At 42.3% G+C, this 119465-nt stretch overlaps 1 protein-coding gene, 3 long non-coding RNA genes and 1 pseudogene across 4 annotated transcripts; 2 read left to right on the top strand and 3 right to left on the bottom strand.

The window, feature by feature from the left end:
• Positions 1–4813: 4813 nt before the first annotated feature.
• LOC131906798 (uncharacterized) lies at positions 4814–15311 on the bottom strand. The gene is made up of 3 exons (XR_009378202.1): positions 15078–15311; positions 5642–5695; positions 4814–4903 (listed from the first exon to the last, which is right to left on the bottom strand). It is a non-coding gene; the product is annotated as an uncharacterized LOC131906798 (long non-coding RNA).
• Positions 15312–24587: 9276 nt separating this feature from the next.
• Nup205 (nucleoporin 205) lies at positions 24588–92712 on the bottom strand. Its single transcript, XM_059257568.1, has 43 exons — positions 92587–92712; positions 84196–84338; positions 83052–83223; positions 81244–81388; positions 80760–80919; positions 79343–79571; positions 78004–78168; positions 76373–76548; positions 73266–73382; positions 72945–73082; positions 71493–71643; positions 70066–70271; positions 68628–68810; positions 66963–67013; positions 65250–65459; positions 62536–62635; positions 61834–61971; positions 60144–60333; positions 58477–58597; positions 56310–56391; positions 55874–56038; positions 55427–55551; positions 51423–51537; positions 47637–47786; positions 46849–46920; positions 46408–46565; positions 45777–45857; positions 44978–45169; positions 43886–44153; positions 43694–43792; positions 40803–40951; positions 39443–39634; positions 38578–38699; positions 36969–37107; positions 35103–35229; positions 33006–33082; positions 30976–31104; positions 30560–30686; positions 28214–28380; positions 27380–27503; positions 26600–26728; positions 25921–25994; positions 24588–24913 (listed from the first exon to the last, which is right to left on the bottom strand). Exons 1-43 carry the CDS (start codon positions 92612–92614, stop codon positions 24761–24763), a joined length of 6039 nt encoding a protein of 2012 aa, XP_059113551.1. The 5' UTR covers positions 92615–92712; the 3' UTR covers positions 24588–24760.
• Positions 45201–45644, bottom strand: LOC131905557 (large ribosomal subunit protein eL34-like; annotated as a pseudogene).
• LOC131906796 (uncharacterized) lies at positions 92552–95784 on the top strand. Its single transcript, XR_009378201.1, has 2 exons — positions 92552–92812; positions 94991–95784. It is a non-coding gene; the product is annotated as an uncharacterized LOC131906796 (long non-coding RNA).
• A 3021-nt stretch (positions 95785–98805) lies between these two features.
• LOC131905737 (uncharacterized) lies at positions 98806–100184 on the top strand. The gene is made up of 3 exons (XR_009378033.1): positions 98806–98915; positions 99786–99876; positions 99989–100184. It is a non-coding gene; the product is annotated as an uncharacterized LOC131905737 (long non-coding RNA).
• The last annotated feature ends 19281 nt before the right edge of the window (positions 100185–119465 follow it).

Below are 119465 nucleotides of genomic sequence, written 5' to 3'. Positions count from 1 at the left end.
TCAGGCAGTGGTGGCACACACCTTTAATCCCAGCACTCAGGAGGCAGAGGCAGACGAATCTCTGAGTTCAAGGCCAACCTGGTCTAGGACAGCCAGGACTCCAGAGAGAAACCCTGTGTCCAGAAACTAAATAAATATGTGCATACATACGTAAATGCATAAAATAATCCCAACAATCCTGAAGTCTTCTATTTCATGTGTCAGAGGAAGCTGCTGTAGTATTTTGAGTAACTCTTACGGTCACCTAAGGCAAAGTTTTCTTAAAATATATCCCCAGAATTTTCAAGTATCTTTTAAATGGAGACAAGGAGGGCCATGTCTCGGTGATGGGTCTTCACAATCACAATCCCACTCACATTACCAATTTCCAATCCCTGCCCCCCACAACTCACAATGGTTCCAGACTCTTCCAACATTTATGTCAATGGCTAATGTCTCGCCCAAGAACTGAGCTCCCTTTCACTGCTACAGAACAGAAAGCCAGGGCTGGGGATATGCCTCTGTAGCAGAACACTTGCCCAGCATGTGCAAGGTCATGAGTCTGATCCCCAGGATCAGAAAATAAACACAGCAAAACATCAGGAGACTGTACCTGAACAGCAAACTTGCAACTAGCCTCTATTTACTGTGTGCCAATTTCTATGCTGGAGCTGAAATGAAGGCAGCTTCCCTTATAGAAACAACTCTGTCAGTACAGGTAAGTGTCACTCCTGAGGGAAGCCCTCTGTCCCCAAGAGTTTGACTACATAATATAATGTAAGAAGACCTTGGGACTGAAGAGATGGTTCAGTGGTTAAGAGCACTTGCTGCTCGTCCAGCGGACCAGAGTTCGGTTCCCAGCAAGTGGTTTACAACCATCTGTGAAGGTGAATGGGATCTGAGCCTCTTGTCTCTTCAAGGTACCTGCACTCACATGAATATACTCACATGTAACAAAGACTGTAGAGGTCCAGCCCCTTATATCCTTTTCCCAGAGTTCCAGAAGAGACGCTACCAGCGGCAAAGAATTAATCTGAGGGATGTCAAATGAATCTAAGTACATTGAGCTCTTTAGTCCATTCCCTTTATTCTTCTAAATCAATTCTATCTACACAGCTTCATTTCTGTTCTCATACTTAGCTCCTCTCTGTCCCTTCTATTTTCTCTCAAAGTTCTTTCCATTTCATCCGTCCACCTTCTCTCAAGTTCCCTGTTTTATATACACATACAATCAGTTATTGTCTGGCTGTGCCGCTTTCTGGTAGGGCAGGCAAGTGTACTCAGTAGCTAGGTAGCCTGTGTCACAGCTTGATGCACGTGGTATGTAAAAGCCCTTTTGTTCTGAGTTAACTGTTAAAGGAGGAGTCTTTAGAACTAGAGATACCACTAGGGCTATGGGAGAAAGGAGGGTTTAAGCTTAATAAAGCTTTGTACCTAACATCTACCTGGCCTTGGTGGTTGTATCAGTAAGACATTTACCCTATCTCAGGAAACTAGCAGGCAGTCTGAATGCTTATCTATCTGCAGTCTGTCCTTGGATAGTTATCTCAGATAAAATTCTTTTATCTGGAGATGGCCCTGGCTGGATGCTTGCTAATGAAGATAATTACATATAGGCAGACTTCTCAGTCTAATGCTAAAAAGGGGGAACAAAAGCCTGGAGATGTTATACAAATACCCCAATTGTATAGGGGAAATTGTGCCAATGAACGATCAACCATACTGTTAGAAGTTCTTGGGGAAAGAATCAAATGGGAAAGCTACAATAGCACACAAGAAATTCACTGCAGGAAACAGCTAACATATTCAAAAGCCAATATCACCAATACTCCTGGAGGTATGACTTTATCCTCTGGAAGAGCCCTGTTCTTCCAGGTATTAGCTTTTGCCATTGTCAGCTAAAATCCTACTTCATATTTCTGCAGCTTGCAGCACACATGCAGACACACACATAATTAAAAATAATATGAATAGGAGATGGAGAAATGGCTCAGCAGTTAAGAGCACTGGCTGCTCTTCCAGAGGTCCTGAGTTCAATTCCCAGCAAGCCCATGGTGGTTCATAATCATCTGTAATGGGATCTGATGCACTCTTTTGACATCAAGCCATACATGTAGAAAGAGCATTCATACACATAAAATAAACCTTTTAAAAAATAGTATGGATAAGTCTTTCTTTATATAAAAACATAATCTCCTAATATCTAAAGGCCCATTACCTCCAAAGCAGCTACGCATACAACAATGCTGTCATGGCGGTTCTTTGCCAAAAGCTTGCTAAGTAAGCCTCTATCTAGCATTCTGAATATCCTCGAGTGTGACAAACCTTTCTTCTTTTGGGGCTGTAGTTTATTCTGCTAAGGACCTAGTCATTCACAATCAAATCTTGATAGCTGGGCAGTACAAGGACAGTGGATACTGGATACTGCATATTTTCATTAATATCCAAGAGACTAACCACAGAATACCACCACATTCTACGCGATTCATGAACTGGTTCCAAAGTGACTATAGAAACATGAAAGCAGTATGGCTCAAAGCAGCATGTTTGAACTAATATCTGCTATTTATTGAATAGTTTGCAAAGCACAGTATAACAGAGCACATACATCATCTCAACTGTTTCTCATGAAACCCTCATGAGGTAGGTGTTACAAAGTTTCAGAAAAACACACCACTTGCCCACTCCCCATTGCTAGGGAGAAGCCAAAACATAATTTGCTCTTCCTCTGTCTCCCATCAAAAAATGACTTTTACAGGGATAAAATGCATTCCCAAGTATTAGCGCCATGTTCTTACTTCCATATGGGATCGGTGCCATCCCCTTCTAAAAAATGGGTGTCTCTAAGTAATCCTTACAGCTGTTGTCCACTGAAATATCTTCAGAAAGGCACTGTCAGAGAAGCTGCCCAACAAGCCCTCTGAAACAAGACTCTGTCTTCATGCAAACTAGACTTCTAGGGCTTTGTCTTATAGCTATACTCTGGGTAGATATGGACAGCAGGATCGTGGCTATCACCACAGCAGCAAAAGAACAACCTAAACATTCATCAGTTGCACATTCAATCATGAAATATCCATTCAATAGAATCTTACACAGAGAACAGAGGGTTAAGTTTCCTTGTTCTTAACATAGACATGGAATATGTTCCATTAAGAAGAAAAAAGCAAGTCAGGTACGATGGAACACAGCTTTAATCCCAGCACTCGGGAGGCAGAGGCAGGTGGATCTCTGTGAGTTTGAGACCAGCCTGGTCTACATAGAGAGTTCCAGGCCAGCCAGGGCTACATAGTGAGATCCTGTGTCAAAAAAGCAAACAAATGAAATAAAGGAAAAGGAAAGACAGGGGTTGGGGATTTAGCTCAGTGGTAGAGCGCTTGTCTAGCAAGCACAAGGCCCTGGGTTCGGTCCTCAGCTCCAACAAAAAAAAAAAAAAAAAGAAAAGGAAAGAGAAAAGGACTTTAAAAAGAGCAGCTGGGCATGGTGGTACACACCTATAATCCTTGCACCTGGGAAGCAGAGGCAGGAGGATCAGAAGTTCAAAGTCATCCTTGACTATAAAGCATGGGCTTAACACTCTGTGTCAAACAAAAATAAAAGGAGAGGAAGAGACAAAAGGCAGAGTACTGTGTAAACAAAACCAAAAACACAAGTGTGTTTAGACACTTTCTCAAAGGTACACAAGAAACTGGGGTTTGCCTGAAGAACTATACCTGGAAACAAGACAGAAACTACAAAGAACCTTTGTGTGAAATCACTTCATATCACCTCCTAGAATATTTTTACTTAAAAATATGATGGACTAGGCCGGACACTGTGGTGCATACCTGTAGTCCCAGCACCTGAGGCTGAGGCAGGAGGATTGCTTGAGCCCAGGAGTTCAGGGCTACCCTGGGCAACACAGGGAGGACTGTCCCAGCACCCAGAGGCTGAGGCAGGAGGATTGCTTGAGCCCAAGGAGGTCAAGGCCACCCTGGGTAACACAGGGAGACTGTCTTTAAAAAAAAAAAAAAAAAAAAAGATGATGATGATGATGATGATCTATTCTCATTAAGGTGGGGGTTGCTTCAACTGTGGAAAAAAGCAGAATTTTCCCCCATGGTCTCATTTTATCATACATTCGGACCACATTTCTCTTAGGGAGAATAGCTATAAAGCTATACAGTTAGTACATACTTTAATGTTTATCATTCTTTTATCAACAGCTTCTCACTTATCCACCTATCACATAATGTCGTGTGCACGCATAAAGAATGGTTCTTTTGATGGCAGAGTCAGAGCAAATATAACATTAAAGAAGAATACTCGGGGCTAAACAGACTGAACTCTACTCAGACAACAATTATTTTGCATGTTTAAAATTTCCCAGTTCTTATAGAATTCAGTTTCTTGGTTAATGACAAGCAAATGATTTACTGGTTAAATTATCAATCATGGAGCTCCTTGATAACAAAATAAATGGATAATTCAGAAACTGGCTTGAAGGTACTGATTTTAATTACTTTGACAATAAATTTTAGTAACAAACGTCTAACAAGCTCCTATTTGACTGCTAGACAGTGAAATCAGCTATCCAAACTCATTCTTTTTTTCTCTTGACAACGGGTGGTAGAACTCCCAGAGGACAGGTGAACGAGCACTAAGAAAGAATGTGTTTGCTAACCTAGCACCATAATTCCAGTCTTAGGACTCGGACGCAGCTGGACGGAAGTTACAGGAGGAAGAGAAGCTGCTGGAAACGCAAGGAAACCCGACTTCTGGCCCCATGTTGGCAGGGTCTGAGGCTGAAGAGGAACACAGCTTTGGGATGCGGCTATGAAGGAGGCAGGCCCCTCAGTGCCTGGCAGTGTCAGGAACTAGGCGGTTTCTTCTTGGCTTCCAGGTCCTTTTTAATCTCTTCAAGTTTTTTCGACATGTTTGGCATCTTTAAAAGAAAAAGGCAGCATTATAATTTAGCATCTACCTAACCAATATTCTTTCATGTTTCTTCTTTTAATACTGCCTTTGCAAGGTTTTGACTTCCTCTGGAGGAGACCTGCTCAACAGTGGTATTTCTTTGCTTCAGCCCTGCATACAAAAGTTATCAGTGTTAAGTTTATGTGCCCTCTCTGAAAGCCAGAAGGACCCAACTCAGTCCTTCAACCCAGTGCCAACTAAAAGATACATATCTATTTGCAATAAATGACAAGGCAATAAAGTCCCTGGCTAGAAAACTAGATTCTAGTGACGGGACTCCTTTTGCCACACTAAAACCTTTACTACACAAGAAAGTATAATCCCTTGTCTTTCTAAAGCACCTTTCGGGGTCCTCATCCGGTTGTGACATCCAGTTTTCCACCCCTCATCCCTACAGTAAGGTTGATGTAACTCCCCACTCCACCAAACTGTCTTCCTTACATGAACCACACTCTATAAATCCACATCCCAATTCTCTTGTGATGATATGGGGACATCCATCCATCTGTGAGTTCAATTATTTTTTCAAACAACAGAAAAACTTTCTTTCTTTTTTTCTTTATTTATTTAGAAAAACTTTCTATAAAGTTAAGGACTCACACTTATGGACCTGGTTTATGCTAGTAGGCAAACTTTACCTTGAGAGAGAAAAATAACTATGAAATAGTTACAGAGATCCAAGAAAGATGTGAATATGACTACTTACGTCATAGTTCTGGGCCAGATACATTCCAACCACGTTGCCCAAAGTAAATCCAAGCTGAAACAACAGAACAGGAGAGTTATAGTGCAGACAAAATCCATGATGAGCCTGTGACCAAGCCAAACACACGGGCTACATCTTCCCAAGATACATGGCAGGTGAATGCTCAGGTGCTCAGTGTAGGATTGCATACAACGTAGGAGTCACATCTCTCTCCTATGAAACAATCACATCCACACACACACATATGCACCGACATTAGAAAGCCCAGGACAGCATAAACGGTGGCTATGAGTAAGTTTCCCTTATCTCCTACAAGCCCCCATACAGTCCTGAATGGAGATCCCGAAACCCAGGCAAGGTTCCGATTTTGTCACTGGATGCTATTTGATTTCCCCTTTTGTTAATTTGTTGCAGGTGCTGTTACTCCTGTCTACAGCTGATAAAAAGTACTCAGTTACAAACACCCACTGGAGGGGACATGGTGGCTCACACTTGCAATCCCAGCATTCAGGAGACAGAGGCAGGAGGATCCTCGACAGTGAGAGAGCATTCTGGTCTACACAGACAGTCCCAGCTACAGAGCAAGAGTTCTATCCCACACCTACACAGCAAGACTTGGTCTCAAAACAACAAACAAACAAACAACAGCAACAAAAATCATTTGAACCAAAGAAGTTTAGAAAATAAAGGAAGTCTCAGAGTTCAGTCTCCGTGTTTCAAAAGAACGATCGTGGTCTGCCCAGGGTTATTCACAAAAGCAGCACAGGACAACTTGAGTTACTTAGAAACTCAGCTCCACAAGGACAGAAAGAACAGGAAACTCTGACACATCCATGAGCCCAGCACAATGCCAAGGGTGGGAACTAAAGGGTAGGACATTGAAGTCTGTGGGGAACATGGCTCCCCCCCAACGACAGAAGGGACAAGAACAGCTTTTAGAGAACTGTAACTGTTTATCCCACTGGGTGAGATTTTCCTGAAAATCTAGAGTACTCCCTATACACACAGGGATTAAGTCTCTCAGCTTTGCGTTTTAATGAAGATAGTTCTGTTTTCCTCCAGGCATCTTTTTACTTCAGAGCTCACAACTTCAGGCTAATTTCTGACTTAATAAATTCAAATTGGCATCTACCTTTTCCCCCCATTATTTTGTCGAGACAGTGTTGCTTCTGCTCAGTCTCTGTAGAGAAGTTAAAACAGAAATCAAAGAACAGCACTTACTGTATCATCAATCACACATGAGGTGTCCAGACTCGGAGAGGGCAAGGATACAGATGGGGTGATGGAAAGACGGCTCAGTAGTTTAAGAGCTCGTACTACCACTCTTGTGGAGAACCAGAGTTCAGTTCTCATCACCCATGTTAGTCAGCTCACAACTGAGTCCAGCACCAGGGAACCAACACCGTATTCACCTTCCGCAGGCACCCGCACTCCAGGGTACTACTGTCACCTCCAACTAGAACAGTGAAAATAAACCCTAACGGGGAAAGCACAACTGGGTCTTTCCTATCCTTAGCCTTTAAATTCCAAGAGCAATTTTAAATTGGTTTGTTGCTAGCAAGAAACACAAACAAGGCTATCTAGTTTCTCATCGCTGACCATTTTCTGATGCTTTTAAAAAATCCTTACCAGCCGGGCGGTGGTGGCGCACGCCTTTAATCCCAGCACTCGGGAGGCAGAGCCAGGCGGATCTCTGTGAGTTCGAGGCCAGCCTGGGCTACCAAGTGAGTTCCAGGAAAGGCGCAAAGCTACACAGAGAAACCCTGTCTCGAAAAAAAAAAAAAAAAAAAAAAAAAAAAATCCTTACCAAGCTGGCACCAAGAAGCAGATTTCCTTTTTTCCCCACTACACTAGATTCAAACCACAAGTTCTTGAAATCCAGAAAGATAATTACATTTGAGACAAAGTTTAAAAGGAAGAGGGAAAAAAAAGTCCCTTGAGGATACTAATCCTAATATCTCCCAGAAGGAAAATGGGACTGAGAAAACACCAAGGAACAACAGCACCAGAACTCTGGTTGTCTGCCAGCATCTGTGTGCCTTCAGGTGAGCCTTGCTGAGCCGGGCTTCCCATCTCTTAAAATAGCCTACCACCGAAATGTCCCAGCTCAGACTTAAAATTCCTGCTTCTTACTATGTATGTCTCAAAATAAACACAGGCTCTCTAGTGCGGCTCTATCTTAGCAACGTCACCAAGCACTGGAGCACAAGAGAAGGGACAGTTATTTTAAAATACAAAACAAACAAACAAACAAAAAACCCATAGGCCTCTATAAACGGCACCCTCTTCCAGTTCCAAAATGCCATCAGATCTAACAATAAGACATTTTGAATATGATACACAACCCAATCTGAGAAGTGTCACTTCTCAGAGAAATGATGGAGGACACCCGAGAGGTCAGGAAAATATGCATGCTGTTCAGGAGATGTCAATAGGCAGGAAAAGTAAAATCTACACTTGACCTCTTGCCTCTACATCCACATGCACAGGCAAGCAGACCTGCATATATTCATGTGCACATACACACATACACCACACACACAAAATAAATAAAAATTTTAAAATGTCTGCTTTTCAAATAATACCAAAGAGAAAGGACAAACCACAGAAGAGAATTATTTGCAAATCATATATCTGTTAGTATTTGTATCCAGAATAAAGATCTTTCACATTTAAATGACAAAGAAACAATTCAATTTAAAAAATGGGCAAAAGCCTTGAGTGGATTTCTCCAAAGACACAGTCAACAAGCCCATGAGATGTCTGACATCAGTTAGTTGTTGAAGAACTGCAAATCAAAACCACAAAGAACCATGGCACACCCACTAAGATGACTTTATTGAAAAAAACAAAACAAAAACAAAAACCAGAAGACACCCAGCCCCCCCCCCCTCCGGCACGGAATGGCAGGCGCACTACAATGAACGAACACGTGATGGAGAGATGGGAAAGCTGGAGGACTCGGTGGGGAGACGGGAGAGAGAGAAGTGGAGCAGGGCATGTGCCGTGGAGAGGTGGAACTAGAGCAGGCAGATGTGAGGCCATGATGTGCCGGGCTGCCACTGAGGGCCATGGCTGGGTCTGTAGTCCTACTGCAGCCTGTGTTGATGTCCATGTCCATGGACAGTGCTGTCACCAAGGGTCATTAGGATGTCCCTGGTCTGGGCTGCCACCTGAGGCCATGTTGATGTCTGGGGTGGGGGGTGGGGGGGAGACATGCTCTCACCCAGGGCCAAACTGACCTGCGTGGCCTGTGCTGCCACCAGAGGCCATGGTGCTCTCTGGGCCTGGGCTGCCACCATCACCTCCCACAAACAAACCAGGGCCATGTCTGGGTCCACGGTCCTACTGCAGCCATGGTCCGTGTTGATGTCTGTGGCCAGTGTTAACACCAAAGGTCATGCAGATGTCTGTGGTCTGGGCTGCTACCTGAGGCCATGCTGATCTGAGTGGCCTGCACTGCCACCCGAGTCCATGGTGATGTCCAGGCCCTGCTTCGACCAGGGGCCATGTCTGGGTCCTTGGTCCTACTGCAGCTGGTCTGAGGCCTATGTTACCACCAAAGGCCATTGGGGTATCTGTGGTCTGGGCTGCTGCCTGAAGCCATGTTGATGTCCTAGCAGAGTAGTGAGCTGGCCTGGGCCTTCAGCAGCCATGGAGAGCTAATCCTACCCCTCACAGGCCACCACATGGGAGAGCTAACCTCAGCAACATGTAGGCAGTGGCATGAGTGTGGGGGAGCTAGCTCATCCCTCACAGGGGAGTGGGGGACATTGGGAGAGGGAAGATTCAGTGGAGACCCAGGCTGACCAACTCAGCTGACCAAACCCAGATCCAGGGTTGAGTTGGCTCACCCCAACACCTACCCTATCTATGAGCTGCTACAGCACATGAAGGGGCAGGTCCTACAGAACCACACCACAGGATCTCCATGACTGGGGCACCAGCAGGATATCTGAGAGGACACAGTGACAGAAAATAAACCAGTGACTGTCTGGGCTGGAGGGGGGATGAGAAATGAACCCTAACATTACACAGTTTCTTTTTTATATTAAACAGAGTGATGGCCACACAATCTCGGAGCACACTAAAACCCCTGGATTACAGACATTAGCTGGGGGAATTTTTGTCTCAATGCCAGAGAGAGAGAGCGAACACTAAAATTTGGTAAAATAATGTCAGCTACCTGGGATGAAATGGAAGAAACCAAAGACAAATTCATGGCTTCCAAACAGGACTTTGTTAGAAAGAATGAAATGCCAGAGGAACAAAAGAAAACCAGGCAAATAAATGGCACAGTCCGCACATAAGAAATCTAAAAGTATTCTGAATTTTAAACACACGAACGGATCAGTCAGCAATACTCTATCCATTAGCATTAAGAAAGTACTGGTAAAAGCAACCAAGATCACTTAGAATGATGCATCTGGCCATTTGCTCAAAGCCTGTCCCCTCCAGAAAGTTGTAGTGTCTGGAGATCAACAAATAAAACTACAATTTTTACCTGGGGATGGATCCTGGCAAGAACCCAAAGCGGCTGACAAGTTCAAAGTATGACTCATCCAATTACATAGTTTCAAAAATAGCATGCCCGAGCCCAAGTTACTGACAAAGGTTTAAGAATCTAAAAAGAAGGGTGGAGAGATGGGTCAGCGGCTCAGAGCACCGACTCTTCCTGCAGGGGATGAGAGTTCAGTTCTTAACACATACATCAGGCAGCTCATAACTGCCTGTAACTCACCAGAAAACCTAACGCCTCTGCCCTCAAGGGGTAGGTGTGTCTGTGTGTGTGTGTGTGTGTGTGTGTGTGTGTGTGTGTGTGTGCGCATGCACACAAAACACACACTTAAAATAATAAAAATAAATCTTAAAAAAATATTAAGCAAATATAGCTACATGCTAGCACTGAAAAGGAAGCCTAAAAATATTTGGTCTATGGTGAGAACATCTACAACTCAAAACTATGCATTAACTAACTAGAATTAATAAAAAGCTAAGTTGATAACAGTATTTTAAGTGTTATTTATTTTTATCTGCATGGGTGTTTTGCCTACATTTATAATGTATATCATTTTTGTGCAGTCCCACAGAGGCCAAAAGAGGACATCAGATCCCCTAGAATTGGAGTTACAGATGTTGTGAACAACTATGTGTGTGCGCCAAATCAAACCCACGTCCCTTGGTAGAGCAGCCAAAGCTCTTAACAGCTGAAGTATCACTCCAGCCCTGGTAACAGTACTCTTCAATTTCAGACTCAAAAGAAGAAATTAGAAGGCCTTCCAAGGAGGCATATACATACAGTACCATTTCTGTGTCTCAGTTTTTAAACTTGATGTGAAGACTATCATGAGATGTTTAACAGCTGCTTCAAGTAGTAAAAATATCCATATTCTATGCATTAAAACAAAACCCTGCTAGGGATTAGAAACTAAAACCCTTCTATACTTCCTAGAAAAGCATTATTTAAGAGGTAAGCTACGGCTGGATGCGGTGGCACATGCCTTTAGTTCCAGCACTCAGGAGGCAGAGGCAGGCAGATCTCTGTGAGTTCAAGGCCGATCTGGTCTACAAAGTGAGTTCTAGAACAGCCAGGGCTACACAGAGAGAACCTGCTTTGGAAAACTAAAAAGAGGTAAGCTATGTTTTATATTCAGTAATACTGCTTAGAGGATAAATGGAGAAAGAAAAACATAATAAGAAAAATCATTAACTCCTTAACTGCCAATAATCAACAGGGGCACATGAAAATCCTTCTGGGAAGGATGTACTGGTTTCCCTGCTCTCAAAGACGCTGGTACAAATATTTAACTATCATATAACCAAAAGTAGTAACGAAGTGAAAAAGGAAGACCTAACATTAATGAGGGATCCATTCCAGGGCACCCCACACACTAACATCTGTAGCTGTTTGAGCTGGTTATACAACTGCACAGAAACCCACCCACATTCCCCAGTTCACCCTAACCCTCTACATCACTCACAATGCCTACTGCAATGTAAGGCCACAGGGACAGTCCATCCCACTATCCTGGTTAGGAATGTCAAGGAAAAACTGTACACATGCAATACATACACAATTATTTCCTACTATTTCCCATCCATGGTTAGTTAAATATGGAGAACTGACTGTAAATGAAGTCAGTCATCACCAAGTATTGACTAAGTCCCTTGTATGTCCCCAAACTAAATCCCTTAGTAGTGAAGAGAAGCAGCAGCATGTCAGCCAGCCTGGAGAAGCCTTCTAGTTCACACCTGAATTCCACAGCAGCCAGCTAGTACAGCTGCTCTGAGAGCAGAGTGGAAACGACTCACCAGCAACACTGTGAAGAGAGCAAGCTTCAGTGGGTCAGCCACGGAGACCTCATGGCCGCCACTGAAGGTGGCATCCTGCCTCTTTCATTAACTCTTGGTCCTCACAACCTTAGAGAACCACTATTATTGCCCACATTTATGCTGGGAAAACTGAAGCACAGAGCCATGAAAGATCCTAGTCAAGACTATACAGCAGGTCTGGCCTGGAAAATGGCTCAGCAGGTAAACACCCTTGCCACAAAGCCTGGCAACCTGAGTTCAAGCCCCAGAACCCATACCGGGGAAGAATCAACTCCTGAAAACTGTCCTCTGACCTCTGCATGTGCAGGCCCCACAGTAGAGACAAGTGCAGAGAAAGATAGATAGACAGACAGACAGACAGACAGATGTGATTTAAGAAAGAAATTTGCTGTATGGAAGATGCACCTGCTACATCACATAAAAAGAGTGTGTAAACAAGTGAATACACACACATGTCAGGCATATAATATCAAGAATGAAACAGTTTTAATGAATAAAATTAAGAATAAAAGAAAGAAACCAAAGATTGTGTCAACATTTCAAATGTGGGAGTCAAATGTGGGGAAGGACTGGTGAAGCGGGAAGGAGCAGTCAATCCAGATGAGAAGAGTGAGAGAATGGCAATAAGACATGTTGACGGGTGATAGATGGAACACACAGAAAAGGACTCAAGGTAGTTTTGGAAGCCATCAGTGAAGATGTGAAAAGAGACAGCTTGATAAAGAACACATTCCCTTAGGGGAAATTCACAGACCCAGGCCTGAGCCACCCACAGTAACTAAGAGCAGAGGGAAGCAGCCAGTGAAAACAGGAAAGATTAGAGAGGCAGGGAGCGTCCCATCTGCTACACCCAGATAGGGCCCAGTCTGTGGGAGCAGTGGCCAGTCACCCTCACTCTGCGATTCCGAGTTTTAACACAACAGAACCTAGGCAGTCCGGTGCACAGGCCCCAAAGCTAAAGGAGACAGTTAAGGAAGATGTGATTGAGTTAACAGCCACTGTGGGCTCAAAAGGAAAGAGGAAGTGACCCTGTAACAGCACCACAGGTGCTGTGAACCGCCACCACAGTGCTCACAGCCGACTTCCCGTCTACGCGTTCCTGGAAATAAAACTAGTCGAGCTAGGGGCAAGGGGTGGAGCGAAGTGTGGAAATGGGGATGATGGATGCCATTGTAACTGGAAGAGAAAGGAACACGGGAGCACAAGTTCTTCAATGGCCCCCTAGGCAACAACTGAGGAAACATTTCAGAGGGCTACAAAGTGCGCAGTGGCGGTTTCGCACTGGGATTGGGATCATTCCATCACACCCAGCCCTCTCCTATCACCTGTCTGTGGGAGGCCAACTCCCATTCTGACACCTTACAAAAGAGAAGGGGCAGTATCTCCGTCTTCAGTGAGTGCCAGTGTTTAAGTGCTTAATGTACTGGCTCCTTTAAAACCTCACAAAGGGCAAACGGAAGCACAGAAAATTTAAATAATTTGCCCAACTCCCACCGCTTGAGAGTAATAAGGACAGGGTACAAATTCAAGCGTGAATTTTAAGCCTAAATTTCTTTTTTTCTTTTTTGGTTTCCAAGACAGGGTTTCTCTATGTAGCCTTGGCTGTCCTGGAACTCGGCTCTGTAGACCAGGCTGGCTTCGAACTCACAGAGATGGACCTGCCTCTGCCTTCTGAGTGCTGGGACTAAAGTTGTGCGGTGGAGTCTAAACTCCTAAACATTAGGCCAGGATGGCCAGTGTTTTCTAGATGAAACGGCTAACTTAGGAGGAAGACTTGCAGAAGTTACCAGTGTTTGACCAAGTCCACAACACGAAAGCCGACTCCACCTCTGCCCATCTGTATTCATTCATCCCCAACAAAAGCAATGAAGGGGAGACACAGGGCAGGAGGACCCTAGTGGGTGACCAGTTACATCCGTGCTAAGAATCTGACAGGTGGCTTCAGCATCTCTCCTTAAATGTTGAAAATTTTAAATTCCCAAATCAAAACCCATCTTAGCACGGAGCACTTTAGTCCCACACCAAATACACCCACTCAGCAAAAGCATGTAAAATGTTGTGCAAATTGAATTCATGTTCTCCCTAGTTATCAATGAGCATCAGGTGCAGTGGGAAAGCCAGTCATATCTTCCACTAGCTGGCTGATACTGCTTTTAAAAGTGATTCCTAACAAGTAAACGACTGTTAATTACTCCTGCCTCCTAAGCTAATGCTCGGTTAGGACACTGGAGAAACCCCCAGAGGCAATGCGGGCAGCAGGCTTGTCTTTGTGGGGCAGTTTATGTCAACAATCCTGTTTGGGCTAACTAAGCAACTCCTTCCCGGAGCACCAGGGGGCCACTGACCATCTGAAAGAAAAAGGACATCTGCTTTATTAGAATTAGAGGATGAAACATCAAGTTTGAAAACGTTCATCTGAAAATTGGACTGTCGGCAAGTTCTCCTGAAATCCTCAACAGGCAATTTTAGAAATAATTGATTTTTTTTTTTTTTTTTTTGTCAGAAAACGTGGTAATTCAAAAACGGAGAACTTGGACAATTTGCTTTTGATTCTCATTTTACACCCCCCTCCCAAAAGGGTTCTATTAGGAGTTACTTATAGGCTAATCTGACTCACTCCTCAAAGCGTGCAAACTGAAAAGGTCTTTAGAGCTCCGTGAGCCGCTCGCTCCCACGTCGTGAGGTGGCTGACTAACGCACGGCTTGTGAAAGGCACTCTTAAAGCCTCAAAAATGCCATCTATAAGGCCGAGGATGGGATGGAGGGTCTGTGGGAAGTGGGGGGCGGGCGGGCAGGAGACAAGTCATTAAGGACCTCTCTGATCAAACTTTTACTAACTAGGACTGCGCAATGAGCTCACAGTAAGTGGCTTTGAAAACGCATCCGTCTCCCTGACACCTCAAAGTTTTCAGAACTCGAATGACTGCCTATAAACCCAGGCAAAGGAGCAAAGGACTCGGGAGAAGGCCGGAGGAGAGCCGCGCGAGCTACCCCATGGGGCAACGACTGGCTCGAGCCCCAGGTTCAGAGCCGTGCACCGCCGACCCGGGACCCCGAGAGGACGACGCGACCGCGGCGCCCGATCCTCGGAGGCTCCACTCACCAGGAACTGGAGCATGATGTCGGTGGGGAGGGCGAGGAGGGTGTGAGAGTGGCTTCTGCTCCAGCGCTGCTCCGGGACTCCTCCCCAGCGCGAGGGCGGAACCCGCCATCAGGTTCCGGTTTACTCCCGGGCCCGCCCTCTCCATGCCCGGAAGCGACTTGCGGTGCCGCAGCGCCCCCTCACGGCCATCGCGGGAAGCGGGGAGGGGTGAGGTGCAAGCCCAGGCTTCTTTGAACCAAGGCCTCTGGAAAACTGAGGCCCAGAAAGGTACCCTGTTCCAATTACGCTGGCAATTGTGATAACACAGTTGGACTTAGAGCTTCCTGGCCTACTCAGCCCGAATGAGGGTAAGGTGGCGGGTCCCATGCCAGGTGAGCAGTTGACTCTTTGCAAAGAGTCATGCTAATCGCCCCCACAGTGGACTCTCAGACTTTTTGAAAAGGGGCGAGAGTCCCATTTTTCAAAAGCTCGCAGATGTGCTATGCAGCCTAGCTAAGCAGAGTCCTCAGATCCATGATAGAGGATGGAGAGAGATCTTCAGAGCCTGGCACAGCTAGATCCAAGTCGTGATTGCTGGCAGCCACCAGCAACTGCCTGATCTATCTGAAGTTCACTAAAGGCCTGTGTAAGTTGGAGCTTGCATTAGCTACCACATAGGAGCCAAAGATGAATGTGGGCGCGAGCACTGGGAGGCCCCGTCCCAGTCCATCCACTCTTGCCCTGTTCGTACACAAGCACAAGGAAATCACCCTTTTCACTTTGCTCTCGGACTGCGAATTCAACTTTATCTGCTTAAGTGAAACTCTGGTCCAAATCATAGCTGGATCTAGTGGTGCATGCCTGTCATCTTAGCACCGAGGCGTCAAAGGCCGAAGGCTTGAGGCAAGTTCAAAGTCAGCATGCTGGACATGGCATCTTCTTAGGCCAGTCAGAGCTAGATGACAAGACTGTGTCTCAGAAAAATAACCAGAAAAACAAATCATATTAGCTTAAACCAAATGGGAGTGCATTGTACAGCTACAGAAAAAGGATCATAGATATTTCTAAGACTTTATTAATTTTATGATTGCTTTGCCTACGTATATGCATGTGCACAAATGTGTGCCCGGAGCCCTTGCAGGTCAGAAGAGAGCATTGGATGCCCTGGAACTGGAGTTATGGATGGTGGTTAGCCACCATATGGTTGCTGAAAACTGAACCTGGGTATTCTGGAAGCAAAGTGCTCTTAACCGCTCCCTGAACCATCTCTCCAGCCCTTTATCAGAATTTCCTCCATTTCTGCTTTTCTCCATCCATCTGTTTCAATGCTTCTCACTTCTCTCCCCTCCCCCACTCCTCTGCCAAACTGATGAAAGATCTGATTAGAGAAAAAAAAATAGATAAAAATAGAGATCAGCACACCGCCAAGGAAAAGACTGATAGATTTGACATACCAAAATGTGTAAAAATTGAGAAAAATAACCTAGTGGACTTTAAGTAAATATATGCAGAGAAAGTGGGGGGGGGCTTCTGAATTTATTTATTTATTTGTTTGTTTATTTATTTATTTCCCTGCATGTATGTCTGTGTGAAGGTGTCAGATCTTGGAGTTAAAGACAGTTGTTAGCTGCCATGTGGGTGCTGGGAATTGAACCTGGGTCCTCTGGAAGAGCAGTCAGTGCTCTTAACCACTGAGCCAGCTCTCCAGCCCCTGTGTAGCCCAGGCTGCCCTCGAACTCGTGAACCTCCTGCCTCCACCTCCTTCAGCAAATCCTACCGGCGTGGCCCACCCACCACAACTGGACTGAATTTATTACAATTACTTCCTACCCACAAAAAAAAAAAAAAGATAACCCAGTGTACTAGCTAATTTTTTGTCCACTTAACACAAGCTAGAGTCATCAGGAGCCTCAATTGAAAAAATGCCTCCATGAGATCCAGCGGTAATGCTAGGCAGTGGTGGCACACACCTTTAATCCCAGGTGCAGATTGGGAGGCAGATGCAGGCGGATCTCTGTGAGTTCAAGGCCAGCCTGGTCTACAGAGTGAGTTCCAGTACAGCCATTGAAACCCTGTCTCGCAAAAAAAAAAAAAAAAAAAAAAAAAACCTCCAGCTGTAAGGCATTTTCTTAATTAGTGTGGAAGGGCCCAGCCCATTGTGGGTGGTGCCATTCCAGGGCTAGTGGTTCTGGGTTCTATAAGAAAGCAGGCTGAGCAAGCCATGAGGAGCATGTAGCAAGCAGCGTTCTTCTATGGTCTCTGCATCAGTTCGAGTCTCCACTGACTGCCTTTGATGATGAACAGTAATATGGAAGTGTAAGCCATATAAACCTTTTCCTCACCATCTTCCCTTTTTGTCATGGTGTTTCATCACAGCGATAGAAACTCTAAGACAAGTTGGTACCAAGATAATGGGGTATTGCTGTGACAGACCTGACCATGAGTTTTGAGGATCGTGGAAGGACTTGGGAACTCTGTGCAAGAAAAGCCATTGAGTCTGCAGTGCTTGGTGAGTGGTTCTGTAGGGTCTTGAAAGATAAGAACATTGAAGGCAATGCAGACAATGAGGGCCTGGCTTAGGAAGTTTCAGAGGGAAATTTAATGATTCTGTCAGGGCTGTTTGTTATTTTGAATTAAGATGCTGTGGTTCTGCTCAGCTGAGACTGAAAATTAGCCAAGATTAACAAGGCAGCACCACTGAAGTGAAACCTTTGTTTTACTGGGACAGTTGATGCTGTTTAGCTGGAGCTGAGAAATTAGCGGTGATTCAGAAGAGACCAGCATCACTGAGGTGAAATCTTCTGGGAAGGGTTTCCTGAGAGTCAGCACCAGAAGCTGTGTCCAGAGGTGGCCATGGCTGGGAGCCAGACTTGGTAGTTAAGAGTCACCCAGGTGGTACTGGTTTGAAGACCTGAAGGGGTCATGGAGAGCAGCTGAGGCTTGGCACTGTGAGAGGTCAGGAGAGGTCATTGGTGAAGGAGCAGCCTCAGTAGCAGCTGAAGCCTGGGGATTGAAGGGGTCACACAGAGAAGTTGAGGCTGGGCACCATGAAGAGAGCCCAGGAGAGGCTATTGGTGAAAGTGCAGCCCAGTTGCAGCACTGCATTTTGGAGATGCCAGTACCATGGGATGACCACTAAGAACAGCAACAGCCTTGCAGTGGAGCTTACCAGAGCTTAGAAGACAAATTGTGTGTACTACAGAGGATAGAGCCAGAGACATGATCCAAGCACCTTGGGGGAGCCCAGAAGTTCATAAGTGAATCCCAGATAATTGGACATTGAGATATTTACAGTTACCAGTTTGGTTTTACTTTGTTCATATTGTGACTGTGCCCTGGTTCTTCCCTCTTGAAGGAAGTATTTAACTTAATTTTGATTTTTACAGGAGCCCAGAGTTGAGAGACTTTGAACTTTTAAGAGATTTCAGATTCTTTTTTTGGTTTTTCGAGACAGGGTTTCTCTGTGTAGCTTTGTGCCTTTCCTGGATCTTACTCTGTAGACCAGGCTGGCCTCGAACTCACAAAGATCCGCCTGGCTCTGCCTCCCGAGTGCTGGTATTAAAGGCGTGTGCCACCACCGCCTGGCAAGATTTCAGATTCCTAAAGAGATTGGATATTTTAAGCTAAGTGTGGTGGCTCACACCTTCAATCCCACCACTCAGGAGGCAGAGGCAGGTGGATCTCTGAGTTTGAGACCAGCCTGGTCTACAGAGCAAGATCCAGAACAGCCAGAGCTACACAGAGAGACATTGTCTTAAAAAACAAACAAAAAGGGAAAGAGAGGGGTGTTGTGGAATAATCCTTTTGTATACTGTAAAAATTTGTCACTCAAATTTGTTCAATGAAAAACTGACTGGCTGGTAGCCAGGCAGAAAGTAGAGGTGGAAAACTTAACTAAGGATGCTGGGATGAAGAACACACTGTTTCCTGTCCCAACCATCCAGTCCCAAATAACTACTCAGAGGTTTAGTATTGCTTATAAATGCTCAGCCAATAGCTCAGGCTTGTTACTAGATAACTCTTACATTTAAATTAACCCATATGTCTATATCTATGCTTGCTACATGGCTTGTGGCTGGTTACCTCATTTTCTGCATGTCCTGCTTGCTAGGCAGTGGCAGCTAGCTGGCTAGCCATCTCCTGACTCTGCCCTCCTTCTTCCCATCATTCTCAGTTTGGCTTTCCCACCTAACTTCCTACCTGGCTACCAGACTATCACCTCTTTATTAACCAGTGAAAGTAATACATATTCATAGTGTACAGAAGGATTATTCCACAGCAGGAGTCAGAGGAGACACCAGCAGACAGAGAGGAAGCAGGACATGTAGAAAATGAGGTAACAAGCCATGAGCCTTGTGGCAGAGGGTAGATAAGAAATATGGGTTAATTTAAAATGTAAGAGTTAGCTAGTAACAAACATGAGCTATTGGCCAAACATTATAATTAATATTAAGTCTCCCAGTTGGGCCAGGCAGTATTGGCGCACAGCTTTAATCCCAGCACTTGGGAGGCAGAGGCAGGTGGATCTCTGTGAGTTCGAGGCCAGCCTAGTCTACAGAGTGAGATCCAGGACAGGCACCAAAACTACATAGAGAAACCTTGTCTCAAAAAACCAAAAAAAAAAAAAAAAAAAGAAAGAAAGGAAAGTCTTCTAGTTGGTCATTTGGGAACTGGCAGGCTGTTAGGACAGGAAAATTCCATCAACAGATGGAGAGGGAGAGAGTGACTATTTTAAAGAGACTAAACTTTTTAATGTATTTAAATTTGTAAGGACTATTGGACCTTAAAATTTATATATGTCATATTATTATATTAACATTTCATCCTGGGGATAAACAAAAAGCAAAGGTTCTAATTGAAAAGTGATGTGTTTGTGTGTCAAGTTGACAAGGGGTCAGTTGTACTGGCTAGTTTTATGTCAACTTGACACAAGCTAGAGTTATCAGAGAGGAGGGACACTTAATTGAGAAAATGCCTTCATAAGATTCAGCTATAAGGCATTTTCTCATTTAGTGATCAATGGGGAAGGGCCCAGCCCATTGTGAGTGGTGCCAATCCCTGGGCTGGCAGTCCTGGGTTCTATAAGAAAGCAGGCTGAGCAAGCCATGAGAAGCAAGCCAGTAAGCAGCACTCCTCCATGGCCTCTGAATCAGTTCCTGCCTCTAGGTTCCTGCCCTGCTGAGTTCCTATCCTGACTTCCTTCAGTTATGAGCAGTGATATGGAAGTGTAAGCCAAATAAACCCTTTCCTCCCCAATGTGCCATTTTGTCATGGTATTTCATTGCAGCAACAGAAACCCAATGAACACACCCAACTAAGGAAAAAATAAAACATACAAGCAGGCGGGGTGGTGGCAGCACACATCTTTAATCCCAGCACTTGGGAGGCAGAGTCAGGCAGGTCTCTGAGTTCGAGGCCAGCCTGGTCTACAGAGCAAGATCCAGGACAGGCACCAAAACCACACAGAGAAACTCTGTCTCGAAAAAACAAAAACAAACAAAAACCATACAAACAAAGAATGGCCAATAATGTACACAATGCAAACCAAGTAAGATCCACTTTACATCCATCAGATTGATTTTTTTAAAATGCAGCAATTAGGGCTTGGGGAGATGGCTCAGTCAGTAAAATGCTTGCCACACAAGCCTAAGTTTCCGATGCTGGGGTTCCGGTGCTGGGGAGACAGACCTGAAAAATCCCTAGGGTTTGCCAGCCAGCCTTACCTAATCTGTGGGTTCCAGGCCAGTGAGACATCCTCTTCCAAAATGTAGAGTGCATGGCACCTGAAGTATGACATCTAAGACTAACCTTTGGTCTCTACTCATACATACACACAAACATAACAATTAGAGTGTTATCAATGTTGTGGAAAATGCACAACTTCTCACCCTGCAGGTAAGAGTACTTTGGGGCAAATGCTAAGAAAAAGAGCAATGTCTAGCAAAAACAGGGTTCTTATCCTCCCAAGCAGGATTTCCACTTCTAGTTACGTAATGTGCAGAAGCCCTCTTACATAGCCTATGTCTCACCAAGGAGATATGTATATATAATCAGCACTCCAGTTCACAAAATATTGGGACCTAAATGTCTGCTGATCCCATTATAGAATAAGGCATAAATCAGGGTGTTTGCACAACAGGATACTGTAACTATTCAATAATTATAAGAATGCAAAACGACCAAAAATCATGCTGAACAGAAAGCAATTTATAAGTTGTTTCATACAATATCAAAATGGATGACTGTATTTTGTTCTGCAAAGTAGTACTAACTTAATGCCTGTAAACACACACTTAGAAGTACCAAACATGGGTCAGAAGAAGCAATAATGAATTAAGAAGTGACCTCAGGGAAGGAAGCAAGGAAGTAGGCTCAGTGGGTCATGGGGGCCTAATCCTGCCTACCATACTTTTCTCACACAGGACCTGGAACAAATGAGTCACTACCATTCACTGTGAGCATGTGTATGGGTATGTGCCTGTGCACATGCAGAAGTCCAAGGACACTGGGTGTCTGTCCTGTTACTTGCCAGCTTCTTCCCAGCTGGAGCTAGGGTGAAAGCTGCCTTCCTGCCTCTGCCCCCACAGCACAGGGTTATTGACACCTACATGCAGCCACGCCCAGCTTTCTATGGTGGCTCCTGGGTCTAAACCCCAGCAGCCATGCTATATAGCAAGGGTTCTTACTCACTGAGCCATTTCTCCAGCCTGAAACTGAGTTATTCTAAGGTATAAAACTAGGTGTCTGATGTCAGAGAAGACTGGATAGCCAGGTTTGTTGTACTTTTTTAATGGAAACAGCATGTAATTTTTAAATATTTAAATAGAAAGGATTAATTCAATGATTAAAGGTTTTCCTGGGACCAAGAGATTCAGTCTGAAAGTATCACCCCCACAAATTACTTACTCCAATGGGAAATGACCTTTTCATCTCATCTCACCAAATGATCACTTAGTGTCATGGGACACACTGATGTGAACTTCCTGGTGAGACAGATACACTGTGGGCACAGTATCACCTGTCAAGTTGACTCTGGTGGAAAATATTCAACATGAATCTAATCAAAAGACAAGAATGGTTGCTCTTTCTAAATAGCTAAAACCTGTTAACTTCTCACTGTCTTAGGAAAAGGGGAGAGGCAAGGTTTGCAAATACAGATGATTAGAGAGGTAAATATATATGTACCATGTGATTTTTTAAAAAAGCTTTTTCGAGACAGTTTTCTGTGTAGACCTGGCTGTCCCGGAACTTGCACCTAGCTTCCTGTGATTCTTAATTGGATCATATGTTTTTAAAAAGTTTTAAATTAAGCTTTAAAGACAACTGAGGAAACCTGGATATGGAAGGTATATTACAACATTACAACATTTGCATTTTATAGTAAAATGTCTAAAACATGGAAATGTCACTGGTTCGGGATCCTTTGGCACAGGTAACAACGAAGGCAGTGACTAGGTTTATGGGAGGCGCTCGCTGCACTCTGCTCCCAACTCTCGAGAAGGTGCAAAGTTTTCCAAGTAACTTGGGGGAAGTGGTATTTGGAAAAGACTAAATTCGTGCCTTGTACAGCACAGATAAAACAGTTTGTCAGAGCTACAGTAGTAGTGATAGAGAACATACCTTTTTGAATTACGAGCTCCAGAATACTGATTAACTCAGTAAAAATGAATTAGAGCCCTAAATTAACTTGGTGCTTTTGGGGAACAGAAAGCCTTTCCTCTAAATGCTAAAACTGTAACTCAAAGTTTCTAAAACCTGCTTCTCTCCCCTTTGCTTGGCAGAGGAGCCCATAAATAACCTCTCTCCATGTCTCAAGCATAGGAGCCTTGGCCAGGCCTTCCTACTTCTACCCAGCCCCCTCTGCTGCATGAAGCAGCAATTCTGGTCAGCTGCACTGCTGCTCACGGCATCATTCCTTCCCACACTTTCCCACTGCCCTGCTGACCTCTGAGCTGGTCCCCTGCACGTCTGGGAGAAATGAGCACAACAATGATAATGCTGGGCCAGTAAGGTGGCTCAGTGGGTAAAGGCATTTGCCACAAGCTCCATAACCTGAAACCCTCATGGTAAAAAGAGAACCGACTCCCCCAAGCTGCCCTCTGAACCCTGTGAAAGCTATCATTTCCTTCGGAAGCTTCTTAGGCTTTGAATGTAACACAAATTGCTAAATGGTAAAACTCAGAGCCAGATATTGGGGTGACAGCTGAAAGATCAAAGAAGCAGAGCAGCCACAGCCACCAACCACTTCACCAACTCCTCAGCCTGAAAGGGCTCCAGCCGAAAGAGCCTCCTCAGCCTAAAAGGCTTTCTTTCCTCAGCCAGAAGACTTTAGTTCCTGTCTCTTCCCGCCTTACATACTTTTCTTTGCCCATAAATGCCATTTCCTGTCTCAACTTCCCTAGTGCTGGGATTAAAGGTGTGTGCCACCACTGCCTGGCTTCTATGTTTAGTGGCTTGTTCTGTCCTCTGATCTTCAGGCAAACTTATTGGAGTACACACTACCTCACCCCATCTGAAGGTCGGCAGGTTCACCTTTAGTTATCTGAATGTGGGTACACTGTACCACCATGCACATGTGGGAGTCAGGACAATGCTAGAGTTGGTTCTCCACCTCTACTTAGGCCAGCAGACTTGGCAGAAAACCCCTTTATGCACCGAGCCATCTTGTGGCTGGCCCAGTGCTGTGTTCTTGGTGACAACGGGCTGGAGGTGGAGGTCAGTTTGCTACTGGGAGGCCCTAGGTTCATCCTAGGATCACAGAAGACAAATGAGGGCCAGTGCAGCGGCAGGCAGGAGCGGACATCTTGACATTGTGGATCCAGCTATATGCTCACTCATCTCCCTAGGACTTGTGACTAACAGGACATTTTTTAGCTAAAGGCTGTTGTGGAGCTGGTGGGCAGCCAATTACTTTCAAAATGTAACAATGGCCAAGTCTTTTAATGACAATGCTTAAGAGCTGGAGAAATTTCATTGTAAGATTTAAAAAACAAAAGCCATCAACGATAACACCATGGACTGACGTTGACGCTCTGTGTCCATGTGAGTCAGGCCTCAGCCCTCTCAGCAGCCTCAGTTATCAGTCTGAAGTTGCTGCTGGAAGGGAAAATGTACCTCTAATGGCGGACATGGGAGAGCAGTGATGACGTAATCTTTTCCTCAGTGGTAACCACATTAATGAGAATACAGGTGGATGATTTGAGAATTGTCACAGTCCTTTCAAAGAAACCACGATGGATTGTGCTGCCATTTGAAATGCAGGAAAGAAAGGCAAAAGCTAACTTTTTAGGAGACAGCTTGTCGTTTTCGAGGCATTTCTGTTTCCACAGCATAAGCATGGCTGTAGTTCATTGTCCACTCTGCTACAGAGTAGCTGAGCATCACAGAGGCTTACGCCACAACTGAAACAAACTGCTCTAATTGTGCATTCAGAATTTCTCCAGGAAAACCATAAGCATCAAGACATTTTTATGTTAAGAGTCTTAATAATTTCAAAGGACTGATCATGCATTTGTTATTTTTTAAAAAGTATTTTATTGTTCACAAATGAGGGTGAAATAAGGCAGAGGTTTACAGAAAAGATGTCCATATATCAAGAAAGAAATAGCAAAATATCTTTTGGTCATAATTTAGAAATAAAGTCATCTATAAAAAGGAGATGTTCCTCAGTTCATCTCTTCCACAGAAGAGCATTAGCACGGCTCTCAACTCCTTGATATCCTCAACAGGCCACGTATCCGTCTGACAAGCGCCTGTATGAAACTGTAGCGGGATCGAACTTTTGAATATAACCCTTCAATGTCTAGAAGTTTCTTCTGTAGTGATTCTCCAAAGGCATTGGTGGCATCAGACTGAAGCTGGAGGTGACACAGAAAACCTTTTATTATTACATTGCTTTCTCAGGATTTCAATCTGTGTCTTTCCACTTAAAACGCTGCTACGCTATTCTAATCTGCTCTTTCTTATATAGACTAAGATGGAGTATACTTCAGAGGCAGACTATCTGCCTAGCATGTGCAAGGAAGGCCTTGGGTTTGAAACCCAGCTCCACCATTACCCCATGCCCACTTCACCCACACAAACATTCACAAAAGGCACTTTTCTAACATAAAACACTATCACGTATTTGTAATGGGGTACCAAATTAATTAAAAATTACATTTCTATCTTAGAATGCTTTTGTGGTTTTAATTCCTGTACAAATGTGTATAAATTAAAGGTGTATCTTAAATAGAAACAATTGTTGATGCTGATAAACTGATAGGCATAAAAAAAAAAAAAAGAAGCTCCTAAAGGCCATATCAAAAGCTATTAAGGGCCTGGGAGATGGCTCAGTGGTTAATCGCACTCACTGGCAGCTTTTCCAGAGGACCTGAGTTCAATTTCCAGCACCCACATGGCAGCACACAACCATCTCTAACTTCAGCTCCAGGGGACCTGATGCCCTTTTCTGACTTCTGTGGGTACCAGGTACATGCAAGCAAAGCACCCGTAAGTAAAATAAAAATAAATATTTTTTTAAAAGTTGTTGAGTAAGTGTCAGGCTAGCGATAGAGAAGCTGTTATGAGCACTTGCTACTCGTACAGAGAACCAGGGTTCAGTTTCCAGCACCCATATCAGGCAGCTCAGTCACTTCTAACTCTAGTCCAGGAGATCTGAAGCCCTCTTCTGGCCTACTAGGGCACCAGGCACACACACGGTGCACATACATATACAGAGATACTTTTATATACACATTAATAATTCTTTAAAAAAAAGAGAGACAGTGTCTTTAGTGAATAAACAGAAACTATTACTTTCTACTTTTATCAACAAACCAGGTTTCCCCTTTAAAGAGTAAAGAATATGAGGACAGAACCTTACCTGGTCTATATCATGTTGGCTCACTAGAGCCAGCCCACTTCTGAAGTCCAGATTGGGTTCTGAGGAAAAGGAATCTGGAAATAAGAGACACAGTGAAGCAGCCCTGCCAAGGGTGTGTCTACTGCACAGCACAGGCACCTGCCAGCAGCAGCACATGAACTCGGCTTTGAGCACTGGAAGTGCATCCCAGTCCACGATGCGTCTCATCCTTCCCTCAGGAGTCTAATGCTTGTTCCTCCATCCCAGAGCCCACCCCAAACAAGAACAATGGCCTGCATCTATTCTTCTGGAAAATTAGCTGTGATGGGACTCTGCAGCTGGGGCACACCTAACTCTAGGAAAACGAAGGACAACCAGTGAACAGGCTCCAGGATCATTTCCCACGGGCAGAGAGTGAAATACAGAAAACAGCTGTGTTTACTAGTTAGCTCTCCAGCACTCAATTCACTGAGTAATCTGAAACAGATAAAATGTAAGGTTGCTTCGAGCAGCTCGTGGTGGGCATCCACAGTCCAGCTACTCAGGAGGCTGGATCAATTGAGCCCAGGATTTTAGGGCCTGTCTGGGAAATAAAACAAGACCTTGCTGCAAAAACACACTAAACTAGAAAGAGGCAGCTGGGTTTTCAGGGTAGTAAAATGTCTGCATTCCTGGCTCACCTGTTTTGAGAACAGCTTACCTTGTAGTCTTCTGCTTTTAAATAAAGTCCTAGAGGCAAACATGGAGTCTTGGGAGTCCGTGGGAGTGCAATGTAACAAGTAGTACTCCAGATGGCGCCAAAGAATAAACAGGCAGGTCTCTATGATAACTGGAGTCCAGATTAAAGAAGAATCTCATCGCGTTCTTTACAGACCAGTTTCCGAGGGGCAGAAAAGAAGAGCCTGTGCTTGATTACGCACCATGAACTTTCTCTAACGGACAGGGATGAAGTTCACTGAACATGCTTCAGAAAAAGCTGCAACGTGACCTATGGCAGGTGAGGCCCACAGGGTACTGTGCCACCAGCCTCTTGCCCACACAGAAATCGTCTGCAGATTTTTTTTTTTTTTTTTTTTTTTTTAAAGATTTATTTATTTATTATGTATACAGTGTTCTGTCTGCACATATCCCTGCAGGCCAGAAGAGGGTGCCAGATCTCATTACAGATGGTTGTGAGCCACCATGTGGTTGCTGGGAATTGAACTCAGGACCTTTGGAAGAACAAACAGTGCTCTTAACCTCTGAGCCATCTCTCCAGCCCCGTCTGCAGATTTTATAGTACTCCTAGCTACTCTAGAAGGTGAGAATAAAAATATCAATATGGAAATACATGAGGTTTTTACTGAGCAAAACAAGACAGGCCACAAAACAATAATTATGTCACTTTCATTATGGTTTTGGTAGCTGAATGATGCAAGAATTAAGTAAGGACTGCCACAGTTTAGGGTCTGCACTCTGGGCTGTGGCTGCACAAGGATACAGGAACAGAGGGACAGCAGCTTAGCGCGATTATTGATCAGCTTGACCAGACGCCGTCTCGCTAAAACACACTTCTGCGCAGTAGAGATTTTATCAACACCAGCAGGCATCACAGACTGGCACAACTAAGAAAAAGAGAGTATAAACTGTAACAACTTAAACAAAATAATATACTATGAACAGGTCATTATAATAGGAAGTGTGAAAACACTCAAATGTATTTATCCAGCTTTGTGGACAAGAGTTTATTACCCAAAAAATGAGTTAAAGAAGCAGTCAAGTCCCACAGGAATGTTTACCTGCTGCCTTTGAAAGTCTGTTCAACAGACAGACACTGCCAACCCACAAGTGGCCCGCCAGCCCTCAGTATCCTATCAGATTAAAATAAACAGCCTCTTTAAGCAGTAGGTGAAAAGCTGGCATGAATTTGTCAGGTAGCTTCCGGAGAAAGTGGCATAGCGGATATGTGCCAAACATAAAGCGATCAGGACTGATGTGCCATCCCGTCTGTTTGGAAATTTCAATACCACAAGAAGATGCTGAAGACAGACAACTGCCCAAGTTCTACTGCAAAAACATTTGCAACAGGAAGCCCAGTTTCTCTGCAGCTCTTTACTGGGGCAGCCACCCTCTCATTTTCTTCAGGAGGAGATACCTGGCTGCTCCTCAAGTCAAGAGGTCCATGCTAATGAGGTGCATGCAAAGGAAAATCAGTGCAGAGCCTTTAGTAGCACTGAGTACGTCATCTTTACTCCCGAGTCCAAGCCTCGTACCTGGGCCCATGTTGGTGCAGCAATGACTTTTCAAGCCCCATACCTCATTACAAGGTTCATACCTCTTTTATCTCATCTGGGGGAAGTTGCTCTACATTCTGTAGCTTGTTGACACTGCGGCGGTGACTGTCATAATAGCTAAAGAAATCACTGGCGCTCTGTTTCAGCAGGTAGACAATAATGCCCAAGCCAGGCAGGCGCCAATACGGAACCATGGGAACCTGGGTATCTAATAGGTGATAGAAAACAGCGTTCTGCTTAGACACATTTCCTCGGATTTCGTTTGTTTGTTGTAAAAAGAGAGAACATGAATGCAGTCCTCTACTACTACAAATTACACAGTGGAGTTTCCTGTTTGGGGAACTCACAGGGTCAGCTCATCTAGAGTTCAATGGATGAGCCTCACCCTGGGAAAACAACCTTCTATGAATTTTAAGACAGCTGTAAACATAAGAGATAAAACTACAAGTCATGTAGGCTATGATTAATGGCACCCCAAGACTACTTACACCACTGCTGGGGCTGGAGAGATGGCTCAGGGGTCAAGAGCACTGACTGCTCTTCCAGGGAAAACCAGTTCGATTCCCGGCACCCACACGGTGGCTGACAACTGCCTTCTGTGACTCCAGTGCCAGAAGATCTGACGCCCTCTCCTAGTCTCCAATGGCACTGCACACAAATGGTGCAGAGATGCATGCAGGCAAAAGATCCATGCACGAGAAATAAAAAGCAATCTCAAAATAAATAAACACCCACTAGTTCAAAACACAGTGGTTAAATGCTATTGTAGTCAGGTACACAAATACCACTGGAGTCCTTGAGAGAGTCAAGAAATAAGGCTAGCAGGCACCCTTTATTAGGTAAGATCTAGGCTTTTTGAAAATTGCACACCTACCCATATATACAAACTATATCTACTTTTTCAAAGACTTATGTGTATGAGTGTTTTGCCTTCATGTATATATGTGCACCGTGTCATGCACATATATGGTGTGAGCTACCATGTTGGTGCTATGACTTGAACCTGGGTCCTCTTCAGGAAGAGTAAGTGTTCTTATCTGATGAGCCACCGCTCTAATCCCACAAACCATAGATATAGAGATAGATATAGAGATAGATATAGAGATAGAGATATAGAGATAGAGAGGTAGGTAGGTAGGTAGGTAGTACACATACACACACACACACACACACACACACACACACACACACACACACACACACTTTCAGGAGTTCTTGACCCAAAGTGAGCAATGCTCACCTCATCCAATGGTTGTGGTTACATGTATTTACCTCTAATCTGCACTGTTCTGGTTGCTGAACTGACAGCTTTAAGTCATTCTTCCTAAGAAATACTTGAAAAATGAACTGGATTTATTTTTAACCTGTCTCACTACAACAACTCCCTCTGGGAGCAAAACCCAGCAACTTACCTTTTACTTTGCTGCTTTTTAGTGAGGTTGCAAAGGAACAGTGAGTTTAGGAACACCCTGAGCTACAAGTTTAGTTTAAGAATAGACTGGGATACACAGGAAAACACTGTCTCAAAGAACAGAAAGAAGAAAGTCACTGGTGGGTGACTTTAAATCAAAAGGGGTCTCTGGACAGGATTCCTAATCATTCTAGACCCAAACTAGTTAAGCTACCTGGACTTCCTTGCAGCAGACTTGAAAGGCTCCCTGGAAATCACCAAGTTCCACTATCACTAAACCAGGGCCCAACAGCTCTGTCTTTTATGTGTCCCACAGGATTGCTACCTGGCCTTTGCTACTAACTTCTGAAGACACCAGAGGCTAAGTCAGCCTGCCCAGCACCTAAAAGTTTACTGTCATGTGACAGAAATGTGGAGCTGTAACACATGACCCACTTAGGCACTGAATTCAGCACGAACTGATTCAGCATACACAGTTAACTTGCTGAGTGTTCATACATTTCACCCAGCTGGCTCTCTCCAATCTGAGGTGCTTTCTTTGGGATCTCTGGTATTATTTAAGACTACACTCCCCTACATGGCTCTTCTAGTTTTAGCCTCAAAAATCCAAAGACTTTCCCTAACCTCTGTGCTTCCAGCTTCACACATCGATCTGACAACAGTACCCCCACACTTTCTTTAAAAAGTCATTTTAAACCAGGCGGTGTGGGTGGTGGCACTCGCCTTTAATCCCAGCACTCAGGAGGCAGAAGCAGGCAGATCTCTGAGTTCGAGGCCAGCCTGGTCTACAGAGTTAGTTCCAGGACAGTCAGGGATACACAGAGAAATCTTGTCTCAAAAAAACCAGAAAAAAGAAAAAAAAGTCATTTTAAAATTTTCCCATTAGTAATTCATCGAGAATAAATGCGTCTCACTGGAGCCAAGCTGCAGAGCTGTTCCCTTCTTCAGATAGTCAACGAACCCACCCCCGGCTCACCTTGCCGTGGTCCATCTCTGTTAATGGTCTCTGAAAGGCTAGGGGTGAAGAGACACACAGCATTCTGGAAGGTAGGGGAGCTCTGCAGCATCAGTGACTGGCAATATTCCATTACATTAGCACAAATCTACAATGGAAGAAAAGAAGTAACTAAAATGTTAGTCTAAAAATTCCCCAAAGTCACAGAAATTTAGACTGCAGAAAACGAGGTCATAATCAATTTGTAAAATTACATACAACTGTTATTTGTTTGTTTGTTTGTTTATTTTCTGGAGGTGAGGACCGAACCCAGGGCCTTGTGCTTGCTAGGCAAGCGCTCTACCACTGAGCTAAATCCCCAACCCGACAGCTGTTATTTTTATCAAAATTTTTAAAACCATAAAAACTCCAGGTCCACAATTTTCACCCCTTCTTACCTGCTGCATGGCCAGCTCAATTTCATCTTTCTTGCTCACCCGATCTCCCTCCACATTATTATCTTGAAATTTAAATTGTCGCAGTCTGTCAGAGCCACCGAAGCGACTTAGTAGTCCTAAGCACTGGCGCTAAGGAAAAAAGACCCGGTGTTCACGTCAGGCTGAAGGAGTTTAACATTAGTTACCCCATTTTTCTTTAGGTAGAAGGGGGAAATTCAGTGGGGAGTGGACTTATTCTTGAAATCATCTGATATCTTTTCCTACTAAGGTAAGCTTGCTAAAATTCAGCTTTTCACAAAGGGAATTTGTTTCCCTTTCAGAGGATCCCCAATATAACCTAAATGTTTCTGATATAGAAACATTCAATACTTTCTTATGAGACAGTCATAAAAAGCAGCACAAGTTAATAAACAAATGAAAACTACATTTTTACAGGCAATTACAAGATGGTCAGTGACAAATCCCATAGTCTTACCAGGACTCGAACTTAAAGGCTGTAACTCCAGTGTCTGGGGACTTCCTGGAGGGGTTAGGAATTTATAGGCAGACAACACACAAATGTTAGGGCCTGTGGGGTGACTCCTCAGCAGGTAAAGGCCAAGCCTGACAATCTGGGTTTGGCCCCTGGGGCCTATATATAGGAGGACAAACTCCCATAAGTTATCCTCTGGCCTCCATGTGTACATAATGGCACATGTGTATGCACATACATACATAAAAAACAGAGCAATAATTTAAAAACTTTAATGTAAATATTGCCAGCTGGAAATCTTCAGTACTTTTCCCTGTGTTTGCTGCTTTTACAGATAAAATAAACATGTTCCAACATTCCCAGAGGCCACCTAAAAGGTGTTTTTCTCTCTTCTGAGAAAAAAAAAAAAAGGTGAAAATTTGGGGGAGAGAGTTGGTGGTGAATGCAGGTCCTTCTGGAAAGTTATTTAATAATATGATATCAAAACATACCATGTGCATGTACTTGAACCTAATCATATATGTAATTAAATCCAACTTTGAAAACAGATACATGAGTCAGCTACTCATCGTCATCTATGCAGGACTAGGGTTCCAAATTCAGTGCCTCAGGGCACATGCTAGGAGAGCACTCATCTATTGAGCCGGGACACTTATCTTTTGAAAACTTGGAAAAATGGACTATGAAAAGGTAACTGGTTAAGAAAATTATTATATAAAAACAACAGACTGTAAATTCTTCTATGTAATTATTTTATAGCTAGTAAGAGGGGACAATGTTTAAGTCAAAGATGAGCAGGCTCTTAGGAAGCCTTTAATAAAATATCTAATTGATAAACTAATAGGTTTAAATATGCTAAAAAGATATATGCATGCAGAAGAATAGGGATAAACTAGTAACACCACACAAACCCAACTTCTAAAAAGGTAAAGCATTTAGTAGGTGAAGGCAGGAAGATCACCAGTTCAAGGCCAGACTGGCTCCCTGAGACCTACCTCAGAAAGTCAGGAGAGTGCTAGGGGTAGGGACAGTTGTCAACTGTAGGAAAATAAACTGCTGCAAAAAAGTGGCAGCCGCAGGTGCTGGGACACGTTTTGTAGTTCCAGCACACGGAAGCAGAGGAAAGAGGAGGACTGCTGCTAGTTCAAGGCCAGCCTAGTCTACACAGAGAGTTCTGGGCCGGCCAGGGCTACACGGCAACACCCCTCTCAGAAAACAAAGGAACAAGTAAACAGAATAGTAAAATTAACAGTTGCTCATGGCTTACTCATCAACAAGATTTACATAGTCATAATAACGAAACATTAAACATGAATATAAAAACCCTTGCCACAGTTGTGCTAAAGCTTTAGGGGTTGTGCTAGGAAACGCTGGAAGAAGAGCGGAAATAAGGATCTTCACCAACAGCACAAAGTCAGAAGGTGACTGGGAAAATCAAGTAGTCAAAACAATGCACATCATTCAGAATCTTCAAAGAACCCATGAAACAGCTGAAAGGGGCCGCTCTAGTCCAGGGGCAGCACCTTAAAACTGCTATTTCAAGAAAGAAGTCAGTTACCTGAAATCTTCCAATGTGTCCCTGGAGCTCCATTAAGGATCCTTCATTTACGTCAACATCAAGTTCACTTAACATACCTACAAAATGTGGAATATGTGTAAATGTAGTTTAGTGCTAAAGTGAAAACACTATAAAGTAGAGTGCTTCTGGCATTTCTATCCTTTACATGCACGAGCAGACTCCTGCCATGAACAGTTTTGGGGGACAGAATTTTCCAGACTGTAAGCATCTTTCACACAGTAGCAACACCAGCACGAGGGCAGTCACACAACCTAAAGCCTGGGCAGGTACTTTCAAAATGACTTCTCAAAGGGTAAGAAAACCTCACTTAAAACTTTTAGGAGGAGAGGAGGCAGGGCCAACAGTGGTTGGTGTACAAAATAAATGAAAACAAACTTAAAACTTTCTAAAATCAGAAATCAAGTCCTTCCTAATAAGTAATAAGAGCTTAGACTTACAAGATAAACGAACTTTAACCCCCCCTGGTGAGGAGGAGGAGCAGGAGGAGGAGGAGGAGGAGGAGGAGGAGGAGGAGGAGGAGGAGGAGGAGTTGTTAACTTAGCCATAAATACACAGGAACAGAAGGCAGAGAGAAAGGAGGACCAGCTACGGGACGAGCACTGTGACTCAGCTCAGGACCCATCTACTCCCTCGGAAGCAGCACGGAGGAAAGAGGAGACACCCACAGAATCCTTGCAGACCCTAATCCACGAGAAACATACTGAGGAATTAAGGTTGGGAGAATCAGGGGAAGCCCTTACGATACCTGCACTGCACTGCGGGACGTGGTAGAGGCAAGAAGGGGAGACTGCCCCGACCGGCTGAGAAGACCCCGAGTCTCCTCAGAAGCCGTGAGGCTCCACGTACTCTGACAGGATCTGCACCCAGCCCTAATCAACTCTCCCACTCAGAGGGCTCAGATAGAGACTTCCACAAAGAGGCCAAGTGCTGGGGACGGTAGACCAGGGGCTACTCCATAGAAATAGAAGAAGTGTAGTTAAGTCCATAGGCTCAGAAGCTACACTGCCTGGGACTCTGTAACCGATCTGTGCTTCAGATCCCTCCCTGTAACAGGAACACTAACAGTTGGACCTCTTGAGATTCTTGCATACTCAGATCAATTAGCATGCCAGGGGAAAGCAGAGCCTGAACATAACTACTAAGCATGCTGTTACCACTGGGATTGCATGTGCTGAGGGGAAGAAAGGCTTATCAGGCCGGGCGTTGGTGGCACACGCCTTTAATCCCAGCACACAAGAGGCAGAGGCAGGCGAATCTCTGCGAGTTCAAGGCCAGCCTGGGCTACAGAGTGAGATCCAGGACAGACGCCAAAGCTACACAGAAAGGCTTATCAGCTGTGCTATCATTTAAGATCAGTGGCAGCATCAAGACAATCTTAAAACATGAGGGAACCCAGTGAACATACTTTCTCCTTCAGAGAAGAGGCCTGCAGTGCAAATTTAAAATGCCAAGAGGTAAACCCAAACAGAACTGGTATGGGTCACAGAGGAGGACCTGAGACTGAGTGGGACCATTACAAAACAACCTGCAGGTAGATTGGGAAGGGTAAAAGACTCACTGCTTCAGGTTTCACATCTGGGTGCTGCTGACTTTAGAATTTACACAGTACAGAATTATACTCAAGACCAAAGTGACAACAAATTCATTAGTTCTTAACTTTTTCTTACTCATGGTAACTTTTCCGTAACAATATTTCTCTGTACACTTGGAGTATTTCTAGAGTTCAGTAATTCCTCTTATTTTTCTTCATTAAGTTTGTAACCTATTAAATGCACGGAACTTCGTCTAAAGCAGCAAGTCTAAAGGTGATGTGGTTCTCATTTATCACCTCTGCCTGCTGCTACCCCAACACACGTGCAATGTTTGAAAAGCTATTTACCAAATACAAGTAATGAGATCCTGATGCTTTTAATTATCTCCTTGAACTTTTGGATTTTTTATGAGTATATGGTTTATATAATACAAATGTATTACTTAATAAAGGCAGTTGAATGTCACCGGCACTAATTTCAAGTCAGTAATAAAAACCCCTCTCCATTAAGCCTGTGTTAATCGGGCTCGACACCATCAACTCACCAGGAAGTGCTGCTTTACTGATGACTCCTGTCAACAGCGCTAACTCCTGCAAAGAGCCAGCGCTAACATCCTGACAGCGCAGAATTGCTTGGATGGTATCAGAATGAGCGATGAGGAACTGCAGCACCTGAGCAGCCGAGATGGAGGAAGAGAAAACTGCATCACACGGTAATTCATCTTTTCAGCAAATAACCGTATGCAGTGAAGACCAAGAGAAGCAGCTGCTTTCTCAACTGCAACAGTCTATCTCCTCACAAAGCAAAATATAACCACAAAGCTAAACTACTTCAAAGTCTGCATGTCGACACAGCAGAGCTCGCTGTAGGAGGCCATGACTCAGAAACACTGCCTGGAAACACCTATTTTACTTCTTTTTACTATTTATTTAAAAGGAATCAAGAGAACTTCATATGAGTGGGTATAAAAATGGTCACTAAATTACACTCTATTGAGCTGCCAAGTAAGCCTGACTTGGGCAGCATGCTTCAATCACATAAAAGCTTTTGTTACTTTTTGATACAATAAGAACAAAAGAGACAGAAACTCTCCGGTCCAAACCTCTTTCTGCCTTTGGTATTCTCGGGAGCACTCCTGGGGCACTAAATTCAATTCCCAGCCCTAGGGAGGGAGTGTGTGTGGGTAGGAGTGGGGCAGGGAGGACCACTCAATCTAGTAAAGAAGCAAACAAGGAAACCCGAGTCACAGAATTAGCTCAAAGCCATTCTGAGGATGGAAGGATGTCCTCTGGGCTGCTGCAGTGCAAATAAGGCGTCGCTTTAGAAGCCACAGCTTCTCCTGGTGAAGCAACTCTGACTGCATTGTATGAAAACAGACAAAACATTCAGAAACCAAAGCATCTCATTACCCCATGATGCTAAAAAAAAATCCTATGCATATGATACTTCCTTCCATACTTTTTATTTCTGTTAGAAACAGGGTGTCATAGAGTCCAAGGCCTTGGACTAGTCACACAGCCACAGAAGACCTTGAACTCTTGATCCTCCTGCCTCTCCTTGGATGACAGGAATGTACAGCCATGCCCAACTTTAGGGTTTTTTTTTTTTTTTTTTTTTGAGACAGTTTCACTCCATAGGCCAGGCTAACTAATGACCCTGTGGCCTCAGTCACCCTAGTACTGGAATTACAAGTATGCACTACTATACGAGGCTATAGGTTTCTCTTTTGCATTTTCTAAAGGTCTTACGGTTTGAATGAGAATGGCCCCCATAAGTGTGTATGTTTGATTATTTGGTCCCCCATTGGTGGAACTGTTTAGGAAGGATTAAGAGGTGTGGCCTTGTTGGAAGAGGTGTGCCACTGGGGGTGGGCTTTGAGGCGTGAAAAGACTCACCCCATTCCCAGTGTGCTCTCTCTCTGCCTCCTACAAGACATGAGTTCTGAGAAGTTCCTGTGGCCATGGCTTTGCTCTGCCATCAAAGACTCTAACCCCCTGAAACTGTAAGCTCAATTAAATGCTCTCTTTTAAGTTCCCTTGGCCTTGGTCATGGTGTTTGTCATATTAATAAAAAATAACGAAGACAGGCCTATTATCCCTCTCTAAATGTTTGGCTGAAATACATCTTTGCCAGTTTATTCCTATCAGAGTAACTGCTTGCTTTTCTACAGGACCACACTTAATCTCGCTTTCCATCTCAGGATTCTATTAAGTAGCTGCAATGTTCCATTTGCACAGGAGGACAGAAATTGGCCAGGAGTTCATAGTGAAGTACAAGGGGCTATGCTCTACACTCTGCTTTACCACTAACAACAGGGTGGACATGACCTCACTTGAGCTTTCTATCTAGACTCTGCATTTCTAAAGGTGGGTTCTGCATTAGTGACCTCTGCACCAAGTGTCCACCTTACCTGCCCTGCTGCCTGCAGGTGCTGGGCCATACTCGACGTGAGGATGACCTGGCACAGCTGGAGGGCTGGAAGGAGAATCTGCCGGTATCGGTCCACGGGCGTTGGGATGAACACTGGGGGGTCTCTCATGCCAAACATGCTTGATTCATTTCAAACAACCAAGGAGAAAGCAACACTGCATGTAAGACAGGGTCTTAACAATTCATTATCATTTACATGCTACACTATAAACATGGATATTTTAAAACTTTTAGACAAAATAAAATGGGTACTTATTGAGAAGACTAGAAGGAGAATGTTAAAGAGGCTTTATAGAGACAAGTTAATTCTATGGCAGGATCTCAGAAGTATTTAATTCAACTCTCCTTACATTCAGAGAAAATAGTTAACTTTCGTGTTTATGATTTGTAACATGGTATCATAATAACCCCTTCCCTTCTGAGACAACACAATTCTGTGTTAAGCCTAAAAAGCTGAGATATCAATTTGGCAATGGACTTTCTTTGAGTTTGAACAGTAACTAACCTTAAGTTAATTTTTTATTGCTGGGAAGATATCTATGCTGACTGCCTAGCACTGCTGCCATCCTGTAGACTGAAGGAAAAAGCCAGGCCCATGGGAAGGCTCAGCTAGTTTGCCTTGCAAACCTGACAACCCAATCTCAACCCCTGGATCCCACAACGAAAGGAGAGAAGCAACTCTCCCAAAGAACAACTCCCAAAAGTTGTTCTCAGACCTCCACACACTGTAGTGCCTGCAAGCCACACACCCCAAATAAATAAAATTCAATTTAAAAAAATCAAACTGAATGCTCCATATCCAAATTCAAATTGAACAGATATCTGCTGAAAAACCTGGAACTTGAGGCCAGGCACTGGTAGCACATGCCTTTGATCCCAGCATTCATGAGGCAAAGGCAGGTGGATCTCTGAGAGTTCAAGACTAGATTGGTCTCCAAAGGGAATTCCAAGAAGCTAGAGCTGTTACACAGAGAAACCATGTCTTGAAAAACCAAAACCAAACCAAACCAAACCAAACAAAAAAACCCTGAAACTTGAAAATAATTTCATTTGAACCTATCAAAGTCATAAGCAGTAGATAAAACACTAAAACCAGAAAAATGAAAAAATAACTCTGAAATTCTGTTCAAATTATTAGGATCAGAAATATGTAACAAATTAGTCATTTTCTCCCTTGATTTTGTTTGCTGTACAATCCAGGCTAGCCTTAAAATCACAATCCTCCTGCCTCAGTCTCCCAAGTGCTGGATTTACAAGCCGATGTGTACTACCATACCTACCAACAAGGTTTAACTGTACTATTATATTTTAAAAGACCCCTGACTAAAAACAAGCACCTATGAAATTCATATAAAATAAAGCTGGCAAGGTAACACTGACTAACAGAATTCTCATACTTTCTCTCTTCTCCTCTGAAATATAAAAAATTAGGTCCCACCCACTTTTACTATCTTGGCAACTTCCACTTACTAGTAAATGACAAGGGCATACAACACTCACTACCCCTCAGGAAAATTATCTTTCGGATTTCCATTTCTTCACAGTCCTTTGCTAGAAGCATAAACAAGCTGGTTCATGTGGACACTTACCCATGCGGGTCCATCTCTGGGCGCATGTCATAGACCTGGCACTGTGCGAGCCTCACAACCACCCCAGACCTTAGGAGCTCCAATGAACCTTGCTGTAACTTAGCTACTCTTGTGAGAAATGCCTGCAAAGTTACAAGAGGAAGACAGTGCTGAAATCATGTTCAAGGGCCTCACAGGAACACAAGACACTCATACACACTCCTTATCAACCACAAATAAGGAGATCCTGAGCTGTCTACAAAGACACATTACACCTCCTTTCTCCTAAGATTTTTTATGGGAACTCAGGGGTAAATATTATACATTTATATTACTGTACATGTATTACTGCATATTGGACATTATTATTATTGTGAATTATTCAAATATAGTTTCTGTCAACAGGTCAGGTGAGTTTGCTGTGCTCCCTTTTAGTGTGTCTCTGGCACCTAATAGCATGCTTGGTATACATTAGGCATTTAGTAAATACCTATGAAAAACTGAGGACGACTCTAAGACTTCCACTATTGGGACATATGTGACAAATTTAACAGATCTGGAGGGAAGGAACTGACAGAGTAGACACTGAGTTTTCAGTCGCTGCCCCCTTCCCATGAGCCCTGGCCTTCACGCCGCTCTCAGCAGCACACTGGGTGAGTCAGCAGGCAGCAGGGTACGACCCTGGAACCTTCTCAGGACAACTCCAGCCCATCTTCCCACTCAGAAGATGCAATTCCAGCACAAATCCCCAGATGTAACAAAGCTCTTACAGTAACAACAGCTTATATAATAGAAATATTCAGGTGCACCGGTGGCCTAGTGGTAAGCACATCTCCAGGCCCTAAAGAAGACTGCTGACTTAATGCCAATGTCCACCAAACCTTACCATCTTGGATTCATAGGTATAAAGGGCTTTTAAGAGAGGCGGCTGTGGAGTCAGCAAGCTCTGCAGAGTCCGGTCATCTTCCACCAAGCTATCCACGAGGACCTTCAAATAGCCACTGTTGGAGAGGTACAGGAGCCACTGCTGCTGCCTGTCCACAGAGACGATCCGGTCAAGGAGAGCCAGGGCCAGCATCTAAGGAAGGGAGAATCAGAATCAAAGTCCTACCGTGTGGACGGCTATCAAACCTCCGACAACCGCTGCCTTCTCTACTGAGAACCTTTCTTATACGAATGCCCATAATAAAATTTCATTGTTTTTTGAGAAGTTGGAAACTGTATGTATCTAGAATCTAAATTTCTTGATATAAGGAAAATTTCCAGTGTCAAATTTTAATTCTGAAGCAAAACCTACCTTAAAAATAATGGCATTTATATTTTATATTTTAGCCAAACCCAGGCACTACATGTTAGAGAGAAAGGAAAAATCAATTTTTTGAAAACGTATGTGTGTGTGCCTGTGTGAGACTACCTGCACCACGAAAGCCAGAAAAGGTACTAGATTCCCTGGAAATGGAGTTACGGACATTGTGAGCTGCTCACTGAGGTGCTGGGAGCCGAACTCAAATCCTCTCCCAAGAACAGTAAGCACTCTTAACTGCTGAGCCACCGCTCCAGCGCCCATGTTTTCTTCTGTTACTTCCAATTCTAAATTTTTCTGTGTGATTTAGAGGAATCTTAGAAAAGTATTAAAAATACATGTAATCTAATAAACACAGTTAAACCCATTTTGATCTACTTCCCCCCAGGGTTTTGTTCTATGTATAAAAGTACTTTAAAATTTTTAAGCCTAATTGAGGGATTTCTCTCTAGTTTGTATTTCATCCTATTTGTTTAATTTTTTCTCCGATGGCCTTGAAATAAAGGATGTAAGTGCTACAGGATCTTCCACTGGGAGGAAATCCTCTCTAAGATGTCGTCAGGATGCCACGATGGTTTTCTGAAGGGAAAATGCAACTCTGCCCTCCATAAGGTGTCATACAAAAGAGAACAGGAGTAACTGCCCAGCGGCAGACAGACAGAACTCAGATCTATCAGGTAGGACTTCTGTTGTTTCTATCCACGTTTTTCTACCTGCAAACCTCAAACTTAGCAGGTAATTTTAAGGAGAATTCCTGAGTTAAGATTCCACACAATTAAACAAAACAGAGGCTACAATCATAGCAGATGAGCAAACTCACTGTAAAATAATACAGAAAATAGTTCTCCACATGCCACATACATCTTCAAAGTTGATTCAGTATACACCTTCATAAATGTACAATACTCATTCACTAGTAGTTCTAAACAACTGTTATTTTTACCCTTCCAATCTCGTGACCATCACAAGCGTCTCGACAGACCACTTCCATGAGGGCAGCACCGTAACTCTCAATGATAGCCATGTTTTCTCGTTGTAATTTACTAAACACATCTTCAGGGGCTGTCAGCCTTTCCCACATGGTTTTCTTAGCTACAAGGATTAAAATGAAAAAAAAAATCCAATAAAAAGCAGTTTAGCAACTAATAATATCTCAATCTAACAAAAGAAGGAATCCATTACTGCATGCATACAAAGACCAGATCAATGAGTCCGGACAAATGAACTTTAAGAGCATGTGTCATGCATGTACACTAATAACACTCACACTGTATGATTCTTTCAGAAGGTAAAGATAATTATGGACCCTAAGGGAACTGATAACTTGTATTTACCCTGCTAAGCAATTTGCTTTTTTAGTTTGCGGTCATCTTTGAGAATTTGGCTAAGAAGGGATAGATACAATATAGACAAAAACCTTCCTCAAAAAGGAAAAATAGGAAGTTTTAAATCTTGGGGTTTTAAAATCTGCAATATTTATTAAAATTAAAAATCTTATCATTTGTAAGGGTAATTTAAATATATTACCATTAGTAATGTGAACATACATTTCATTAAGAGTCATGCAAACCTTATAAAACTTTCACAACCAAATAAAAGAACAGTTTTTACTTCAAACTAATATTCATGACTTCCTCCCTAGTTTCTGAACTACCATCTTTTTTGTTGTTGTTTTTCAGGGCAGGGTTTCTCTGTCTCAGAATTCTCTCTGTAGACCAGGCTGGCCTCTATCTCATAGAGATCCGCCTGCTTTTGCCCCGAGTGCTGGGATTAATGGCATGTGCCACCACCGCCCGGCTCTGAACTACCATCTTGAGCTAGGCACACAACACACACTTGTGATCACAGCACAAGATCCTCAGCTTGCAACTAGTCTGGGCTATACAGAGATCCAATCTGCACAGAAACAAAATCGTGATGACTGTTCTAAATGTGTTGTAGGCCTCCACCTAGTGGTTGACTAGTGTTTGCCACTTTCACTAAAGGAATACGAAAAATACTTTTAAAAGAAAAATATGGGAGTTATTGGGAGTGAGTAGTCACAATTATTTTCTCTTAAAAAAAAAAAAGAGTTTGATTGTTCAAAGAACTTCTTTAAACTATTTCTTTTTTTTGACCTTAAAAATACCTGTACACAGGAGCTGTACAGATGGCTCAGTGGAAGGACCTTTGTTGATTCCCAGCAACCACACAGTAGCTCACAACCACATGTAACTCCACTTCCAAGGACATCTTCTATCTGATATATTCTTCTGGCCTGAGCCATACCTCGCATGGATGCGTGCATGCGTGCACGCACACACACAAAGTAGGTGTTTATCTTCTAAGGTACCATGCATGAATGACAGCCACCACAAGGAGTATGAGAGAAACCATGCTCAAAACGCAAACACTCACAAGGAAGAATACAAAGTCCATTATCAGATAGTGCCACTGACAAACTCTTATTTTAGTTGAAATACTTATTACTAAAAATAAAAAGCAAATAGTGTTTTAACTGAAACAAAATCAGCAATGAAAAACATCTGTTATAAAGGCAATTTAAACATACAACTTGGCTAAGAAGGATTAGATACAACATAGATAAAAAATCTTCCTCAAAGAAAGTTAGTTGATGGGCAGTGGTGGTGCATGCCTTTAATCCCAGCACTCAGGAGGCAGAGGCAGCCGAATCTCGAGGCTAGCCTGGTCTACAGAGCAAGTGGCCAGCCAGGGCTACACAGAGAAATCCTGTCTCCAAAAAAAAAAAAAAAAAAAGAGGGGGGGAGTCTTCTAAATGCTTCATAAATACACCCAACAAAACAGTCATTTTTGTTTTAAAGTAATTTCATGTTTACTCCCTCAGAGCAGGATTTCAGACGTGCCACTACGCCTAGCTCAGTATTTTAAATATGTCTCTCTTTTAGATTTATTTTTATCTATGTACATATGTGTGCAGGTGCCCATAAAGGCCATGAAAAACTTGGATTCCCCCAGAGCTGGAGTTCTGGGTTTCAAGTCACCCAAGGGCACTAGGATCTGAACTCCCATACAATTAAGAGCAGCAAGTGTTCTAAATTGCTGAGCCATCTCTCTGGCCCTGCCTTCCTTCAGCCTGTGAGACACAACCCCTTTGGCAAACCTAACTCCAAAAAAAATTTATATTACAATTCATAAGAGTAGCAAAATTACAGTTTCATAACAAAAATAATTTTATGGTTGGGGGTCACCACAACATAACAACCAAGCTGTATTAAAGGGTGGCAGCATTAGGAAGTTGGGAACCACCGCTTTAAATGAAGAAATCCTACCCTGAATTTATCTAAAACAACCTTCATGCTAGTATAAAAGACATATACTACAGATGAGCATTTGCACTAGATAAGAGCATTTTTAGATGGCCATTTAAAAAAAAATCTATTAAAATAAAACTGCGTACTGCTTCATATGGGAATTCTACCACAAATCTTCCTCTTGAAAAGTAGAGACATATAATTTTGAGACAGTATTTTTGTGATAGTAAAGTATTAGAATTTTTAAGCCTATGAATAAGGAAACTGTTTAAAAGTCACATCCTTACTGTAGAATAACAGCCATTTTATAAGACTCCAGTAAGTATGTACTGTGGAACTAAGGGGAAAAGAGACATTGTCCAACTCTGCAAACAGTACGTTGCAGTTCAAGCATAAAAAGTACACATTACCTGAGGCTCTTAAAAACTAAACATGCACCCCCAGCTTTACAGTAATCTAATGGTCATGTCAAGACTTACTAACTGTATTGTGTGGAGTCAAAAGACAGAGAAGTGACTTAGGTAAACTAGGAAAGGCTAGATTAGAAACCATCTAACTTTACCAGTTTCTAATGTGTCCGGCTCATCTGGTCTCTGGGCAATCTGTAAGTAATAAAGCAGAGAGCCGTACAGGTGAGTTCTTACACGCTGGAAACCACCACCTAGGAAGACAAAAACACGCAGTCAAATGAGAATTTCTTTCTCAATCAAAGTTAGAACAAAGTCATAACGTATAGAAAATGTAGATGGAAAACCTGTCTTCAAAATAAAGTCTAGCAGTTTCTTCAAGATGATGTGAAGTGAAGAATCTCCAATAGAAGCAAAACCCACTGGCCGGCTCTCTGTTGCAGGAGGTGAGGTGAAAGAACTATCAAGCATGAAAGCATAATGGGCCTCGCCATGTCCTGAGACCAGCGGCTGCTTCTGTTCTGTGCGCACAGCCTGGCTTAGGTGAGCGGTCAGGGTGAACACAGCGCCGGCAACCACTGGCATTAACTCCTGTGCTGCTTCGTCATCCAGTACCTGAAAGTACAAAGGGGACCAGAGTGAGGTCCAGCTCTCATCCAACTGCTAACACATCTCAGACACACTAGGCTTTTCAAGTACCTTAAGAATGTATTAAGCGGCTGGGCGGTGGTGGCGCACGCCTTTAATCCCAGCACTCGGGAGGCAGAGCCAGGCAGATCTCTGTGAGTTCGAGGCCAGCCTGGGCTACCAAGTGAGTTCCAGGAAAGGCTCAAAGCTACACAGAGAAACCCTGTCTCGAAAAACCAAAAAAAAAGAATGTATTAAGCCGGGCGGTGATAGCGCATGCCTTTAATCCTAGCACTCGGGAGGCAGAGGTAGGCAGATCTCTGGGAGTTTGAAGCCAGCCTGGTCTACAAAGCAAGTTCCAGGACAGCCAGAGCTACACCATGAAACCCTGTCTCAAAAACAAACAAAAAACAAAACAAAACAAAAATGTAAGAACTATTCAAAAGAAAACTATTAAATAAGTGTATGTAACTAATTCTTATCAGAATTCCATGCAGATGTTTTTTGCTTTGAAATACACATACATGGCCTTCACCACTAGGATCATACTCAGTAGTTCTGGGGTGGGATCTGCCAATGGCTCTTTTTATAAAGCTTGCTAGACGATTCTGATATACTCTAGCTCAAAGCTCCTACTGTACACAATTTACCTTTCTCAAGGAAAGTTTTCACATCAATATTATAAACTCTATTTTGCTTCTAATCTAAAAACAGAAAAAATGTATTTGCTTAAAGGCAAATGCATATACCTATACTATACACTCATACAAGTAAGTCTCTAGTTATAGAAAGTAACTCAGGAAGTAAATCACCTTATCATGGATATCTTGTAAGATGTCACGAATAATCAGCTGCCGATCTTCTGCCTGAATGAGCTCCTGAGGACAGGCTGTCAGGATTATCTCTACCAGCTGCCTCCAGGACTCCAGCGCATGCCGCTTTGCGTAAAGACACTGCAGCAACTTGTTTCTTGCTACAACGTACTGAAGAATAGTGCTGATTTCCTAGAGCAATACATATGAGACCGGTTAACACTCAGGGAAACAGTACCTGTTTTAAACAATTTCCTATTTTTTTGTTTTCACAGACCAAGCCTTGACCTTTATTATTTAAAAAGCTGCATATTTCTTTCACTTTCTGACTCTGTGCTTGTGCCCTCAACACTTTCACAACAATTTTCTGCTCCTCAGTAAGGAAAGCCCGCTTGATCCTGTCACGGACACACTTGGCACACACGGACCCACTGTAGGCCCTGCTGACATGCTTCTTTGTCTTAGACAATCTCATAAGGACTTTTAGTCTCACAGCATGAACTCCTCAAAGTGTGCCTGGGCACACACCGCATGTGGATTTAGGTGCTTTCCCAACCTTCTTGGTATAAAGGTAAACAATCGCGTTGCCAGGGGTTCGAGACAGCCTAGTTCTGTTATAGGCTGTATTGTAGGAAAGCCTATGATGGTATGTCAAACGCTGGACCATTCTGAGTGCCTCTAAGCACCATCCCCATAAAAGACAATTTTCTATTTTTAATACTATCTTTATTCATAAAACTTACTTAAGCAAAACCTTAAGTAGTACAAATAGCTAAAGTGTCAAAATAACAGAGCTTACCTCCATCAGCAGAGGCCTCTGTCCTATGGCTGCCATACCCTGAAGAGCGTTGACTTCAGCTACAAGAACCCTATGAAGAAGCTAAGTAATTAGTGAAAAAGAGAAAAACAGTATCATCAGAGGTCAGTAGGATAGTATGTAGCAATTACCATAAACCACCCTAACTGGAAAAGATCCAGGTATCTCCGCACACAGTGTAACAATCGCACGGTCCAATGCGCACACACAAATATTAGTTAGTCATCCCCCTCCTTCCAGGGAGTAGTACCAAAGGGACTCGGGCAATAATTTAATGCTGGGTGCCTCAATATCTTTTTCATTTTGCTGAGGATGTTACCATTCACCTGGTAGAGAACTAAACAGTGAAAACCACTCTGTAGTCTTAGCTGGGTGGAAAAATACCTAAAGGAAAGTTGATGGAGAAGCTCTTACAGAAAGTAGAGGTATTTGTTGAGTTTTATTTCATCACTGTTGACAAAATAGGCCAATAAGCTAATAGCAGAACTCAGTAACATAGAAGTACATACGCACGCACGCACGCACGCACGCACGCACGCACACACGGTTACACTTTCCCAACAGCTCACTGTTTGAACCACAGCTGCTACAGGCTCTTTAAAGGAACCCTCACCTTGACATTGCAGATTGTCTGCCCCCGTAAATTCTTGTGCTCACAGTTGGCAATGACTTGCTCAATCTGAGCACGGTCAAAAAAATCCAGCTGCAAAGGCTCGGGAATCTCCTGACTGAAGTCAATCGAATCAAGAATACTTAGAATTTTTCGACGTACTAGAAACAAGAAGTAAATAAAGTATACCTGAGGCACTAGAGAGGAGGACAAAGCACCATACATAGCTCATTTTGAACATGCTCTTATTCTCTGAAACCAAAGACCTTGCTGAGATCGAAATCTGACTTGTTTCTGGCATGGCCACTCACTTAGACATTTTCCCTGTTCTGTAAACCCTTTACACAGCTTCTCGACGTAGGTCCAGAGTCTACAGATACATGTAAGCAATCCTGCGTTTTAAGCAGTACAGTACATCTGTAACATACAATCCCAGGGCTTCACCTTTTGTGGCAGTGTCAAAATGAAGGAATCCAGAGACAGACCTAGTTTCATCTTCTATTCCTCCTTCACCATCTGTTGGAGCACCAGTAACAACAGGTCAGCAAAGGAAAAACACCCTTCGACATTACATTTACTTGGAAATGGCAAACATAATGTATTTTATTTATGGGTCAAAGAGCCTTTTATAAATGGATAATTAAGATGCAAAGATTATGAGGACTTACTAGCAATGTTCATCTAACTCTTTTCATCCCTATGGGACTCATTCATAACTCTGAAGAAGATAATTAGAATTTCAAAACTAGCAAGAGCTCATCATACTAAGGAAGTGATTAAAAAGAAGCTCATGCTTCATTTGCATGTATAATACATATTAAAATAGCTCAGGTCACACTGGCTCAGTGAGACAAACCACTATTTTGTATAAAATATGACTATTGCAGCTCTATTAAGAGGAAAATAAAATGACATCAGAGGACAATTTTTGTTTGTTGTTGTTTGTTTGTTTTCTTTTTGAAACAGGGTCTCTCTATATAGCCTGCCTGCCCTGGAACTCACTGTATAGAGCAGTCTGGCCTCAAACTCAGAGAGATCCACCTGCCTCTGCCTCCCAAGTGTTGGAATTAAAGGTATTTGCCACCACCACCCGGCCAAAGGACAATTTTTAATTTTGTGTTTTAAGAATAAAAACTAGGAAGAACCAGTTTTGTCTAAAGTCACATCCTAAGTGTAAGATGTGTACTCATCAAAAGTGGTCAACACACAGCACACCAAGGGTCAACGCTCACCTGAGTAAGGCTTCACTGGCATGTCATCTAATAGGAGGTGAAGAAGCCTCTGCGTATGTGACCGCTGGCGATTAAGAGAAGTTACTCTTAGTTCTATTGAGGCAGTCTTCATAAGCCATGACATTTGATTCAGCATAGAGATTTCATACTCTAAAATTTAAACAAATACATTTCATTTCCCATAGTTGTAACACAAGATCAGAAAATTCCACAAATCTAACTAGATACTTCCCTATGAAACAAAAATTTCTGAATCTTAGTAACATCATGATCAGAACATAAAATTATGAAAGAAAAATAGATACAAAGGAAAAAGAAGTTATTCTATGTCCATGAAAGATGAAGAAAACTAATAATTTTTTATTAGTGCTGGATATAGTATATGCCTTTAATCCCAGCACTCAGGAGACAGAGGATCTCTGTGAATTTCAGGCCAGCCAGATCTACATACCAAGTTCCAGGCCAGCCAGGGATACATCGTGAGACACTGTCTCAAAAAAAAGCTTCATTACCAGAGTAATCTCACAAAGATCCTGTAAGTCTGCTATAATTTAACAGTAATGCCTCTTTATATTTTGTTTTTGAAAGTAATTTTCAAGTATATAACAATCCATTTTTTAAAATCATAATTTTCACTCCATAAAACACACATTTAAACCCATACTACATCATTTTATGATACATGATAAGACAGGTGGTAGAGCTCTTGACTTCACATATAATTCCATATATATTAATTCCATATATAAAAGAAATTTACCAGGAAAGGCGCAAAGCTACACAAAGAAACCCTGTCTCGAAAAACCAAAAAAAAAAAAAAAAAAAAAAAAGAAATTTAAAGGGGCTGGAGAGCTGGCTCCACAGTTAAGGGCGCTTCCTACTCTAGCAGAGGACCCTGGTTTAATCCCCAGCACCCACATAGCAGCTCACAACTGCTGGAACTCAAGTTCCAGGGGAGCTAATACTTTTCTCTGCTGCCTCCCTGGGTCCCTGCAGGCACACGGTGCATGTAAACACAAAGGTAAACACACTTAGATAGAATTTTAAAAAGAAGATTTCAAAGTCAGTATTATTTTGAGATAGTCTTGCAAAATAACCAAGACAAGTCTCAAGCACAGTCCACCTGCCTCAGAGTCCCAATGCTGGGAACACTGGCTAATGTTATTTTTAGGCTTGGTGGGTCCTATGCTTTGAAGTCCTAAATGATGACAAGGTAAACAAGTAATATTAACAAATGTCAGTCTGTCCTGGTTGGCCTTTGTGCCACCCTGACACAGGTTAGAGTTATCCCAGAAGGAACCACAACTGAGAAAGTGTCTCCATAAGATCCGGCTGTAGGCAAGCCTGTGAGGCACCTTCTTATTAGAGACTGATGTGGGAGGGCCTGGCCCATTGTAGGTGAGGCCACCCTGGGCTCCTGGTCTGGATAGTGGAAGAAAGTAGGCTGAGCAAACCAGTAAGCAACACTCCTCAAGGTTTCTGCTTCAGTCCCTGCCTCCAAACTCCTAGCTTGAGTTTCTGCCCTGACTTCTCTCAGTGATACAGTGTGACCTGACCCTGTAAGATAAAATAAACCCTTTCCTCCCCAAGTTGCTTTTGGTCCTGGTGTATCACAGCAGAAGCTGTAACTAAGACACAGACCAAGCTAAGTCAATCTTTACAACACATGTATCATAAGGCCAGACAGTGACGATTCTTTTGTATAAAAGAATGTATGATTACTCATGTATAAAATTTTAGTTTCTATATAAACAAAATCTCATAACTAAAAATGAGAAAATTATGAAAATATAGAAGACTGTTTTATCAATTAGATAATTCCCAAGGATCTTACAGTTTTCTAAAAAGTAAATTAGAATGCTGAATTACCAGTAATAGAAATGTATTAACAGAATATGTGGACCTGGATTTCAAAACTATGATGACATAAGGTAAGCTTCAGGCCTGTGTGGCAGTGCAGGCCTCTGGGTCCAGTTACTCAGGAGGTTGAAGCAGTGGAGAATAGTCTGTTCTCACAAATTCAAGACACCCTTGGTTTGGCTGTAACATGGCTCAGCAGATAAGGGTACCTGCACCAGGCCTGACTCCGAGACTGATCCCTGGGCCCCACACGGTAAAAGAGAACTAACTCCTGAAAGTTGTCTTTCAACCTCTACAAGCATGCTGTTGTGCAAAATGTAATAAAAAATAGTAAGTTCATGGGGGGTGGGCTGGGGAAAAGGGGAGGGGGGCGGGAGAGGGGAGAACAAGGGAATCCGTGGCTGATATGTAGAACTGAATTGTATTGTAAAATAAAATTTAAAAAAAGTAAGTTCTACTATATGTGTAAGAGATTAACAAAAACAAATGTAGAAAAAAGTCTGTAACTTAGTTAATCAAAAGAAAAAGAGCCAGGTAGTGGTAGCACACACCTTTAATCCTAGCACTCAGGAGGCGGAGGCAGGTGAATCTCTCAGTTCGAGGTCAGCCTGATTTACAGAGCAAGTTCTAGGACAGCCAAGGCTACACAAAGAAACCCTGTCTACACACACACACACACACACACACACACACACACACACACACACACACACACACACGGAAGAAAGGGAGGGAGGGAGGGAGGGAGGGAGAAAGCACACATATGGTACACAGATACACAGATACACATTCAGGGATAACACAAACTTTTTTTTAATATATGGGGTTTTTTTTATTTTAAAAAGGAAAACAATCTTGATAAAGCTTAAATTAGGCTAGAACAGTTCTTAGTCATGTCAATAAGCTAGATTTATAATTTCACCTAAAATTACTTTTCAAAGTTTTATTTCAAGATAATTTGACCAGTTTCAAATATATATAAGACATAAATGTAAATCAGAAATTCTTCTAAGAAATTTTCATTCACAAGCAGGCGAGATGTCTCAGCAGGTAAAAGCACTTGCCACACAAGCCTGATGACCTGAGTTCAATTCCTAGAACTCACGTCAAAGTGGAAGGAGAGAACCAAAGCTGTTCTCTGACCTCCACATGGGCACACCCACTCACATATAACACCCACCCACACCCACACCCACAGAATGAAATATCTCATTTCAGTGATCTTCTTATCCCTCCAACACAACCTTTAAGTTTTGTTAGTAAGAGCCAAATTCCCCACTCAGATTATACTTGTGTAATTTTGCACTATAAGTGAAAACAGGAAGCTTCTCAAGCAGAAATTATAAAAGTACCCAAGTAATAGCAACAAAGAAACATATGAGAGGCCACAATACCTGCTGCTCTAAAGTGTGTGTATACAAAACCAAGCAACAACTATATATATTAGTTACACATTCTGACCAATTCTAAGCTGAAAACACAAAACCCAACAAATGTTCTAAACCCCAAGATTCCTAAGTGCCCACATACCTACCACAAGTGTAAAATCCCACATCTGACCTCACATCACAGGTTGCAGACAAAAATGAAGGCACACTAAAAATATGGGGTAAAATTAACTTCAGGCTATTCCTGTAAGGTTTACATACACACATGAACTTCGTGTTTAGAAGTGGGAACAGTCCCCAAGACACCTCATATGTAAGAAATACTCCAAAATCAAAAGGGGTTGGAGTGGGGTGTGGTGGTATACACCTATAATCCCAGCTGAGGAAGAGTACTTCAAATTCCAAGCCCAGGTCCAGAAAAAAACCTTATCAACCAATCAATCAAACATTCAAATTCTGAACCACCTCTGACAGCAAGCCTTCCTTTCAGGGCAGAGTCCTCATCTGACGGTAATAAAGCAGCGATACAGTGTCCTACCTTTGTTGGAGAAAGGAAGATGCTGCAGCTGGGAGAACAGGAAGTCCTGGCTCGTCCGCAAGTACCTCATAGTAGGACCAGACGTGTCCGAGCACGCACATAACTGATATATCACCTAATGAAATAAAAGAAAACCTCTAAATCAGTACTGGTTTAAAGATAACAAAATATGAGTGTAAAATATTAAGATGCACCAATAACCCAAGCAAATGGAAAATCACATGTATAAAATAAATATGCACTTATATTTAAAAAAAACTTATTTATGTATTTTATGTTTGAGTGCTCTATCCGTATGTACACCTGCATGCCAGAAGAGGGCACAGGATCCCATTATAGATGGTTATGAGCTACCATGTGGTTGCTGGGAATTAAACTCAGAACCTCTGGAGGAACAGCCAATACTCATGACTGCTGAGCCATCTCTCCAGTCCCACAAGCTTAGATTTCTAAATCCAGGTCCTTGGTGTGCTAGCTCAAGAAAACATATTGATACACAGCTCTGAGTACTGACATTGCCAGACATGGCCTGTAATCTCAGAACCAAAGAGACTAAAGCAGGGTAATAATTAGTTCAAGGCCAGCCTAGGCTACATAGCAAGGTCCTGCATTCAAAATAAAAATAAACAAGTTTTATAATGACAGCACTAAATCTTGCAATCACCCTGAACATATTTATTAATACATACACAAAATTAATTAAGCTTTACTATTTTAATTAGTAGTAGTATTACCTAGTAGTCACCCCTTTAAAAATCATTAATCATTTTATCTCAACTTCAAAAAAATAGTAAAACTTAGAAGAATCGAAACAACACTACTAAGAAAACTACAAAGATTTGCAAACTTCACTATGTTACAAATACAAGCTCTAAATACAACTTTAACGAAACAGTAAATGTGAGGAAGGAGCATTTATATCAATCTAAGAAAAACTAAGATCTGGTAAACATACAAAGATCTCCATTATGGACATGATTATCATAAGTATATAAATAGACAAAATGGCATAAAAATGAAAACCACTCATAATAAATCAAGAGTCCATCTGTTTTCAATAATAGACAATAATTAAGCCTAGTACCCAAGTACCCAGTGGCCAAGTACCCAGTCACAGCTCCTTGGAAAGCTGGAGATGACAGATAGCTTGAGCCTACCAGTCTAAGACTAGGCTGGCTGACAAAGCAAGAGACAAAATACGTCTCTTAAAAATACATAAAGCCAGGTGGTGGTGGCACATGTCTTTAACCCCGGCACTGGGAAGGCAGAGGCGGGCAAATCTCTGAGTTTGAGGCCAGCCTGGTCTACAAAATAAGTTCCCAGTACAGCCAAGGGCAAATCCTGTTTCGATTAAAAGAAAAAAAAAGAATAAAAAATGAGGCAGCAAAGCAGGTGTCATACATCTTGTAAGTCAAAGGAGTTCCTTTTTTTTCTTGTTAAATTTTTAAAAATGATTTATTTATTCTTGTTTTATGTGCATTGGGTGTTTTGCTTGCATGTATGTCTGTGTGAGGGTGTCAGATCCCATGGAACTGAACTTACAGACAGTTGTGAGCTGCCATGTGGGTGCTGGGAATCAAACCTAGGTCCTCTGCAAGAGCAATCAGTGCTCTTAACCACTGAGCCATCTCTCTGGAATCAGAGGAATTTCTAACTGCAAAATGTAAATTTCAGTATTTGCAAAGCAGCAGCAGTAACTGTCATTCATGAGTCATCCATTTTTAAAGTACTTGCTAATCACTTTCTATGTACCAGGCTCTTTAAGCTTCACTCAGTGCATTAATACTTATGATACTTGTTATGATTATTTGAATTAAAAATCTAACTATACAATTATTCATCCATTTGGGGTTACATAAGCAATACTCTACAAATTCCATAGGTGCCATCTTGCCTATATGCTAAAACTGACCATAACCCTTAAATCAATGCTCAGATTCTTCTGCAGTAGTGGAGAGCTGCAGCTGCCTGACTTGTCCACTCGCTGTCTTTGTCTTCCAACTCTCACACTGCACATAAAGGTCCTTTTCATGGTCCAGCTGGTGTCATACTTATATCAGTTTGGTTCTTTTACTTTTGCTGAAGTCAGGATCAATGGCTGAGGGACAGTTCAACGGGTAAAGGCATCTGTTACAAGCCTGCCAGCCTGAGCTCATCACCAGGACTCAACATGGTGAAAGAAGAACCGACTTCCACATGACCTCTGACCTCCACCCTAGTGTGGTAGCATGTGTGCACTCACACTCATGCACACACACAAATAGACAACACAAAACAGAGCAAATAAACAAAACCAAGCATAGTTCTGATGTATTATTTAGTTCTAAAACCTAAGAAAGCTGTGAGGTAAATTGCCCTTCCGAGAAATTATTTGTTCGTAAACTCCATACAACCCTGATTAAGTGCCACTGTCCCTGAACTAAAAACACATTAGTGGAGCATCAATACATACTATTCTGTTAAAGATCCTTTTAACAGAAATGCACAGAAAATAAGGTTATAGGTTCACCAGTTATCAAGAATGTCGGCATCAGGGAATTGAAGGAATCTAACTGTAGTAGCCAACAGTCCAGGACTTATCAGTTCAGTATTCAGTAACCTTATAAAATACGTCACTATGAGTGAGAAATAACTGTAAATCCTTGCCTAGAAATAAAGTCTTATTTATTTTTGTGGTCTACTTGTTAATTTTGTGTGGGGGGCACGTGTGCCAAGTAGAGGTCAGAGGACATCTTTGAACAGTTCATCCCCTTCTTCCACCATGGGCTCCAGAGACTAAACTCGGTCAGCAGGTCTCTTGGAAGCACTTTTACCAGCTGAGCTATCTTGCTGGCCCTAGAAATATATTCTTAAGAAAAATACAAAGCAACAAAAAGTAACTATACATGATCACAGAACAGAGGAGGAAAATGTAAACATAAATTACTCTGACAGCACAGAAAATGTATCCAGAGAGGGAGGAAAGGGACCACAGACATTTGTATAGAAGGGTTTAAAGGAACACAGAAACATCTGTGTGCTGAATTCAACTAAACAATAAGCGCACATAAAGAGAGACCACAAAATCCAAAGCAAGTATTTCTGCTGCAGACTGACACCCATCTTCAGACAGCTTTGGCATCCAATCAGCTCAAAATACTAATCAGCTAAATGATCAGAGAGACCCTCACCTTCTCTTCTGTCTCCAACCTGGCTTCATTCACCCTCACCTAACCTGGCCTAGACGATAAAGCTTCTCAGCTGCTTCTGTATATCTATCAGATCCTGTAACAATGAGCTCCAATTACCTCGGATCTCTCAGTAAGGAAGATTTCATTCAGATTCAAAGAAGCATGAATGTTTGGAAAAACCAGAGAACAAAAGTGAATACTGAAAAATCACAAAGATAACATGAGAATAACAGAAATGTCTCCATTACACTGAGAGAATAATCCTGCTTTTTAAGCCATGAAATGTGAATCATAGTGTCCTAAGTTGAGGAATTAGTCATGAATTATAAAATCTAGTTCTCAGAACGCTTAAGTTCTCAAGCCAATCTAAACTCTAATCAGATCCTGCCATCTCCACAGTTGCAGGACTTCCTTCTTTACATGCCTCTTCAAAGATGCTGCTTGTACTTGACTCTGAACCTCAGCAATCCATTTCACGGATGGAAAATGCAACACCAGAGGGCATACAGCATGCCCCAGCTAGCTCAGCCTGCCAGGGGACACAGATGGCAACCGGGGATCTTCTGACCCAAGCCCACTCCAGACCCCCAAAGAGCCACTTGAAATACTGCACCACTGATAACAATCCATCCACACACCTAATAGTCTTCATTTCTCACACTGTCAGGATCCTCAGATCTACAGGATTGTTTACGCCTCATGGATTTTATCCTTAAAGAAAGACTGGAAAAACTGCTAAGTGAACTCATTTCTATCCTAATCACCACTCTTCCATCTAGGAACTCAGCTGCTCAAGTCTCTGCTCAGTTCCTCAAGGTGCAATCTACTACGTACCTGGTAGCACAGCTCAGCCAGCTGAGGATACTCCTGCACAGCCACAGGGCCAGTTCTCCCTTCTGTCCCTTTCTCCAGGATGTTGAGGATGGCATGCAGGCAGGTCCGAGGGCAGCCTAACACTCCTACACAGAACCAAAAGGAAATCCAAATTTTCTCAGGGTTTCTGCATCACAAACCCAAGACTCCCTTTATCAAAGTCTAATTTTAGATATAACACATGCTCAACTGTGAGCATGCTACAGAAAATACTGACACAGGAAATTACAAATCTCAATCCTCTAAATCTATTTAGACAGCTTTGATCCTAAAGTCTGACCCACAATACCCTTCACATGTCACTTACTTCCTAAGTGAATTGCTCTGTGAGCCCAGTATTTAATAAATGACCACTTACATCAACAAACACGTAAGCAATAGATGCCCGTGTGTATAGTACAGCTATACCTGGGTCTTGTAGATTCGTGGTACTGATGGGTTTCTTCAATTCAAAGCCCAATAGGTAGAGAGCAAGATTGGGTGGATTGCGTTCTAGAGATGTGATGAGAAGATTCAAGATGTGGATTCTCGTTTCGTGGCGGATTGCAGCTAACTTCTTTTCAACTTCTGAGCCTGAATACAGAGAGTACAGGACAAAATCACAAATCAGTGTAAGACAAGCACACCAAACTTTCAAGCAGCATGTACTGGAACCCCACATCTACTTAATTCTTGACTGACTACTAAACTGCTTTGATTCAAACCATCTCAAAACTCTTTATTTGTTCTAGCAAATTCCCAATTTCTCTTACATTAGCACCAGACAATTAAGTGCTTCAAGGTTTTTCTCTTTATACTACGGACATACATAAAATAAAAGCACACGTGTTAATCAGAGCCATACCCTCTTCTACACGTACAAATTCTTCTGTGTCTTCACTATCCAAGCACTCTACAAATCCAGCCATCAGCTTCTGGCTCACACTCTGAAGTCATAGACAGAAAAATGACAAATTAACAGAAACTCTACATATCAGACAACCAATGATAAACATAGAGCATTTACAGACATTCACCTGTGAAAACAAGGGCAAATCTGCCCCAGTGTGTAGATTTTAGGCTTGTTTTGTTTTGAATTTTATGTGTGTGGGTATTTTGCCTATATGTATATCTGTGCATCAAGTGCATGCCTGGTGTCCAAGGAACCCAGAAGAGTCGCCAGATCCCCTGGAACTGGAGATAGAAACAGCTGTGAGCCACCATGTGGGTCCTGAGACTTAAACCCAGGTCTTCTGGAAGAGCAATCAATGCTCTTAACCTCTAATCACAATCAATCTCTCTCTCTCTCTCTCTCTCTCTCTCTCTCTCTCTCTCTCTCTCTCTCTCCCTCAATCTCTCTCTCATTCACTCACTCCTAGATTTTAGTTGTTTTTAATTAAAAGAAAATTTAGCTATTTAAACTGCTACATATAAGTTCATTACAGAAATAATTAAAGCGGGCACTGTGGCATACAACTGTAATCCAAGCACTTAGGAGGCTGAGGCAGGATGATTCTAAGTTTGAAGTCAGCCTGCTCTGAAGAAAGAAAGCAGACCAAGTGTGGTGCACACACCTTCAATCCCAGTTTTGGGAGGCAGAGGTAGACAGGACTCTTTAAGTTCAAGACTCACCTGGTCTACACAGTTGAGTTCTAGGCCAACCAAGGTTACATAACGAGACCTTGCCTCAAAAAAGAAAAAGAAAAGGGAAGGGGGGAGAAACAGAAAAGAAACCTGGCAGGAAACAGCATGCTTCAATCAGTAATAATAATCTGTATTTAATTTAAAGCTCAGCATGGTGGCTTGTACCTGTAACCCAGCATGTAAGAGGGAGAGGACACAAAAAGATCATAGGTTCTAACCCAGTCTGGACCACATAGCCAAATGTGGTCCAAAAAAAAGAAAAGCCAGATTCCAGAGGCCACATCGAATCTTACAGTGGCTCTCAGCCCTGGTGGTGCCATCATTGCAAGGGTACTCATAAAGATGTGAGGTCACGTTGATTTGTTACAACTAGAGTTCACAACTGACACAGTGGCAGGGAACCCAGTCACGTGAAAGGTCTTATAAGAATTACAATCCAGTGAAGATCTGGGAGTCAGTGAGCTGGCTAAGTGAGTGAGGGTGCTTGCTGCTGAGCACAGTGAACCGAATTCAAACCCCAGAACTACACGGTAATGGAGAAAACTGACTCCTACAAGTTGTCCTCTGACCTCCGCATCTACTTGTGCAGATTCGCTCCCTCTCTCTCCCACAGACAACACAAAGAAAAACTTAAACAGAATAAAGACCTACTTCATCCAAAGTGACAAAACGTCTCTGTTTTAAGACACTGCTGAGGAGGATCCGGTAAAGGCCTAGATTTTAGTTAAGTAGAGCGTCCTACAGACACTAGATGTTTACAGAAGACACAGAGCCAGTTGTGCAGCTGTGGCTATCCAAGGACAGCAGAGGAGCTAGAGAGTAGACCCACCCTGGGGTCAGGCAGGGGACCTCTTCAGTGGAGCCGGAACCAGCCAAGGCAACACACCACCGTTTCAAATGAGAAGAGGAGAAACAAAAATACTAGGAAGAGAAGAAAAAGGCCCATTTGAGCTGGTACAGAACACAGGCCCACAGTGTCAACTTCTCCACAGGTGGAGGCAGAAGGATCACTGGAGCAACACAGTAACAGTCTCAGGAAGAAGAAAAAAAATCCTTAAATACATTCTATAATAGCCAACATACCACACGTGTGGATCACCAGAAAACCACAAAGGTAATCAGCTTAGCAAACAGATGTGGCTGCAAGATCAATCACTTCAGATGCCCAGTCACAGCCATTTTGTAGACTACATAGTCACATACTGGAGTGTAAACACTCACAGAGCACACTGCAGAGGGTACTCTGCTGCGGAAGTACTCACTTCCCGGCTAGTTCTTCATCCACCCCTTATCAATGCACTTACTCTTTGAGGATCATTCCACAAACAAAAACACAACCCATCCAGACACCATGAGCCCTAGAATGCATCAACAACACAATCAGTTACCTGGTCATGTGTGAAATCGCCAACCAGTTTGATCTGAATGTTGGAATTGCAAGAGATACAGCAAAGGATCTTGGCACTTTCAAAGGCCAATTCAGGATTACTGTTTCCATGATAGAGATACCTTCAGAAGAAAACATTGAAGAACAATGTGATCAAACTTGGCTTTTCACTGTTCCAAATAAAGAAAATTTAGGGGCTCAAAGATGGCTCATGGTTAAGAGCATTTGCAGAGGACCTGGTTTGGCTCTCAGCACCTACATCTGCTTACGACTATCTCAAACTCCAGCTCCAGAGGATCCAACATCTCTGACCTCCACAGGCACACATATGCATGTGACGCCCAGAGACAACTAGGAACACACAAATACATAAAAAATTAAAAATAAGTAACTCTTAGCTAGGCATAGTTGGCACACAATTTTAATCCCAGCACTTGGGAGGCAGAGGCAGGCAGATCTCTGTGAATTCGAGGCCAGCCTGGTCTACAGAGTAAGTTCCAGGACAGGCTCCAAAGCTACACAAAGAAACCGTGACTCAAAAAACAAAACAAAACAAACAAATAAATAAATAACTCCTAAAAGAAAAAAAAAACAAATAAATAAATAAATAGCTCTTAAAAGAAAAAAGAAAGAAAACATAAAGCCAAAGGTTCACCTACCTATATAACACTCTCAGACAAATGAGAGAAAGGTGTTCCCCTTCTAGCTACAAAGAACCTCTTACAAGCTATATATATCATGCCTTCCAAAACACATGTGTAAAAGTTTTAATCCACAATGACTGTTTGGAAAAAGGTCTTTGCATATGTAGGAAATCAAGTACTGACAAGGTGATTAAGGATTTGCTAGAATCATTTTGGAAGAGGAAACCTCAATTGAGAAGATTTCTCCACCAGACTAGGTCATGGGCAAGCCAGTGATTTTTTTTGATTGATGGCTTATGTGGGAGGGCCCAGCTCACTATGGGCAGTGCCACCTCAGGGCTCATGGTCCTAGGTGCTGTAAGAAGCTGAGCAAGCCATGATGAGCAGGCCAGTAAGCAGCACTCTTCCATGGCCTCTGATTAAGGTTCTGCCTCCAAATTTCTGCCTTCAGTTCCTTCCTGACTTCCATCAGTGATGGGAGAGTAAGCTAAGAGCTGTAAGATGAAAAACTCTTTTCTCCTTAAGTTGCTTTTGGTCACACTGTTTTATCACAGCCATGAGAAACATAACTAAGGTAAGGGTGCAAGAAGACTGTCCTCACAAAAGGCTATGTGGACAGAAGCACACTTCCACAGATCACCTTATGAAGCTGAGGCAAGTGATTAGTTCTACAAGCTATACAACACCAACCACCAGAACGTGAGCAAATGCACGGGTATATATCCATCTACGTATACAGGCTGTGGGTGGCTCGCTATCCCCTCCCCACCCCCAAAAACACTCTGTCTCCCTACAGAAAACAAATACTATTCATTTTGGACCTAAAACTTTTAGGACATAGAGTAAGTTAGGAAGGGAAAAAAGAAAAGACATGGTAAGGCTCAGAGTGATTAAAATCAAAGGAGTGAAACTAGGTGAGATTAAAACAGGCCCAAACAGATAATCTGCGATGTATTAAATATACAACAAAAAGAGAGAGAATAAGAGCTGTCCTGCTCGTGCTCTACTGACAGATGTAACTTACCTGGCGATGTTAACCACATTGTCTGCCTTCTTAGTTCTGGGGTTAATTCCCTGCAAGAGCTGTTCCAAAGGAGACACGATGAGAGCCAGCTGACTCTCTCTCAGAAGGTCCATGAAAAGGTTCTCCTTCTGCAGAGTGAGATTGAGGAGTGCTAGACAATGCTGAACTGCTTTCTCGAGGTGTTTCTTTCCTGTAACCCAAAGGAAGTTACACTAAATGAATCTTAGAAACACACAGCACTCAGGACAAAACAAACTAAAAGGCAGGTTTTAGTCTCAAAAAATTCTTGTTGTTACAAATGTTCAACAGCACCTTCACAACAGCTTTCACCCATATAAAACCAATGATTTCTGCGACCCAGGCTACTCAGATATTAGCGTCTCTTTTATCTTTTCCTTGATCCGCTAGAGCAGTGTTCTCAACCTTCCTAATGCTGCGACCCTTTAATACAGTTCCTCATGTTGTGGTGACCCCCAAACGTAAAATTATTTTTATTACTACTTCATAACTAATTTTGCTGCTGTTATGAACTGTCGTGCAAGCATGTGACATGCAGGATATCTGATATGGGATACAAGGGGGGCTGTGACCCACAGGTTGAGAACCACTGTTTTAGAGCACTGGCTCTCTGAATGGGGTGATGTGTGCCCAGTGAACATTTGACAACACCTATAAACACTCGTTTGTCCTAACTGGAATCCAGTCGACAGAAGCACACAGCACCCAGAACAGCACCCACAGCAGAGAACTATAGCTAAACTGTCAATAGTGCTGAGAGTGAGAAACCGACTTCCAGACATAGCCACTGTAAAAATAAAGCTGAAGAGATGGCTCAGGGGTTAAGAGCACTTGGCTTTTGCAGAGAACCTGGGTTCTATTCCAGCACCTAAATGGTAACTCACATCCAACTGAAACTCCAATTCCAGGGAATATGATACCTTCTTCTGTCCTCCACAGGCACAAGACAAAATATTCATATACAGAAAATAAAAATAACCCTTCAAAAAAATTTTTAAAGAAAATAAAGCAGAAAATATAGTAAGGATCACTTGTAATCTCAACCTTTCAAATTTAAAATGTTAGGCCTAAGTTCTTCTACAGTTCTTACCTGTGAGTTCTACAGTTACAAACCTATGTTCAGAATCTGACTTTTCTATTTCAGACCACTGCCACATTAGACAATACAGCACAGCAGTATAAAGCCTGGGCTCTGGGGCCTAACTGCCTAGGATCAAATCCCAGCTCTCAGTGTAACCTCTTTGTGCATCATTTCCTTAAACGTAAATAAGATCTGCACATAAGGCTTCTGTGCAGATGAAATGTATTAAAACACATGCTACGCTTCTGAGAGCCAGCTGCAGAGAAAGCACTTAACAAATAGTAAGTAATGCCAATGATAATAAATAACATTTACTAAACACTATGAACCAGACTATAGTACGTGTTTCTGTAAGTATCACAGGATTCAGATTCAGAGTTAAGCATGTTAAAGATGTGAAAGAGAAAGAAACATTTTAATTATCTGCAGAAGACCCTGCAATGAGACAGTCACAGTGAATGAGTCTCTGTAATTCAGTCTATTTTCACTCATAATAACTCACTGAAAATACCACTGTTAGATAAGACTCTTACAGTATAAAAGACAAAGATGTCAACAGTTCTGAAGTCACAAAGACTTACAGGCACATACCAGGGAAAGGTGCGTAGGTATCCAGCTGCTTAACTCCTTCTTCCAGTAAACTGAGAGCAAGTTCCAACATCGGTGACTCATTCAGAAGATGGTACATCAGACTGAAGCCAGGCGGCTTATAGGCTATGATTTCTTCTCCTAAATAGACACAGTCCAAAAGATGGTGAATCGGCACTGGCTTACAACTATTTTGTGTGTGTGTGTGTGTGTGTGTGTGTGTGTGTGTGTGTGTGTGTTCAGAGCACAGCTTGCAGGAGTCAGTTCTCTTCCACTGTAAAGTCCAGCGATTGAACGGAGACCATGCAGGTGCCATTACCTATAAAGAATCAGTTAGTGGCTATCTCACTGGCCCCTCAATCACCATTTTTGTTAGACCCTCTGTTTTTGTGAAATGTATGACATTGTAACTTAAACAGGATTGACACGGGTGAAGGCAAGCCTCAAGTCACGACAATGACACAAACTGTTGAAGGAGCAGTTCCAGAGGAATGACTAATGTGCACGTGGGAACCAGTGCCCACTATCAATCACCACGGAACTACAACCTGAGTACTTAATCTTCTACTCAGGAAAATCCTATTTTCTCTCTTAAACAGAACATAATTAAAACAGTAAAGCACAGTTAAATTCTAACTTAAATCATAATTTTTAACTCTCATTTATATGCATAATCACTAAATCATAAATATTCTAGACAATTACCTTGTAGCTCCACAAACTGATCTACAAAATCTTCGAGCTGAGGCTCATAATCTCTCAGTAGCTTATAAAACACTTCCAAGACAACCTCAGCAACTTCCCACTACAGGAAAAAAACAAGTATTTCAGTAATAATGAATAGTCCAAGGTGGGAATTGTCAAGTTTTTCGCTCCCTCCACTTTGCTCTCCAGAAAAGCGATGAAGTCCCTTGTGTACTTCATTAATTTATACAAACATTCTTAATTCATGTTGTCATTTGTCAAAGGATAACAGGCTGGCTTTTTTCTAGACAGAACGTTTGTTAAAGATTACTTAAGAAGTGTCTCTTCAGTCGAAGGCTGAGCTCTCTTACAAGCTGAAGGTATTTAGCACCTGGCCATGTTCACTTTACAATTACACAATACCTGATTTCTCTATAGGTCAAAGAGTTCACATTTTCTCTAGGACGCTCATGTGAAAGCTAATACAGTGCCTGAATCCCTCAGATCACATGGCTCAGCAGTAAACATGCTCAGACCAGGACAGTCTGCCCAACAACCAGTCAAACTTAAAATACTTTACATGGAAGGACACATATGTACAGCTATATCCAGTGGAACTTAAACTGTGTTTTAAAATCCATTGCACAGAGTATTTTTTTTACATAATTTACTTTTGCGGTGCTGGAGACTAAACCCAGACTGCACATACAAAGCCACTGCTCTACCATAGTACAACTGTGGGGCCCTACCTCCAATGCCCTCACCCCAACACAGAGGTCTAGTAATACTGTTTTTTTTTAATGATTATTTTGAAGTCATTAAACTACATAATTTTATCAGGGCTGAGTTTTAGAACGGGACTACGCTGTGGCCTTTTTGAATTTTCAAGATTTGAAGACTGTTAAATCGACTACCTCTAACTGTAGTATTAATCTCAACCCAAAGCACTGTTGTCACGAGATCCCACTGTCTTAAGATATAGTTACCCAAGTTAAACTAAAGAAAGCTTCAAGGAAAAAACATTCTAAAACCTGACAACAATTTTTCAGGGAAAATAAACTAGGTGGCAGCAAAGAAAGCAGCAATGTTTGAGGTGTAGCTTCATATGGGCAAAAATTATCTGCAAAGAACGTGGCTGACTAGTACTGCAAACACTGAGGTCGTAATGACCTCATCAAGACAAGACAAATAAGACATTTAAAACAGGTGCAAAAAGATTTTGTTGAAAAGACTGCAATGATCACACATGCATTGCTCATTGAAATATGTTTAGTGAAGCATGGCTACTATTAATAGTTCATCGGATCAGAAGACTTATGTTAACAAGGCAGACCTAGAGATGAAATAAAATGTATCCCCTTGTATTTATCATCACTAAAAAATAAATTATAAAGCAAAGAGAACTCTGTTTCTGTGACTAAATATTAGATCACCATATGACCCCTAATGATGAAAATGCAAAGAATCAGACTATGCCAGGTATAGATACAAGGAATGGATACTATGAAGCCATCTAAGGCCATTTTTTAAGTGAATCTTCATAATTACTTGTAATCTCCATGCAAACAATACAAAGTAATGTAAGGTATTCTTTCTAGTGCTATTTAAATGAAAAAAAGACTAGAAATTACTATTTTTCTTTTGGTAACAGGGCTGGGGTGATAAAATTTCTTATGTTCTGAATTGTTCAATATTAGCATGAACTAAGTTCATTCTATAATTATTAACATAACAAAACATCCAGCAGGCTAAGAAAACAACAAACTAGTACAGCAGAAACATTCCTATAAATTATATCCAAGGATATTCTGTGAGATAATAAACAGCATCATACACTAAAGGTGAACTACATAAGAACCTGGAAGGGTCTCTTACATAGCTTAGTGGTTATGAGCTTGGATCTGAAGACAGAGTCCTATGTTCAAATCCTGGTCCTGGACCTTAGGCAAGTTCCTTAACTTTGCTAAGCCTCCATCTGTAAAATTGGAACATTAATAGTACCTGCCTCGAAGTAATACTAGAATTACATAAAACGATATATACGATGAGCTCGGTGGTGTCACGGAGCAGAGCCAAGATGTGCATAAACACCATTGCTCTCAGCGTCCACCCACGGTAGCTAAGTCCACTGGTTCATAACATAGCTTCCCTCGGGGTGAATAATTCACAACCTAGAATTGCTAACAGAACTAACAAGCAGGCTTGAATTGATACAATTTTTTTTTTTTGGGGGGGGGGAGGTTTCAAGACAGGGTTTCTCTGTGTAGTTTTGGAGCCTGTCCTGGAACTCGCTCTGTAGCCCAGGCTGGCCTCGAACTCACAGAGATCCGCCTGCCTCTGCCTCCCAAGTGCTGGGATTAAAGGCGTGCGCCACCACGGCCCGGCAATACAACTCCTAATCTAAAGCATCCCATGTGTTTCCAACAAGGGTGGAAAGGTTTTAGTGCAATGTTAGTTAAAATCTGCTCAGTGAGACATAGTGAGATTTTATCTCAAAAAAGTGTTCAGTTAAGGACTGACTGTGAACTATCAGAAAACTGTCACTGTTCATTAAACTGTGTCTATTTTAACGCCCAAATTTATTTGTAAGACACATGAATAATCCAAGTAGGGACTACAGAATTAGGACTATAAATATTATGAACTTCCAAAAGCTGAACTGAATTTATAGCCTTACACCTTGGTTGAAAAAACTGACAAGTTAAAAGGAGAGAAACGTTTCCTCTGAATATCACCTTTTCAGCTGCTCTCCGGTAAGCTCTCGTACGGAATCGGAGAAACACAGAATCCCTGAGGAACTGCAAGTAAGGGTCAAAGCCAGGGGGGCGCAGGCCAGCGCCCAGATTGGAAGGGAACGAGCTCTCCACCAGGGCACTGATCAACTGGCAAAAGGCCCGAGTCAAGGGGTATTCTTCACAACGGGACTCTATTTCATTGAGTTCAACCTTCAAGGAAAAGAACAAAGAGAATTAGCAATACAAGGCTAATGACTATCAAATAAGAGCATTTTGCTGATACTAACTCATTAACAGTGATATATCACAACACAAATAATTAACAAATAGTACTTCCCACTTAGCAGAAAAGACACCAAAGTACATCAATCTAATGAGTCAGAAGAATTTCAAATTTTCACATAGTATCTCAACTTTGAAATATAAAAGATTTTTACACACTTCTAAAAGTAAGAGGACAGCACACCAACTGGTTATACACACAAGTGACATACACACAGAGCACACTGTATTAGGAATATGTATGTATATACATATACATATATGCATGTAACAGCACTTAATAAACAAAAGAGGCCATGAATTTGAAAAAGAACAAAGAGGAGTATATGGGAGGCTTAGAGGGAGGAAAGGAAAAGAGAAACAATATAATTTTAATCTCAAAAGTAACAGAAAAAGAGAGGGGATGGTGAGATGGCTCAGTGGGAAAGGGTGCCTCCTGCCAAGTCTGAGGATGTACATTTGACCCCAGAATTTACACTGTAAGAGAGAGAACTGACAACTAAAAATGTCCCCTAGGGGTTGGAGAGATGGATCAGAGGTAAGAGCACCAGCTGCTCTTCCAGAGGCCCTGAGTTCAATTCCCAGCAACCACATAGTGACTCATAACCCCCTATAATGAGATCTGGTGCCCTCTTCTGGCCTGCTGGTATACATGTAGGCTGAACACTCTATGCATAATAAATAAATCTAAAAAAAAAATTTTTTTTCCTATGACCTCCATTGACATGCCTCAGCATGTGCCACCTTCCTGCAAAATAAATAGATGTAACAAATAAAAAGACAGAAAAGGAATAGAGATAATTTCTCCCACTGGAGGTAGCAGCACATGACTGTTATCCAGCACTTAGGAACTATTAGCAGCTCAAGGTCAGCCAGAGATACAAAGCAAGATATCATCTCAAACAAACAAACAAATATTAATTCTCACTCCAAGTTGACTTAACTAACCTAATTAAAACAATTCCAATCAAGACTTTCCATTCAGATGGCTGCCATGTGACATCCTTTTTCCAACTCTCAACATACTAGTTTCTTTCACTGACTGCTTCGTTTCATAATTAACAAGATGGCAAAGCAGATAAAGATGCTTGCCTCCAAGCCCGACAACCTGAGTGTGATCCCCAGACTCCCACAATATGGAAGAAGAGAACTGACTCCCCAAGGCTGTCCTCTGACCTCCACGCACATACCAAAGCACATGTGTGCCTAGGCATACACATGACCATACAGTATATAAATTAATTAATTAAATAATAATAAAAAGACTTTGTCTCCATTTCAGCATTAATGAACCTTCCAAAAGCAAGTATATTAAACTGAAAAATTACAGAAACTGAATAATCTACCAATAACTTCTCACGATTTTATTTTGGCATTACTGTATGAATGAATGAATGAATGTAGTGTTGAAACTAAAAAAGAAAACCTTACCTCAATACCAATAGCTTGCCTCTGGCTTGGAACCCTGACGGTCTGCAGTATCTGGAAGGAAGAAATGCATATCAGGAGCATCCTTGTCCATCAATGAGCAGTACTGGCATGACACAGTTACACATCTCCCCCACCACTCTTATAGGCTCACTCTATCTATCATAAGTGGTCACCAAGGAGTCCCTGATCAACTCTCATTAGCAGTTCTGGCAGACAGAACTGTAACATACAGAAAACTGCTAAGTTCTGAGAGCATACCATTTATTTTTCTTAGCAAATTCCTCTCGGATATCCTGGAATTTGCTCTTGAAAAGGACTTACAGGGTAGAACCTGACCCATGTTCAAGACACTCTCTGCTCACAACCAGTCATACGTAACCAAGAAGCAGCTTGAGAATAGGCAAGTCTGAGCTAAGTTAGTTCTTCCTGAGTGTGCCACGGCCCTTCAGTGCCTGTGGTAGGATAAACCACACATCTTCATACTTCCTTCTCCTGAAGAAAGTTAAGGGGCCTCTACTGTGTAGACTAAATAGAGACAACACACCCAGTCACATACGGCAGTGACGAGGCAGGACACTGCAAGTACTGGATTACTATGAACCGAGAGGGAACGACAGTCTCAGTCTGCCAGCACACAGAAAAACCATAAACTCCATTAACTGTTTTAATGGCTATTCTCATCTTCAGGATGCACATTTGGAAAAAATCTAGAAGCCTCTGTTTATGTGAACAATTAACAAGAATCACAGGCCCCCTTATATGTACTACCTCTGAGACAAATGCATATTCCACCTAAGTATCTCCTTAAAGTTAGTTCTATAAGCATGGTTCTCAACCTGTGGGTCATGACCCCTCTGTGGGTCAAACAGCCCTTTCACAGGGGTCATATATTAGATATTTTGTATTATCAGACATTTACATTATGACTCATAACAGTAGCAAAACTGCAGTTATGAAGTAGCCACGAAAATACTGTTATGGTGGGGGTCCCCACACATGGGGAACTGTATAAAAGGATGGCACCCTTGGGAAGGGTGAGAACCACTGCTCTAAAACATATTCTTTCTACTTAGGGAATCACACAGAGAAAACAATACTTAATGGAATAATTCCAACAGAGCTGACTTTTAGAAAAAGGAAAATCATTCCCTGAGATATCATGTAGCTGCTCTGAAAATTTCTGTAGAACTTATCAAACAGTTGGACGGCACTTTAACGGCTAAAACCATGATAACAGAAAGCTACTCAAATACTTCAGTCTCCTAGTTTTGGGAAGGAAGGGCACAGGGGAAAAGGAACAGTATGGAAAACATGAATACCTATTTCCTGCATTTAATGAGTAGAGAGATGTCTGAAGGCTTACATTCATTAACCTGGTCTCAAAAACAACCGTGGCACATTAGTCTGCCACACTAGTAGTATCTCACTGATCTTGGGAAGTAAGTAAGATCTTTAGTTACTTGAAGATCTAGCTTTCATAACCTAGTAAGGTTGGGAACCACCAAGAAAACAACCCAGACTATCAGTTTCTAACGCTATTCTTGGCTCCCAAATCCTAACTTCCTATATGAGAATGCCCTGGAATACTCTGCTTCAACAAATGCTCTTGCTTCTACAGCATAATCATTCTCTAAATTATACAAATAAGAAAGTTCATGGCATTACCTGAGTGTATTCCAATGACTGCCAAAGTGAAGCAGCAATTTCAGGAGACTTTCCAAAAGCGGCCAGTGTCTTCAGTAGCTCAGCTTTGAGAACTGGGGGAATACTGCACTGCAGGAGCCCCAGAATCACCACGACAGGTGTCCACTGAGGATGCTCACAAAGCGCCAGGCGAGCATTTTCACTCTGAGGTTTGAACACAAAACAAGAACGCTATTTTATTTATTTTTCTAGGCTTTTTTGTTTTGTTTTATAAGAAAGGCTCTCGCTAAGCTGCCAATACTGGTCTCCAACTCCATTAACTCAAGCCATCCTCCTGACGTGGCCTCCTGAACAGATGTGAATATACTACCAAGTCTGGCTTCCATCAGCAATACATACCGGCTATATACATTTAATACATACTAAAACAAAGAGAGTCCATCATTTAGCTTGAAGTCTATTGGTAGATTAAATCAGATTCAATAGAAGATAAATTTCAAAGAATTTCTCTGGCAGATCCAAGAACAAAAAATACTACTACAAAAGATAAATAGTCTTTCTACTAGGGTGACATAAATATCAGGCACTTTTAAGTCCTTTCTAGAACAACACAGTATTATTACACTAAAATGTATCTAATTCATGAACAGGTCAGCAATATCTTTTCTTTTTGAGGAAAAAAAAAAAGAAAAATATTTTATCAGGGATTACTTCATTTTATTTCAATAAGACATAATAAATTTGATATTTTAATGCCTAATACCATAATAATATGATTAGAAAAATCAAAAACAAAAAACATTTCTATATTCCAGACAAAATGTCAACCTGAGCAGTTCATTCTGCTGTAGCAATCAACTAGGATTTCTAAGTTGTGCAAAGTTTATAATGAAAATAAGACCGACCTGGTAGAAGCAGCTAAAATGATTTGATAAGAATGTTGCACGCATATACACCAACACGTGTGTCTACTTCGGAACCTCTACCAGAATTACCTTCTAGAGCAGCGGTTCTCAACCTTCCTATCTCTGGGACCCTTTAATACAGCTCTTCATGTTGTGGTGACCCCCCAATCATAAAATTATTTTTATTGCTACTTCACAACTGCAATTTTGCTACTGTTAAATGTAAATATGTCTGTGTTTTCTGACAGTCTTAAGTGATCCCCGTGAACCCACAGTTTGAGAACCACTGTTCCAGAAGAAGGCACACCCAACTGACTCTTTCCTCTCGACTACTTTCTTATGTGTTTAGGATATAATTTTCAAATTAAGATTGTGCAGTGAACAGAACTAGCAAAAATTATATCCTCTGAAGTCTAGACAACAAGAGCATAAGGATGTATGTATGTGCTAAATATATCACTCACAAACATTAACACTAAAAAAAAACGCTTGGCCACTTGAGACATCACCATGCTACCACACAGATCAAATCGTTCTGTGGATGGGTCACCTACCCAAGTGATAATAGTAGACGTCAGCTGGAGAAAAGCAATCAGTCCATCTTGCTCCTTCTGAGTGATGCCACGTGAAGGAAGGTGGCGGTACTGGACACTATCTGCACTTGGCAGGTCCTTTCGGAGATGTTCATGGTAAAGCAATAAGGAGTGAAAGAAATGCTCCCAGGACACAGGACTGCCACCCGCTCCCTGGATGTTTTCAACTGAAAGGAAAAGCAACATAAGAGTTTCCTTTCAAACACTTCCGATTGGAACTCAAAGGTGGAACACCGCCTACCTCACACATGAGAGGCACTAGGACCATGGACCAGTCTCACAGCAACAACAGGTCTGGCTGCTTGCTGGAGTCTAAGCATAATTTAATGTCTAATGACATTAGTTTGCCTTTGTCATAGCAGACAGTCAGTCTGTCCTGAAGGAGCAGTGCTGTTTTGCCCAGGTCAGAAGTATGCTGAAAGGGGTCAGATTCCCTCTGGATTCATTCTTGCTTAGACCTGAGGACGGGGTGGTGCCCATAGAAAGTGACTTTGCATGCCATTTACCTGCTTCCTACCCAGAAGTTGTCATGTAACAAAATGGCTACTTTTTCCCACCAAATAATTCACAAGGGCTGAGCTTGAATTCTCACAAAACGATAGCTCTAGCGTAGATCTATAAATTATAATATTCCTTTACATATCAAGCATTGTGGGGTAGAGCACCACAAATAAGACAAGCGGGCCCTGACAGAGTAGCCAATATGCTGGTTTGGGAGCCAGGCAGATCTATTTTAATCGTGGCCCTAACCTGTCACCATGAGTATATTAAAACTTAACTTCTCCAAACCTCATATTCTTCACATACAAAAGTGAAAATAAAAATATGCAGCCAACACAGCAGACATTTAGTTTCTTTTCCCTTTCACCAATATATCTGGCTTAACCAGATCTGAGTTGGAAAATTAGTAACAAGAAAACAAGTATTTATGAAGACAAATTACAGAATAAAATTTAGCTATGCATGACGGCTTACACCTAGCACTCTAGTACTCTGGAGGCTGAGGCAGGAGGGTGGCGACAGGTTTAGGTCCATCCTGGGCTTTAGAGTGAGTTCTAAGACAGCTTAGGTTATGGAGTGAGACCTCATCTCAAAACAAAGTAAAGCAAAAAAGAAACCAAACCTCCACTGCAAGGATATATACTTGTTCTTATGTATCAGATGTGTTCTTGAAAAACTACATATATTGCTGCAGACTATATTTAACAAGATAAATGGCAAAAATCCCCCAATCTCTGAGACTATAATCAAAGCATTACCACACATAAAAATCACCAGTGTAACTCTTTCCCTCAGTTCTTATAAATGCAATTTATACCTACAGTAGAATCTACAGTGGTACATGAACAATAGTGTAAAAACAAATTTGACATGCAGACTGCCCTTACCGTGACTACTACCATTGACTTTGAGCAGGCTAAAACAGTAGTGAGCACACTGAGGCCCGTTGGCCAAGCCCTGGAGCATTTTTAAATAAGGAATATAAATAGTTGGAGGCAACAGGTCACCCATTTGTCTAACAAACTTTGACAAGACAACCTGAAATTAAGAAAAAAAAGTTTATAGGAAATGTATCTTAACTTTAAGGCAATATGAACTAGCTAATAAAAATTAAAACAAATTCAGTACTATGATTTAATTCATTGCCATAAAAAATAAAAAGTAAGTGCTATTTTATTTATGAAAACTGTTAAGCTTGTTATTAGTGATGTAAGACAATTATAGAACATCATTCTAAACATTCAGCACATTTTCTTCCAATGTCCAATTTCCACCTCAATGTCACAACATATAAGACTACTAATCATTTTTAAAGTTTACTTTTGGTTTTGTACACACGTGTGTCTGTGTCTGTATGTACGTACAGATGCCCAGTGGCCAGAAGAGGCATCAGATCTCTGCACCTGCAGTTGTGATCCATCTGACATAGGTGCTAGGAACTGAACTCTGGTGCTCTGTTCTGACCTGCTGAGCCACCGCTCCAGCCCCAACTACTCATGTTTTCACTGTGTAAAACTAAAAACTAACTACAGTTTCAGATATCTGGAAATTATTGTGAACTGCTAGGTATAAAATAGTTTTATAATACTGCAGGAAAAATATCCTTATTTCTGAGAAAAATACTTAACCATGTCTTACTAAAAACTGTTTGCTTTAAAACATCCATCGAGATAAAAGCATAGTTGTAGATGAAGCAAATATGGCAATATGTCAAACTGAAATGTGAAATTAGGGCACTGGAAACCTTTGAAAAGCTTTCATATTTCCTTCTATAGAATACCTTTTTCAACATGGAGAAAAAGCCAAAACAATAAATGTAAGAAATATAAAGAAAAAGGAAGCACTCATTCTAGACTCCAGGGAGGGGATAATGAATATATAGCATGCAAGCTTCTGAGAGCGAAATCCCCAACTGATGAATTCTGGCATGACAATCCTTTTATTTGTGTATATTATATTATAGAGAATGTAGGACAGAAACCGGTGCTTGTCTACATATATGAAGACTCCCAGGTGCGATGTCATCAATTATGACCTCTAAGTCTTCTTCTATACTGCTTACACCTCATCAGAATGATGTATACTGGTTATTGTCACACCTATAGAGGACAGCGATATATAATGAGACTAGGAGCTTTCCTGCCGCTAACCATTTGTCACATGTCTAGTACAAAATGAAGGGCTGATGATAGAAAATTCAAGATGAGCCCAACTTAAATGGATTCAAATTTTCTCAAATAAAAGAAGGAAAGTGCTGGTTTCTAAATAACTTAGTGCTTGTGTTCAAAACTGTTCAATGACCCAATCAGAGAATAAAAATAAAAAGCTGTGAAACTCACCTGGCGCTGAGGGGGTCGCTGGTGAGCCACTCCCAGGTAAGAGCCCATGATTGTGGGAGTCTGCAGGGGCTCTGAGGGACACCAGTATTCTAGAGCAAGCTCCAAATGAAAAGGGTTCTTTTTATAGAGTTCACCAATCTGCAGAGAATAAGCAAAAACTATGGAGAAACGTTTATAACAAATAAATTACAGAAATAAAAAAGTATATTACTGTTGAATTCTTTCACTAAAATTTTCCAAGTTTCAAGAAAAAAAAACAATGGAACAGAAAAGAGATTAAAAAAAAAGAAAATCTCAAGTCTCTCCAACAGAATGGCTTACCAGGAGCATTAAGTGTTCCAGGTCCCTTCTAAGTGAAATGGGGGGCTCGTTACCCATCTGGATACTCATATGAATCATCCGAGCATCTTCATCTGCCCGATTCTTCAGCTGCTTCACCTTTGTATGTATTAGACAAGGCTTAATGCAAGTATCTCATGCATTGGTTAATAACAAAATCAAGAAATTAGGTAACTAAGAGTAACAAGACATAAGAAAATATCACTTAAACACAGGTATATTTTAGCAACATGAAAAATACACTAAGAATTTCATTAAAATACTAAGATTATAATATCTTAAGAATCACAGGGAGCTTGGCCGGGCGGTGGTGGCGCACGCCTTTAATCCCAGCACTCGGGAGGCAGAGCCAGGCGGATCTCTGTGAGTTTGAGGCCAGCCTGGGCTACCAAGTGAGTTCCAGGAAAGGCGCAAAGCTACACAGAGAAACCCTGTCTCGAAAAACCAAAAAAAAAAAAAAAAAAAAAAAAAAGAATCACAGGGAGCCAGGGAGATGGTTCAATGGGTAAAGACACCTGCGCCAAGCCTGCCAACCACAAGAGGTGGAAAGAACCAACTTCTACAGGCTGTCCTGATTTCCATCCTGCCCACTGTGACATGCTCATGCCCATATACATATACACACACAATAAATAAAGTATAAAATTAAAAAAAAAAAAAGTAATGATAGAATTTTCCACTTCACAGAAGTGGAGATTAGTGTTTCTCAATCGAGACATTACTAACATTTGGGACAGGCTATCTCTACTTAGGGATTTTCCTAAATACTGCATGAAACTTCACATCCCTGGAACTACTAAGAACATGTTACGCCTTTAATCTCCGCACTCAGGAGGCAGAAGCAGGTGGATCTCTGTGAGTTCGAGGCCAGCCTGGTCTACAAAATAAGTTCCACGACACCCAAGGCTGCACAAAGAAACCCTATCTCAAAAAACAAAAACAAAAACACAAAAACTCAGTTAACAGTTAAACAAAATCTAAGGCAAAAAAAAAAAAAAATCAATAAAGCCAAAACTGGATCCGAAGGAAAGATGAGACTGATAAACCTTCAACTACATTATGAATGAGAGGAGAGACGTTGAAGAGATAACTCAGCAGTTAAGACCCTCTTCCAGAGATCAGTTATGTTCCCAGTACCCACAACAGGGGCTCACAACTGTCATAACTCTAATCCCAGGGGATCAAACACCCTCTTCTGGCCTCCCTAGGTACTGCATGTACATGGTACACAGACATACATGCAAGCAAACACTCATATACATAAAAATAAATTAATTTGTGAAGGGGAGAAGATAAATACAGAGGCATCATGACTACAGAGTCTAAAACAGGAACTTTAGGAATAACATAATGTACACCAGCTAATATAGCAATTTGAACAAAATGGATATATTCAGTGGCAGATACAAATTATTAAAGCTCATTAAAAAAAAACCTGAAATCATCCTATATCTATTAAGTACATTCTAGTATCCAAGAATTGTGTGATTAAACTCATTGTTTCCCTTGCCCAAGACATTTCTGACTCTTCTATCATAATTCCCTAACTTTCATCTTTTCAGACAGTCATTATCTCCCCATAATCAAATACTCATGTAGGTTATTAATTAGAATTACTTTAAACCTTAACCTTTCTAAGGGTTCCTTTCCCCAGATACAAAATGAAAGCACTGGCAGGCTTCTTCCCACTCCAAAACTCTGTCTTCTCACCTTTACGTCTTTAGAGTTCCTGAGTCTCAGCTTACCTGTTCACTCTGACTAGTCTAGTCCTTCACTGAGTTACCTTCACCTAAAGAAACCTACTGTCACTTACTGCCTGTATCTGCAAGGAGGGGCTAGTGCAATCTACATTTTTCTTTATATACGATGAATCTTTCCAGCAGGATTATAAAGTCTTTGCTATGAGGAAGACAGCATCTTAGTCATTTGGCTTCTTAGTATTTCTTTCTTTGTTGTTTTCTCTTTTGAGAAGAGGGGTTTAGGGGCGATCAGAGCCTTGTATACATGATCCAGCACTGTGCTGGACCAGCTCTATCTATTTGCTCCTCACCCAACACAGTACCTGGACCACAGGAGAAACACAATGAACAGGTGCTGAGATTACAAACCCAGCCACCCCACCTGGCTATGTTCATCTCCTAATCCATATGTCACCATACAAGCATGCTGAGGTTCATCTGCATACCATGAATAAAAAAAAGTCTAAACAATTATCTATAAAAGGAGACTTTCCACCACGCCTCTTCCAAATCAGGTATAAAAATACAGTAGTCCCTTGAAATCCATGAAGGATTGGTTTCACTACCATCTGAGGATACCAAGAAATCTATGGATACTCATGTCCCTTATACAAAATAACAAGGTAGTTGAATACATCCTACAAACATCTTCCCATCTATTCTTTAAGCCATCTCTAGATGACTTACAATACCTAATGTAAACAATACAAATAGTTGTTATTCTATATTGTTTAGGAAATAATGGGGGGGGGGTCCTATATAGTTTCAGTACAGACACTTTTTTCTTTGGCTTTCCAAGGCAAGGGACAGGGTTTCTCTGTGTAACTGCCCTGGTTGTCCTGGAACTCATTCTGTAGACCAGGCTGGCCTCGAACTCAAAAGAAATCCACATCTCTGCCTCCTGAGTGCTGGGATTAAATGCACCACCACGCCTGGCTCAGACACAATTTCTTTTAAGCCTCAATATTTCATGTCAAAGCTGGCTGATTCTGAAGACATGGAACACATGGCATAGAGAGCCAAGAGTATTAACAAGATACCCTCAGCACTAGGGTACCTGCTGCCCAGGGTACCAGGAAATTAACAGTAATCACCTACCCACAGAGGGATTTTCGTTAACCCACTACTTTCTGAAAAAGCGTTCTCGGTGTCTAGTGTTTCTTCAGGAAGACATCTTTCCAGTTATATTACTATTATTATTTATATTATTTCACTTTACCTTCCAAACTGTACTTGTAATACATCACTGTCAGATCTTAGTCTGTACTGACTTTATTAGCTCCCGAACATGAAGCTAGTTAAAACAGTTTTCAACCATCTTAGAATCTCATTCTACACTGTTATACTTACTTTCATTGGCATAAATGCAAGGAAGTCTGTAATGAGATTATGGGTTCTGCGAATGTAAAATTCTTCCTGACAGAAGTTTTCGGACAGCACGACAGACTCGGTGAGAAACAGGAAGACGCCATCAGCAATGGCGAGTTCGGCAATTGCTTCATCTGCTTCCGTGAACTCCGCTAGGGCTAGAAAGATTTAGAACATTAAAAAGTAAACTGAGAAAGTCTTTAACTCAAGTTCTATCTCATGACAGAATGCTCGTGGCTCATATTCCAGACATTTTTCCAGTCTCCTAACAGGTGCTATGCACAAAATGGGGTTATATATAATTATAATGGACTCACAAACTCCAAAAAAAAAAAAAAAAAACTACTGAAAGAGTACATCCTTTCCAATACATTGAATTCAAAAAATTAAATTTTCAGGTTGATACAATGTGGAAAAAGCTTGTGAACAAAATCAAGAATGAAAATGAAAAAAGATTTTTAGAATAATAATAAGTGGTTTGTTGTGGTGGTGCACATTTAATAATCCAGCACTTCGGAGGTGGAGCCAGGAGGATCATAACTCAAGTGCACCCTCAGCTACATACAGGTTGGGGCCAGCCTGGGATACATGAGACCCTGTCTAAAAAAAACTAGGAATGTAGCTTGATGGCAGAACCCTCACCTAGCACACATGCAGAAGGTACTAAGTTCAATCATTCACACCCCAAAAAAGAAAGAAAATCGGTGTGACTCATCGGTGGTGGTGGAGCACGCCTTTAATCCCAGCACTCAGGAGGCAGAGGCAGGCGGATCTCTGTGAGTTCAAGGCCAGCCTGGTCTACAGATCCAGTTCCAGGACAGGCTCCAAAACCACACAGAGAAACCCTGTCTAGAGAAACAAACAAACAAACAAACAAAAAAAAGGTATGACTCAGCCTGTTGGAATTTTAAACTTTTAACTCTTACTCTGAAGGTTAAAGAACTCTGTCACTAGATCCAAGAAAGGGAAATAACTTATAAAGTTCTTCTCTGAGACAGCAAAAGTGGTGTGTCTCAGGATTATTTACAAGGTTTTGAGGGGTTTTTGTTGCTTTTGGGACAGTCTGTGTAGTCCTGGTTGTCCTGGAACTCACTCTGTAGACCAGGCTGGCCTTGAACTCACAGAGATCTGCCTGCCTCTGCCTTCTGAGTTCTGGGACTAAAGGGTGCAGCACACACCACTCACTGTTCCTGGCTTACAAATTTTTATCAAACAGAACTTGTATTTTCTCATGCTCATATTTACACATATTCTCTCCCTGATTTAAAATCTGATACTTGAAAATAAATGCACTTGAGACTGGAGAGATGGCTCAGTGGTTAAGAGCACTGGCTGCTCTTCCAGAAAACTGAGACTCCATTCCCAGCATCCACAAGATAGCTAGAAACCATTCCTAAGTCCATGAGATTCTTGGGTCTCAGGGAACATAAGGCACACACGTGGTATACAGACATATATGCAGGTAAAACATTCATACACATAAAATGAATCTAAAAACATTTTAAAGGAAGAAAATAAAAATGTTGCTGGGTGTGGTAGCACAAGTCAGTTATCTCAAACTTTCATTAGCTGCTGATACATCCTTTCTCATAACAAGATCACCCACAATTTACCTGTTACATCAGGTAGCTGGGATATTCCCCTCAATGCCAGTGCCCAGGCAAGTCTAACAGTGGCCTGTAGCCCAGGAAGCTTCCAAGGCTGCGAGTCCTGGAGACGAGAGTGAATTGTTGCAATGTACTGTCTCTCTGTCAACAGTGGAAGCTGATGAATCATATCTGAAAACACAAAAATAGACCACTTCACCAGAAAGGAACAGAAATAAGTTCTCGCTTCTGATACATAGGAATAGCTAAAAGTCAAAAACACTCAGCATTTCAAAAGGAATTATGACTAATTAACATTATAATTTGATATAACAAAATCCATATTACTGTTAAGTATGATACACACAAAAACTAAAAAGGAAAGATAACCCTAAATTTTAAGTTAACAACTTTCATTTTCATAAACATAGCAGAACTTAGAAAAAAGAGGCACTCACTTTTTTCTGTATATAAGAATTCTAAAATATAAATAAATGCTCTCTAAAGATAAAATGAATTATCTACTTTAAAAAAAACTATGTCAAAGACAAAATAAAGATTCTGTGTTTTCACAAGAGTTTTTAAAATGTAAATACGGAACAAAACAGTGAAGTTAGGCATGTGTACTCATGAACACATTATTAACTATCATGTAAGACAGCCATTTCAAATCTCAAAAGAAACAAATTTCATAAGAACAAAGCCAAGCGTGATGGCACACACCTAAACCTTTAATCCCAGCACTCAGGAGGCAGAAGCAGGTGGATCTCTGTGAGCTCAAGGCCAGGCTGGTCTACATAAGAGTTCCAGGACAGTCAAGACTACAGAAAGACTGTGCCACAAAAAAAAAAAGGCACAGGAACAACTACTACCAGGGCTTTTTTGCTGTTGTTGCTATTAGGGTTGGCAACCTCAGCGCCTCATGCCAAGCACTCCCTCTAAAACTGAGTTCTGACCTTAGCCTTACATGTGCATCATACATTTAAAATATTCCAAACATGCCTGAATTGCACAGACAGAAACAAAGAGGCTAATTTATATTCTGGAAGTTAAAATAGTGCTTTTTGAATGTTCTCTTACCCACTTAAAATCTAATTTCTGGGTGTGGCAGCACATGCCTATAATTCCAGCACTCAGAAGGCTAGAGCAGGAAGATCAAGAGTTCAAAGCCAGACTGGCAAGATAGCTAAGAGGGTGACCCTGCTCCTGCCAAACCTGGCAGCCTAAGTTTACCTCCTGAACTCATGTGGTGGAAGAAGACAACTAACTCCTGAAAGTTGTCTTCTGACACACACACATGCACCCTGAACCACAGGGAGTCTAGGAAAAAAACAATATTAAAAGGTATAAATATAAAGAGCAATACCATCTCGTTCCTCTGTGCTTTGTTCTATAAAGCTGGTATCAAAACAGTAGAGAAGAGCCATAAGGAGAGCCAGATTCACTGCATCCAGGGAGCCGTTAGCCTCAACTGTCACTCTTTCCAAATGTCCAATGAGGAGGAGGGTGTCATCTTTGCCTAATGGTGACTGGCAAGCCCAGGCAAAAAGGCTTTCTGCCAGAGACTGCCTGCACTCCTTGATGAGATCAGAAACCTACAAGTAAAAACATGACTGTGATATGAACTTTAGCAAAGTCTGCTATTACAAAATGTAGACTATCTTCCATAAAGGTTAACAAAATAAGCTAATTTGAGTCTGAGTGATCTTAAAATTGCTGGCATTCTGAACGAAATCTAGGGTTTAGTCCTCTCCTTTCAATTCCTTAAAAATCATGGTGACCAATTCTTTGAACAATTCATTTCAGAAAGAACTGGACGAGGCATAAACAGTGGCATAGCAACAGGTACAACTGCAAACCAATTCCATGAGCAGTGTGGTCTCTACATTTAAAACGCAGAGTTTCCATGGGGGTGGTTGTTCACGCCTTCAATCCCATAGGCAGGTGGATCTCTGAGTTGGAAGCTATCCTGGTCTACATAGCAAGTTCCAGACCAGTCAAATACTACATTGTGAGACCCTGTCTCAAATGAAAAAAAAAAAAAAAAAGCTCGTGGGGGCGGGCAGGCAATGGTGACGCATGCCTTTAATCCCAGCACTTGGGAGGCAGAGGCAGGTAGATCTCTGAGTTCAAGGCCAGCCTGGTCTATAGAGTGAGTTCCAGGACAGCCAGAACTACACAGAGAAACGCTATTTCGAAAAAACAAAGACAAAACAAAAATCTCTGTTTTATGGGGCTGGAGAGATGGCTCAGTGGTTAAGAACACTGGTTGCTTTTCCAAAGGGTTTGATTCTCAGCACCCACATAGAGGCTTACAACTTTCTGTAACTACAGTTCCAGGGCATCCTCTGCTCTTTGTGATCTCTGCAGGTACTACATACACATGGTGCACAGATATACATGCAGGCTAAACACACAGAGAGAGACATACACGCAAGTATGCACATACGCATGCACAAATAAATAAATATGGGGGGGGGGGGCCTGGAGAGATGGTTCAGTGGTTGAGAGCACTGGCAACTGTTCCAGAGGACCCAGGTTCAATTCCCAGTACCCACATGGAGGCTCATAATTATCTGTAACTTCAGTTCTAGGGGATCTGGCACCCTCACAGACACATATGCAAATGATCAATACACACAAAATAAAAGAGATGAATCATAAAAAAGCTAACAGTGATGATGATGATGAAATGCCTAAGTGAAATGAATATTCCAACTGTCAGGACTTCTGTTCCAGATGTAACAAAGACTCCCATGAATTCATTCTATAGAAACACTTGCCTCTTTACGGTGTTTCTCACTGCCTAAACCTCTCTCTCTCTGTAGTTTCTCAAACTCATTATTCACATCAATCTGTGACACCAAAGTAAGGACTTTGTAAGTCAATCCTTGCTCCATCAGTTCATCTGTAAAGCGTGTTGTCATGGAAACCAGCTCTGGACTGTAATGAAAAGAAATAAACAATATATGAACAAAAACACTGTTTTGACAGCAGCCTATTACTACAAACAACCAGGATGAATTATAGTTTTGTTCTTTTTACCTGTTCTCAGTCATGGAGTTAAATAAGCCTCTAAGTGACTTTTTCCTTGCAAACAAAGCAGGTTTAAACTAACTTGTCACTCTGGGAAGAGTGGTGCAGTATATTACTGACCTGAGATCACAGTTTACTGAAACTGTATACACTAAGGGGAAATTGTTTTTTCCAAAATTCAAATTCAAGTAATTTTACATTAACCCCTTGAGTCCCAAAAGGTAAACAGACCTGAGTTCTAATGTCCACGTCTTCCCTCGTCTAGACTGTATCAAGGTTTTGAGAGAATTTGCAATGCACCGCTTTCCATCCCAGTACAAAAGGACAGCTACCAATCCCCTGGTGAGGCCAGGGAAATGTGGCTGCTGATGCTCTCCTAGAAAGAAATTGATGGTTTAGTAATAAGCTCAAAGGTGTTTGAAATGAGACACAAATCCTTAAGCCAAAATGTACTCAAATAAGCAGAGTCTCAGAGTGAAGGGACCCTGAGGTCTCGGCTCCCCGAATCACTCCTGGCGTGGTAGACTCACAGGGCCACCCACCATATGCGAGGACGAACCCCAGCAATAGGAATAAGAACTCATCACTTTCCAAACTCAATGTCCTCTGACTTCCTGGCTGTGCTCACTTGTCTTCACTCATAAGAACTCTTGAAAATGTTACTCATCTGATCTGCACTGGCTCCTGACAAAACCTTCCTACATCTTTCCTAAACCATGATACTGTGCTCCTTCACACTTCTCTGTCTTCATTTTACAGAAGTCTTCCCACAGTGTCTGGACTATGGTGGACAAAGGGCATGTGTGTTAAATCAGCCTTCTGGGAGGGCTGGGAACGTGGCTAAGTGGGTAGTGCCTGCCTGCCAGGCCAAGGCCCCGGTTCTATCTCCAGCACTGCCAGGAAAAAGCTCAAAGTTCTGAAATAAATTTAAAACTCAAGTGTGTCAAGTCAACATCCCCTCACACAAAGAAAACTACCTTCCTCATCTTCAGTCAGAAAGGATTTTAGTAGTCACGTGATATAGTTAAACAAACTAAACTACTGTTCAACTAAGATGTCTGTATTTTCTTTACATGGCTCCTTGTGATCATTAATGAACTGCAAGTTTTATGGAAATACTGATCTTTACACTGTAGCCACAAATTAAGTTTTATTTGGAGTTACATATGCTAATCCTCCAGTAGTACCTTACTACTTCAATGAGAAGAAAATCTAAACATCTGCACTTTCCTCCACTCTCCCCTATTCACCAGGCATTTACTCAGACTTGAAGCGCACACTATCTGTGCCTCTACCAGCCTTCCTCAAGAAGTCTGGGTGCCTGGCATCTACACAAGATGCAAGTCTCGGGTCCTCACCTTGGAGAGAACTTGACTAAACCCAATAATCAGAACTATCTTAATCAGCCCTGATGTCTCTATGCCCCAATGCCCAGTTTACTTCCTTCATAATATTGTTATTAAAATTATCTAATTTTTCACCTAGTCATTCATCATCTAAATAGCCCCCTCCAGAAGACACTCCAAAGTAAACCTTGCCCTCCTACTCATGGCACGATAGGGCTTGCCTTGGGCCATGCAATTCTAGGGATGCAACTTAACCTGTGCTACTAAATTACTGCGCTGAGACCTACCTTAAGGCAGCTCAGCAACGACTGGGATCACTAAGCTTGCCCTTTAATCCAACACAACCTGAGTATCTTGAATCATTCTGTCAAACAAATGATATCTCTAAAAACAATCTGTTAGGGGGCTAGACAGATGGCTCAGCAGTTAAGAGCACTTCTCAGCACCCACAAAGTGGTTCACAACCACATGTAACTGTACTTCCAGGAATCTAAATCCCTCTTCTGACCTCCCATAGCTCCTGAAGGAGTACGGTACACATACATACACTGAGGCACACACACATGCATAAAATAAACAAACAAACATTTTAAACCCATTTGTTACCCAAGCAGTAAAAATACTAAGTTGAGGTGCATACCGCCTTCATGATTCAGTACTACGGACCAGAATTTCAGCCAACTGTCAACTTACCAGCAAGGAGAAGCTCCACAGCTGACAACTCCCCAATATCAAAAAGGTCACTGATGATAAAAGCTTCTTTAATGAGCTGCTCGGGGAGCAGTCTGGTTCCTTGTTGCCCCTGGATGGCAACGCCCTCTGTACTGGCTTTCTGAACCTTCTCATGCTGTTGAACATTTTTTGGCTAGAATGACAAAATTATAATCAAGTAATGAAATTAGTATACTGGCGGCAAGGTCCTCCAAGTGCTTCTAGCAGAAGTCTATTCATATAGCTGGCTTGCCACAGCAGCACATGCCTCTGATCCTAACACCTAGAGGCCAGGCAAGCAGAGTCAAGGCCAGCTGGCTGAAAACAAAACCAACAAAGCTAGCATGACAAACTAAGGTGTTTCTTATCCGGTAATCTAGAACCGGAGGATATGAGGCAACACTTAGCACCACCTTCTACTTTTTTTTTTTTTTTTTTTTTTTTTTTGGTTTTTTTGAGACAGGGTTTCTCTGTGTAGCTTTGCGCCTTTCCTGGGACTCACTTGGTAGTCCAGGCTGGCCTCGAACTCACAGAGATCCGCCTGGCTCTGCCTCCCGAGTGCTGGGATTAAAGGCGTGCGCCACCACCGCCCAGCACCACCTTCTACTTTTTAATCCAGTACTACCTTCTCGAAACTTTCTACTAAGCTATAAAACCCAGAGAAAACACAAACAATACTATTCTGTTTTCCACATGTCTAAGTGACTTTTCCAGTTACATACCAGTAATTCAAATGGACATAGAACTGTATTAAGTAATGAGTAATAGTATTATCTTGTAGAGCAAATCATAGATTACTAACCTATGATTTTATTTCCTTAAAGTCTTTGTGTGTGTGTGTGTGTGTGTGTGTGTGTGTGTGTGTGTGTGTGTGGTGTGTGTGGTGGCAGGGATGTAATCCACAAACGGACACAGGCTAGGCAAAGGCTCCAGCACTAAGCTTCCTCATTAGCTCCCCCAAAGACTCCGTGATTGAAGCCGGGTGATGGTGGCAGTGGCAGAGGTGCCTTTAATTCCAGCACTTGGGAGGCAGAGGCAGGTAGATAAATGTGACTAAAAAGATCACTACTCTCAGATCTAAAAAAAAAAAAAGTACATCTAAGAAGCAAAGAAGAAAATATCCTACTGGGTTTTTGAAGAGTGAGATGAAGTCAGGTTTGTGTTTCTTCAAAATCATGTCAAGAAGGTGGACAGCTTCAGGTTGTCTTCTCCAAAGAGCATTTCCGACTGTGTGCCAAATGTCTTTATAAGGTCCCCAAAGACTGGCAGCTTAAAGAAAAAATAAAACCAGCATGAACAATACACGTCATCTACATGTCAGACACACTCACATCTACTTTTTAGTGCACAATTACCAAAGGAAGTATTAATGTCCATTCTTAATATAAAAAGTTATATATGTTACATACACCAGCCAAAAACATAACAGTACAGTTTATTAGAATTCTTTGGCAACAATATAAACTTGCTTTCTAACAAGATTTAAAAAAAAAAATTAAACAAACCTAAACTAAAGTGGAATGTCAGCTGAACTTGGTTTTACCACTCTGCAACTTCTGTGAGCTACAGTGAGGAACATCCCCTGTTGGGGAATATTATTTTAAGGTGTGTTACTTTTGTTTATGTTGTATTTGTTTAACTCTGTGAAGCTGTGTTACTTTGCCTGTCTAAAATGCCTGATGATCTAATAAAGAGCTGAATGGCGGCCAATGGTGAGGCAGGAGAAAGGATAGGCGGGGCTGGCAGGCAGAGAGAATTAATAGGATAAATCTGGGAAGAGAGAAGGAAAAGGAACGAGAGAGGAAGGAGGAGGACTTCAGGGGCCAGCCACACAGCCATCCAACTACACAGCCAAACACGGAATAAGAAGGAAAGAAAAGGTGTACAGGAACAGAGAAAGATAAAATTCCCAAGACCAAAGATAGATGGGATAATTTAAGAAAAGCTGGCTAGAAAAAAGCCAAGCTAAGGCCGGGCATTTATAACTAAGAATACACCTCTGTGTGTAATTTTTTGGGAGCTAGTCAGCAGGCCCCCCCAAAAAGAGTAAACATAACATTTTGGTGCCCAACATGGGGCTCGAACCCACAACTCTGAGATTAAGAGTCTCATGCTCTACTGGCTGAGCTAGCTGGGCATTTATAACTAAGAATAAGCCTCCGTGTGTGATTTATTTGGGAACTGGTGGCACCCCCCACCAAAAGAGCAAAAATAAACAACAATTCCCCTTTCTACTTTAGTTTCCTTTTATATAAACAGGAGAGCTAGGCATAGTGGTGCACATACTAATCCCAGCACTTGGGACCAAGGGCAGGCAGAGCTCTATAAATTCAAGGCCAGCTTGATCTACATAGCTAGTTCCAGGCCAGCCAAGACTACATAGTGAGGCCTTGTCTCAAAAAACAAAAAAGACAACCTAATGAACTACAGAGCTGGCTCAGTGGTATATATATATATCTATATCTATAGATATAGATATATATATATATATATATCACATGATGCTCTTGCAGAAAGGACTGGAGTTCTGTTCCCAGCACCCACAGGGTGGCTCACAACCATCCATAACGCCTATCCTGACCTCTGAGGGATCCTGCATGCATGTGATACACAGCCATACACTCAGATATACATACACACACACACACACACACACACACACACACACACACGCAATTAAATTAAAAATTGAAAAAAAAAAAAAAACAAAAAACAGGATTACCCATTCCTAAAGCTGACAGTTCTTGGTGTGTGTTTGTTTGCATGCTTCTTTGGGGTTTTTTTGTTTTGTTTCTTCAGAGAGTTTCTAAAGCCCAGGCTAGTCTGAAAACCCCCTCATGCTCCTAAATGCTAGAATTACAGGCCTGTGCACCACACTCAGCAGTTTACAAGTTTTTAAATGAAACAACTAAGTAAAACACAGCATCATACCTCCATATCACAGGCACTCAATAAAAGTGTTTTTCCTTCTCCCCTAACACCCAGGTGAAAAGCAGATTTTGTGAAAACATTCTGTTTGTTTAGGAAATAGAAAAATGTACTTTGTTTTAGCTGGGACACTGGCTATTTTTCTCCAAGAGAGTCTCAACTCTTTTTTTTTTTTTTTTTTTTTTGGTTTTTCGAGACAGGGTTTCTCTGTGTAGCTTTGCGCCTTTCCTGGAACTCACTCTGTAGACTAGGCTGGCCTCGAACTCACAGAGATCCGCCTGGCTCTGCCTCCCGAGTGCTGGGATTAAAGGCGTGCGCCACCACCGCCCGGCGACACTGGCTATTTTTAAAAGCAAAGAAACATTAAAGACTTTTATGAAATCATCATAGTAGACAATCCTTAAATCCTTACTGAGCTTTCGCTGTGCACCTAAGCACAACCCAGAGTGCTTTACATGCATGACTGTGGGATTTTTTTTTTATTTTGGTTTTTTTGTTTTTTGTTTTTTGGGGTTTTTTTTGGTTTATTTGAGACAGGGTTTCTCTGTGTAACAGCCCTAGCTGTCCTCAAATTCGCTCTGTAGACCAGGCTGGCCTCGAAATCATAGAGATCCACCTGACTTTGCCTCCTGAGTGCTGGGATTAAAGGCATGCACTTGCCATCACCCAGCTGCATGACTGTATGTTATAAAACCTGAGTTCAGCACTTTGTATTTGCAAATACAAAGACCAAGACAGTAAAAACACTCAGCCAGTCACACCAGTGTAGTGGATCTGTACCTGGCCAGTCCATTCCCTAACCACTGGGTTATACCACCTCTTTACATACTTAGCAAGTTGATGTGTTTTAGAAGATGAATTAGGGATGCCAGAAATATCTGGCAAATAGTGTACTAAGTGAGGAAGTAAGGACTGATCTAAGTAAGCCTGCCTGAACCCAGCCAGACTGTTTATTCAAAACTCACAGCGAGGGGAACCACAGGCAATAAGACAAACAAGCCAGGACTTTTAAGTGGGACTAGGCTGAGGCTCAGTGGCAGAGCACATGCTTAGCATGTGAGGGACCCTAAATTCAACCCAATGCATACACACAAACACAATTAAGTTTAGGAGACTAATAGAACCTAAGAACAGGAGAGCCTGGGGCCACAAGTATATCTTGGCAGTAGAAGACATACTCATTGTGCAAAAGGCCTGGCTCAATCTCCAGGACCAAGACGCACTGTGTCAGGTCTTTCGTATGAGGATGTGGGAGAAGGAGAGTCAACGCATCTCAGTCTTCCTTAGAAAAGATCATCCAACTCCCTGCTTCGCTTCTCCTACTTCAATCCCCTACTTGCCAATCTTCTGATTAAAAGTATAGCTTTTTGCCAGCCAGATGAGGCAGCACAAACCTTTAACAAGTATCAACTACGCGGTCAGCTGAGGCAGATCTCTGGAGTCCTTGAGTGAGATATGCCTGGACAACATATCAAGATCCCATTTAAAAAAAAAAAAAAAAAAAACTGTGCCGGGCGGTGGTGGTGCCCACATTTAATCCCAGCACGTGGGAGGCAGAGTGAGGTGGATCTCTGTGAGTTCAGGGCCAGCCTGGTCTACAGAGCGAGATCCAGGACAGGCACCAAAACCACACAGAGAAACCCTGTCTCGAAAAACCAAAAACAAAACAAAACACCCCCGTAACCTGTCCTGTGGCTCTCTACTGTGAAGATCCTGCTCACAAAGTAACACAAGTGCCCGTGCACACACACTGCTCCTACCATCAATAACACACTAGCATGCAGGTGTGCCTGTGTGGCTTTCCAGATTTTAATTAAAGAAGTCAACTAACAAGACCTAGTTACAGCTAGACAAACTGGCAAAGTCACTTCTGAGCCTGCCAAAATGATGACCTGTCCCTTGACCCTGGTAACTTCCCTCAGGACCATTTCCTTGGCCTTCTCTTTGTAAAGGTAAAGGACAGCGTAGGATTGAGCTTTGGGTTGCAGCACATACTAAGAAGCCTGAGCAGCAATATGAGGCTCAAAAAGTTCCATACTCTAAGTCAGGGTTGCTCAACTAGTACACTCCATGCAATTACACACCCCCACTACCAAAAAAAAAAAAAAAAAAAAAAACCAACCCACAAACACTTCAGCTATTTAAACTGTTTAACCTGTAGTTTGTGACCCAAAAACAAAACAAACAAAGACAAACCACAAACATAAAACTAGCAGGGTGGACAATGGTGTTCTAGGGTATGGATACCGGAATAGGAAGTGTTGGGAAGCCAAGTTAATAGGTAGGTAAGGCGGTAATGAACTAAGGTAAGGACAGTAAAATAGTTAGGAAAGGCCCGTAGGAGTAGGCACAGGATACAAAGAGAAAGCCTCAAAACTGATTCAGGGTAGAACTCAAAGCCCTGGGTTCTATCCCTGTTCTGGGGAAAAAGAGTTCTAGGCAAACCAGAAACAGCCTTATCAGAGATTTCAGAAACAGCCATGAAGGCATAAACACATCAGCAATCCCAATCCTCACTGTAAGACAGACAGACAGACAGACAGGCGCGCGCGCGCACTCTCATTCTCTGTCTGTCTCTCTGTCTCTCACAGAAGTTAATTCTCTACCCTTAAAATACTAGCTATAGACTAGGGGGCTGGAGAAACAGCTCAGTGTTAAGTGCTTAAAGCTCTTCTAAGGAGTGGGTTCCTCCCAGCACCTGTCCAAACAGCTCACACAACTGTCTGTTAATTCCAGCTCCAGGGGATGCAATGCTCTCTTCTGGTCTCCATGGGCACCTGCATTCCTGTGCAGACATACACACGCATACACATAATTGATAAAAGTAAATATTTTAAAAGGATTTCTGAAGAACTAATAACTGTCTATGTATTATACACGATTAGTGTACAAGCTCAGTAAATTACATAGAAAAGTTCTGTTTTTTCCTATTAATGAGTTAGCCAATAATAGATCAAAAATATATGCACAAAAACCACACACACTGGTCTACTCAGTTCATGATGAACAACACATCAACAATAATAAGTACACAAGATTTATCTATAGTTTCCCAATTTCAGTAATTATCCTTTTACCAGTAACAAATGAAATGTAATGCATTTTTCCAAATCTCTAAATGTGAATTTTTAATACAATTTACTCACCTTGAGAAATACATTTATTTCTTTTAATGTTTTGGAATATTTCCAGCATATCACATTTACTCATTCACCATGCATGAGACTTGTCTGAGACACTGGTAAATTCAGTTTAATAAGAAAACAAACTCAGCCGGGCGGTGGTGGCACACGCCTTTAATCCCAGCACTCGGGAGGCAGAGCCAGGAGGATCTTTGTGAGTTCGAGGCCAGCCTGGTCTACAGAGCAAGATCCAGGAAAGGCGCAAAGCTACACAGAGAAACCCTGTCTCGAAAAACCAAAAAAAAAAGAAAACAAACTCAATAACTCAATTGCATATGTGGTCTGAAAGGAGGTAATCAGGGCAAGAGGGTTCATACTAAGGGTATTTGACCTAGCCAGAGAGGTCAGGGGAGGGAAGGATTTGAGAAGTATGGCTGAGCTAGTATCTTGGGGAAAAAAAATAAATATCTATAAGTAAGATATGCATTCAAGGAAGTGAGGGCAGAGAGTGGGTTCCACAGCAAAGAAAAAAAAAGGAGGCTACCCCATCAAAGACCTAAAAAGATCAAGACAGGGAGAGTACAGCAAATGGATCTGACAAGGTAGGCAACTGCCACCCTGTACAGGGTGTTCAGGATTCTGGTCTTTACCCTGAAAGCTCAACTGACGAGGACTTAAAACGTCTGCTAAACTTGGGGCTGGAGAAATGGGCCAGTGGCTAAGAGTGCTGCTCTTACAAAGGGCCCAAGTTAGGTTTCCAGCATCCACATCAGGCTCACAACCACCTGTAGCTCCAGCTTCAAGGACTCTAATGACCTCTCCTGGACTCCACAGGCTCCTGCTCTTGTGCACGCATGCGAGTGTGTATATAATATAAAACAGCTGCTAAACTTGGTGAACCATATAACATAGAACACTAACTAGAGCTGTTTAGGAGGACAGGAACAGACTGAATGCTTGCAACATTAAAGGTATGGAAAGGGAGCCAGTGAGTGTATACTGGTAATCTCCTACAAAGTTTGACAATGCAGAGAAGCAAGAGAATGGTAAATAAACTGAAAATGAGATCAAGGCAAAGACAAGTACTAGAGAAAATGGAGAGAGAGGAAGCAACACAAAACAGAGAAAGAGTAACAGAGGAAGGGCACAAAGGGTGGGATTTACCTTGGCCAAGGTCACAGAGGAAGCAATGTGTACAAGTATCCAGATTTTCAGGCATCAGAGTGAAAATATGCCTGTTGGCTTTTTCTTTTTCTAGGTCCACTGGAGGTTAATGGTTGGAGAAGTGGGAAAGGTATGAAATAATCACCACTGTGAATACCGCAGGGGTGACGAGGTTGCCTACCAGTGTTGGTGCTATTTGCAAACTTGTGTCTCTACTTGGTGGACATGACAGGTCACAACAGTGTAAGCCATGCAGTTAAACACAAGACAGGTATAAGAACTCTACAGCCATCAACCACCCTTTTCTCCTTCCACACTACTTAAGGTGTTTTTGTTGTGACTACAGAAATAATAAAAAACATGGCAAAGGATAGCAGCTTAGCTAGTCTTGTGAACAGCAGCATTAAGTGTATTCACACAGTTGCTGAAAAATAGTGGTACTTTTTTAATCTTGCAAAAATGAAATGCTGAAGCAGGCCTGGAAGTTCATGCCTGTAACCAGTAACCACGCAGCACATGGTAGACTGAGGGAGGGTTGTCATGCTTTGAGGATATCCTGGGCTACACAGTTAAATTCCAGGCCAGCCCAGGCTACATCATAAGACTGCCCCCCCCCAACACACACACACATTTTTTTTTAAATCTGAAACTTTATATTCATTAAATATCACCACCATATCTCACTTTTCTAGCCCCTGGCAAACGCCATTCTAATTCCACTTTTTTTTTTTTTTTTTAAGTTTAGCTACACTTGGTAAGTGTAGTTGTTTTGTTGTTTGTGTGTGTGGCACAGTCCACTTAATGTCCTCAAAGATCATATATGTATCATGTGACAAGATTTTCTTCTTTTTAATACTGAATAATATTCCTCTGTGTGCACGGCATGTTGTTTATCCATTCACTCTTCATCCATTCATCTACGGATGCTTAAGTTCTTCCCAAAGATGATACATAAAAAGAAAATAACTCTCTTTGACTCCTGGGTTTTTTAAATGCTTTCTTTTCTTGCAGCCAATTAAAGCTCTCCTGTACAATGTGTACTCCTGGGAGCTACTAACAACTGTTTCTTCCCCTCGATGGTCTGTGCTTAATGGCAGGGATATTATGTGCTAAAAAAAAAATCTATGTAACACAACTACAACATGGAAGCCATGCCTCTTAAAAATTTTAGTAGTATATTATTTATCTACCTGGGGGGCAGGGGGGGCATGATATGATGGCACAAAATTAAGTTGTGCTTAAAACCATTAACTTTAATTTTGGAGAAATTGCTGGAAGTCTTTGCTTCAAAATTAAATCTGAGATATTTAATTGCATTACTCCATGGGGTATAAAGGGATTAAAGGAGATAAAGCAAGTCTAACACTTATTCCAGTGCTGAGGCATAGAAGGTGCTCAATAAACAGAAAATTTCACTTCTACAGAACAATTTACCATAGCACTTCCGAGATGGTTTAATGTACAAAACTCAAATTTGGACAATCTCCAAAACTATTACTAACATGGCAAGAACCAGTACAAAACAGTTTAGAAACAAAACACTCATGAGTCCTCCTGAACAACACTGTCTGTACACATTTGCTATACTGACTCTTAACTGGACTCATGGATCAAGTGTCTAAATCTGTTTTCAGGAGGTGCCACACCTCGTACAAAACGTTTGACATCTATGTCCTCCTCGCTAATGACCAGCAATGTGTTGCAGGAACTATGACCAATCAAAACCCATTCACTTTTCAAGCATCTCTGGAGGTTAGAGTCACCAATAGATGACCCACCCCATCCTTTCCATAGCTCCATCACTATCGGAGTCGGCTGTTACGAAGGTGCAGGCCGGGCGACAGCCGCAGACCCCTGGCACTCCCTCGCCGGGCACCTTCCGTAAGGTCCCCGCATCTTACAAAATCTCAATCCCCACCCTGTGACCGGCCCACAGCGTGCTTTGAGACGAGCTCCCTTCCAGCCTCGGCTCGGCCTCAGTGCCCGAGACTTGAGCCGCATCATCCTGGCGAAATCTGGGCTGCATACACACGAAGGCTACGGGACGGGAGGAAGCAGGCTCGGGGCGCCGCCGCTCCGCCTCCACTCCCAACACCCATCTCCAGGGCAGAGCTGCAGCCGCGCCGCGCGCCATTCAAACTGGGGAGGCGCGGGGCTGCAGGCCAGAACGCGGAGCAAGCAGGCGTCGCGCACAAACCCGCGCCCGCACTCCCAAGGGCCTCACTGCGCGGGCGCTCCCCCGAGATCGGCCCCGCCCTGCCCCGTGGGTCCCCGTGGGTCCCCCACGGCCCTGCCGCGCTTACCCGAATTTACCGCCAACAGCGCCGCCATCTTGGAGGAGGACTGCCGGAGCCCTCCTGCCACGGGGAGGACCCCGGACCGGAGGGGCTGCCCGCGGCGACGCCTGAACAGAAAGGCGTCCCGAGGCCCCCTGTGCACAGCGGGCGAGGCTCCAGCAGGTGGACGCAAGACTCCAGACTTTGCTCTGACCCACAGTCATCGATTCTCACTGAGACCATTCCCGTTCAAGTAAGGCGAGGGCCACCGGTTCGGAGACTAATCGTGCAGTGCATCCTGGGACCTGTAGTTTATTTCTAGAGAGAGACCCGAAGTTGACTAGTATGAAAAAAAACCGGAGATCTCTGGAATAGTTTTAAAAAAGTTCTTCAAACTGGGCGGTGGTGGCGCACGCCTTTAATCCCAGCACTCGGGAGGCAGAGCCAGGCGGATCTCTCTGAGTTCGAGGCCAGCCTGGTCTACAGAGAGAGATCCAGGACAGGCACCAAAACTACACAGAGAACCCTGTCTCGAAAAAAACCAAAAAAGAAAAAAAAAGTTCTTCAAAAGACACCCACTTATGGTTTTGTTTGTTTGTTTGTTTGTTTGTTTTGTTTTGTTTTTTCGAGACAGAATTTCTCTGTGTAGCTTTGCGCCTTTCCTGGAACTCACTTGGTAGCCCAGGCTGACCTCGAACTCACAAAGATCCACCTGGCTCTGCCTCCCGAGTGCTGGGATTAAAGGCGTGTGCCACCACCGCCCGGCTCCACTTATGGTTTCATAAAATTTTTAAAAAACAAATAATTACCTTCATTTCTATTTGAATTTTATTTGACTATCTTCCTTACCTTGAGGGAGTAGAACGAAGTGAGTCTAAAGTGATTATGGCATTTCCATTTAGTAAGTATGTTGTGTAGACATAACCACATTATATTATGAAACTTTCAGACATATGCAAAATTTGAATACTATCTGTCCGATTCCAAAAATGTCACTCATTTGCTTCCTCGTCCCCAACAGATTGTTTTGAACAAATTCCAGACACAATTTCATAAACACCAAGTGTTTTTCTACCTAAGCAACCAAAACTACTAAATTCACTTGTTAAATTTTAGTTTGTTAACTTACATATTTTCACGTGTGTTTGTTTATTTTTACAGTACTGGGGGTTGGACCTACAGCCTAGTTCATGTTAATCTAGTGCTCTACCATTGAGCTAGATCCGAAGTCCCTTTAAAATTCTTTTTTATTACTTTATTTTATAAGTATGGTGTTTTGCCTGCATGTATGTCTGTGCATGGTGTATGTATGTGCGTGGTGCTGTAAGAGGTCAGGAGGTAGCGTCATATGCCCTGGAACAGGAGTTACTGATGGTTGTGAGGGACCACTGAGACAGGTCAGAGGGAACCACTACTTCCTTGGCACATTGGTGCAGGAGTGAGTCACTGTTAAGCATTACTAAATACTATCGAATAACTTTTTAAAAAGCTCAACAACAATTTTATTAGAGTTAAAGAGAAAAACATAGTACAGGGTCGGTGAAAGTCCCAACAGCCACCAGGAGAGATGGAGAAAATGCCTTTTAAGTTAGGCATGGAATAGAAACAGAAATCTTATTGAGAAAAGGAAAGGACATGGTAGCACACCCCTTTAATCTCAGGACTCAGGAGGCAGAGGCAGGCAGATCTCTATGAGTTGGAGGTCAGCCTTGTCTATAAAACGAATTCCAGAACAGCCAGGGCTTGGGGGAGAGAGGGAAGAAAGAAAGGAAATGCACTTCCAAGAATGGAAGAGGGTTAGGGAGCTGGGGAAAGAGCCTAGAAAGCCCACTGATTAACTTTGAAATGCTGTTAGAATTGTTAGTTCCCACTTGAGCGTTCATTAAGTCTATTGTAGAATCTTTGTAATGATCTCTGTTAATGAGTGCAATTGTCGAGAGTGGACTGATTGACAGTTCTTCGCTTATACTTGGAAGCCTTCACTGGAGAGCTCTGAGAGCCAAGAAGCCCTTTTACTGGAAGCTGGTCAGACTGCCAGTAAGGCAACCCCACTATTTTGGAGAGTTTACAGTCACCCTAAGGATGCTCTAGCATCTGCACACTCCAGACAGCCTGTCCTGGCCTTTGAATGTGAACTCTAAATGACCCTGTAGTCATTTTTACCCAGGCTACAGGAGGAGCACTCTTCCTGGTGTTGGCTCATCAGAGGGTTTGTGATTGGTACAGATCATAATTCCTTATATGCATGAAGGATTGTACCATGATTGGTGCAAACACCCCTACGGCATACCCTTTCTGGTTATATAAGCAAGATGTTTGGCTCTCTTTTCAAGTCAGCTGGGAGGCACCCTTTGGTATTGCCCCTGCTGTTGCATCCCTAAGACCATTGAAAGGCTTCTCAAAAAAAAACTTCTCTTTTTTAATCTTTCAGATTAGCATGGCCTGCTGAGCTGGTAAGAGGACAGTTGAGGTGGCATCAGAGGAGTGAGAGAAGCAAAAGTGGCAGGGAAAGGCAGTGGCACCAACAGCAGCAGATTCAGTGACAGAGCAGCGGATGGGTGACAGGGTACTGAAATCGTAAGACGTGACAGGCAAGAGCGTATGGTGGAAATATAAAAAAGTCAAGAGAGGACAGATGGTCAAAGCTAGAAGGGATGGGAAACTGTGGGCTGGCTCTTGTTGCTGGAAGGGAGAGGTCTAAAGGGCTGCTAAACCTTGAAGTCCTGAGACTCTAGGCCTGAGAGCTGAGATACACTGTCAAAAGACTATGCTTCCTGACACCGAGGCCCAAGAGCTGTGGCACGAACAGACACTGCTTGCTGCTGCCCCCTGATGCTGCTCATTTCTTCCAGAAGCCAAGAATTACAATAGTCACTAAGTGACAGAAACACGGATGGCATGGTGGTTAGTATTGTCAACTGGATAGAATCTAGACTCACCTGTGAGACAGGCCTATGAGAATGCCTGTGGATGATTATTTTGTTTTATGTTTATTGGGGTGGGAAGAAAGAGCCACTGTGGGTGGCACCATTCCCTGGCTAGGATCCTTGACTCTATGAGCAGACAGATGGAGCTGAGCAGCAGCATGCATAGACTCCTCACTCTCTGCTTCCTGATGGTGGGTGTAATGTAACCAGCTGCTCCAAGCTCCTGCTGTCTAGACTTCCCAGCCACGATAGGTTGTACCCTTGCACTATGAGCTGAAATAAATTCGTTCTCTCTTGAGTAGTGTTTGTCAGAGTATTTTTATCACAGCAACAGGAAAACAAACTAAGATGGAGGGTAAAGGCCAGAGCAATAAATCTTGAACCAGAGTGATTAAGTCTCTAACTTCCAAAGTCTGGAGCAATAAGCCTCTGCTTCCAGGGCTTGGAGCTGTAAGTCTCTGGATCTTCCTCTCTAAATTCTAGGCCTTCAGTCCTCAAGAGCTGCAGACTGTCACACTGAAAGAACTTCACCTTGCCCACTTGTGAGTTCTGTCTGGGAACAACAGGACTCCTGCCCAGGTGGAATACCATCCTTAGCCACAAAAATGCCAAAGTCAGAAGCACGAGAGTCACTCTGTAAGTTTCCTTCAGTCGCCAGCTCCTGCTCATTCTACCCGATGACTCTTTCGGGAGCTCTTTTTCTCTTCGTGCCTACCTGTACCATTCTTCTCTGCAGATCCCACCTTAAACTTGATATTTTGCAACATTTGAAGTTGTTTTCCTGATGATTTCCATCTCATTCCCCGTGACAGATTCCCAAAGTGATTTTCAAATCCCCAAAGATGCCATGTCTTGTCCTCATTAATATTCTTTTTTTTTTTTAATGGTTTTTTGAGACAGGGTTTCTCTGTGTAGCTTTGCACCTTTCCTGGAACTCACTTTGTAGTCCAGGCTGGCCTCGAACTCACAGAGATCGCAAGTGCTGGGATTAAAGGCGTGTGCCACCACCGCCCGGCCTCATTAATATTCTCTTACTTCATAGTGTCATTTGAAAACTTCTTAGCCAGTCCCTGACAGGTCTGGTCCAGGCTCCTTCTTCAACCTCCTACCCACTTTCTTCCTGTAGTGTCTTTTACTCTGATCATTCTGGACTTTCATCCTCCTGAGACAACGTCATTTATTGAGTCATGTACCAAGGTCTTTCCAACTGTTCTATCTGCCTGAATTACCTTCCCCTTCCTTTCTTTCCCTCTGAGAAGTGCCCACCGACTTATCCTCCAAGTCAAAGGGCTGTGTTAGTGGAAACTGCACGATGCCATCCTCAGTTCCTCCCTACCGCCCAGGTGACTCTAGCCACAGCTGACTCCACGATGTCTCCATCGCCCTATTTCACCATCTGTATGATAGTCCTATGCACCACATGACACTTGCCCTCTCACTGGGACTATTAACTTCTTGTAGTCAATGGGTATTAAAAGGCGCCCACTGAGATATGCTGGCCCTGGAATACCGGCAATCTTGTGGTGGAGAAGGAAATACATTCACCTTAGATCCCTCGCCCCAGGGACTGACAATCATAACGTAGCAAATGAGTCCCTGAAAAGGCAACTTTCCGTAAGCTGGGCTCTTAGGGCCCATCCTTACGTCCCCAGCCCTACTTATTTCCCATTTATCTTTCGTACCATGACCAGCCTCTTCCTGTAACCCTTCATCTTGTTACTGCCACGTCTCCTTTCTCCCTGAATATGTGTGGGTACGGACTTGTAGAGCATCCTTCTTCATCTCATCACTCTCCTTTGGCCTTCACGCCCCCACTCGGGTATTACCCTCCCTCAGCCCATTCCTAGCCCAGGCTGGGTTAAAATCCCCTCTTGTGTTCTCCCACGTTGTACTATAGTTTTTTTGTAACTTCTTCCTTCTGGACTGAAATATCCACATAGAGGAGTGCCCAGTAAATAATGAAGAAAAGTTTGTCAAGTGAGTAAGACTGAGCAAAAGAAAGCTGCTGTCTTCCACCTTGTTATCGTTGGTCTCTGGAGCCCTCCCTGGCTGTCCTAGAACTCACTATAGAGAGCAGGCTAGCCTCAAACGCATGGCGATCCACCTGCCTTTGCCTCTGGGTGCTGGGATTAAAGGCGTGTGCCCTCCCTCCTGGTCCTGTTTGGATTTTAAATGTCCCCCAAAGCTCACATGTTGAAAACGTGTTCCCCAGTGCAGCAGCATTCAGAAGTGGGGCCTTTGAGAGGGACTGGATAGTGAGGGCTCTGGCTTCATGATGAATTCATTCATCTTTGGACTTGTGGCTTAATGTGTTTAGGAGGCAAGACTTTGTTATAAAAGCAAGTCTTCTCTCAGCTTCCTGGACACCATGAGGTAAGCAGCCATGCCCCTCTCCACACTCCCCACCAAGATGTTTTTCCTCCCCACAGGCCCAAAGCAAAGAAGCCACATGACCGTAGACTAAAGTCTTTGAAACTCGAAGCTAAAGTAAATCTTTGCAATAATATCATCGCCTTGGGTATTTTGTCACAGTGACAGAAGGTTAACTAACATACATCCATTGCCAGAGTGTAGCGTGGGCTTCTTGAAGACAGGTTCATAAGCAGGTAGTTCTCTCACGCTCTCTCACTCTGTCTCTGTCTCTGTCTCTGTCTTTCTGTCTGTCTCTCTCTCTCTCCCCCTCTCTTTCTCTCTCAGTTTTGGTTTGGGTTTTTTCAAGATAGGGTGTTTCTCTGTGTAGTCCTGGCTGTCCTGGAACTTGATTTGTAAACCAGACTGGCCTCGAACTCAGAATTCCACCTAACCTCTGCCTCCCGAATGCTGGGAATAAAGGTGTGTGCAACCATGCCTAGCTATGAAGATATTCTCTTGAGAGTATCTGAAAACTCTGGGATCAGAAGGATGAGTTCCTTTCCGGATAACAGATTGTCCAGTGTGGATACAAAAGAGGTGGATCACTCCATATTTCCTCCTGTGTCAAATCTCTGGTCCTGACAAGGGTATGAACCATAATTACTTAGCCTAAAACAAAACACCAAGTTGTGCAGAGTAAAGTTTCTGTTTGCAAATCAATTCATATGATCCAAAAGAGTCTGGACTGGAAGCTGCAGATATTAGCTCAGCAGTGACTCGGAGCACTGGATGCTCTTGCAGAGTACTTGGGTTCGATTCCCAGCACTCACATGGTGGCTGCTGTAACTCCAGTTCCAGGGAATCACATGCCACCTCTGGCCTCTGTGGACTACACACATGGTGCATGTACACATGTGCAGGCAAAATACATACACATTAAATAAATAAATTCCTTTTTTACCCTTTCCAGGTGCTCAAGATGTTGAATCAAGGACACGGTGGGTCCTCCAGAGTGAAATCCTGGATTTCTCTGAGTCTTCCAGTAGCCGCTATGATCAACCATGCTGGCAATACCATGTCAGTGAAGGGAATCAAGGGACAGCTGGACAGACTTCCTTTGATATGGTGATGGGCTCAGTTAAGAAAGGCAACCAGAGCCAGATGTGGTGATGCATGCTTTTTTTTTTAAGATTTATTTATTTATTATGTATACAGAAGAGGGCACCAGATCTCATTACAGATGGTTGTGAGCCACCATGTAGGTGCTGGGAATTGAACTCAGGACCTCTGGAAGAGCAGTCTGTGCTCTTAACCTCTGAGCCATCTCTCCAGCCTGATGTATGCTTTTAATCCCACCATGAGGGAGGCAGAGGCAGGCCAATCTCTGTGAGTTCAAGGTCAGCCTGGTCTACAGAGCTAGTTCCAAGACAGCCAGGGCTACACAGAGAAACCCTGTCTCAGAAAAATAAATAAATAAATAATAAAAGGCAAACCAGAGCTAAGAAAAGGGTCCATCCAGCTGTGCTAATTTGACAATAAGAGTCATACTGAAGAAAAGATAAGGTGTTTCTGAATTTTGGAAATAATGTAGAAGTAAACAAAGGGGAAGATGAGAGGTTTGCCATCACAGGTCAGTGATGGCAAAGGAATGTACAGACTTGTGGCCCAGAATTGCATCCAATGCAGATAGCACCACATGGTTCCCAGGGCCTTTGTAAAATATATCCATTAAAAAGTCTTTGCTCAAAAAAAAAAAAAACGTTTTTTAAGAGCCTGGACTGTGTTCTGGGAATAGTATGACTGTGTGGCTCTGGCCCTGGATAGGCAGAGTGAGGGGCGTGGGGGGGGGGGGGGCTTCAATCTGCAGGTGAGGAAAGAGCCGAGCATTCATCCTCTCAGAAGAACGCTCAACTATTAGCTAAGAGCTCAGAAGAACTATTCCTACAGGAACAGGAAAGCACTGATGGAAATAAACCTGAACTGTCCAGGACATGATGGAAATTCAGAAACAAAGAACAAGAGAAAGCAAAAACATGAAGTAAGTCAGAGAAAGAGGATTCTGGACTAGCACGAAGCTGTTGCGTGTGTCCTTTCCTCTCGTGACTCTTTGCCAATGTGTATTTTGTGCCTTCTCTCCCCGTTTCCCAAAGCGTTGAGATGTCAGGAAGAGAGCAATGGAAGCCGCAGGTGCTGGTGGAGTGGCGGAGACGGAGACAGCCCCTAAACAAATTGCTCGGAACCTAACTCCTAATTCAGCAGTGACTTTGCTATGTCTATGATAGTGAGCAAGGTTTTTGACTTCACTGAGCCTGAGTTTCTTAACCAATTAAAACTGAAACCATTCTTTCCTTGAGTTGCTATGATTCAGCAAAATATGGCTTTAGCATAAAAGCACTCAGAAGATATTCTTGGCAGTAGTAAATGATGACCAAGAGGGATGCTGAGGATAAAGCACAAAGATTAAGAAAAAATGGAAAGGGGGCTATTGAATAAAGATGTATCGATTCAGCACAGACAGCATCAATGAATTCTGGTGCTGAGGTTCTCACAGCACTCTTGTTGCAACCATATGACTGAATTATGTTACACAGCTCTATATGTTTTAAAGTACACATTGAATGAACACAAAAGTAGTGATAAGACTAAGTTGAATGTTTCTAAAATTAGATAGTTTGAGTGGCAGCAGGAACTCAAGAGTAGAATTTTGCTCTTAGTTTACTCTTTCCATCTCTTCTGGGGTTGTGACTGTGTGATAGTACAATGCCCTAGATTCAATCCGGAACAACACACAAGTGCACAGGTGCTCACTGACCATCCACAGCCATAAGAGGGACAACTCAGAAGCAAGTCAATTTGGTAGGGTCTGAGGTGGATGAGATAACACTGTGATTAAAATGCTTGCTTCCCAAGAGGAAAGACTGAAATTCAGATTCCCCCAAGCCCACATAAATGCTGTGTGGTGTAGTAGCCAATCTGTGATTCCAGCTGTATTAGTCAGGATTCTCTAAAGGAACAGAACGTATAGAATGAATGTGTGGGTGGGTGTGCGTGTGCGTGTGCGTGTGCGTGTGCGTGTGCGTGTGCGTGTGTGTGTGTGTGTGTGTGTGTGTGTGTGTGTTCTGGATAGCCTAACAATGGCTCTCTCCAGTCAAATGTCCAAGAATCCAATAGTGGTTCAGTCCATGAGACTGGATGTCTCGGCAGTCCCTATCTGATGATGGATTCCTGGGGAATTCCAAGAGAGCTACTACTGGTCTTCAGTCCATGTTGGACTCCTAAGAAAAATCGATCTCAAAGGAACACCTCAGTAACAGGATAGATGCACTTGCTGGTGAGAGTGAGGACAAGCAGGCAAAATGCAGAAGTTTTTTCCTTCCACATCCTTTTATGTGGGCCGCCACCAGAAGGTGTGGTCAAGATTTAGGGTGCATCTTCCTGTCTCAAATGATCTAGTCAAGGAAATACCTCACAGGCATGTCCAGATGCTTGAGTTTTAGTTGATTCCAGATGTAATCAACTTGGCAACCAAGATCAGCCATCACATGAGCCTTGGAAGGTAGAGAATAGATCCCTCAGCAAGCTGGCTAGGGAGACTAGCCATATCATTGAGCTCTGAGTTTGATTAAGAGATCTTGCCCCAATGAATAAGGTGGAAGAGAAGTCCAGAATTATTCCCAACATCAGTCTCAGGCCTTTATATGTACATTTACACACACACACACACACACACACACACACACACACGCATGCACGCACGCACGCACATATATCCATACACATATAAAGGTATACACATACCACATAAAGAGGGGAGAAATGGAAAGGGGAAAAAACATGGGGTAAAGAGGCTGGGATTGAACTCGGAGCCTTGCAAATGATGAGCACGCACTTATAATTAGAATGAACCAGAAATGGGATGCTCCTGGGGACAGTTACTGCTGCTGCTCCACCACTGCCACCTCCTCCTCCTGTTACCACCTCAGCCTGCTCTACTTGTGAATAAGACCACAAATAGACGAGAAAAAAAAATAATGAAAGAGAAGATTTTATTTTGAGCCCAATGCTGTGACACTGAGGTCAGTACATGGAAGAGGACCTCCTTGGTTCTATTGCCAGAAAGAGTGTGGCAAGTATGGGGCATGCCGATGTACTCTGCACCAATCACAACACAGATAACTTCCAACCCCAAGCCTTACGTAATGACCAATCACAAACTCTAATTTTCATGAGCCACAAGCTTTCTGTGGAGTCGGGAAGGTCAGGAGTGTGTCCCCCTCCACGTGGTATGAGTAAAAATAGTCACAGAGTGATCAGGGTCACCTAGAGTTCTAGAATGTTTGGAGAGAAGTCCTGCAAAGCCAGTGTACTTTGTCTGGAATGCTGGTGACTGGAGTAAGGCCTTCTGAACCGCAACTCATGGTCAGTAGCGGAGGCAGCGGTATTCCTGGCATCCGAAGGGTGGTTTCTTCACAGTGTCTATGAAGTGTTCAAACCAGCTAGGACGCTGTGATGATGGTCAGGCTGTCTGCAAAAGGAAGGGCTGGTTTGTTGATAGCTTTCCGCTCACAGTAGCCAGGCACTTCAGTGTTCTCTGGGGCAGGAGTTATGGCACGGTGGTGGAGTGCTTGATCAGCTTATGCTCTGCCATGGGTTCCGTTCCCAGCACCAGCAAAGCACGGATCTGTGGACTGTATGGATTGTAACTTGCAAACCCGTACTCTCAGCTTTGAGTTTACAGAGCAGTTCCTGTCTTAGTCTTCCTAAGTCAGGTTTTTACAGAGAGGGTTCCGCAGTCAAGAGCAGTCACTGATCTAGCTTGAGAACCAGAGTTTGGTTCCCAACACTGACATCAAGCCACTCACAACCACCTACAACTACAGCGTTAGGGGATCTGATGTCATCCTCTGGCCTCCACTAACATCAGCATGCATGTTTGCAAACACATGCAGACACACACCACACACACACACACACACACACACACACACACACACACACACATATGGTGAAATTAAATTTTTTTTATAAAGGACCTTCAAAGCTGGGTGGTGGTGGCACATGCCTTTAATCCCAGCACTCGGGAGGCAGAGGCAGGTGGATCTCTGTGAGTTCAAGGCCAGCCTGGTCTACAGAGCGAGTTCCAGGACAGCTGAGGGCTACACAAAGAAAATTTGTCTTGAAAAACAAAAATAGATGGATGGATGGATGGATGGATGGATGGATAGATAGATAGATAAATAGATAGGTAAGAAAAGATCTTCAAAAAATGTAAGCCAAAAATGGGACAAAGTTTAATACTGATAAGTACTTTAAATCAAAACTGTTTTTTTTTTTTTTAAAAAAAGCCAGGGCATGCAATTGCTATCTTTATATGCTTCCTTGATTTCTTGCTACAAGAAGGAATTTGCAGGTATTAATTTCAAAGAATCTGGATTAATGAAAGATTTCTGAAACTTTTGCTACCTTATTATATGCTACTGAGTTAAGCTGTGACTGTGATTAACACAGGCAGGAAAGGAAGTGTGTTCCAGACAAATACATCCCTGCCAAAGGTCTGAAAATACTCAGACATTTCCCCAGTAGTGTTTTGCAATTCTTTGTATGTTGCATTTTTCCCCTTGACAAAGACCCTAGTCTGCAGCCGGCGCTATTTCACCCCCTCAAAAGTCTCTGAACAAAACTGTCTGGATTCAGATCTCTATTTTTAACCCCCTTGAAAACTCCCTTGAGTAAATCACTTGATCTAAGCGTGTGAAATGTGCTCTGAGCTTGGAATAGCTTCAATTATATTATAGTCTCTTCAGGTAAATTCAATGCATTTATTTATTAAGACCCCCACTAAGGAAAACAAATGAAAAACGGAAAGAGGTTTAGTACTGGTAATAGATGCATCCCCACATAACCACACACCCATGACTCTGTGAAATGCTAACATAGAAAGCACCATAGGGAGCTGGAGTTCAAAGCATTTGCTGCTCCATTGTGAGGCCTGGGGTCTGGATTCCCGCACCCACAAATGTCTGTAACTCTAGTTCCAAGGGATCTGATTTCCTCTTCTGACCTCTGTGGGCACCTGGACACACATATGCACATGCAATCATATAGACACACACACACACACACACACACACACACACACGAGAGAGAGAGAGAGAGAGAGAGAGAGAGAGAGAGAGAGAGAGAGAGAGAGATTACAGAGTAAATAAATAAAACAAAGCACCATGGAAATTTAGATAGGAGAGTGGGAATAAAACTTTTTTTCACTGAATGCGTGTATGGAGGTTTTTCAAGAAGTGAAGGATAGAGGGGAGAAAGAGAATGGGGTGAAAAAGAAAACCTCCAGGGGTTTTTCCTTGAGTCCACAAACCTTCCCCTCCAAAGAATATAAACTCTAGGTAGGCTTCTTGGATTGATGTGGAGTTAAAGTAAGGAGTCAAAGTTTTGGGACAGATAGCTTAGAATTCATGGGGCAATGTGAATAGCTAATAGAAGTGGCCAGCAACATAGAAAAGTAGATCAGGTAACGTAACAGATAAATGTGTGTGGCTGAATTTCCAAATGGATGGGTCTTTACAGGATCCTCCTGCATGTATTGTCTCATTTTTCCTCACAAAGATTAAATAAATGACCATTTTACAGGTGGGTAAACTGCAGGTCAATTGGCCTATCTAAGATCATCCAGGAAGTAACACAGCTAGACACAGCCTATGTGAACTGTAAATTTGGTGTTCCCTCTAGAAGAAGAAGGCTGGGATCCTTTATAAGTGATGCTGGTATTATCTGTGCATTTAAGAAGCTCTGGAGTCTAGACTGTGCTTTCATATTTGCACAAAGGTCTCTTTTAAATCTTCTACTAAAGGCTAGACTGAAGGAGGATAAAGAGAGTGGTCGCAACACGGACTTAAGCAAAAGAGGCAGGAAAATCACCATGCTCAAGGTACCACTAGGGATGTGGCTCACTGAGAGAGGGTGCCTAGCATGCATAAGTCCCTGAATTCACTCTCCAGTAACCCCCTCCACAAGGCCCCCAAGTGTGTACCGTTCTAAAGTGTTTACGTTTCTCACAAAAGGTAAAAGAGAAGGTGGCCTTCCTAGTTCAAGAGGAAAGAGACAGACACAACTGGTAGCACCAACATTATAGTTATCATCCAATTACCACACATACTAGTGCTTATTCTTATATAGTAATAGCCAATGCTCATCACATAGGTAGTGCTTTCATCTGATATTCGACATAGTGTTCTGTCTGAGACGTGCAAGCTCATTTAATTGTCACCCCTTATGAGTTAGGTAAGTGACGCAGCTGGCATCAGGAAGTGGCACTCCTCAGAAAGCTGGGCTTCCCAGGATCACTTAACTTCAGACTACATCTCCTCTGGGGTGCCTGCTAAATTCCTTCTGAGAACAAGGAGACCTCCAAGTGACCTTGGTTAGAAGGATCTCCCGTACTGTGTTCTCATAACACCTTTCTCTCCCTTCATCAAAACACTCCACATTTTATTCAGCCTTGTGGTCGCATCTTAAGTAGCCTGTCTCCATACGCTCAAAGATACGGAAGCAGATTAAGTGGCCATCTCATTCACCATCATACTCCAAGCACCTGGCTCAGTGCCTGGACCATAGCCCTCAATGTGTCATTTATTAAGCTAATTAACAGACGGATCTAAGAAACACCATTATTACTGTCTACTGTGTGCCTGGTACTGTTTCAGAGAACAAATATTAAACAACTCTCGGAGGTATTACAATTCTACAGTTTAAAAAAAGAAAGAAAGCTGAGCACACAGTGGCTGAGTAATTTGATCAAGGTCACCATAGTAATAGGTAGCAAAGTCAGGATTAAAACCCAGGCAGTCTGGCTCCAGAGTCTATGTCCAGAATTACTAAGCTGAATGAATGAATGAATGAATGAATGAATGGAGTGAATGAATGAATGAAAAGGAAGGGAGAAAGCAAGCAAGAAGACACTCCAACAGACATGAATTTTCCTGGTGGCTCCTGACAGCTTCCTTTGAGGCTCAGGTTGGTTATTTTTTCACCAGCCTTCCCCACGGGAAAGCTGCTGGCCAACAGAACTGTGACTCGGCTGAGGAAGCACCACATGCCTCTTGTCTTACTTGCTCTTTGTTTAGAGAGACAAATGGCTCAAGGTGGAAATGGATGTCTAATTTTTTTTTTTTAGAGAGAGATTTATTTATTTATATGTATACAACATTCTGCCTCCATATATGCCTGCACGCCAGGAGAGGGCACCAAATCTCATTATAGATGGCTGTGAGCCACCATGTGGTTGCTGGGAATTGAACTCAGGACCTCTGGAAGAGCAGTCAGTGTTCTTAACCTCTGAGCCATCTCTCCAGCCCGGATGTCTAAATTTTTAGAAAAGAACTGAAGACTAGGGCTGGAGAGATGGCTCAGTGGATAAGAGCACTAGCTGCTCTTCCAGAGGTCCTGAGTTCAATCCCCAGCAACCACATGTGGCTCACAATCATCTATCATGGGATCTGACTTATATACATAAATAAATCTTTTTTTTTCCCTAAAAAAAGATTGATTCTCACAGCATTGCTAGATGTCAATAGAGTGCCAAACTGGAGGGCAGGGACTAAAAGTATTATTTTGTTTACAAATCTGCAACATCATCTTGCTGAAGTCTCTAACACCCTAAGTAAATTGGGAAAAGTACTCAGACAAAATTGTGCATATTTAAAGCACACAGAAAGTGCTGTTATGGCATCTCTGCAGTGTGTTGCTTGCCTTGTTCTACAAAAGCTCATATGTGAAAATAAGAATGTTTGAGTCTGGGGTACAGCTCAGTGGTAGAACTCTTGCCTCGAAGTCATAAATGAGCCTTGAGTTCAATTCCAACTTCAACTGCAAAACAAACAAGTTTGTTTCTTTAAAAACAAAAAACAAAAAACAACCAATTTCTGGAATACTGAGAGGCAAGAAAGGAAGGCACAGTTTGAAAGTAGGTGGGACTGTGTGTAGCCCCAGAGGCCAAGTTGATATCCTTGGCGTGGGCAACCACTGAGGTCTATGATGGTGTCTGTGATGCTCCGGCAGAGGGCCTTGTTGATGCTTGTGGTCTGTACTGCCACTGGCATATTGAGGTTCGTGGCACTTGCTGATGCCGGAGACCATGTGGTTGTCCATGATCCGTGCTCCCACTGACTGTAATGGGCAAGGAAGCTACTTTTGCAGTGGCATTGAGGACGGCGGACTCACAGTTGAGAAATAGGGATATAGAAAGAAGGCTTCTGTGATAACTCCATAGCCCCACAGTGACAGCCTAGACAGGAAAGCATTGAAGAGAACTCTTAAAAATTGTGATAAGGGCCAGGTAAAGGTGGCAGAGGGAGAGGCAGGCAGATCTCTGAATTCAAGGCCAGCCTGATCTACAGAGCTAGTTCCAGGACAGCCAAGGCTGTTACACAGATAAATCCTGTCTTGGAAAAAAAAATTGTGATAAGGATGCTGAGGTATAGTGCCTCACAAGTGATGGCTTCTGGTGGGGTGGGTAAGGAAGGACTCAGTTTTCTTTAAGGGGCTGGCCACTGGGAGTTTGACCATGCCCAGTGAGTATATGGGCAATACAAATTGGACTTGTGTGGTTTTTTTTCTTTTCTTTTTTTTTTTCCCCCGGGGGGGGGGGGAACGACGGAGGGGGAGGGGTCCCAAGGGTGAAGGCGGACCTGAGAGGACAGGGAAGCAAGTGTGATGGGGTGTGTGGTGCTTTGAAAGAAAATGGCCCCAAAGGGAGTGGCACTATTAGGAGGTGTGGCCTTGTTGGAGGAAGTGGGTCACTGTGGGGGTGAGCTGTGAGGTCTTTTTCTCAGCTTCACTCAGCATGACAATCAGTTGACTTCCTGTTGCTGCCTATCAAGATGTAAGGACTGGCTCCAGCATCGTGTCTGCCTGCCTGCTGCCACGCTCCCTACCATGATGATAATGGATTGAACCTCTGAAATTGTAAGAGAGCCATTGCAATTAAATGTTTTCTTTTTAAGAGTTGCCATGGTCATGGTGTCTCTTCACAGGAATAAAAACCCCAAGACAGGGTGCATGATGCAAAGTTCTCAAGTAATCAATAAAAATATTATCTTGAAAAAAAGAAAGTAGATGAGCTCAACATACCCAATTCTCAAATCTTTTTACTGGTATTTCAAGAATTTGAGGTGTTTTTTGTTTTGTTTTTTTTCTTTTTTCTTTTTTGTTGTTGTTGTTTTGTTTTGTTTTGTTTTGTGACAGAGTGAGCCCAGGCTGGACTCAAACTCACTATGTAGCTGAGGATGCTCTTCTGATCATCCTCCCCCCACCTCCCAAGTGCTGGGATTATAGGCCCACCACTTCCTGTTTATGTGGCACTGGAGCTGTACATCAAATCCAGAGCTGCACATACTAGCACGCTATCAACTAAGCATATCCCCAGCCAGAACTTGGGATAAGATCTCACAAAACTATGCTCTCAATAACAGAGCCAGAGTTAGCGTTATTCATGGGCTAGTGAGATGGTTTAGAGGGCTGCTGTCAAGCCTGACAACCTGAGTTTCATCCCCAGCACCCATGTGGTAGAAGAAGAGAGCTAACTCCATAAAGAATTAACTCAGACCTCTACATGTGTGCCTAGGCATGTAGGTCATCCCCTAATACCCATGCACAATAATTGTTGTGGAATAATCTTGTTGTACACTGTGAAAATGTGTCTTTGCCAAGGCACCTTCTGATTGGTTTGACAAAGAGCTGAATATATATCAATAGCTAGGCAGAAAGAGGTTAGGCAGGGCTTCCAGGCAGAGAAAGAAGAGGAAATGAATCTAGGCATGGAGGACATGCCAAAGGACAAGGAGAGGAAACAGGAAGAATAAGATGGAAGAGAGATAAAAAGCCATGAAGCAAAACATAGATTAATATAAATGGGTTAATTTAAGTTAGAAGAGCTAGAGGGACAAGCCTAAGCTATAGGCTGAGCTTTCATAATTAATAATAAGTCTCCATGTCATATTTTTGTGAGCTGGCAGCTTCAAAAAAATCCACCTACAAATAAGTGTTACTTTTTCCCCAAAGTTACCATTATTAATTTTCCTCTTTATTTTTTTCCTCACTGGAGGCTCTGAAACCTACTTATAGTGTATAAGACAGCACAATGTATAGCACTGACCCTGGTCCCAGAGACGACCAGTATTTGCTGAATAAGTAAATAACATAGAAATGGGGATACAGGTACATGTCCAACTTCTGTGCCCTAAAAAACTTTAAAATGCAAATCAGAACTGGGTTATAGCTCAAAGGTACAGCACTCACCTAGCATGGTAAAGTCTAGATTTAACTCTTAGCACCAAAGAACAAGAAAAGAAGAACACAGTCCAGCTTTTCCAGAAAGGCCAAACTGAAATTACAGATCTTACCTTCTCCCCAAATTTTATGGTAATCAAACTGAGAAAAAAAAATCAGAAAATATTTAACCTCTGAACCCAATGATCTTTGAATAGAGAGACTTTTCAAGGTCTTTCACATGAATCATAAATTATTACAATGTTTGTCAATGCCTCTAGATTTCCACTAGTAGGGAGAAAAACAGTATCCTATTTTGGTATCCTATTGAACCTCCAGGGAAAACAATTTCTCCCAACAGATTACCTCTTCAGAGGCAAACACTATGATGAACTCCCTGTGTAACCTTCTGGAATTAGTGTTTGCATGTATGACTTTTTCACAAATGTAAATTGACCATACACTCACTTCTGACCCATTCTTCCTTATGGCTTTAGGACAGTCTATATGAATCTGCATCATTCTTTTAAATAGTTGCATAGGACTCTATTACATGAAAACATCATAATTACTTCAGCCATTCTACTATCATTCAACATTTAGATCTTATTTTTTGTGATTATAAACAATACTAAAAAATAAACCTAAGCCAACAGACGATAAAAATTAGGGTTGGTGAGGTACAGGCCATGCCTGTCAGAAGAACAAGTGCATGCCATGCCAACCAGAAGAATAGATAGGCTGTCTGCCTGCCCGCAGAACCCTCCCATACCCTCAGGTTTAAACCCAGAAGACCCAACCACTGCCACTACTTCCCATGCATCCCCAATGCTGTGCCTCCACCCACACCCTGGGCTGATATCTGCTGTTCAGGTGTAGGCCATGCCAGTCAGAAAAACAGATAGGCAAACTCTGGCAGAGACTTCCTTCTGGGCTGGAGACCACACCAGCCACCAGAACTCCACTCTCTCAGAGACCCTCACACACTATCCCCAATCACTACTCCCCTTCTCATCACCGTGTCCCACCCCTGAATTGGATCAGTGACCCCCTCCTGGACTAAAGGCCATGCTAGCTACCAGAAGTCCATCTCCCATCTCAAAGGAGACTTCCTGCTGGACCAGAGGTCAGGCCAGCTGCCAGAACTCTAGGTCACAAAGATTAAAAGACCAAAGAGGCCGGGCGGTGGTGGCGCACGCCTTTAATCCCAGCACTCGGGAGGCAGAGCCAGGCGGATCTCTGTGAGTTCGAGGCCAGCCTGGGCTACCAAGTGAGTTCCAGGAAAGGCGCAAAGCTACACAGAGAAACCCTGTCTCGAAAAACCAAAAAAAAAAAAAAAAAAAAAAAAAGACCAAAGAGGAAACAGAAACCAAGGAAGAAAACACTCATCCAACAAAGACAAACTCAGAAATCAGCACCTAAACCTATAATTACCCCAAACCCAGATGCCAAGACAACAGTGTAAGAACACAATCAACAGCCAAGGCAATATGTCACCACCAGAGCCCAGCTATCCTATTACAACAAGCCCTGACTATTCCAACACAGCTGAAGCACAAGAAAATGATCTGAAAACCAAGTTTATGAAGATGATAGAGGTCCTTAAAGAGGAAATGAATAAATCCTTAAAGAAATTGAGGAAAAGACAAACAAAATTTGGAGGCAATCAATAAATCCCTTAAAGAAAGCCAAGAAAAAAACAAACAGTTGAAGGAAATGAATAAAACTGTTCAAGACCTGAAAATGGAAATAGAAGCAATAACGAAAACATAAACTGAGGGAATTTTGGAAATGGAAAATCTAGGTAAGTGAACAAGAACTACAAACGCAAGCATCACCAACAGAATACAAGAGATGGAAGAGAGAATCTCAGGTATTGAAAATATGATAGAAAAAAAAGCTACATCAGTCAAAGAAAATGTTAAATCTAAAAAATTCCTGACATAAAATATCCAGGAAATCTGGGACACTATGAATAGACCAAACCTAAGAATAATAGGAATAGAAGGTGAAGAATTACAGCTCAAAGGCCCAGAAAGCATTTTTTAACAAAACCATAGAAGAAAAATTTCCTAACCTAAAGAAGAACTTGCTTATAAAGGTACAAGAGGCTTACAGAACACTAAATAGACTGTATCAGAAAATAAAGTCCCCTTGCCACATAATAACCAAAATAGTAAACACACAGAACAAAGAAGGAATATTAACAGCTGCAAGGGGAAAAGACCAAGTAACAAATAAAGGCAGATCTATTAGACTTCTCAACGGAGACTCTAAAAGCCTGAGGGCCTGGAAAGATGTTCTACAGACTCTAAGAGGCCCCAGAAGCCAGCCCAGACTGCTGTACTCAGCAAAACTTTCAATGAGCGTAGATGGAGAAAACAAAATACTCCATGACAAACTCACATATAAACAATCTTTCCACAAATCCAGTCCTGCAGCAGGAAAACTCCAGCCCAAGGAAGTAGTTAACACAGGAGATAAGTAATCAATCTCACATCAGCAAAATCAAAAGAAGGGAAGGGACATCAATGGACAGGCAAAACTAAACAGACAAAAACTAAACAGAAACAACCGAGCTAACACACATTATGAACCTAACAGATATCTACAGAATATTTCATCTAAACACAAAACAATATACCTTCTTCTCAGCACTTCATGGGACATTCTCCAAATTCGGCAATATACTTGGTCACAAAAGCAGGTTTTAGCAGATACAAAAAAATGGAAATAATCTTCTATATTCTGTTAGACCACCACAGATTAAAGCTGGCTTTCAACAACAGAAACAACGAAAAGCCTACTAAGTCATGGAAACTGAACAACTCTCTACTGAATGACTACTGGGTCAAGGCAGAAATAAAGAAAAATCAAAGCCTTCCTATAATTCAATGAAAATGAATGCACAACACACCCAAACTTATGGGACACAACGAAAGTGGCGCTAAGAGGAAAGTTCATAACACTAAGTCCCTACGTAAAAAAAATTGAAGAAATCTCACATGAGCGACTGAACAGCACACCTGAAAGCTCTAGAACAAAAAGAAGCAGACTCACCTAGGAGGAGTAGACAGCAGGAAATAATCAAATCGAGGGCTGATATCAATAAAATGGAAACAGAGAGCAGTGAAAAGAATCAATGAAATAAAGAGTTGGTTCTTTGAGAAAATTGACAAGATAGACAAATTCTTATTCAAACTAACTAAAGACAGAGCGAGAATATTCAAATTAACAAAATCAGAAATGAAAAGGGGGACATAACAACAGACACTGAGGAAATCCAAGAATCATTAGGTCATACTTTAAAAAAAATCTGTACTCTACAAAATTAGAAAATTTAAAAAAACATGGACAACTTTCTTGATAGATACCACTCACCAAAGTTAAATCAAGATCAGATAAACAAAATTTCCTTTCCTAGGGAAATAGAAGTAGTCATTAAAAGTCTCTCAACCAAAAAAAAAAAAAAAAAGGACCAGACAGTTTTAGAGCAAAATTCTACCAGATTTTAAAAAGAGAACTAATACCAATGTTCCTCAAATTATTCCACAATATAGAAGCAGAAGGAACATTGCCAAATTCATTTTATTAGGCCACAGTGACCCTGATAACCCAAACCACACAAGAATTCAACAAAGAAAGAGAATTACAGACCAATTTCCTTCATTACGCAATTAAATACTTAAAACCAAATCCAAGAACACATCAAAAAGATAATCAACTATGATCAAGTGGGCTTCATCCCAGATATGCAAGGATGATTCAACATAAGAAAATCTGTCAATGTAATCCACCATATAAACAAATTGAAAGAAAAAAAACCACATGATTATCTCATTAGATGCTGAAAAGCCTTTGACAAATTCCAACACCCCTTCATGATAAAAGTTTTGGAGAGGTCAGGGATACAAGGGACACACCTAAACATAATAAAGGCAATATACAGCAAGCCTACAGCCAACATCAAATTAAATGGAAAGAAACTCAAAGCATTTCCACTAAAATCAGGAACAAGACATGGCTGTCCACTCTCTCCATATCTATTCAATATAGTAGTTGAAGTTCTAGCTAGAGCAATAAGACAATTTAAGGAGATCAAGGAAACATAAATTAGAAAGGGAAGAAGTCAAAGTATCATTATTTGAAGATGATATCATAGTATAAATAAGTGACCCCAAAAAATCTGCCAGGGAACTCCTACAGCTGATAAATACCTTCATTGATGTGGATGGATACAAAATTAACTCAAAAAAAAAAAAAGTAGCCTTCCTATATACAAATGACAAATGGGCTGAGAAATAAATCAGGGAAACAACACTCTTCACAATAGCCACAAATAAAATAAATACCTTGGGGTACCTCTAACCAAGCAAATGAGAGACTTATATAACAATAACTTCAAGTCTTTAAAGAAAGAAATTGAAGAAGCTGTCAGAATATGGAAAGATCTCTCATGCTCATGGATCAGTAGGCTTAACATAGTAAAAATGGCCATCTTACCAAAAGCAATCTATAGATTCAACGCAATCCCCATCATAATTCCAACACAATTCTTACAAACCTTGAAAAATGATATTCAATTCCACATGGAAAAACAAAAAACCCAGGATAGCTAAAACAATCCTGAACAATAAAATAACTTCTCGAGGGATCAGCATCCATGAAACCAAGTTGTACTACAGAGCTATTGTAACAAAAACCACATGATATCAGCATAAAAACAGACAAGTTGATCAATGGGATCTAATCAAAGACCCAGATATAAATCCACACACCAATGGACAACCTGATTTTTGATAAAGAAGCCAGAAATATACAATGGAAAAAGAACGCATCTTCAACAAATGATGCTGGTCTAACTGCATGTCTGCATGTAAAAGAATGCAAATAGATCCATATATATCACCCTGCGTGAAACTCAAGTCCAAGTAGATCAAAGACCTCGACATAAAACCAGATACACTGTACCTGATAGAAGAGAAAATAGGGAATAACCTTGAATGCATTAGCACAAGAGACAACTTCCTGAACAGAACACTAAGACTGACAATTACTAAATGGGACCTCATGAAACTGAAAAGCTTCTCTAAGGCAAAGGACACCATTAATAGGACAAAACAACAGCCTACAGACTGGAAAAGGATTTTCACCAACTCCATATCTGACAGAGGGATACTATCCAAAACACAAAGAACTCAAGAAATTAGACATAAACAAACCAAATAATTCAATTAAAAAATGGGGTACAGGCCGGGCAGTGGTGGCTCATGCCTTTAATCCCAGTACTCAGGAGGCAGAGCCAGGCAGATCTCTGTGAGTTAGAGACTAGCCTGGTCTACAGAGCTAGTTCTAGGACAGCCAGGGCTACACAAAGAAACCCTGTCTCAAAAAAAAACCAAAAAAACCCAGCTATACCACTCCTGGGCATATACCCAAAGAATGCTCAATTCTACCACAAAGGCACTTGCTCAACTATATTCATAGCAGTTTTATCCATAATAGCCAGAAACTGGAAACAACCTAGATGTCCCTCAATCAAAGAATGGATAAAGAAAATGTGGTACGTTTATACAATGGAGTATTACTCAGCTGTTAAAAAAAAATGACACCATGAAATTTTCAGGCAAATGGATGGAACTAGAAAAAAATCATCCTGACTGAGGTAACCCAGATTCAGAAAGACAAACATGGTTCACTTATAAGTAGATATAAGCTGTAAGTAAAGGATAATCATGCTACAGTCCACAGACCCAGAAAGGCTAAGTAATAAGGGGGGCTCAAGGGAGTTGCATGGATCTCCCTGGGAAGGGGAAATAGAATAGAGTCTTTTGGGTGGACTGGGGCCAGGTAGAGATGGGAACAGCAGGGATCAGGTGGGTGAGAAAGGAATAGAGGGTGAGAGTACCGAGAGAGATGACTGGAATTGGGGGGGGGGCATTTTGGGGACAAAGTAGAAACCTAGTATAATGGAAACTCCCTGGAATCTATGAGGGTGACCCTAGTGAGGACTCCTAGTAATGAGGGACATAGAACCTGTTCTGCCATCTTCTGTTACCAGGCAAGACCTCCAGCAGTGGGACTGGGACACCAACCTAGCCACAAAACGTTCAAACTACAATCTGTCCTGCCTGCAAGAAGTGCTGGGGTAAAGGTGGTGCAGAACTTGTGGGAGTGGCCAACCAATGACTGGTCCAACTTGAGATCCATGCCACAAGAGAGAGCCCCATGACTGACACTGCCTGGATGGCCAGGACCCAGAGTCTGGATAGCCCAGAGACCTAGGATAGAACCAAACATGACTGGACAAAAAAAAAGTCAATGAAATTATTCCTAATGATATTCTGCTATACTGGTAGACTGGTGACTATCCCAATTGTCATCGGAGAGTCTTCATCCAGCAACTGATGGGAGCAGATGCAGAGACCCAAAACCAAACATTAGGTGGAGCTCAGGGAATCCCAAGTGTTAGGGAATGTCTTTCTGTATGTTGCCAATATGTATTGCTCTGATTGGTTGATAAATAAAGCCTTTTGGTCTATGGCAAGGCAGCCTTAGAGGAAGGCGGGAAATTCAAAGGGAGAGACAGGAAGAAGGTGGAGAGAGATGCCAGCGAGCCACCCAAGGAGCAACATGTAATGGGACACAAGTAAAGCCATGGAACATGTGGTGATACATAGATTAATAGTTATGGGCTAATTTAAGATACAAGAGCTAGCTAGCAAAAGGCTTGAGCCACGGCCATGAAGTTATAATTAATATAAGCCTCTGTGTGTTTACTTGGGGCATGCAAGTGGGAGAGATTTGTCCCGACTGCTGGCAGGCCGGGACACAGGAAATCTTCCAACTACAGCCAAGGAAGACCGGGGAGGAAGGATTGTAGGAGCCAAAGGGATCATGGATACCACAAGAACAAGGCCCTCAGAATTAACTAACCAGAGCTCATAGGGGCTCACAGAGACTGAAGAGACCATCAGGGAGCATGTATGAGTCTAAGCTAGGTTCTCTACATATACATTATGGTTGTGAAGCTTGGTATTCCTGTGGGACTCCTAACAGTGAGAGTGAGGTATTGTAGAATACTAGTTGAAGATGTGTTACACTCTTTAATGCTGTGGACTATTTGTTTAATGATGCAAAGATATGTTGCATCCTCTTATGTTGCATTTGTTTAACTCTGTGAAACTGTGTTACTTTGCCTGTCTAAAACACCAAATTGGTCTAATAAAGAAACGAGTGGCCAATAGCTAGACAGGAAAAAGGATAGGCAGGGCTGGCATGCAGGGAGAATAAATAGGAGGAGAAATCTGGGAGGAGAGGATCAAGGATCAAGAAAAGGAGGAGAGAAGGACTCCAGGGGCCAGCCACCTAGCTACCCAGCAGGCCATGGAGTAAGATGTAAAGAAAGGTACATAAAATAGAGAAAGATAAAAGCCTAGAGACAAAAGGTAGATGGGATCTTTAAGTTAAGAAAAGCTGAGTAGAAATAAGCCAAGCTAAGGCCGGGCATTTGTAAGTAGGAATAAAACTCCGTGTATTTATTTGGGAGCTGAGTGGTGGGCCCTGAAGAGTAAGGAGTAAAAAAACAACCAACTACAGTGGGAGCTGTCTCTGACTCTTTTGCCTGCACTTGGGATCCGTTTTCTCCTACTGAGTTTCCTCATCCAGCTTTGATATGAAGTTTGTGTCTAGTCTTATTGTAACTTCTCATTCCATGTTCAGCTGACACCCCTGGGAGGCCTGCTCTTTTTTGACAGAAAATGGAGGAGAGGTGGATGTGGGGGAGAGAGAAGATGCAAGGAGGGATTGTGGGGAGAGGAGAGAGGGAAACTGAGGACAGGTTGTGATATATGAGAGAAGAATAAATATAAATAAATAAATAGTGTAGGATTGCTAACGTTATGAAAACACTGAAAAAGAAGGCTTTATGAAACCTTAGCTGGACTTATGTCTAATTTTTTTAAAAAATATGTGGTAATTTAGGGAAACAATAAAATGTAATGGAAATTAGACAGCTGACTTATGCAAAACAAGAATACCAGATTTGGGTGAATAAACAGATCCACTTACAAGTACAATAGTTTAAGGTGGATGTACAGTGTTTGGAAAGCAGAATGAGATTGCTGAAGACAAGTAACTTTGGCTACACACATAGAGGTTTTTTTTTTTCCAGATTCAAACAGCCCTAAGCCCAGAAAAGGTATAGAATACAAAGATCTTCATCATGAAAACACAGGTTCAAACAGTATTTCAGAGAAAACAGGTGACGTGAAAGGCAAACAATGGCAAGAAAATGATAAAGGAACTAAAGCAACTCATGATGAAAAAGAAATAAAATGTGTGTGCGCACGCGCATGAAAAATTCCAGAGAATTTCCACATTGCGATGGTCCCAAATGGAGGTCAGTATAAAGCCATGTGAGACTCCCTTGCAAATATGGTTTTGCACCTTCTGATAGTTAATATAAATTGTCAACTTGGCGAGTTCTAGAATCACCTGAGAGAAGAAATTTTGAGCATGTCCATGAAGGATTATCTTCCAGGTTAATTGAAGTTGGAAGAGCTATCCTCTGGGGGTGGACCATGGGTGGGCAGGGGTATCAGACTGTTTAAAATAGAGAAAGTGAGCTGAGCTGGAGTACTCACTGTTCTGGGCTTCCTGACTCTGGATGTGAGGTGACCATCTGCTTCCTCAAGTTCCTGCCACTGTGATTTTCCTGCCATGACGGACTATATAACCTTGGACTTGAGCCAACCTAACCTTCCCTTCCTTAAATTGCTTGCGTTAGGGTATTTTCTTTTAAATCACAAAAACTGAAAAGTAACTAAGGCACACCTTAGCCCAAAGTCAACCTTGGTCCTTCCATCTCCTCAAGCAGAAGATTTTGAGGAAGACCAGCCCGGGGAAGCGGGCAGCAATGAAGTCAAATGTGTTGGGAGGCCCTGCTGGTCATTTGCAGTCTACCATGGCCTGGCAGCTTTCTCCAAGCCGAGCAACATGAAGGACTCCCTCCCCAGTGAGGCTTTCTGACAGCTACCTGCCCTTATTTGGAGGATGTCTGTAGGCCCAGATGCCTGACTTATCTCAAGCATGACCCTTGACATAGTTCCCTGCAAACGCTCTTCCCCTGTGGACCACATGGTTACTAAGTAACATGCTCTAGCTAGTTTCATAGGACTGTGCTGCCACTGACGCAGCTTTCTGCCTCAGGAGGCTGAGACAGAAGGATCGGTTGAGCCTATGGATTCAAGCTCATGCTGAGCAACATAGCAAAACCCTATCTCAAAACAAATCACAACAAGCATGATCTATACTTTACAGTCATATATTCTTTCTAACCCTCAGAATGAATGATTTAAGGAGGAAGAGATGGTCACATTTTGCTTGTAGCAATATAACAGTTACAATGGTGCCATTGGAGCCACTAAACAATGGTAAAAGATGCTAGGGATATCTGTCCTGCTATGCAGATATCCTAGCTGCTAGCCTTTTGGTTCCTGCGTGGGTTTTTTTGTTTTGTTTTGTTTTGTTTTGTTTTAGATTTTCCAGACAGGGTTTCTCTGTGTAGCTTTGCGTCTTTCCTGGAACTCACTCTGTAGCCCCAGGCTGGCCTCGAACTCACAGAGATCCGCCTGCCTCTGCCTCCCAGTGCTGGGATTAAAGGCGTGCGCCGCCGCCGCCGCCGCCGCCGCCGCCGCCGCCGCCGCCACCACCACCCCACCCCCACCCCCCACCCCACCCCACCCCACCCCCCGCCTGGTTCCTGCATGTTTTTTAAAGCCAGGTTCTCCACTTCCCAACCAATTTTTTTTTTTTGAGTCACCCAGTACCTTTTTAATAAATGTATTTTCTACTTGTGTTTGTCAAGGTTCTTTGTTGTTCTTGGTATCGATTAATACAGTGTGTAGCATGAGGACTAATTGGTCTTAATAATAAAAACCTGGAGCCAGATATCAGGGTAAATGCCGAAAGATCAGTAAAGGAGCCAGCCACTAGAGAGACTTCTTACCTCCAGGACTTTTCAGCTGAAAGAGAGCTGAGCTCCTGTCTCCTCCTGCCTTATATTCCTCTCTCTGCCTAGTCATTTCACTTCCTGTCTCCATCTCCCCAGTATTGGGGTTAAAGGTGTGAGTTCCCAAGTGCTGGGATCAAAGGTGTGTGCCACCACTGTCTGGCTCTCTTTCTCTTTTAGACTGGATCAGTCTTGTGTAGCCCAGGGTGACCTTAAACTCACAGAGATCTGTCCGCCTCTGCCGCTGCCCCACCCCACGAGTGCTGGGATTAAAGGTGTGCATCATCACTGCCTGGCCTCTATGGCTAACTAGTGGCTGTCTCTGCATTCTCATCTTCATT

This window comes from Peromyscus eremicus, chromosome 3 (genome assembly GCF_949786415.1).
Source record: "Peromyscus eremicus chromosome 3, PerEre_H2_v1, whole genome shotgun sequence".
Taxonomy (NCBI): Eukaryota; Metazoa; Chordata; class Mammalia; order Rodentia; family Cricetidae; genus Peromyscus; species Peromyscus eremicus.
Note: the sequence above shows the minus strand (reverse complement) of the source record. Positions and strands in the feature narration are given on the sequence as shown.

Bases quoted from the DNA above. Each gene is read 5' to 3' on its own strand.
- Nup205 (XM_059257568.1), bottom strand. From the start codon at position 92,614: ATGGCGGCGCTGTTGGCGGTAAATTCGG. The intron at 46,921-47,636 runs GTGAGCGTTGAC...GTGCTCCAACAG, and splicing joins GCCAGTGAAGCCTTACTCAG to ATGGTGAAGGAGGAATAGAA. The intron at 27,504-28,213 runs GTATGAACCTTG...TCTTTTTCTTAG, and splicing joins CCCCAGATGAGATAAAAGAG to TTGTGCCAGTCTGTGATGCC.